Raw genomic sequence first — 121,896 nt, 5'->3', positions numbered from 1 at the left:
GGCTCCCTCCAGGGCTCCTGGGCAGCTCAAATTCCAGGTAACTCCTTTCTCTTTACAGAGCTGACCCGTGCCAGCATGCTCCCGGGTCCCCTGAATTCTGTCCTCCTCTGAGGACTGAGCATCAAGGGAAGTCCATAGATCGTGTGAGGGAGGGTGGGCTGTCTCCAGCCAGGAGTAAGGGGGAAAGGGAAGTTGTATTCCAGCCAGCAACTCAGTCGGTAAGGTAGGAAGGAGGAGGGAACAGGAGGAACCCCCCACCCTTGGCTGCCCCCTGCTCCGCTGCTTATCAGATGAAACTTAGAGCCAAGTAGTTGCTCCTCGGCCTTCTTAACCAGGAAGGACGTCGTCCTCCTCCTCGGGGTCTCACCTCACACCCAGAGGGTCTCCCAGACCTGCCTTCCCCCTGTACCCCCAGTCCACATTCTCCCCGGGGAATCCCCCTACCCACCTTCTTCCAGGTGACAGTCTCCTAGCCCACCTTCTCCCCTGGAGGGGTGTCCCAGTCCACCTTCTCTCCCTGCAGGTCCCCCGACCCACCTTCTCCTGGCAGGTCCCCGGGTCCCTCTTCTCCCTCAGCAGTGTTCCCCCGGCCCACCGTCTCCCCCGGCGGTGTACCCCGGCCCGCCTTCCCCGCGGTCCCCGGCCCGCCTTCCCGCGGCGGGAGCGGCGGCCCAGGCTGGCGGGCGGAGGCGGCGCCACCCGGGGCGCTGACGTAGAGGCCGCTCGGCGGCCGGGGGTCCCTTCGGTGGGGCCGCGGCTCTCCGCCCGCCGCCCCCGCGCGTCCATTCCCTTTTGTGTCCCGCGCGCGGCCCGTCCCCCGCGCACACTCGCGCCCTGCGCCCCGCGGGCCGGCGGGCGGCTCCCGGCGCGGCCCTGCACCGCGCGCCCCGCTTTGTGTGGACGCGCCAGCCGGGTGCGCGCGGGCTGTAGTGCGCCCCCGGCCTCGTCCCCGGCCCCGGCCCCGGCCCCGGCCCCCGCCCGGCCCGGCCCGCCCGCCCGGCCGGCCCGACCCGGGAGCGCAGCGCGGGCCGAGGGGCGGGCGGGCGGCGCGGCGAACATGGCGACGGTGCCCGTGTACTGCGTCTGCCGGCTCCCCTACGATGTTACCCGCTTCATGATCGAGTGCGACGCCTGCAAGGACTGGTTCCACGGCAGGTGAGCGCGCAGCCGCCCGTCCCCGGCCCCGGCCCCCGGCCCCCGGCCCCGGCCCGGCCCGGTGAGCGCCCCGCAGGCCCCCGCCCGCCGCCTCCCGCCGGCCGCGCGCCCTTTTGTGCCCGGGGCGGGGGCCGGGGCTGGGCGGGCGCCCCTCGCCGCCGCCGCTCACAAAGCGGGCCCGCGGGGGGCCGCGGGTGGGGGCCGGGCCGGGAAGTTGGGGCGCCCAGCCGGCCGGGCCGCCTGACAGCGGGGCCGCGGAGGCCGGGCTCCCGAGGCCCAGGCCCCGCGCCCGCCGCCTCCCCCGCGAAGTTGCAGGAACTTTCCCCGCGCGGGCCCCGGAGAGGCGCGAGTGGCGGGTTCGGACGCCGGCGGGGCTGGGACGGACGTGGGGCCCGGCCAGGTGGCGGCCGACGCGCCCACCCTCCGCCGCGGCCCGGAGCTCCGGCACCTCGTCCGGGCGGGCGGGACCCCTGCCCGGCCCCAGCAGGGCTCCTGGACCCGGCCGGCCTGCATGTCTCCGGGCGGGAGTGCGGGTGACAGAATGGTGTCTCTGTGTGGGTGGGGGTGTTGTGACTTTGCCGCCTCCTCCCTGGCCATCACATTTCCCCATTCCCCTCCTCTCTGTTTTCAGACACAGGCCCACCCTGGTTTTCACTTGACCTTATGCTCTCAGGAAGATGGGGTGGGGGGAGGTAAAGCTTGGCCTTTGCCTGTGACCATGACCTGGCCCTGTGCCGAGTTTTCAGAAGCCCGAGGCCCCTTCCCACCCGAGGCCCCTTCCCACCCAGAAGTAAGTGGAGGAGGAGGAAGAGGAGGTGATACTGGTGCCCAAACTGCTCCAACAGGTTCTCATGTGTTTGGGCCTCAGCGGGACCGCCAGAGGCTGGCCGGGGTAGTGTACTCTCTATGCTCCAGTCTTAAACCCAGCAGGAGCAGGGCTGGGGGCAGGAGATGGGTGTGTGGTGGTAGGTGGTCCCTCAACCCCCAGAGAGGAGAGCCTCCCCCTGGCTTTAACTGTGGATGGGCCAGTGGCCCTTAAACATGGACTGTGGTGTCTAGTCCTGCCAGTTTACATGTGGGGAGCCAGGCAGCCAGATGTGACAGGGCTCGCTCAGGCTGATCAGCACCAGGCCTGATTCCCAGCTCAGCGCCTGTGACGGTGACCCCAGTGAGGATGGGTGGGACTCCATGGGACAGGGACTCCCACTGAGAAGCCCTGGGCTTCCTGGGCTGCCTTCCTGTGGATGTCCAGGGTTGCAGAGACCCCACAGAGCAGAGGAGCCCAGAACACTGCTACTATGCACACCCACCAGTTGGCATCCTCTCAGAGTTCGTGGCTGGATCAAGGGTGAGAGCTGCCATGTGATCCTTCATGGCTCCTCAATTCCAGAGATACTGAGAAGCGGGCCCTGAGTGCCCTGAAAGTGGTAGGGCCTCTCCCTCCTCCCCCACCCCCACCGGGGGCCTGCAGAACTCCCTAGGTGCCCAGGCTGGGGGAGTGTGAGCACCTGGGAGGACCCTTGTCTGGCTGCCCAGGGGCCCTCTCCTCTGGGTGGGGAAGGCAAGACCAGTTCTGAGCTAGACTTTGAGAAGGGAGGTAGTGGGTGGGAGGAGTGGAGGAGGTAGGGAGAGACCCAAGAATGCGGGGCAGGCAGGGGAAAGGGGCTGAGGGCTGGCCTGAGGGGCTGGTGGCATTTGCTCGATTGGCTTAGGCAGAGGCAGGGAGAAAGATGCGTCCTGACACCTTAAAGGGGATGTTTTCGGGAGGTCTTATTTCTTATTTTTCATGTGAGGTCTTTGATTTGATCTGATATACGCACAGATCATTTTGATCAACACAGATTCATTTCCACTTATGTGGGGTCACCCTAGGGTCTGAAGGGGGCTGTGCTTGTGCTTTCCCCCTGCCGTGGGGCACGCCTTCTCTGCATCTAATCAAGGGTCCCTTACGGAAGTGAGTGAGCCCTGAGGCCAGAACACGTCCTGTAGTCCTTAGTCCCCTGGGTGGCTCAGGGGAGGTGCTGTGATGGGGGAACACAGGGTCAGGGGTTGGGACCTTTGTGGGCAAGGCTGCATGCGGCCCTCACAGCCCTGGGCAAACCCCCCACCTCTCTTGGTGTGGCCCTTCTCCACTGTGACAGGAAGGTGTGTGACAGGATCCACATGTTTCCAAATCTGATATTCTGGATGGATGGCCCTCCACTCTTTCCAGATCCATGTGTCATTTGTACTGTTGTTTACTTCATATTCAACAGCTCAACTCACTTTTTAAAAGTTTGAATACTTTGTAACTTCTTATTTTGAGAGAATTTTAGACCTAAAGAAGAGTTAACAAAAAAGGTACAGTTTCCTTCTGTCCCACACCCTGCCTCCCCTGAAGTTAACATCTTATCAAATTATGCTGGAAGCATGGAAACTATGCTGAGGCAGAAACACTAGGACAGTACTGCTAACCAAACTCCAGGCCCCGGGCAGATTTATTTAGTTCTAGGACCCCATTTCAGTCTTGTGTCTCCTTACTCTCCTGAATCTTTCTTTTCCAAGGAAACTTCATATCATTCCCTGAAATAGAACATTAGTATACTTGCCATAGACAGTACTTGTAAAAATAAACATAACTGTGAAAGTAACAGGCTCCCTCTTGTTCCACCTGTGACCCCTCACATCCCTACAATGCACCCCATTTCGGATGGATTGGAAGGGGATCTCTGAGGTTTCTTTCACTCACAGTGGCCAACTCTTTGCTGGTAGGACTCTAGCAGCATCTTTGGCTGAGATCATGGTCGGGGCAGTCCCCTTCTGGGGGAAGAGCCTGCTCCCAGGATGTGTCCACCTCGGCAGGAATCTTTGAGCAGCCTGACCACCCCTCCTGGTATTCTTTGGGGAGGTCTCTCCGCTGGACTGTGCTGGTACTCATTCAGCCAGGAAGTCAGGAGCTCGTGTTCCACCCCATCTTGACCATGGCTAGTCACTCCTGGGGCTGGGATACCCTGTCAGCCTAGTCTGCCTTCACTGGCACCTACTGTAGTGTCGCCTGGGAATCAGCTTTGACTAGGAAGGGATGGATTTTGCGGCTGGTTGTCTTCAGAGCTGTCTTATCTGTGTGTTCGATAGGGAAGCATGGCACTACTCAGGCATTGGGAAACTTCTTCCCCAATTAGGGTGCCACAAAGCCACTTAGGGACAAGAACTGGGGGGCTTCTCATGACTGTGTCTTCTGTCAGACCCCGTGTGTCCTTCCACCCCTGCCTTCGGCAAGGCATCTGACCATGGACCAGTTACTCTAGGGAGTGACCTGGGCCTCTCACCTTGTCACCATCTTGATGTGAAGAGTCTCTGTCTGTGGGAAATAGGAATGATTCTGTTAAAGTATCAGATATCCTGAAGCTTCCTGGCCCTCTTTAAGTTCCTGTTGTATTAAACTTGAAGGGTTTTTGGAAGCATAATCAGTAAAGTTGATTTTAAAGAGTTTGAAAGCTGAAGGTGCTGTACAAGTCCTTCAGTGGCAGAAGTTTCATTTATCCCTCAGTAAGTACTATGGGGTGCATGTTCTGTGTGGGGTGCAGTGCTGGCCCTGTGGGTTCCTGGGGTAACAAGGCAGCTCCCTTGCCTCTCACAGGGTGTTTTCTATGGGAGTCAGACTTGTGGATCAGGAGTTCCATGCCAGCCTGGGGAGCTGTTTCAGAGCCCTGAGGAAGCACTGTTTGGGGCAAGGAAGCTGCATCAGGGACGGCCTGCAGGTGTGGCTAGGAGGCAGGAGCCACAGTGGGGGCTCTGAGCAGAGCAGCAGTGGGAGGGGACTGAGGATTTGACAGGGTCCTTCTGGCTGCTGTGGGCACAGTTGGGGAAGAGGGTGGGAAGGGACAGGAGCCTTTGTACAGGTGAGAGGTGACAGGCAGGACCTGGGGGTGGGGACTGGGGTGTGCAGAAGGGGTCGAATTCTGCAAGTACTCAGAAAGGTGGGCTGACAAGCCTTGCCTCGTGCAGATCCCCTCTGATTCCTGTGTGTTTGTCCTTCCATCTGGGGTCTGCCTGCCCTCCTCTCCAGGGCCCTATCTCTGTGCCCATCATCCCCAGGACTGGTTGGCCTTTGTGGGCTCTCGCTGTGTCTTTCACTCTACCCAGCCTTAAGCTTCCTGGGGCAAAGCCTCTTCCTGAGTCCTCGGCCCTCATGGCTGCTCAGTACCACAGAGTGAGACTGTTGGCTGGCTCTGTTGGCCAGCAAAGTGTGCGCACTTGGAGGGAAAGGAGGACCTGCCAGGGGGTAAGGCCTCAATGTCACAATCTAGGTGATCAGAGCTGACAATTAAGCCTTCCAACCTGAGATCCCTTAATACTGGGGGAAGTGCCATTCGCATGGCGATGGAGTTGTGATGTGTTTGACGTGATTAGGAATAACGGTTCATCATTTTTAAATGAGGGATTCTCACTGTGTGAGTTTAAGAAGTTCCAGAGGAGGTTGGGGGAATGTTCTGCCAACTTACAGAGGGCAGAGCAGATGTCCCCTGTCCATTGATCCTTTCCAAATGAGATGAATCTCAAAGGAGGCAACTTGGAGCTCATGGTAATCACCAGAATGTTTGCTTTTATTGAAAATATTGGCCCAGAAACATGCTTGGTGTGAGCCTCTGCACTGCAGCCCACATTTGTTTGGGGCTACTTTGGCTCAGGTGCGGCTGCAGTTGGCCTGAGATCGGGCAAAGATTTGAGGTACTTCATGTGGACCCTGCCACTGCGGGGTACCCAATCCTCTGGGGCCATCCCCTCGCCTCTGTGCTCGTGGCACCTGGCCATGTGGCAGGGCCTTTTTCAAAAAGAATGAGCAGATTTGCTGTTGGGAGGGAGTATTGGCCAGAAAATAATGTTCCATGACAAAGTGTGCTAGAAGAATCTAACTCCTAAGATTCTGGTGTGGGTAAGGCAAAGCCGTCAATTGACTTCTAAATGACTGATGTGACTAATAGCGCTGCAGGGCTCACACTCAGGCTGGCCTTTATGACATCAGGATTAGTTCACAGTTATCCTCTTTATTGGTTCTCACAGCTACCTGGGTGGTGGGCCAGGTGGGCCACCTTGTCCTCCCACTTCAAGCAGATGAGGGGGGCGTCTCGTCTCCTCACCTGCAGCAGGTGTACGTACCTCTGCCAGGTGCAGGGACAGAAGTGGCGTTTGGCATATTCTTGGCGGAGGGTGCTGAAAACCCCATTACTGTCCACGGTTTTGAAATGCTATGTGGATGGAAACATCTTCTCAGCAGGAAGGCCACATCCGGTGCCAAGTAGGGAAGCTGGACCCTCTGCAGCACCCTCTGTGTCTCAGGTGTGCCCAGTGTCCCGCTGGCTTCCCATTTAGAGTTGTGCCTCCATCCCTGCACCTCTCCTTCTCTGTCTCACTCCATTTCCGTTCCCCTACTTCTGCCTGTCTTGGTTCTCAACTTTTTGGTTTGGTGGGAAGTGAGCCTAACTGTGCTCTTTGGAATGGGGCTTGGCCCTCTGCTTCAGGGCGCAGGGTCTCTTCACTTCCACCCAAAGTGCTGGGTCATCCGTGGAAAAACACAGTTAGAATTCCAGCCAGTGACTGGCTTTGACCTCAGAGCATAAGAACTGAAGGTCCTGTGGTTTGTCCAGGCAAATGGTGAAACCCGCCTTTCATCCTTTTTTTAAAATTTAGGGTGAAATTCATATACCATGAAATTAACCATTTTAAAGTGCACAGTTAATAGCATTTAGTGCATTCAGAATGACTTGCAGCCATTATCTCTATCTAGTTCCTAAACATTTTGGTCACCTCAAAAGAAAACCCATTAAACAACTTCCCTGTCCCTCCTCCTCTCAGCCCTGGACAACCACCCATCTGTTTTCTGTCCCTGTGGATTTATCTATTCTGGACATTTCATATAAATGGAATCAAACTATATGTAACATTTTGTGTCTGTCTTCTTTCACTTAGCATAATGTTTTTTTAGGATCAACCATGTTGTGGCATGTATCAGAACTTCACTGATTCTTTTATGGCTGAATAATATTCCATTGTAAGGATATACCACAGTTTGTATATACATTCCTTTGTTTATGGATACTTGGGCTTTTCCCACCTATAGTTATTGTCAGTAGTGATGCTGTGAACATTTGTGTACAAATATTTGAAGACCTGTTTTCAATTGTTTAGGGAATTGCTGGGTCATATAATTATTCTATGTTTAACTTTTTGAGTAACCAACAAACTTTTCCACAGCAGCTGCACCGTTTTACATTCTTACTACCAATGCAGGAGCAATCCGATTTCTCCTCATCCTTATCAACACTTGTTGTTTTCTATTTTAAAAATTATGGGTGTCCTAGTGGGTGAGAGGTGGTATCTCATTATGATTTTGTTTTGCATCTCTGTAATGGCTGATGATGTTGAGTATGTTTCCATGTGCTTGTTGTCCATTTGCATATCTTCTTTGGAGAAACGTCTGTTGCAACAGTTTGCCCATTTTAAAATTGGGTTCTTTTTTTTATTTTTGAATTTTAAGAGTTCTTTATATATTCTGGACACTAGACCCTTATCAGATACAAAATTTGCACATATTTTTCCATTTTGTGAGTTGTCTTTTCACTTCTGTGGTCATGCCCATTGATGCACAAACATTTTAATTTTGATGAAGTCCAATTTATCTTTTTCTACTGTTGCTTATGCTTTTGGTGTTATATCTAAGAATCCATTGCCAAATCTGAGGTCATGAAGATTTACCCCTTCGGTTTCTTCTAAGAGTTTTATAGTTTTAGCTCTTGTATTTAGTTTTTGACTCATTTTCAGTTAATTTTTATATAAGATTTGAAGTAGGGATCCAACTTCATTTGTTTGCATGTGGGTATCCAGTTGTTCCAGAACCATTTGTTGAAAAGACTATTCTTTCCCTATCGAAAGTCTTGGTAGCCTTGTTGAAAAATATTTGACCATATACATGAGGATTTAATTCTGGACACTATTCCATTCCATTGGTCTGTATGTCTGTTCTTATGCCAGTACCACACTGTTTTGATTACTGTAGCTTTGTAGTACGTTTTTTTTTTTTTTTTTAATTGCGGTATGTGGGCCTTTCACTGTTGTGGCCTCTCCTGTTGCGGAGCACAGGCTCCGGACGCGCAGACTCGGCAGCCATGGCTCACGGGCCCAGCCGCTCCACGGCACGTGGGATCTTCCTGGGCCGGGGCACGAACCCGTGTCCCCAGCATCGGCAGGCAGACTCAACCACTGCGCCACCAGCGAAGCCCTGTAGTAAGTTTTGAAATCAGGAAGTGTGAGACTTCCAACCTTGTTCTTTTAAAAAAATTATGTTGACTTTTTGGGGCTCCTTGCAATTCCATATGAATTTGAGGATCGGCTTCTCCATTTCTGCAAAAAGGGCTGTTGGAATTTCGACAGGGATTGCATTGAATCTGTAGATCGCTTTGGGTAGTATTGACATCTTAGTATTACGTCTTCTGATTCATGAGCATGAGATGTCTTTCCATTTATTTAGATTTAGGTATCCCCTGATTTCTTTCAGCAACGTTTTGTAGTTTTCAGTGTACAAGTTTTAAATTCTTGATTTAGTTTATTCCTAGGTACTTAATTCCCTTGGATGCAATTGTAAGTGGGATTGTTTTTGTAATTTCCTTTTTGTATTGTTCACTGCCGGTGCTTTTACCCTTTTTATTAAAAAAAATCACCCTTTAACATGTGGCAGCTGAATTTCCAGAACCAGACATGTGTGGGGTGTGGGTGTTCATGCATGTGCTGGGGTGTGCACACTCAGCTGGGTGCCTGTGGATGTCCTGTGTCCAGAGTGTGTCTGCATGCCCTGGGAGGGGTGCTGCTTTCCTTTTTAATCTTAAGTGTTTGTTGAGCCTTGCCTATGTCACATCCTGGGCTAGGCATTTTTCATACACATGTGTTGGGGGGCTCCTTCTTGTATTGTGTGGGGGTCGTCATGCAGGTCTTTATCTCCTTTACCCTGACTGTTGAGGAAGCTGCCACTGAGTAGATCAGGGCCCACTGCTGGGCATGTACTGCACATGGCCTTGCTGAACTTCCCACTGCCCCTGAGGGGCTTGGTGGTGGTGGGCTGCTCTGATTGGGAGGCAAGCAAACTGAGGCTGGAGAGATCAGCTCCCTGAGGTTAACACTACAACATGATAGGCTGGGACAGCAGCAGTGTGTCTGTCCTGGAGCTCCCCCTGCCAGCGCCCCTTCATTGATGTTAATGACAGGGGACAGTGCCCAGGACCCCAGAAGGCAGGAGGTCCCAGTGAATGCAAACCTGTAGCATGGGTCGGCACTGCTCCTTGGGTTGAGCAGGACATGAGGGCAGTGAACAAGCCCCTGGGATGGTAGCCCAAGCTGCTGACTAAACCGTGAGCCTTATGCTGGGGTGGGCCAAGTGCCTAGGAAGCTTTGGGCACAGTCTCTGGCCTGGGTCCTTCAAGTGTGGTGCCGTTTTCTGCTTCACACAGAAGTGCAGAGTGGAACTCATTTCTTCTTGTGCCCTACACACCGTGGGCTGGGCACAGGTCCCATGGTGCCGGTTAAGTGTGAATGGCTGGATGGGCTTTGGTTAGTGCCCTGGGGCCAGGTCTGAGCTCACAGATACCTACCCTTGGGACAGCCAGACTTGGGCTGGCAATCCCAGACTGATGTACAACCAGCCCAGCTACACGAACTCTGATACTTGAAAATCTTCTTGTAACTTTGTGAATTTGCCTCTCGTTTTATCCATCCCCTTAGAACTACACCCCGAGTCAGAGTCTGAATGTGAATTTCAGGGAAGTTGGGCTAAGTGGGAAGGGCAGTGAGAAAGTGCTTCTTGGGGACATGAGCGTGTCCCAGTGAGGCACAGGACCCTTCCCTGCCCAGACCCCATCTCACCACCCTCCTGGGCTGACTTGCCGTCAGCTGGAGAGATGACAAAGATTTAGGGGTTCAGCTCCCATTTCCTGCAGAAGAGACTGAGGCCTGGTGCAGCATGACTTTTGGCACCCTGGAATAATCAAGAAACTGCAGCCTGATCCAGTGTGCCTCCCAGATGAAAAACGCCCAGGGAGGTGTGCAGCGAGCTCCCCAGGAGAGCTCCCCAAACCCTGTGGGGAGGGGGATCCCTCAGCACTGCATGAGGCAACACAGCGGGTGTGCATCAGAGCTTGGGGTGGGTTCTCACTAAACAGCCTTCTGCTGACATTTGCAGAACTCCAGGATTATTTGCCATTGGTGCTTGTAGAGTTTCTTTCCTGGAAAGTCTGACATAACTATGGCTAATCTCCCAGCTGTTTTGGAGCTATAGCTCGTAAGAAAAGGGGCACCTGGGATAGTGAGGGGTGTTTCCTGCCTCTTGTTTGCTCCCAGCAACAGATACTTTCTGTCAACACCTTGTCCTTTCAGCAGCTCCCCAAGGGCACTAGACTTGGGTCTGCTTAGGAGACTCTGGCTCGGAGAGGGCCAGCAGCCAGCCTGGGTCACTGGCTGATAAGTGGCACATGCGGCTTTGCCACTCTGACTTCCCCTTGGCAAGTTCGAAGTCTGCCAGGCACTGCTCTTTCCCCATACTTCACCCATGCTGTTGGAAGGTGGAAGTCTTAGCTGCTGTTCGGCCTCCTGGTTCTCATGATACTGTGTTGTCATGGTGACCTTTCGATCCCAGTCTGGGTGCTTGTGTAGCCGGCCCCCATCTGATCCTGGTACTGCCCCTGGGCCTCTCCAGCATCCCCCTCAGCAACCTGGACCCCTGGCTGCCAGGGCGCCTGCAACGTGCCCGCTGTACAAGCATCAGGCATTTGCATTTCAGTCCTTGGCTCCAGATGTGGAGGTGGACAGGTAAACCTGGGGGTGGCTCACTAAGTGAGGGTGGGGCATCTTTGTGAGTCTAGGGGCCGGTCATATCAGCCCCCCGTTCACTGAGCCACAGGTAGGTGTGGGACTAGGGCTCTGAGGACCTTTTACCTGGGTTCTGCCCCAAAAGACAGGTACAAATGCTTTTCCCGTGTTCTCAGCCCAGTTCTGCCCAATGTGTGCTGTGTGGCCCTCTCCTGGCCTTGAGATGTCCTCTCCCAAGTCCCATAGCCACTCCCCCCACCCCGACTCTCTAAAATCCCTATGGGGCCTGAAGGTAATGCTGGGCAGAAGTGAGGGAGAGACCCTGGAGCAGGGAGCCATGAAGCCACTTTCCCAGGCCCCCCACGCCGTGTCCCAGTCCTGCCCATCCCATGCCCTTCTCCAGCTCCACAGGGCACGTGGTTCCTTTCCTTTCGTCCACAGATGATGTGACCCTCTGGAGTAGAAGGTGGGTGTTGGTGGGACCAGAGAGCACCACATGGCTCTGCTCATCCTTGCGCTCAGCAGCTGAGCTCCGGAGGTGCAGACCTGCGTGATCCTTCCTTCTGCAGAGCAGCCGTCCCAGCCTCGGGACTGTGAAAAAACCAAGTGCAGGATTGAAGCTTGGAGAATGAGGCAGGCAGATTTGCATTCAGTTTGAGAAACAACTTTTTAATAATGGAAACTGACCCCAGACTGGACACGTCTGGGGAAATAGTGTGTACGTTAGAGTAGGGTTTCTCAGCCTGGTCTCTGTGGACATTGGGCCCAGAAAATTCTTTGCTGTACAGGATGTGGAGCAGCATCCCTGGCCTCTGCCTACTAATCCAGTAGCACCCGCCCCCCCAGCTGTGACAGCAGAAGTGCCTCCAGGCATGGCCGATGTCCCTTGAGGGACACAGTTGCCGCCAGTTGAGGGCAAGAGGCGACTGAACTTCTGCAGAAACATATTCACCTTTATTGGGTAGAAAATGGAGCTTCTGACCCCTTTTCTTTTCTTACGTTTATTGTGATAAGGAATAACTGCATTTATTCACTTCAAAATAGTTAATTGAAAAATTTGCAAACGGAACACTAGGACATGGGTTTTTAAAAAGGAGTATGAAAGAATATGTAGTGAAAAGCTGTCTTCTCACCAGAACCAACTCGATGGCAGCCCCTTAGGAAAAACTGCAGAGAGATTTCTGTCTATACAACGTTTGTGTCAGGCAACCACCCCCCTCTCTCTTTTCTCAGGCACATAGGCACACAGACACACGTTGCGGGCATGGCTCTGCCTGGGACACGGTTCTCAGACAGGGCTCTGTTGTGTGGGCTGCGCTCAGGGATGCGTTTTCCCCGTCTCCTCTGGCCTGGTTGGTGTTAAGCTTGTTTCTCATCTGGAGCAACTGCAGTTTTGCCCAGAGAGCATCCTGGTACATACGGTTACGTGTGCATATGTGCAAATTTATCTGTTGGATAAATTCCAAGACATAAAGGTGCTGAGTTGAAGGGAAGCATTTCAGGTTTTAAAATCGCCAGATAGGTTGGAGAGATTTCTCTACACACTGGCAGCACATTTTCTGAACTTTTTGATCTTTTGTCAGTTCAGTCTGGAAGGTGAAAAATTGTATCTCACTATGGTTTTGTAGTGCAGTTTTTATATTATATATTATTATATTATCATTTCAGTTTGTAGTTGTCTAATTATTAAGCTCACTCACTTTTAAATCCTTTTCTCCCTACAATTGTAGGATTTTGTAAGTGGCCCAGATGCTTTCTAATAGAGACAAAAAGAGCAGGTTGAATCTGAGAAGTGAAATGAGAGGCAGCCTTCCTCTGGTGGGTCTGGGCAGTGGGGGGCACTCCCGTCCTCTCCCTCCTCCTGCTGCAGCAGTGCTCTGAGCCCCTGCGAACCTCCGGGGCTGGCAGAGGGTGAAAGCTCACTTGTTTGCTAAATATCCCCTCTCCCTTCCTTTTGAGTCTTACTGTGAAGTCAGCCTCATTTGCTTTTATTTTCTTCATAAACTTTTATTTTAGACTTGTTTTAGGTTTATAGAAAAGTTGCAGCCATGGTAGAGTTTGTGCATGCCCCGGCTCAGTTTACCTGATTGTTAGCATTTCACATCACTTGCGTACCCTGGTCACAGCACAGGAGTCCATGTCGCTCCATTGCCATGCACTTCCTACCCCTAGTCCTCCCCACAGAGCCAGGTTTACTGGAGGCCTTGCACACCCACCTGCTCCAGTTGTGGTGGCTTCTTGGACCCCTTTATCCTCTGATCCTGACCCTGAAGATATTTCAGTGTTTGTGTACCTTTGAGGAGCCATGTCTCCAGCTCGTGAGGCCTCCCCCCAGGCGCCTTCACACATCCCTGAACCTAGGACCCCAGCCCCAGTGAGGGCACCCTGACAGCTCGCGGGGCTACCTGTGACCCCGTGAGGGAGCTGAGTGTCACCCAGCAGCCCTGCGGTGGTCCCTGCAACACGGACATGGGACGCTCTCCACGTGGTCCTGATCACAAGGGCTACCATTTAGGATCATGGTGCAGGTCCCCTTTCACAGTTTCTTCTAGATCTCAGACTTGTATTGTTTTATTAGATTTCAAACTACTCTTTGGAAAAGAAAGATGTAATTAGAGTGCTTTTTGCACTGCCTCTCTGAAAAGCTGAGAGAGCAGTTCCCCGCCCCCCGCCCCCACTCTTACGCTCTGCCTTAGGGGCCAACATTACCACCATCCACTTGAATGGCTCCCGCCCTCCGGACACACTACTGGAATAGGATGTGTGAGTTGGGCCTCCCATGGAGGATTTGGTCCAAGCCCCTCTTTCACAAACGAGAAACAGAGGCTGCCCAGCAGTCTGTGTCCTTTCTCAGCCTGGTGCTCTTTCCAGACCCTGGGGTGTTCCCCACAGATGGGCTGGAACCCTCTTGGTTGGTTCTGCCCTTGGGGAAGCCCCCCTGCCCCCAGTCCTGAGCAGCACACGTTTGAGTGCGGGAAGCCCTGTGCCTCCTGTGATTCGGTGAGTGACGACTGTCGGCCCCCATTCGAGAACACCTCGCTGTGTGGACGGGCTGCCTGTCTGTAGTGGGAGGCTGTGACCAGCTGGCCTTGAGGTCTGGGGTCAGGAGGAGGTGGCCTGATGCCTGTCCTGGTAGAGGCCTGCCCCGCTCTGGGGTCATCCTGCTGGGGCCTCCCTTCCCTGCCTGCCCATTTGCCTTTTCCGCAGGACCTCTGTGTCGCCCGGGTGGCCCGGCCAGCTCTCCAAGGTCCCTTGTTGGAACCAAGGATCAGGATCCAGCCCATCTTCAGCCACCCTCAGAGCTGGCCACTGGAGACCTGAGGGGTGGCAGAGCTGGGCCTGGTTGTCTCCTTGCCACTTGCCTCCCAACACTCCGGGGTTCCAGGATTCAGATTCATTTTAAACTCTTGGGGGAATCCCTGTGCAGACGGTCCCTGTGATGAGGCCGCTGGTCTGGATGATGGCACATGGTCACAGAGCCTTGTTGTACCAGCGTGTCCCCTCTGGGAGTGCGCAGTCACCTCCCGGCACCGGCCTGTTCACCGTGATCTGCACACACTGTCAGTTAGTGAAGGAAAAGGCTCTTGGCGAGGTCACCCAGCAACACTTGGCAGCCTGCCATTCTTACCCGTCGCTTGGCAGGAGAATCCTTCAAGGCCTTCCCGGAAGTGTCCTGTCTGTCGGGGGGAACTATGGACAAGGCCTAATGCTGTGCTTGTGGGTATCTGTCAGTGTGAGTGTCCCTGGGATGGACGGAGGGCTCTGGTGCCCTCTGCACAGTGAGGTCCGAGGTATGTGTGTGCCTCATCTTGTCCTCAGGATCCGCTCCATGAGCCAGGCGAGGTCCCTGATTTAGGGATGGCAACATTGATGCTCAGTGTTCCCAACACACCACTAGGTTGGAGGTGATCAAGCACAGCCAGTGTCCTTTCACCACGCTCCCTGCCCACTGGTCATGCTGGCTGCTGTTGAAGTGTGCCTTGAGGCCCAGCTTGTACCAACCTAACCTCATGGCCCCCGTCTCCTCCGGGATAGGGTCCATCAAAAGGCACTCACCTCAGGGGGCCACAGCACATGTCTGCTCCAGGCCCTACACCTTGCATTTGTGCCTCCTGGGAGTCTGGGGCAAGGGCCTGCTGGAGCCCATCCAGGTTTCAATATCCTGATCTTTGCTTTTCTTGTCCTTTATGGTTAAAAAAGGAAAAAAAGATAAAGAACAGATATTAGAATGTTCCAGCAGGATAGGACCTTGGAGCACACCAGTCGCTGCTCCCTCCAGATATAGCAGCAATCGGGACCACAGCCTTCCCTTCATTCTGGGCTGCCCCCTGTAGGGTCACAGCACAGAGTTTGTTCCCAGGCCCCACCCCTAAACACCCTCCAAGTTGTTGCCCTCAGGGGTGTGGTAGGGGCTGAGGACAGGGGCCTCACCTCTCTTAGTCTAGAGTGGTACTTCTGTTAACATGACCTTGGATTGCGTTTGCTCTCAGGTGAAATTTGTCTTCCCAGCCACCTTGTGAGTCTCTGAGGGTTTTATCCAGAGGGAAGGCTGTAATTCCCAGAGCTTCCTGACAGAGGTATTTGCTCTATAGCTGCATACAGTTGGTTTCCCTAGAAACTGCTGGAATAAATACTCCAAAACCTGCTTCTGACTTTTAAAGAGACCATGCCATTTATCTGGAATATCTATTAAAAATCCACTGCAACAGGTTCAAAAACATATGAAGAGATATTTTGAATATTCATTTAATATATCAAGGATTCTAGACTCTTAGATGATAGAATTGAGGGGAGGATTAAGTAAATTATAATGTACTCACAATAGGAAACTATTCAGTCATCAACAGTGATGTTTACGACAAGATCTCAATGATACGGGAAAATGTTTATGCTATAATGTTAAATGGGAAAAACCCCCCAAGATTCTACGTTGTCTATATAGGATGTTAGTTGGTTTGACTCAGTTAAAACAGAAGACATGCTGGAAGCAAATGTTAGAGGGTTGAGAGTGAGAGTGGTTTTTTTCCTGTTGCTTTCATACTTACCTCCACTTTCCAACTTGTTTTCCAGGAGCATAATATCACTTTTATAATCAGAAATAAAATGAGCATGAAAATGAGATTTCAGAGTACAGAGGTCATCCTGCCCTGCCTCTCATTTCACAGGTTTTGTGGACTACAGGTTTTATAGACATTTGGGCTCGAGTGTCTCCCGCTGCACAGCCGCCTGGAGGCAAGGGTGAGGGATGCTTTCTTTAGGACCCTTGACTCTAAAGGCCCTTCTGGCAGCCCCTCTTCAGATGTCACCCCCCCACCCCAATAATGCACGCTAGCCTAGCCTGCGGCCTGTCTGCTGAGGAGGGGCTCCGTCAGCCACCCAACAGCCCCATCTGCCCCAAGCATCTTTCTGCAAGTGCAACGTTATGTCCCATAGGACCCTGTCCAGTCAGAGGCCCCCTTTGGGATCATCCCAGGGATGAGGCCTCAGGCTAATGGGTTGAGGTTGGGCCCCACCACCACTACCACCTAACTAGGAGCAGTGACTGAGGCCCCATGACCACTTCCCAGAGCAGCAGTACCATCCTGTTACCAGCTACACTCACGCCAGAGTGTCCCACCCTAGGTGGGGACCAAAGCATATGGCCAGCTTTGGAGGACAGAGCCTGTAAGCCAAGCTCCTTCAGGTCTGTCCTCACATTTCTCTCCTGCAGACTGGCAGCTAAGCCCCTAGTTACTGCATTCCACATGAGAGCAGAAAAGTGAGGCCTCAGTGCCACAAAATGTGTGGTTTGCAAGACTGATGGGGGTGTGACACAAGAGGGGGCCCTTGGGGGGATCCCAGCAGACACCAGCCTTACAAGACATGCTGAAGGCACAGGCCAGCATAGATTAGTTCCAGTCTGAGAAGCTAAACACTGCTCTATAAACGGGGAGTCCTCCTTCACAGAGCTTTAAACCATTACTTACAGATACTAAATGATTACTCAAATACACTTGGATACTTACAGATACTAAATTATTATTTACAGATGCTCCACCTAAAGATAAAGAGTAGAGTAACCTAAGGCCAAAAATACGGGGAGCCACTTCCAATCGGATCTTCTTTAGGAATGACAGCAAAGAATTCCGAAAATACAATGTAAGCCTTGAGAGATTTAGGATTTGATGTTACAGAAAATATTTCCTGACCACATTCATTGTGTGACCATTCATTTTCAAAATGCTAATTCTGGTGGTGCTGGGTCGGAGGATGGAGAGAACTATTAAGAAAACTGTAATTTCTTCTTGAGTCAGACCTGCCATGTGGCTGACAGGGTCTTGATGCTCCGGGCGGGTGTCAGGCCTGAGCCTCTGAGGTGGGAGAGCCAAGTTCAGGACATTGGTCCACCAGAGACCTCCCGGCCCCACGTAATATCAAACAGCGAAAGCTCTCCCAGGGATCTCCATCTCAATGCTAAGACAGAGCTCCACTCAATGACCAGCAAGCTACAGTGCTGAACACCCCATGCCAAACAACTAGCAAGACAGCAACACAACCACACCCATTAGCAGAGAGGCTGACTGAAATCATAATAAGTTCACAAATACCCCAAAACACACCACCAGACGTGGTCCTGCCCACCAGAGAGACAAGATCCAGCGTCATCCACCAGAACACAGGCACCAGTCCCCTCCACCAGGAGGACTACACAACCCGCTGAATGAACCTTACCCACTGGGGGCAGACACCAAAAACAGTGGGAACTACAAACCGGCAGCCTGCGAAAAGGAGACCCCAAGCACAGAAAGTTAAGCAAAATGAGAAGACAGAGAAATACACAGCAGATGAAGGAGCAAGGTAAAAACCCACAAGACCAAACAAATGAAGAGGAAATAGGCAGTCTACCTGAAAAAGAATTCAGAGTACTGATAGTAAAGATGATCCAAAATCTTGGAAATAGAATGGAGAATATACAGGAAACGTTTAACAAGGATCTAGAAGAACTAAAGAGCAAACCAACAGTAATGACCAACACAAGAAATGAAATTAAAAATTCTCTAGAAGGAATCAATAGCAGAATAACTGAGGCAGAAGAATGGATAAGTGACCTGGAAGATAAAATAATGGAAATAACTATCGCAGAGCAGAATAAAGAAAAAGGAATGAAAAGAATTGAGGACAGTTTCAGAGACCTCTGGGACAACATTAAACACAACAACATTTGAATTATAGGGGTCCCAGAAGAAGAAGAGAAAAAGAAAGGGTCTGAGAAAATATTTGAAGAGATTATAGTTGAAAACTTCCCTAACATGGGAAAGGAAATAGTCAATCAAGTCCAGGAAGCACAGAGAGTCCCATACAAGGAGAAACACGCCAAGATCCATATTAATCAAACTATCAAAAATTAAATACAAAGAAAAAGTACTAAAAGCAACAAGAGAAAAGCAACAAATAACATACAAGTGAATCCCTGTAAAGTTAACAGCTGATCTTTCAACAGAAACCCTGCAAGCCAGAAGGGAGTGGCAGGACATATTTAAAGTGGTGAAAGGGAAGAACCTACAACCAAGATTACTCTGCCCAGCAAGGATCTCATTCAGATTTGACGGAGAAATTAAGACCTTTACAGACAAGCAAAAGCTAAGAGAATTCAGGGGCTTCCCTGGTGGCGCAGTGGTTGAGAATCCGCCTGCCGATGCAGGGGACTTGGGTTCGCGCCCCGGTCCGGGAAGATCCCACATGCCGCGGAGCGGCTGGGTCCGTGGGCCATGGCCTCTGGGCCTGCGCGTCCGGAGCCTGTGCTCCGCAACGGGAGAGGCCACAGCAGAGAGAGGCCCGCGTACCAAAAAAAAAAAAAAACCTAAGAGAATTCAGCACCACCAAACCAGCTTTACAACAAATGCTAAAGGAACTTCTCTAGGCAGGAAACACAAGAGAAGGAAAAGACCTACAATAAAAAACCCCAAACAATTGAGAAAATGGTAATAGGAACATACATATCAATAATTACCTTAAATGTAAATGGATTAAATGCTCCAACCAAAAGACATAGACTGACAGAATGGGTACAAAAACAAGACCCATATATATGCTGTCTACAAGAGACCCACTTCAGACCTAGGGACACATACAAACTGAAAGTGAGGGGATGGAAAAAGATATTCCATGCAAATGGAAATCAAAAGAAAGCTGGAGTAGGAATTCTCATATCAGAAAAAATAGACTTTAAAATAAAGACTATTACAAGAGACAAAGAAGGACACTACATAATGATCAAGGGATCAATCCAAGAAGAAGATATAACAATTGTAAATATTTATGCACCCAAGATAGGAGCGCCTCAATACATAAGGCAAACGCTAACAGCCATAAAAGGGGAAATCGACAGTAACACAATCATAGTAGGGGACTTTAACACCCCACTTTCACCAATGGACAGATGATCCAAAATGAAAATAAATAAGCAAACATAAGCTTTAAATGATACATTAAACAAGATGGACTTAATTGATATTTATAGGACATTCCATCCAAAACCAAAAGAATACACTTCCTTCTCAAGTGCTCATGGAACAGTCTCCAGGATAAATCATATCTTGGGTCACAAATCAAGCCTTGGTAAATTTAAGGAAATTGAAATGGTATCAAGTATCTATATGGTATCAAGTGCTATGAGATTAGATATCAGTTACAGGGAAAAAAATGTAAAAAATCCAAACGCATGGAGTCTAAACAATATGCTGCTAAATAACCAAGACATCACTGAAGAAATCAAAGAGGAAATCAAAAACTACCTAGAAACAAATGACAATGAATACACAACGACCCAAAACATATGGGATGCAGCAAAAGCAGTTCTAAGAGGGAAGTTTATAGCAATACAGTCCTACCTCAAGAAACAAGAAACATCTCAAATAAACAACCTAACCTTACACCTAAAGCAATTAGAGAAAGAAGAACAAAAAAACCCGAAAGTTAGCAGAAGGAAAGAAATCAAAAAGATCAAGATAAGAAATAAATGAAAAAAATTGAAGGAAACAATAGCCAAGATCAATAAAACTTTAAGCTTGTTTTTTGAGAAGGTAAACAAAATTGATAAACAATTAGCCAGACTCTTCAAGAAAAAAAGGGAGAAGACTGAAATCAACAGAGTTAGAAATGAAAAAGGAGAAATAACAACTGACACTGCAGAAATACAAAGGATCATGAGAGATTACTACAAGCAACTCTATGCCAATAAAATGGACAACTTGGAAGAAATGGACACATTCTTAGAAAAGCATAACCTTCCAAGACTGAAGCAGGAAGAAATAGAAAATATAAACAGACCAAGCACAAGCACTGAAATTGAGACTGTGATTAAAACTCTTCCAACAAGCAAAAGCCCAGGACCAGATGGCTTCACAGGTGAATTCTATCAAACACTTAGAGAAGAGCTAACACCTATTCTTCTCAAACTCTTTCAAAATATAGCAGAGGGAGGAACACTCCCAAACTCATTCTACAAGGCCACCATCACCCTGATACCAAAACCAGACAAAGATGTCACACACAAAGAAAACTACAGGGGCTTCCCTGGTGGCGCAGTGGTTGAGAGTCCGCCTGCCGATGCAGGGGACATGGGTTCGTGCCCCTGTCTGGGAAGATCCCACATGCCGCGGAACGGCTAGACCCGTGAGCCATGGCCGCTGGGCCTGTGTGTCCGGAGCCTGTGCTATGCGACGGGAGAGGCCACAATAGTGAGGGGCCCATGTACCACAAAAAAAAAAAAAAAAAAAAGAAAACTACAGGCCAACATCACTGATGAACATAGAAGCAAAAATCCTCAACAAAATACTAGCAAACAATCCACCAGCACATTAAAAGGATCATATACCACGATCAAGTGGGCTTTATCCCAGCAACGCAAGGATTCTTCAATAGGCGCAAATCAATCAGTGTCATACACCATATTAACAAATTGAAGGATAAAAACCATATGATAATCTCAATAGATGCAGAAAAAGCTTTTAACAAAATTCAACACCCATTTATGATAAAAACTCTCTAGAAAGTAGGTATGGTAGGCATAGTAGACATAGGAACCTACCTCCACATAATAGAGGCCATATATGACAAACCCACAGCCAACATCATTCTCAATGGTGAAAAACTGAAAGCATTTCCTCTAAGATGAGGAACAAGACAAGGATGTCCACTCTCGCCACTTTTATTCAATACAGTTTTGGAAGTTTTAGCCACAGCAGTCAGAGACGAAAAGGAAATAAAAGGAATCCAAATTGGAAAAGACAGAGTAAAACTGTCACTGTTTGCAGATGACATGATACTATACATAGAGAATCCCAAAGATGCTATGAGAAAACTACTAGAGCTAATCAATGAATTTGGCAAAGTAGCAGGATACAAAATTAATGCACAGAAATCTCTTGCATTCCTATACACTAATGATGAAAAATCTGAAAGAGAAATTAAGGAAACGCTCCCATTTACCACTGCAACAGAAAGAATAAAATACCTAGGAATAAACCTATCTAAGGAGACAAAAGACCTGTATGCAGAAAACTATAAGGCACTGATGAAAGAAATTAAAGATGATAAAACAAATGGAGAGATATACCACGGTCTTGGATTGGAAGAATCAATATTGTGAAAATGACTCTACTACCCAAAGCAATCTACAGATTCAATGCAATCCCTATCAAACTACCAGTGGCATTTTTCAAAGAAGTAGAACAAAAAATTTCACAAGTTGTATGGAAACACAAAAGACCCTGAATAGCCAAAGCAATCTTGAGAAAGAAAAACGGAGCTGGAGGAATCAGGCTCCCGGACTTTAGACTATGTTACAAATCTACAGTAATCTAGACAGTATGGGACTGGCACAAAAACAGAAATATAGATCAGTGGAACAGAATAGATAGCCCAGAGATAAACCTGCGCACATATGGTCACCTTATCTTTGATAAAGGAGGCAAGAATATACAATGGAGAAAAGGCAGCCTCTTCAATAAGTGGTGCTGGGAAAACTGGACAGCTACATGTAAAAGAATGAAATTAGAACGCTCCCTCACACCGTACACAAAAATACACTCAAAATAGATTAAAGACCTAAATGTGAGGCCAGACATTATAAAACTCTTAGAGGAAAACGTAGGCAGAACACTCTATGACATAAATCACAGCAAGCTCTTTTTGACCCACCTCTTAGAGAAATGGAAGTAAAAACAAAAATAAACAAATGGGACCTAATGAAACTTAAAAGCTTTTGCACAGCAAAGGAAACCATAAACAAGATGAAAAGACAACCCTCAGAATGGGAGAAAATATTTGCAAACGAAGCAAGTGACAAAGGATTAATCTCCAAAATATATAAGCAGCTTATGCAGCTCAATATCAAAGAAACAACCCAATCCAAAAATGGGCAGAAGACCTAAACAGACATTTCTCCAAGGAAGATATACAGATTGCCAACAAACACATGAACGGATGCTCAACGTCACTAATCTTTAGAGAAATGCAAATCAAAACTACAATGAGGTATCTTACAATGGTCAGAATGGCCATCATCAACAAATCTACAAACAATAAATGCTGGAGAGGGTGTGGAGGAAAGTCAACCCTCTTGTACTGTTGGTGGGAATGTAAATTGATACAGCCACTGTAGAGAACAGTATGGAGGTTCCTTAAAAAACTAAAAGTAGAACTACCATATGACCCAGCAATCCCAGTACTGGGCATATACCCTGAGAAAACCATAATTCAAAAAGTGTCATGTGGGCTTCCCTGGTGGCGCAGTGGTTGGGAGTCTGCCTGCCGATGCGGGGGACGTGGGTTCATGCCCCGATCCGGGAGGATCCCGCGTGCCGTGGAGTGGCTGTGGCCGCTGGACCTGTGCGTCCAGAGCCTGTGCTCCGCAACGGGAGAGGCCGCAACAGTGAGAGGCCAGCGTACTGCAAAAAAAAAAAACAAAAATGCAAAAAACAAAAACAAAAGAGTCATGTACCACAATGTTCACTGCTGCTGTATTTACAATAGCCAGGACATGGAAGCATCCTAAGTGTCCATCGACAGATGAACGGATAAAGAAGATGTGGCACATATATACAATGGAATATTACTCAGCCATAGAAGAAAACGAAATTGAGTTATTTGTAGTGAGGTGTATGGACCCAGAGACTGTCATACAGAATGAAGTAAGTCAGAAAGAGAAAAACAAATACCATATGCTAACACATATATATAGAAACTAAAAAAAAAAAGAAAACCGTTCTCAAGAACCTAATAGCAGGACACTAATAAAGACGCAGACATAGAGAATGGACTTGAGGACACGGGGAGGGGAAAGGTAAGCTGGGACAAAGTGAGAGAGTGGCATGGACATATATACACTACTAAATGTAAAATAGATAGCTAGTGGGAAGCAGCCGCATAGCACAGGGAGACCAGCTCGGTGCTTTGTGTCCACCTAGAGGGGTGGGATAAGAGGGTGGGAGGGAGATGCAAGAGGGAGGGGATATCGGGATATATGTATACATATAGCTGATTCACTTCGTTATACAGCAGCAACTAACACAACATTGTAAAGCAATTATACTCTAGTAAAGATGTTAAAAAGAAAATAAATAAATATAAAACTTTTATAAAAGTAAAAAAAAAAAAAGCCTATTCTGAAATGCCCTGAGAGCACGTGTATCTGTATGCCGGTGCACACATCCTTTCTGAGTGTGCTAGGTGCACTTTGCAATGCACAAGGATGAGCATTCCTACAGATGCACCCACTGGACACACGTCCTTTACAAATAAGTGTGTCCACATGGCTGGTGTGCACCAAATGTGTGCATATTCAAAGATGCCCTATTCTTTTTGTCTTATACATTTTACAAAATTCAGTTTTATTCTTTCCAGCTTTATTGAGTTGTAATTGACAAAATTGTCATATATTTAAGGTGCACAATGTGATGATTTAATATATGTATACATTGTGGAAAGATTCCTGCAATTGAGTCAATTAACATACCCATCATCTCACATAGTTTTTTTTTTCTTTTGGTTAGAACACTAAAGTTTTACTCTGTTGGCAAATTTCAATTATATAATACAGTGTTATGAACTCTAGTCACTGTCTTATACATTAGATCCTCAGACCTTATTAATCTTACTGCTGAGAGTTTGTGTCCTTTTACCAGTCTCTCCCCACCCCCGGCTCCCCCAAAGATGCCTTGTTCTTGGAGGGATGGTAGACCTGGAATTCCTAAGACGATTCCATCAAACAGAAAGTCAATATCCCTAAGTTGACCACTTCCTTTACTTCACCAAGCTTCGTATTATTGTTAGTTTTACTCCTGTACTGTGTCAGATTTGGTAACTGGTTTCTGTTTGAATTGTTGTGTCCACGGCAGCCAGCAGGAGTGGACATTTTCCCAGCTCCTCGTTTACCGACCATCCATCCTCTTGGGTGAGCTGCCCCCAGCCGTTCCTGACTTTTCTTTTGAGCCGGGCTCCCTCCTCTCCTGTTTTCTGGTTGTGGGGTCTGTGCTGAGACATCTACAGGGTGCTTGAAGCAGAAGAGGCAGAACCAGGTTGAATGGGTGGCTGTCCTGGGGGGTAGCTTTGAACAGCCGTGGGCGAGGAGAAGCCAAGGAGGTTTGCTTGTTTCTGTCAGGACCCTGTTCCAAGAGCGGGAGGGAGGGAAGCTGCAGGTAGTGCTGGAACAGCAACCCAGAGGGGTCTGGAGGTGCCCCCTGAGAACCAGGGCAGAGACTATTCTATAGAGACTGGTAGCCTTGTTGGGCCATTCCTTCTTCACTTAGCTCAGCCCAGTTCTGCACCTGGCAGGTTCTGGGCCTCTGGGAATGATGAGCAGTGTGGGCTCACGGGCTGCCAGGTGTGTCCGAGACCTCTGTAGGAGGAGACAGGTGATGTCAAGTACTTTCCCAGCCCTAAAATCCCACGCTTCTTGAATCTGATTGTTTTCTGTGGTGGGTTGGGTCTATCCTGGTGAGAGTGAGGGCTCCTGGCGGTCCCAGCCGGCCCCCACAGCTTTGAGGAGATGGCAGGCAGGGCAGATGGGTGGGGTTGTTCTCCCTTCCTGGGGCTTCCCTCCCAGGACGATGCTGATACAGACAACTGAAAGTGTGTCCCTGGGCAGAGTTAGGGAAATCATGCCTGAGAGTCTCAGAATTTCTGCCACGTCTTAAAAAAATAAAAAGTGCCTGGCTATGAGGTTCTGGAAGACGTGCAACAGGAGTGACAGGCGTTCTGGGACTTTCGTCCTGGTTCCTCTTGGTTCCCGGACCCCCGCCTGCCGGCTGTGGGGAAAGCAGAGACAGAGCCCTGGAGGGAGGAGCTGCGAAGGGGCGGGGGGAGGAGAGCAGAGGCTGCCAAACCTCAGTTTCCCTACCTGCAGAGCTGGAAGCAGCTGTTTGCTGGGTACACGGGGCTGGTGGACATGCAGTGCCCATGGAGGGGTGTGGCTTTAACAGCCCTGCCTATGCTGGGATGCAGGAGATGGTTGAGTGTTCTGAGATCTGCTGGGGAAGGGCCCCTGTTGTCTCTAGGAGGAGCCTGGCACATGCTCTCAGGGGGGCTGGGACCTATCCTGTAGGTGACATTTCAGTCCCCTTGCTGCTGAAACCCTTTCATTCATCCCCTCCTGCATCTGTGGGTTCTTTCAGCCTCCCTTTCTATACAGTGTGGGAAATATCCATACAGCCACGAGTAGGGGGTTTTAAAGAACTCCTCTCTTCTTGGCTCTCTGCTTCTCTGATTTTCCACCCCCTTCCCTCCCCAGGACAGCACCTCGGCCTGGCATCCTCCTCCTCTAGGCACCCAGAAGGGGGGTGTGCTAATGTGTGCAGTGGTCCTCAGGAGCACCCTCTCCCAATTTCAGCACTTCCTGTAGCTCAACTCTTAGGCCTCTGCACTTCATCTTTCCAGAGGGCTGGCTGGTCTGCCCCTGCAGCCTTCGGCTGCTCAGCCTTGGTGGGAGGCCTGCTGCATGTCTGATGACCACCAACCCGGGGTGGGGTGGGGGGCGCAAAAGTCCAGATGCCCCTAAGAGAAGACAGGAAAGCCTGGCCCATTCAGGCATGCAGCCCACCGTGAACCCTGATTATTCTGACAGGTGAGAACCAGGCTGACTGACTGATAATGGTGGCACCAACTCCCCATGAATGTGGCTGCGCTTTGTGGGAGCCTTGCCGACTTCCTCATTGCCAGAACTTTGAGACTTGGCTCCTATCCCACCAGAAAGGCCATGGAGAGGGACACTGGGATGGGCAAGGGATGGGCAGCCATGAGGGTCCCTGTGGGCTGGATCAAACTTCCACAAGTGATGATGATGAGCAGGGAAAGCCACCAGTCTCAATCAGAAGTGCCGTGCCCATGCTGGTCCTGGCCCTTGCAGCTGTCGCCTCTGGAGGAGGGCATGGCCCCGCATCCTGGTACCTCCTGGGAGGCCCCACTCACCTTTCATGCTGTGAAAAGGCCCAACAGGCTGGCCCTGAGGCTTGGGGCCGGGTCCCCTTTGCTTGGAAGATGGACAGAAGAGGAGCTTCCATAGGCCTTCCGTGGCTCCACAGCTGGAAGTTTCGGCTGCCATGTGCTCAGGTCTCATCATTGTTTCATGTCCCCAAGAATGGCATCCTTAATGCTGGCCCATGTGGGCCTGGGTCTCTCTGTCCCAGGACTGGCTGTGGTTGGTCCAGGGAAGAGCCTAGTAGGGTGTCCTATTGGCCCTGAGCCCCAGAAAGTACAGTTGTCCTCCAGAGGATTCTGCCACAGGCATGTGCGGTGAGTGTGTTTTGGTGGACCAGCTACCTCTGACCCCACGAGAGGGTCCAGCACAGAGGTCCCCACGCAGGGGACTTATGATCACGTCCAGGAGGGCATTTCCCTGAGAAGCTCCATCCCGTGCCATCCTATTGGCCTCGCTCTGTCCCCACACTGCAGGGGGTCCAACATGAGCCCCCGCCTTCCCACATGTTTGCTTCTTGCCTGCACCCTCAGAAACTGTTCCTGTTGTGCATGTTCTTCATAAGTGATGTCATTTGTACCAGTTGTTCTCCAGTCCCTTCTTCCCTTCAATGCAGACCTCGGTGAGCCAACCCAGTTGGACACCCTCAGTTGTTCCAGAGCCCCCAGGGTCTGCTGACCATGCCCCTCACGGAGGTTGAGCAGCTCAGACACCTGTCCCTATGGACCCTGCAGAGGCTCCCGACGGCAGTTTCGGAGTGGCTTGTGGGGCTGGGGCTATTCTCAGGGTTAGTTTTTATGTCCAGCACATTCACTTCCCTATGGCAGTGACAGGCGGAGATCAGGCGCCACTGGCATGGCCTGAAAGCATACATGTACCCCCTGGAGCAGCCTCACGGCACACAGTGACGCTGCTGCCCTTCCGTGACCTCCGGGTCAGCCTTTCTGTTCTGTAAGTCCAAGAAGTGAATTTTTAGAGGGATCAAGGAGGGGGTTTCAGACAAATTCCAAGTGAGTTATGGTCAAGGTCGTGCAAGGAGATGGGGTTGGAAAACCAAGTAAAGGAGTGTGCTGCATGCATCATTTGAATGCCAGTGTTTCAAAGTGAGATCCCGTGCCAGTAAACAGCTCATGGGGGAGCTAGTCTACCACCTGGAGTGTTTGATGATCACCCCTGCATTTCACCTTTCCTGGTCTGCACTAAAGCATGAAATGTCTCAGCTGGGACAGACAGGGTCCAACTCTCAATTCGCACATTGTGGGATTCAGAGTCAGAAGGAACTTAGAAATGCAGGTAGGGGTGCCAGATAAAAACTCGTTTGAATTTCTTTTTATTGGAAATTCATATTTGACTGGGTGTCCTGTATTTTTATTTGCTAACTCTGGCTACCCTAGGTGTAGCCCAGCCCTGTATCTTTGTCAGTGAAGATGTTGCAGCCAGTAAAGGTAGGACTTCCTCCATCCCAGCACTTCTCAGGGAGGGAATCTGGCTATTGGGATGCCTTGTGCCCCCCCAGCTTGGTCCAGCCTGCTTTACCAGTGAGAGGAGAACCCTGCAGTGGGGTGTGTGTGTGTGTGTGTGTGTGTATGTATATGTGGTGTGTGTGGGTGTGTCGTGTGCGTGTGTAGAGTGTGTGTATGTGTGTAGTGTGTGGCATGTGGGGTATGTGCGTATGTGTTGTGCATGTGTGTGGTGTCTGTGAGCATGTGTTTGCATGTATATGTGTATGGTGTGTGTGTGTGTTATGTGTGGTGTGTGTGTGGGTTACATGTGTGTGTATGTTTGTGTGGCAGCCACAGGGCGGTGGAGTAGGATATGGCTGCCTGTGTTCAGCACCCTGAGAATTTGGGGGGAGGCCCTCATAAACCCTCAAGGCCATGGATTCCGCACATGCTTTCTCTTGAAGGGAAAGCAGATGCACTAGGAGGAGAGTCTAGGAATTTTCCAGAGCATCGCCTGTGTGAATCTCTTAGTCTGAAATCTGTCCTCACTGTGGGAGCCTGGGCCACTGCTTCACTGATGTGAGGCTGCCTGGCCTTCCTACAGTGTGGGATGGCTTTGCAACCTCAGATCTGTGCGGCCACCTTCAGCACATGGCCTGAGTGAGCACCTCACCTGGTACAGTTTCTCACCTGTAAAGTGAAAGTGACAGGGCCACTTTGCATGTTGTCATGCAGATTGAGTCCCAGGCCAACAGCCACTCTTTGATCACATCCTGGCGCCTGTCCAACTCAGCAGGCCAGTGTGGATGGCGTCTCAGCCCCACAGCCTGGAGGCACTTGGCTGGAGCCCCATTGGCTCAGCACGGGAAATTCTAAGTAGCATCACGTCATAAAAGAGTTAAGTTTTGCTCGAGCCTGAGAGAGGGAAAGACTATCATGAAACCACAGTCAGGCTCTGACTGGTGGAAAACACACAAAGGGTGTCTAATCTTTTTTTCAATGTGTTTATTTGGTAAAGAATAGAGGATAAATTGGGCAACTATGGACTTCAAAAATCGGTGTTTTGGATTACTTGGCATTTCAGGAGGGGTAATTGTGTGCTAGCAGGAGGATTGGCACCCCGACCCCGTGCACTGTTGCCAGGAGGGTCTCTGTGGACCTAGGAGGACCTAGGAGGTAGATCAGTGCCCAGTGAGAGCCCCAGTGCCTAATGGGCACACCAGAAAGTCTCTCAGGAGGGTGGGAGCAAAGCCCAAATGTTGTTTCTGGGGGATGAGGGGACTGTTTTTTCCAGGACACTCCAGGTGGCGAAGCAGCTGCTGCCCCCACTCCCCCACGCCTCCCCGCCCCAAACCTGATGGCAGTGATGGGAAGAGATTCTTGGAGAAGGGGAAGCAGGGCCCTGACTAATGCAAGTGGCAGCAAGGTGGACGTTATGCTTCTCCAACTACTTACAGTCCATCCTGCCTTGGCTTTGCTTCCTAGAGCTGAGCTAAGCCTTTCTTCAATTCCATACAGCCCTCAGCCTCCATCTCTTGGCCTCTCTTCCATTCTCTCCTCACCTCCTGAAGCTGTTTTTTCTTGTGTTGGGCCTTCTCATTCTCTTTCATGGCCCTTTACTTTGCTTTCACATTTTCCCATATCTTTTTCTTTCTGTGTTTCATTCTTGGTGACTCCAGTTCACCAATTCTCTGAATTCCATGGGCACATTAAACAAATGTGTCTAATTTGTTGTTTACACTGTTCATGGAGTTTTAAATTTTAATATCATTTTTCATTTCTAGAAGTTCTAGTTTTTCAGATTTGTCTGATCATTTTATTTTTCCAGCATGTGTGAGTGTGCGTTTAATGCTTTTGAATCTTTTTTTTCCTACGATCATTTAAAATTGTTTTATATCTTCTATTAGGTGACTCTGTTATTGTATAATGTACTTGGGGGTTCAGTCCTACTTTCCCTCAGGGTAGGTCATCTCCTTGTGTTTGGAAATCTGTCCTCCTGAGGCCCCAGGGAGCTGCCGTCCTCACCCAGGTCTGTGGGGCACAGCCGGCACCTGCCCCACGGTGTAGTTTCTAGGGGGTGTTGGAGCATCTGAGATGGCCCCCTAAAGTGTGCTCCCTCTTCTCTGCTCCATGGGCTCTGGAAACCCCACCCCTGTGCAGAGGCTTTCAGCCAGCTTCTGTCTGATATCCTGTGGGCCTGGGCTGGTCTTGCGTTGATTTGCCTCTCTGACAAGGCCTTTCAGGGACTGGTGCCATGACTGAGCAGGGCAGAACTGTGAGAAGAGTTATTGGTCAGTAAAAACACCTCCAGTGTCATGAGGAGAAATGAGGCCCAGCAGGAGGCCCACCCATAGTCTACCATCGACTGCAGCCCTGCTTCTGTTCCCCTATTTCCACACGGCTGGAGACACATCCTGATGTTGTAAACGTTTTCCTGTGTTTTTCCACGGCCTCAGACTTCTCAGGGTGTGGCTCACTGTGAGTCCCTTGGTTAGTGGCATCCCTGCGTCAGGCCTTCCTCTGTGGAGCACCCGGAACATCAAAAACATCCTCTTATGTTGTTTGGAATCACATCTTTGGGGCAGAGTCCCAGCAGTGAATTTATTTGGTCAAAGGACCTGAGGCTGGTTGTATAGCTCATTTGTTGCGATATTGCCCCTTAGGGCACTCAGGGGTGGCTCTAGTGCTGTGACAGACTGGTGAGGCCATGGGGAGATGGAACCTTCTAATTCTTCCAGAGCCTGGGGCTGGGGGCCCTGCCTAGGAGTCTTTCCAGCAGGGAAGGGTGATGGACCCCTCCCTAAGAGGGAGGACCCCTGACTCTCCTGGACCAGTGGAGGCACAGATGTGGGAAGGAAGCTGAGAAATGAAGATGGACTCCCAGGTCTGTGGCTTCCCTTCCCAGGGACCCAAGGCTGCAGAGGCAGCTAGCCCAGATGATGGCACTGGTGCTGGGAACCTCATATTGGTGCCCTGGGCCACAGTGCACGGGCAGGACAAGGCCCAATCTTGATACTGGGTCCCCTCCTCTAGGGCCCTGTCACCACTTGGTGGGAGCGGCCAGATCGGGAAAGGGATGGTTGGCTCCTGGCTGGGCCTGGTGTTTCCAGCACAGAGCACAGGGCGTTCACAGGCCTTGGATACAGTTTGTCCTTTGGTTGACTTTGAGGTGCCATGGACCCCCCCAAAGTACTACTGGTGCTGGACTCCCCCTGCCCACACAGCTGGGGTCACAGCCCCTCCCCCTTCCCCAGGCTAGCCCTCACCTCAGGGCCTTTACAGATGGTTTCTGTCTGCAGCCTCTTCGTTCAGGCCCGGCTATACCTGCTGCCTGAACATTCTCTCCACTAGGGTTGACCACATGGAAACCTGGACGGCCCCATTGTCTGCAGATTCAAATGGCAATCCGCAGCCTGGGTCGGGACACGCTGGGTGCACCCTGAGCCAGGGCCACACAGGCTCCTCAGTGTACACTGCACCTTCGCCCAGCGGCACCCCTTACTGCAAACCTGCTCGTGGAAGGAAGCCTTATTCTCCCTTCAGAATGGCTTGTTCCAGATGCTGCCGGAACTCCTACCTGATGGCATCCCCATGGGGCTGTGTGGCCTGGCACAGTGCACTTACCTTCAGTGCTCACCTTGTTATTGCCCCATTAGTCAACACCTGGAGGCTACCCAGTGGCTGCCTCTGGATCCCCAGCCCGCAGCCAGTTCAGGGTCTGGGGTGGGCCGGTCTGCACCCACTGGACACTGCTAGTGTGTCTGTGGTCGTCTCGGAAGACTGCTGGCCAAGGGGGCATTTCTGCTGTTTAGGGGAACACCCTGACCTTGACCTGTGAGCATATGAGGAAGCACCGAGAGTGTGGAGGAGAAGACCCTGAGATAAGGAGGACCCTGCAAGATGGGAGAAGACAGATGGTGCTCCAGACATCAGACTAAGAGGCAGATGGTGGGTGGTGGGTGGAGGCCTGCACTCACCAGGTGGGGGCTGAGGGTCAGGCACAGTGGAGGCCTCAGCCTGGAGCCCTGAGCTCTGCTCCTGGTATCAGGGAATCAGGGAGAAGAGTGGGCTTAGAGGGGGTGAACAGGAGGCCTAGGCCTTGCTTTTAAATTTAGAGAGATGATTTACATTAGCATAGGATTCCAAAATTAAATAGCAGCATGTTTCACCATCTCATTACCCAGTAAGTCAGTATTTCTAATATCCTAGTCCTTGTCCGTTTGCTTGCTCATTTTTAAGTTACTTTAAGTAATATCTGAGGTAGATATTATTTCTACAGGTTTTTATTAGTATTTCCTTCATAAGGTTTTCACGTAAGGTTTTGGCAGCTTTTCTCCAGCATTCTCACCAGATGGCTTCCCATGTCTCTCTAGGATCTTTCAGTTAGTGAGCATGTGGACACACGTGGAACTTTTCCTTTCTGATTGAAAAAAGACTTTTTTAAAGAGTAGTTTTAGATTTACAGAAAGATTGAGTGGAAAGTGCAGGGTCCCCATGTACCCCTTCATACCTGCCCCCAGCCTCCCCTATTATTAACATCTTGCATTAGTGTGACATATTTGTTATAATTCATGAGCCAATATTGATACATTATTACTAACTAAAGTCCAGAGTTTACATTAGGGTTCACTCTTGGTGTTGTACACTCTATGTTTTTGGACACACGTATAATGACATGTACCTGCCATTATATCAATGTATAATACAGAGTATTTTCACTGCCTTAAAAATCCTCTGTGATCCCTCCCCCTATCCCCCCTGGCAACCACTGATCTTTTTACTGTCTCTGTAGTTATGGGTTTTCCAGAATGTCATATAGTTGGAATCATACGTATGTAGTCTTTTCAGACTGGCTTCTTTCTCTTAGTGATATGCATTTAAGTTTCCTCCATGTCGTTCATGGCTTGATAGCTCATTTCTTTTTAGTACTGAATAACATTCATCATCTGGATATGCAACTGCTTATTTATCTATTCAGCTACTACAGGCATCTTTGATGCTTCTGAGTTTTGGAAATTATGAATAAAGCTGCTATAAACATCCATGTGCAGGTATTTGTGTGGACATAACTTTTCAGTTCATTTGAGTAAAAACCAAGGAATGCCATTTCTGGATCGAATGGTAAGAGTACACGTAGCTTTGTAAGAAACTGACAAACTGTCTTCCAAAGTGGCTACGCCATTTGCATTCCCACCAACAATGAATGAGAGTTCCTGTTGTTCCACATTTTCCCCAGCATTTGATGTTGTCAGTGTCTCAGATTTTGGTCATTCTAATAGGTGTGTAGTTGTATCTCATTGTTTTGTTTTAATTTTGTTTATTTTTGGCTGCATTGGGTCTTCGCTGCTGCGTGGGCTTTCTTTAGTTGCGGCGAGTGGGGGCCACTCTTCATTGCGGTGCATGGGGGCTTCTCATTGCGGTGGCTTCTCTTGTTGCAGAGCACAGGCTCTAGGCGCGTGGGCTTCAGTAGTTGCAGCACGTGGGCTCAGTAGTTGCGGCTCGCGGGCTCTAGAGTGCAGGCTCAGTAGTTGTGGTGCACGGGCTTAGTTACTCTGTGGCATGTGGGACCTTCCCGGACCGGGGATTAAACCCCCGTCCCCCACACTGGCAGGCGGACTCATAACCACTGCGCCACCAGGGAAGTCCCGATACCATGCTATCTTGATTACTGTAGCTTTATAGTAAGTCTTGAAGTTGGATAGTGTCAGTCCTCCAACTTCTTTCTTCTCCTTCAACGTTGGCTATTCTGTCTCTTTACTTTCCATTTAAACTTTAGAATCAGTTTGTCAATATCCACAAAATAACTTGCTTTCCTTTTCATTGGGATTGCATTAGATCTATAGATCAAGTTGTGAAGAACTGACATCTTGACAGTATTGATTCTTCCTATCCATGAATATGGAGTATTTCTCCACTTATTTAGTTCTTTGATTGCATTCATCAAAGTTTTATAGTTTTCCTTATATGGATCTTGTACATATTTTGTTAGATTGATACCTCAGTATTTCATTTTTGGGGGTGCTAATGTAAATTGTATTGCATTTTTAATTTCAATTTATAATTGTTCATTGTGGTATGTAAGAAAGCAATTTACCTTTGTATATTAACATTGGTATCCCACAACCTTGCCCTAATTACTTACAGTTCCAGAAGGTTTTTGTTGATTGCTTAGGACTTTTTATGTAGACAATCATGTCATCTTCAAACAAAGACAGTTTTATTTCTTCCTTCCCAATCTGTATATTTTTTATTTCCTTTTCTTGTCTTATTTTATTAGCTAGGACTTCCAGTACCATGTTGAATAAGAGTGGTGGTATTGAATATCCTTGCCTGGTTCCTGATCGTAGGGGAAAAACATCTAGTTTTTCATATTACGTATGATGTTAGCTGTAGTTTTGTGGGTGTGTGTTTGTTTATTGTTTTTTTAGGACTTTGTAACCAAGTAGAGGAAATTCCCCTCTATTCCCAGTTTGTTGTGAATTTTTACACAAAGGAGTGTTGGACTTTGTCAAATACTTTCCCCCCATCTATTGGTATGATTATATAATTTTTCTTCTTTAGCCTGTTTATGTGGTGGACTATGTTAATTGATTTTCTTTTAAAAAATTTTTTATTTATTTATTTTTGGCTGTGTTGGGTCTTGTTGCTGCACACGGGCTTTCTCTAGTTGTGGCGAGCACAGTCTTCTCATTGCGGTGGCTTTTCTTGTTGTGGAGCACGGGCTCTAGCTGCGGGGGCTTCAGTAGTTGCAGCACGTGGGCTCAGTAGTTCTGGCGCGTGGGCCCAGTAGTTGTGGCTTGCAGGCTCTAGAGCACAGGCTCAGTAGTTGTGGTGCACGGACTTAGTTGCTCCGTGGCATGTGGGATCTTCCTGGACCAGGGATCGAACCCATGTCCCCTGCATTGGCAGGCGGATTCTTAACCATTGCACCACCAGGGAAGTCCCAATTGATTTTCAAATACTGAAGCAACCTTGCTTAGGTGAAATAAATCCCTCTTGGTCTTTTTAACATATTGTTGAATTTGACTTGCTAATGTTTTGTAGAAGATTTTTGAATCTGTGTTCATGAAAGATATTGGTCTATAGTTTTCCTTTCTTGTCTTTGTATGGTTTTCCTTTCTTTGTCCTTGTCTGGTTTTGGTATTAAGATAATGCTGGCCTCATAGAAAGAGATAGGAAGTATTTCCTCTGCTTCTAATTTCTGGAAGAGATTGTAGAGAATTGGTATAATATTCTCCTTAAATGTTTGCTAGAATTAATCAGAGAACCCATCTGGGCCTGGTGCTTTCTATTTTGGAAGGTTTTTAAATACTGATTCAATTTCCTTAATAGATACAGTCATAAGCAGATTATTTCTCCTTGCGTGAGTTTTGGTAGACTGAACCTTTCAAAGAACTGGTTTATTTAATCTAGGTTATCAAATTTGTGGGCTTAGAGTTGTTCATAATATTCCTTCATTAACCGTTCAATGTCCATGGGATCTGTAGTGATGGCCCCTCTTTCATTTCTGACATTAGTAATTTGTGTCTTCTCTCTCTCTTTTTCTTTGTTAACTTGGCTAGAGGCTGATTAATTGATTGATCTTTCCAAAGAACCATATTTTGCTTTCTTTGATTTTTTTCTATTTGCTGTTTTCATTTTCATTAATTTCTGCTCTAATTTTTTTAAATTTATTTCCTTCTGCTTACTTTGGAGTTAGTTTTCTTTTCTTTTTCTAGTTTCCTCAGGTAGAAGCAGAGATAACTGATTTTAGATCTTTTGTAATGTTTGCATTCAATGCTGTAAATTTCCCTTTAAGCACTACTTTCACTGCATCCCATAAATTTTCTTAAGTTGTGTTTCATTTTCATTTAGTTAGAAATATTTTAAAATTTCTCCTTAGACGTTGTCTAGGTGTTATTTAGAAGTGAGTTATTTAATCTCCTAGTATTTGGGGGGTTTTCTAGATATCTTTTTGTTATTGGTTTCTGGTGTAATTCCATTGTGGTATGTGAGCATCCTTTGTATGACTTCTAGTCTTTTAAATTTGTTAGCATGTGTTTTATTGCCCAGAATGTGATCTCTCTTGGTGAATGTCCTGTGTGAGCTTGAGAGGAATGTTTATTCTGCTTTTGTTGGATGATGTATTCTATAACTGTCAATTAGATCAAGTTGGTTGGTGGTGTTGTTCAGTTCAACTATATCTTTACTGAGTTTTTGGTCTGTTGGATATGTCAATTATTGATAGAGGGTGTGGAAATCTCTAATATAATAATGGATTTGTCTATTTCTCCTTGAAGCCTATCAGTTTTTGCCTCCGGTATTTTGATGTGCTGTTATTACGCACAGACACGTTCAGGATTGTTATATCTTCTTGGAAAATGAACCCATTTATCATTATGTAATGCCCCTCTTTATCCTGATGATTTTTCTTACTCTGAAGTTTACATTGTCTGAAATTACTTTAGCTATTCTGACTTTCTTTTGACTAGCATAAGCAATGATATATCTTTCTTCATCCCTTTACTTTTTCCCCTCCACCTAAATTTTTATTATTTTCTAACAGACTTTTATTTTTTGGAGCAGTTTTAGATTCAAACTGAGCAGAAAGCACAGAGTTCCCATACCCTCCCTGCCCCTACATTGTCCCTTTACTTTTAAAAATTAATTAATTAATTAATTTTTGTCTGCGTTGGGTCTTCGTTGCTGCGCATAGGCTTTCTCTAGTTGCAATGAGCGGGGGCTACTCTTCGTTGCAGTGCACAGGCTTCTCATTGTGGTGGCTTCTCTTGTTGCAGAGCACGGGCTCTAGGCGTGCAGGCTTCAGTAGTTGTGGCACGCGGGCTCAGTAGTTGTGGCTCGCGGGCTCTGGAGCGCAGGGTCAGTAGTTGTGGTGCATGGGTTTAGTTGCTCCGCGGCGTGTGAGATTTTCCCAGAACAGGGATCAAACCCGTGTCCCCTGAATTGGCAGGCGGATTCTTAACCACTGCACCACCAGGGAAGTCCTGTCCCTTTACTTTTAATCTATCTCTTTATTATTTAAAATGAGTTTCTGATAGAAAACATGTGGTTTTATTTTTTCCCCCCGACTCTTACAGTCTCTGTCTTTTAATTTGTGTATTTAGACCATTGATTTTTAAAGTGATTATTGAAAATGTTGGATTAATATCTATTATATTTGTTTTCATTTTCTATTTGTTGCCCTTGTTGTTTGTTTAGGTTTTTGTCTTCCACTCTTTTTCTGCCTTCTCAGGTTTTAATTGAGCATTTTACATGATTTTATTTTTTCTCCTCTCTTAGTATATATACTTCTTTTTAAACCTTTTCTTTTAGTGGTGGCTCTTGAGTTTGCAATATATATATTTATGGCTTGCAATATATGTATTTATGGCTAAGCCAAGTCCACTTTCAAACAATATACCACTTATGGATAGTGCAAGTTCCTTATAACAGAGTATCCCTTATTCCTCCCTCCCATCTCCTATGAGGTGGCCATCATTCATTTCACTTATCCATAAGCTATAATCAAGTCCATTGTTGCTATTATTATTTTGAACAAATTATCATCTGCTAGATCAATTGAGAATAAGAGATTTCATGTTCCCTTAATTTATGCCTTTTCTAATGCTCTTCTTTTCTTTATGTAGATCCAAATTTCTGACTTATGTTCTTTTCCTTCTCTCTGAAGATATTCTTGCAAGGTGGGTCTACTGGTGACAGATTCCCTCAAATTTTGCTTGTCTGATAAAGTCTTCATTTCTCTTTCACTTTTGAAGGATAATTTTGCAGGATACAAAATTCTAGGTTGGTGTTTTTTCTTTCAGCAGTTTAAATGTTTTACTCTGCTTTCTTCATATTTGAATGATTTCTAAAGAGAAGCCCATATAATTCTTATCCTTGCTCTTCTATGAATAAAATGGTTTACCCCTCTGGCTTTTGTTTCAGGGTTTTCTCTTTTTCTGTTACAGTGTTTTTAATTTCTAGCACTTCCTTCTGTTCCTTTCTTAGGATTTCCATCTCTGTGCTTACATTGCCCATCTGTTGTCACATGTTGTCCACTTTTTCCATTAAAACCCTTAACATAGTAATCATAGTTATTTTATTTCCTTATCTGATAATTCCAACATCTCTGCCATATCTGAGAAGGCATATCTCATGCTTCCTCTGTTTCTTCAGACTGTGTTTTTTTTTTTTTTTTGGTCTTTTAGTATGCTTATTTTTTGTGCAAAAAAGCTATTTTAAAGACAAGAAAACTGTCCCTCATCCAGAGGTGCTCACTTGTAACTGCTGTACACCACAGCCTCCCTCCCGTCTCTTTTCTGTGTGGATGTTGGGATGACTCAGTGTGCTGTTTCCTGTACTGCAGCATAAGCGTGTCCCTGTCAGTACAAACCTTTGGGTGCATGACGATCTGTTAGGTGGAAACTGACTTAACAGCTCTCCTGTTGTTGGATACTTTAGTTTGTGAGTTTTTTAGTCTCTCCTGACCTGGGGAGGCTGAAAAGCAGGTTTTCTTGCTGTAGTATATGGACAAGGAGGCTGAGAGGTGCCCAGAGGGGCAGCACCCAGGCCAGCCTCCTCCCTCCTGCTCACCCTGATGCTGCTGCAGGCCTGGGCTGGACCAGGACTCCTGGCATTTCAGCATGCTGGCCTCCCAGCATCCTATGACCACATACCAGCTATGCTGTTAGTTCTGCAGGTCAGTGTCCCAGAGCAGCTCCAGGCCTAGCATCTCCTAGGACAGATGCAGTCCCCTTGCTGCTGGACTGCCTTTCGGTCAGGATGTGTGCAGACCCTGTGTTGGTGGGGGAGGAGGGGTTGCTACCCCAGACATCATCACTGAGGTCTGGCCAAGGAGGGAGCACTGGAAGGCCTCGGAGGCCAGTGGGACCTCTCACTACCCTGGCACCGGGCAGTGGAGGAGGGCCTCAGGTGGGCTCAGCCGCCTAGAGCAAGGGAGTATATTCTGACCTGGTGATGGGGGCAGAGGCAGAGGTTGCAAACTGCCTGCTGGGCCACAGGTGTGTGCTGGGCCCATGATGTTGGTCAACACAGGGCTTTCAAAAACCGTTCCATTAGCTGCAACATATTAAAATCAAGAAATTTCACATAAAGATGTGCATTCCCACATTTTCTTGAAAAATCGGGAGATTTGACAGAGCTCAGTGCACATCCACAAGGTGCCCCCATGGTCCTGCTTGGCATTGGGCTGTGGTGTTCCCGTCTCTGCTGCTCACTGAGCTGAGTGGGGGCTGCACCTCTGCCCCCTCACACCTGCCCACTCCTACCTGTGGGCATGCAGCATCCCCTGTGCACAGTCAGGGCCCATTTGATGGGTTGTTCTAGTTGACCGTCAGGTCCCTGCCATGTAGAAATGTGATGGGTCTCTGAGGGCTAGTTGTGTGGAGACCTGTGAGTGCTAGGGCTTCTGTCCTTTCCTTAGAGCTGTGTCAGGGAAGGCTGTCCCTGTGCATTGGGCTGCCTGCTTCCTGCCATGTCCCAGAACAACATTAAACTGATTTGTTGAAGGAATTAGAGCAGGGTGGGTAGGCCCACTGCCTACACTTGGCCTTAGTGTCCTCGTCTCACAAATGAGAGTGCTGGGAAGGATGGATTTTTGCTGAGAGTCCCTTCATTTTTTTTTTTTTTTTTTTGGTACGTGGGCCTCTCACTGTTGTGGCCTCTCCGGTTGCGGAGCACAGGCTCCGGATGTGCAGGCTCAGCGGCCATGGCTCACGGGCCCAGCCGCTCCACGGCATGTGGGATCTTCCCGGACCGGGGCACGAACCCGCGTCCCCTGCATCGGCAGGCGGACTCTCAACCACTGCGCCGCCAGGGAAGCCCTCCCTTCACTTTTGATGCTGCAAGAGCCTTCGATTCTTACGTGCTTGAACCTGCTCTCAGAAAGTTCTGAGTACGTACCATAAGCACACGCCAGCACTTCCTTATGACCTACATTCTATGCAGATATATTTTCGAGAGTCAGAGGAGTATATCTTTAAAAGTCTATTTTCATCCTTTAAAAAATTCAAATAGCTCTAACATGAATCTAATCAGTTTATTGGGATTACAGTTGTTCTTTATAATGTTTAAAGGGAGATAGCAATATGCACACACAGGAAAAAATTCAACAGTCAAGAATTTGTCTTCGGTGGCAGCTCAGTCTCCTCCCTGCTGACCACCAGTCTTCTCCAAAGGTGGCCACTTGGGTTAGGTTTCTGAGTCTTTGCAGAACATTCTGATTACAGAGGAGCATGTGTATGCATTTCTTTCAATGCCCCACAAAAAATGGGTGTGTGCCCTGGCCCCTTCTGTAACTTGTGCTCTTTGCTGCACAATAAATCCTGGAGATGGTTCCAGATAGAAAGTGTAGAGTTTGTACTTCTTGGCATTCCAGACATTTACCTAAGTCTCCCCTGGATGGGCACCTGGTTGCTGCTGCAGTAAATGCCCTGTACACCCCTGCGCCAGTGTACCTGTGCATTCCTGGAAGAGGGCCACAGACAATGTACACGTGTTCTCAGTATCAGCAGCTCCCATCCTAGAGGCTGTGCCAATGTGTGTTTCTGCTGAGGACGTAGAATGCTTGTCTGTCTGCAGCATCGACACACCGGCACTCTCCAGTCTCCTAGGGCTGTGCCAGCCGATAGGTGGGAAACCTTGCAGTTTTAGTTTGCGTGTCTTACTGAAAGTGCTGTTGTATCTCTTTCCATACGTTGAAAAACCACTATGTCCTTTTCTGTAAATTGTTTACTAAAAGCCATGATTTCAATCACTGGTCAGGCAGTTTCACTAAATTTTTTTTCCTACAAAAAGTCTTTCTGCTGTTTGTTCCATTCTTGACATGTGGTCCAGACCTAAACTGAGGTCTCGCAGAGGCACATAAGACTCCATGGAAAGCAGTCATTGATTTGGGTACTTGGTATTTTTCACTCCTGGTGCTGCTGTTCATTGTTTGGAATTGTTTGGGTTTAGTGTCCCTGAGGCCAGCAGCAGGGCACCCTGGCAGGGCTATGGGGAGGGGTCCCCCTCAGCTGTGTCTCTGTGAGGTGTGGGAAAGGCCAGGTTTCCCTCCCTGACATGGCCTTGGTTAATTAGTGCCATGAGCCTCTGTGTCCTGCTTACTTTTCTCCAGCAAACACTTACCTACACTAAACCTGCAGATGTGGTTTGTACTTTTAAATGCTTCAGGAGTAAGATTTTAAGAAGGCAACCCTTAGGAGGGTTGTTTCAGCTAAGTCCACAGGAGTGTCGTGGACCCTTGAGTGCTGACCTCCCTCTGGTTCCATCCTGTTCTTGTTTGCTTATGCGTGGCGGTGGGGAGGTGGGGGTGGCGGCATCTGCTCAGTTGTGGTCTCTACTGGAGTCTCCATGCCGACAGGAAATCAAGGACTTCCCTGCTTCCTCTGGGACGGAGCTGCCTATGGATTTCTAGGTCGTGGAGCTTTAGTGTTCTTGGGACTTTGGAGATGCGCCGGCAAAGAAGTTTGCTTAGGGCCGAGTAACAGGACTCGTGGAGGATAAGTGACTTATGTCCCAGGGGGCTGTGCTGCATCTGTGGTTTCCACCAGTCACTCCTGGGGTTTTCCATCAGCAAATATAGTCCAGAAATGAGGTTGAGCAGTGAATTCCTAGGCAAAGCTGGCACCTGGGCACAGACTGTGGCTGAGGGCCAAGGTTGCTAATCAGGAGCGAGCCTGGGACTCATGCTATGCATGTGGGCTGCTTTTCTGGAAGGGGTTGTGTGTCCCCCTAAGAAGGAAGTTATAGCCCCTATGGCTCATGGAAACTCCAGGTGAGAGCTGAGAGGAGCATAGGTCCGGCCCCACCTGGCTTCCTAAAATAGGCACTGCTGTAGCAGCTCCCAGACCCCAGCTTGTCTTTAGAAATGGGCCTAATCCAGTAAGTTAGGTGGGACTTGGGGTCCAGATCTTCAGAACCTTCTCAAAGGCTCTACCATCTTGTCTGGACATAGTGCCAAGACAATATAATTGCTAGGACATATTGGTAAGTGGAAACCCCAGGGCAATAACTGGATCAGCCCTGGACGCTGAGGCCACAGGTCCGACGTTGTGGGCACAACAGAGTGACCCCTCACAAAGTCGCTTCTTCATCACCTGATAGTGGACTTGCCCTGGCCAAGAGACTCCAGGGTGCATGCCCATGGGGGCACAGCCTGACCCGAGTCTGTGACCTGCACCAGCACCACCCATGGGGCACTCGTGTCAGGTGTGCTTGGGCAGGAACACCAGATAGTCCAGAACTCAGTGTCTGTAGGAGATCACTGGCTTGGAGCTTGCAAAAGGCAATAGCGCCAAAGACAAATAGCATCCCTCACCCCCATTTAAGGAGCCCAGAGGCTGGGCAGCTAGTGCCATGTGTGATTCTGGGTCAAATATACAAACAGCTGTGAGGAATGTTGTCAAGACAACCGGGAAAATGTGACTATGTAGACATGTGCATTAGGATACATCTTACGGTGTTAACTTTGATGTTGTGGTTATGGTGGCGACAGCTTGGTTCTTAGGAGACTGCAGGCTGATGAATTAGGGGGCCGGTCCTCATGTCTATAACATATTTTCAAGTGTTTCAGAAAAAAACTACAGAGATATAAAGCAAATAAGGGGGAATTGTTAACCATTGGAGAACCTGAGTGAAGGGAACATGGGCATCCATTGTAATTTTTCTATAGGGTTTAAAATTTCAAAATGGGAAGTGGGTCGGGAGAGCCCTCTCAGGTGATGGTGACATTGAGCAGGCAGAGACCTGTCACCTACCTCCTCTGCCTGAGTCCCTCACCTGTGCCAGGGGAGGGCCTGGGTCCTGTCCATCTCATAGTGGCACCTGTTTGTAGACTCCCCAGGGCTGTACTCCGCCCCACTTGGGACCCTTCCCGGGGCTCGTGCTTGCTACCCGCTGCCCTGCTCCTCTCTATCCTGTCAATCCTCTCACCGCCCCTCATACTGCCTTTGGTGCCTTTACCAGATGAAGGAGACTAGGGACGTGAGTCACCTGCTCCAAGGTGGCTGGCAAGAGAGGTGTGTGGACATTGGAGACCTTGACCTCCACCTGCACCCACTGGAGTGGGTTTTGTAAACATCAGTTTATAGGGTCATGACTCACCTTGTTTAAACCTTTGAACTAAGAGAGAGGAGAAACCCCACGTGTCCTACAAGGTACATCTATGAATGTTTGCTTCCACTGTAAGTATGGATGCAAGTGTTTCTTTTAGAGATTGTGATAAATTGGGAAGTTAAAGAAGTGAAGGCTCTTTGGGCTCTGCTTTCCTCCCCTGCAGTGGTGCTTCCTCCAGATTCCTGTGAGTGGTGCGCTCTGGGTTGGCCTGGAGGACGACGGAGACTCCTCTCCAGTGTGTCTGCCTGTGGCTTCCATCCCCCCATGGCTTTCCTCCCCTCCATGGCTTTGTCCCCCCGATGGCTGCTGTTCCCCCATGGCTTCCAATCCCCCATATCTTCCATCCCCCGGAGGCTTCTGTTTCCCCTGGGTGCCCCATCCTGCTGAGGAAGGTGTGGAGAAGCACAAACAAAGGTATTACGGCCAGGAAGGAAAAACTTTGGGCAAGATGGGGTAGGGCTCCACTGGTCAGAGGCCACTGGCCCCTTATTCTCTCCTTGGAGATAGGGAGGGGCTGGGCTGGAGTCCATTCCCCTCAGAGTCCTGGAGGAGTGGATGTGACACATCTGGGAAGAAGAATAGATGTTGACATTCTTTCCATATGGATTGTGTGTTTCCCTCTGGAGTTCTGCTCTTAGCCACTTGCTGACGGATATGAGAGCATGTGTCATGATCCATCAGACCAGCCGGAGAAGATGCTGCTGCTGTTGTTAATGATGGTGATGATGGTGATGGTGGTGATGGTTGATCATGATGGTGACGACTGTACTGATGATGATGGTGATGGTGACGATAACTACAACGAGCAGTAAACTGTCTGCAGGCTCCTGCTTGTGCCAGACATGGCGCTGGGCACTGTACCTACAATCCTTTTTGAGCTTACCTGCCCCACTGACAGGGGCTGGGAGGACAATTGTCCTTCACATTCTGGAACCTGTTTTCATTTCTTCTGAGTATGCAGTCCCTCCCCATAGTCCTGGTTATCTGTGGCTGTGTAATAGTCACCCCAAAACATAGTGGTTTCTGACAACAACTGTGTGGATTTTCCCCACAAGTCTGCATCTGAGCTCAGCAGACAGACCTACCCCCACCAAATCTCTGTCATTGCTCTGTGGCTGGGTCCCCACGAGGTCCAGGAGGAAGCCACATGGTCTGTGTGACTCTTGGGAGTCCTGATATACTGATTCCCCGGGCTGACTGCCCTCCAGGGTTGGTAGTGAGACCCTCCTCTGTGGCGCAGTGTCACCTACCGCCCCCCAGGCCATGGCAGACACCCTGTCATCCCATGCACACAGGCGCCCCCCTCCCTGGGGGCCAGGCTTTTCCAGCTGGGTCAGGTCTGGCTGTTTTCTCTTTCCCCTTTCCTGCTCCTCTTTATGAACTTGTCCTATGAGGGCTCAGGTGCCTCGGGGGTCCAGTCCTTACTGCACCCTCCACCTCCTCCTGTGGCAAAGTGTTTGCTACCTACTCCTGCACAGCAGGCCCTTGGCTGACTGGAAACTGTGAAGGCTCCTGAGCCTGGTGTACGAGCTGTGGGGTGCAAACAGACTTGGCTGCCCCCACCTGCTCTTGCCACCTTTTCGCGTGGTCCTGGCAAATGCGGACCTCTCTGGGCCTCAGCTTCCCCCTTGCACAACATGCCTGAGGCTCTTAGGGTGAAACCACAAAACCCATGGACAGCTGTTGCCTGGGGGCATCCCGAGGTGGAACCCAGACGCACTGCCTTGAGCCCATGTGTGGCTCTGAGGGTGTCAGTTCCCTTCTCCCACTGTGATTTCTCCCCTGTTGTGTGGAGAAGGTTGTGTGGCTCCTGGACTAGTGGCTGGGCATTCAGTGATTTAGTAGTTGTTACACGATTAGGGCCTAAAGGACCACCTTAAGTTTGACATGTGGCTGATGACCATCTTGAAGCCGAGTGGTGACCGAATTGTGGTCCCCATGGCTGCATCGTGTGGAATTGTGTCAGTGACCAGTTTCTGGGTATCCTTTGGAGACTGTAGGCTGGAATGGGGGAGGATGAGGGAGGAAGGGGATGGCCGAGAAGTGGGGCTGGCTTGACATAGGATGAAGTCATCATGAGGGGAATCACTGAGCACCCCCATGCCTTCTAGGGCTCCTTGGCCAGCCCAGGCTTCCATGCAGGTGTCCGCCTGCCCTGCCTCTCCCTGTTGTCTCCAACGTGGCCTCTCCCCTCCATCGGGCTCCCTGGGGGAGACCCAGGGGCCCTGAGATAGGTGTCCCAGCCTTGCTGCAGGTTGGACAGCTCAGGAGCCCTTCTCAATGGGGCACCAGGACCCCAGAAATGTGGGAGGAGGTGAGCTGGGAAGGGGCACCGTTCTGACTTTCCAAATAAAGCAGGAATTTTGCTGCTTGTTATAAAAAGAATACACACTCATTTTCAGTGATTTAGGAAAGTACAGAAAAGTGTAAAGAGAAAACAAGCATGCCACTGCCCGGCACCAGTGTGGAGCCCTTCTGTATCACTGTGTGCCAGGGCTGTAGTTTTAGTGTCTGCAGATCTTAAACATGTAAACTCAAAAATAAAGCCTGAGTTTTGATGACTGCATAATATTCTGCTGTGTGAGCATAGCGTGACCTGGGTATCTGACCTCCTGGCTGGAAAAGTTTACTGCTCCTAATTTTTCGCTGTTTTAAATGATCTTGAGGTGGACCATCTTGCATGTGAATCTTGTATGCATTTCTACTTTCTGCCTTATAATAGGTTTGTAGTTGTGGAATTACTGGCCTGAAGGATAAAATCCTTCTTAAAGCTCTTGGCACACATGACCATATTTGGGGAGACTGCTTCCCATGTTAATTCCTCCATGGGCAGGATGAGTGCCTGGTCCCAGTGGCCCCACCTGCAGCATGACCATTATTGACACATCAACTGTGCCACCTCTGAGCTCCTTGGTGCTTTACATTGCAGGGGCTGGCATGTGAGGTGAGGTTTGCCCGTCCCCCTCCCCTCGGGAATTGACAGGAGCCACTTCCTTTTTTGAGGCTCCTCCCCTGACTTAAAAAACAGTCAAAACAGTGTTACAGAAGTTTTGGTTTATGTTAAATCAACATTCTTGACAACACAATAGAAAAAAACCACAATGCACTCTAATTGTGGATTCATGAGAAAATTCCAGCCTTGATTCTCAAAGGCTGAGCTGAGGAGTGTGGTGGGGTGCCCAGGCCGGGCCAGGAGCCTGTGCCCTGGGGAGCTCCTCTGGCAGGGCTATCACCATGAGGTCATACCCTGCATGCTTGGGGCTGGGATTCTAGAAAGTCCTGCTGGAAGTCGCCCTATTGGAGGGCAGAGCAGGGATTACTGTGGGACGACCTCAGAAGGGCCGCTTCCTCTCTCGGTCTCCCTGGCCCTTGGTGTCACAAGGGTCTCACAACCAGAGCATCTCCAAGAGGCAGATTCAGATTTTGCACAAAGAGCAGGGAACCCAGGCTTCCTTGGGAGCAGGACTTCCCAAGGGTGGCTGGCCACTTTGCCAATTCTGACGATTTTGCCACCTTTGCAAGTGTCTGAAATCTGCAGCTTCCCACCCCTCAGTTCCCTTTTTCTTGGTCATTTTCTTTGGTGTCTTATCCCCCGCTCACCTCTGCCTTTGAAAATTCTGTTTTCTACTCACTGGGCTCTGGGTACCAAATTACCTGTAATATTTGTTTGGGGTTGACTTTCTGGCATGCCGGGGTTGCTGGTGGCTCAGATCAAACCAGTTCCTGGCCCCACTGGGTCGTGAGCCCCTGAAAATGCAGCTGCGTCTCTCCTTGTTTCTCAGCACCTGCCCCCTCAGTGTCAAGGTGAGTGCGGTGGACTGAATGAGCACATAGACAGGAACACATGGGCCCCCACACACACTTGCACACATATGTATGCACACATGTGCAACTTACATATGTACGCACACATACATGCAGTGCACATACACTCATGCACACACACACACACACACACACACACATTCACACACCCCATATTTTTGTTCTGGGTTTTCCACCAAAAGAAATTATACCATACACGTTCTCCTATTACCTACGATTTTTCAATTTACAATTACTGTGGATATCTTTCCATGTCAGGATGTAAAAATCTACCTCATTCTTTTTATTTTTAAATTAGTGTAGCAGTATCCTGCCCGCACAGAGCATTCTGCATTACCGTCTGCGTGTGCCGGGCAGGTGGTTTCCAGTTTTCCTTTATGCTGTGTGGCCTGGGTCCAACCTCGGTCTGTGTTCCAGCCTCTCCCTCAGCTGTCACATGGGCAGAGCCATCCCTGGGCCCCTGGGAGGTCTACAGGTTGGTGGAAACATCACTCATTCATTTGAGTCTTCTCCTAGGGACCTGGAGTCCTGGGTGCCAGCGACCTGGGTTCTCTCCAAGGGAGGGAAAGCGGGGTCAGCAGGGTCCGTGTTGATGTCTTAGGTGGCCCTGGCAGCCTGTGCTTCTGCCTGCAGCCCACCCCCTGGGTGGGCCACGGCTTTCCATCCTGGGCACTGGGGCTGGGCAGGCTGGATTTGGCCCCTGAAGCTTCTGTCCTTTAGGAAGCCATGTGGCCTATGGGGTGCTTGGGGGACTGCTGCTCTCACCAGAGTTAAAAAGGACAAATGGCACAATTATCTGGTAGAATGCGTCTTTTCTCCAAGGTGTCAGGGCTGTCGCAGTTGGAGCTCTGTTTCAGAACTGATGTCCTGGGTGATTCTGTCCCCATGTAGCCTCGAGGTTTGTGTAGGGCTCCCCTGCCTTGGCCCCACAACACCTCTCCCAGCTGCTGGTCTTTTCCCCTGTGCCCTGAGTTACCCCCCCCCCCCACTCTCTCTCCCTGCCTCTGCCCCTCTCCCTCTTACCCTCATGCCCTCCCCCAGTCACCACTGTGGGCTCACCTGGCCAGCCCAGCCCAAGGCCTGGCTGACCCTCCCAGGCTGCAGCTGGGGCTACCTTGTGCAGTTGTGATGATCTTGGGGACACGGATGCAGCTGGGCCCGGACATGTCCAGGGCCCAGCTTGCAGGTGATGCCCCTCATCCTTTTTCCCTTGGACCATTTGCAGGTAACTTCGAGCCCCTGCTTGGGCCTGGAGTGTATGGCAGGCTCTAGTGCCTGCTTCCCAGGGGAGTGATGCCCACGTTCCACCAAGAAGCTCACTGTATCCTCATAGAGCTTTCGTCTGTTGCAGCCCTACAAGGGGCAGGGGGCAGGGGATAGGCGAGGCTCTTGGGTGCCTTGCTGTAGACACAGGAGGACTAGCAGGCTGGGTGTGCTGAGCCCCCCACGTCCATCAGGGCAGTCCTTGGGTGCCCAGCTCTTGTTGTGAGCCAGCAGTGGTCTCCATGGGGTGGGTGGCCTGTCTGCCTCTCCTAGGTGAGGGGTAGCTCTGAGGTGTTCCCAGCAGAACAGAACCCACCTTCCCTGCTTCTCACTTTCTCTTTCAGTCCCGGGGCCTTCCTGCACAACATAGCAAACAGCCAGACCCATCCTGGCCCAGGTGAGACCTGAGCCCACCAGGTGGTGGTGTTCTAAAGACCCCCAGGGGTGGAGTTGGGGTGTCAGCATGCACAGTGCACATGATCGTGACCCCCGGGTCTCAGCTTCCACACCTGTCACAGGGGCCCCTGCCGTGGGCTTTCCAGAGTATGATGAGGCTTCAGGGATGTGTGGGACCAGCAGGTAGTGTTTGGGGGAGCCAGTCCCAGTAACTAGGCCTGAGGAACGCCAAGTGGGGGGTTTGTATTTTAAGGCACATTGTTTTCCTTCCTTCTGATTGACCTGGAGCCTCCATCAGAGAAGCCCCTTGGACCTTCCAAGGTGCACCTGACTCCTGACCTCCAGAAAGGGCCCTAAGTCTGTGTCATCTGACCTCAGACATCCTGCCCACCTGCAGGGTCAGTACCAGCACATAGAGACCTTGCAGCAGAACCTGCTGCAGCCTCCTTGTTTGTCTCTGGGGCCCCTAGGACCTGGGCAGGCAGGGGTTCACACCGGGCCATGGGACAGAGGCAGACCCATCAGGGGAGGTCGGCCATCCTCAGTGTTTGTGAGCTCCAGGGGCTGCCAGTGAGAAGGTAGCCTGGAGCCACTGTCCCGTGTGGACATGCAGTATGCACTGTTGACCTAAAATAATAACACAGCCTGCTATTTTACCAGCAAAATGGGTTTATTCAGGCACAGCAAAGAATTGCAATTTGGGACATGCAATCTCTGGCAAGCCACAGGAAAGTCCAGGGAACAAAGGAGAGTAACATTCTTTTATAGAGGAGAAGGGAGAGTTGGGAGGAGCTGTTGTAAAACAAGAGTCCATTGGAGGAAACTGGGGGTTCGAAATATAGTGGCTTTCATTGGCTAAGTGTGACAGCCTTTGGTTGGCTGGGCTGTTGCCAGGCAAGGAGAAATTCTTCCTCCTTCTGGGTAGTAAAGTAGTAACATTCTTCCTGTTGGAGATACAAAGGTGCAGTCTCTTCCTCTGGGTCTATAATTGACATTGAGTGATAGGGTGTAAGAGCTGTCCCTTATGGCCTCCTGACTCCATTTTAAATGAGGGTCTGTTTATTAATTTTCACAGGACTCCAGGTGTGGACGTGGGGTGTAACTTCTGGGTCCAGTCTCTGGACCTGGCCAATCCTGAGCAGTTGCAGGGCTCTGCCTTTGTCTTAGTCCATGGCTCCTGGTGGGTATGGGCGATGGGGGCTCACTGTGTGCCCAGTTCTACAGTTGCTGGGTTTCAGCCGTCTTCACCCTGGTGTGATCGCTGGTATCATGAGCCCACTTTATGGATGAGCAAACTGAGGACAGCCAGCCCAGGGCCTGCCATGCAGAGGAGATGCAAGGCACAGGACCCTCTGTAGCCTGACTCTGGAAGGCAGGAGCTTGGGGAAGACTGGTAGGGAAAGAGCAGAGGGTCCGGCCTGGTGGGCTAGCCCTGGGTAGGGGGTGGGGGTTCAGGTGAGCCAGCTCTTCCTCCTCCTGGGTGGAGAGAAGCTGTCCTCTGCTGCCCCAGCCACCAGGGAGTGCCCCATGCCTGGGGGCTGGGGAGATCTGGCTGTGTTTACTGTCATCACTGTGCCTTTGCCAGTGTGGCATGTTACCAGTTTAATGTGTTCGGTTTTGGTTAATTTGTCAGTTGAAAATGATATGTACTGTGATTTTAGTTTGCCTTTCATGGGTGGTTAGTGAGGTTGGTTATCCTTCTCACACAGCTGTAGCATGTGCCTGTTCTGTTCCTGGCTCTGCCCTGTTCTGTTGGGAGATCCCCACAGTATATAGTTCATGGAGGAAGAATAGAAAAACTTTGCTATATTTGCTGTACATACTTTTCATAGCACTTTGAAGTTTGTTTTCATGATTTGGAGCACTGTTTCAATCCATCAGTGTCCTCTCCGGTTTCCTTTCCACTTCCTTTTTTGTTTGTTTGCTTGTTTAGAAAGTCACTTTGCATCATGAGAGCAAATGTGCCCTCATGTTCTGATTTTGATGGCTTTGTCTTTTACATCTGACTCTTTAGACTTCTTTCACTTTATTACCGTTTACGTTCTGAAGTGAGGACCGAACTTTATGTTTTCAAAAAACACTTGCCAAGGTCTTTCTGGGCTTCAGGCTCTGTTCCCAGGGCTGTCGGACTGCGGCAGCTGTGGCAGGCAGGGTCCTGCCCAGGGACCCTGGGGCGTTGGTGGCCTGCAGAGGGTCTTGTCTGCTGAGTGCTCCTCCTGGGCCAGTGGCTGAGGGTGGGGGGAGAACTATCCCTCTGAACGATGAGGAGACCTTTGGGTGTGGGCAGACAGCTAACCTCTCGTGCCTCAGTTTCCTCATTGTACAATAGGGCTAATGATAATTATCCCAATTACCGCAAGGTTGTTGCAAAAAAATGAATGTAGAGTTCTTGATGCTGCCGGATACAGAGTCAGCACTCAGCCAGCCTTAGAGATGATGGGTGGTGTCACTCTCACAGGGCCACCAGGTTCTTTTCTCTTTCTTTTTTGAGATAAAATTCACATAACATAAAATTAACCATTTTAAAGCGAACAATCTGGTGGCCTTTAATACATTCACAGTGTTGTGCAACCATCACCTCTATCTAGTTCCAGAACATTTTCATACCAAAAGGAAACTCTGTGTGCACTAAACAGTCACTCCCCATTCCCCTCTGCCCCCACCCTCTGGTGCTGCCAGTCGGCCTCTGTCTCTCTGCATTTACCTATTCTGGGCATGATCATGTAAATGGAATCTGCTTTCCTTCGCTCAGCACAGTGCTTTTGAGGCTCATCCTTGTAGCGTGCATCAGCACTTCGTTCCTTTTTAAGGCTGAATACTACTCCATTGTGTGGCGGCACTGCAATTTGTTTAGCCATTCATCAGTTGACAGACATTTGGGTTGCTTCCATCTTTTGGCTATTGTGACTAATGCTGCTGTTAACATTTGTATACCAGGATTTGTTTGAGAAACTGTTCTTAGTTCTTTGTGGGTCTATACCTTGGAGTGGAATTGCCGGGTCATATTATAATTTTCTGTTTAACTTTTTGAGGAACCACCATACTGTTTTGCATAGAAAATGTACCATTTTATGTTCCTACCAGTAATGTGAGAGGGTTCTAATTTCTCCACATCTTCACCAGCACTTGCTTGTTTCCTGTTTGTTTTTTTCTTTTTAAAATTATAGCCATCCTAGTGAGTGTATAGTGGTATCTCATGGTTTTGAGTTGCATTTCAGTGGCATCCAGATGACAAGGATGTTGAGCTTCTCTTCATGAGCTTGTTAGCCATTTGTATTTCTTCTTTGGAGAAATGTCTATTCAGATCTTTGACCATTTTTAAATTGATTTGTCTTTTTGTTGTTAAGTTGTAAAGTTCTTTATGCATTCTGCATGATAGACCCTTATCAGGTAATATGATTTGCAAATATTTTCTCCCATTCTGCATAGTGCCTTTTCACTTTCTTGATAGTGTCCTTTAATGCAGAAAAGTTTTAAAGTTTGATGATGTCTAATTTATGTCTTTTTCCTTTTGTTTCTTGTGCTTTTGGTGTCATTTCTAGGAATCCATGCCCAAATCCAAGGTCATGAAGATTCACTCCTGTGTTTTCTTCTAAGGGTGTTATAGTTTTAGCTCTTATATTTAGATTGTTAATCCATCTTCAGTTAATTTTTTGTATATGGTGTGAGGTAGGGGTTCAACTTCACCGTTTTGATAACCAGTTGTTCCAGCACCATGGTACAGCTCCCTGGGGAAGGTGACTTAAAGCCGTCCCCTTCACGGGGTCTGGAGGGGCCCTGCCTATGGCTGCAAACTGCCTATGGTGAAATGGTGGGGGTGCCCTGGCTCTGAGACACGCCCCCCCCCCACCCCGGCCTCAACCTCCCTGGGCTCTGTGGGGACAGGGCTGTAATGGCCCTCATGGAGGCAGGCCCACAGGATGGCTGGTTCCCTCTGCCTTTCCCAGTCACATATGGTGAGGTCTTCCTTGACCCTCCCTCTCCACTTCGAGTCTCCCATCCCATCCATGTGGGCCACTGTCCCCCCACACACTCTGCCCCAGCTGCCCTCATGCTACCCTGCCCTTCCTCTTGAAAAGTGAGTGGGAGGTGCTGCAGATCTTTGCAGGGGAAGCTCTTGAGGAGTCAGCTGACTGCTGGTTAATGATGTCTGTTTCTCCTTTGTTTCAGCTGTGTTGGAGTGGAAGAGGAGGAGGCCCCAGACATCGACATATACCACTGCCCAAACTGTGAGAAAACCCATGGGAAGTCCACCCGTAAGTATAGCACCATGCTGCTGCTCCTTGGATCTGACTATGGGGGCAGGGTCTCTGCTTGGACTTGACCCCAACCCCAACTGGACCCCACCTTGCTGGCGTGAACCGCCCTGTGTAGTTGCAGCCAGGGGACTCTGGTATCTAGGAACCACCTCCTGCCTCATTTATTGCCCCTCATGGCCTTGCTGGGCCCACTGTGGCCCCTCCTGATCATCTCCTGCCAGCACATGCAGCTGGGGCCCCTCACGGCCTTTGCAAAGAGCCCACCAGCCTTCAAAGGCCTGGGCAGGGGTTGCAAAGTCCAGCATTTGCAGTGACCAGGCAACCTGAGATGGGTACATAGGCTGGGAGATGTCCAAGGGGCCATCCATCCCAGCCCTGCCCAGCTCTGCCCAGCTGGCCATCTCTCTGCAGGGGTCCAGGAATGTGCATTGTTGCGGATTTGCTCTCCTTCCCTTCTCTAGCACCCCCTGCATGGAATCTTAGGTGTTCACCTTTCTCTCTCTCTCTTTTTTTTTTCCAGCAATGAAAAATATTTTATTTCCTGTCAGTTCTACATTATTAATAAGTAAGAGTACAGGGAGGAAAAATAATAGTTGTTTTTTTTTTAATTGAAGTATACAGCCAAGGAATTTTGTATTTTTGAAATGCAAAAGAATTCCCTTTCTCAAACTATTTGTGCATTACAAGGACTTTATCCTCCTCCCCTTCCATCTGGCCCTTTGGGGGTGTGGGAGGCCCAGTGGGGGCTCCCCAAGGCACAGGCTCATCCAGGGTGGCCCACATCATGGCTGGGAGGCAAGTTCTAAGGCCGGGTCTATGTGGAGGAAGTGCCATGATCTTCTGGGGCTGGACCCCTGTAGCCCTTGTGGAGTGAGTCCTGTGGATCCAGTGGGCATAGAGGGAGGACGCCAGCACAGGGTGAAAGCCCACCTCCAGCACCCCTGTTCTGTGAGTCGTGGCCAGCCAAGGGAGCCCAGCCCAGCCCCTTGGGAAGCTGGGTGAAGTGGGGTCTCACCTCTCCTTGACTTTTCTTGGGCCTCTCTTTGTGCCTGGCCTGTGCCCCATCATCACTAAGTGACCATGGGAGCTGTATTCATTTCGGCTCTTGTGCTCTGCCCTCCAGCACATGTGGCCATGAGGTAAATGCATGAGAAGATGAAGAAGAAAAGGCCTGGTGGCTTCTGAACTTCCTAGGCATGAAGATTCTCAAGTTCCTGACTTACCCTCATACCCCTAGAAGTTGGCAGCACTGATGCTCACAATACAACTCCCCTAAATGACCCGATCCTCCTGGTAACTGCTTTGCAGCAGATACAGGAGGATGACTGTCACCCCGTGGCTCAACCTGAACTTCTGGCACCTCATGAACCTCCAGGAAAGCTCAGGGCCTAGGAGAGACAAACAGGGTGTGGACCCAGGTCCTGCATCTCGTGGCCCTGGGTGTGGGGTGGGGGGCTGATCAGGGCTGGGGCCGGGAGACACCCCCCTGCCATATAGAGCTGAGTGCCTGGGTAGGCGCTACCCTGGGAGGTGCTCAGGGAGGGTGGGGGGCAGGGCCACCTCTGTGAGCGCTGTTCTAGGTCAGCAGACAGTGTGGGACTTCAGCCTGGCAGGACCTGGCAGCCCCTCCTTGGCTGTGTGTGTGTATGTGTGTCTTGCATGTGTGCACGCGTGTGTGCGTGCATATATGATTTATAAATTCTGTGAACCAGACTTCTTGTTGTTATTGAGGCCCGTGTGCCCACCAGGGACGAAGGCACTGGTTTTAGCATCTTCCGCCTAGATTGCCCATCACCCTTTATTTTACATGTGTGTGCCCTGACCAGAGCCTGTCTGTGACACACTGGTTGGTTTTTTCTGCTTGGATTCCAGTCACACCTTCCACAGTAAGGCCCCTCGATGACCCTGTGCCCCCTGGGGGCCAGCTAAGCCCATGAGCCTGCCTCCTTTCCTTGCCCTGGCCTGGGTGAGATTTGTGACGGGCACAGTGAGGTGGGGATGGCAGGGGCAGGACCAGAACAGGATAGAGTTGGGGAAGGGAGCACCATGATGGGATGGAGGCGGGGTTCCCAGGGTGAGCTGGGCCTGAGGCCACAACCCTCTAGCTTTGCGTGTCTTACCAGATCTCAGGGTTCTCTCTCCACGCTGTTGCCACCTGTCCCTTGGACTGATTTTGGTCTGTGACCCTCAGGCCCACAGGTTTACGCAATTCACAGATTTAGAGTGAGACCCAGGAGTCCCTGTGGGAACTCGGCAAGGTATCCTTACTGACACGAAGGCTCACGGGAAGCGGGTGACATGGCCCTTAAAGTAGTTCTGAATCCCGGTGTTGCCTCTTGTTAGCTCTATGACTGCTTAAGAGGTTACTTACCAATTTCTTACTTTCCTCCTGCCTCGGGCGGGTGTAGCTGTCACATCTTCCTGGTGGGATGAACCACGCTTAGGATGGTGGGCCAGGCTCTGGTGCTGAATGCCTTAGGGACACCTCTTGCCCCCATAACCCGGGGGGCCCACTGAGACCCACCAGCTTCCTGCTGTCTCCTGGGCACCTTGTCAGAGGGTGCCTTGGGCCACCATAGGCAGGAGAAGGCTCAGCCTCTGGGCTTAGGAGGGTCATGGGACCTGGGGAGGGAGGGAGCCCACCAGCCAGGGCTGCAGAGGGGTTCAAGGGTAGCCCCATGGAGCTCAGACCCTGCCTCACAGCTTCATCTTTGGCTGTTGTCCCAGCATACCTGCTCCAGCCACAGTATCAGGTGTATTCCAGCCTCTCCACGAGGTTCTTGGAGCTGCCCAGTCCCGAGTGAGGGCCTGGGAAGCCCAGGTGGCCCAGGACTGCCACTGGCCCCTGGTCAGCATGCACTTCTCAGGCCCAGCTCCTGGCAGGCAATGGAGATGCTGCTTCTCTCTCCTGCTGCCCACTGCTCCCCGGCATGTCTGCTATCGCTGGGCTGCATGCTCCTTCCAAGACTTGGTTTCCCCACATGGCCTTCTGACACAGGGCACTCCACGCTCATGAGGAGCCTGGGAAGCCAGGACTAGCATTAATGATGAAGCACAGAGATACCTAGTAACTTGCCTAGGATCACATGACTACAAGATAGTTGGATCCCTTTGGATCTCCTGTCTGTGCCTGGTGCTGCCACCAGAAGTTCCAGCTCCAGACCTCCCTTCTTAGGATCTTGACAGATTTCCATAGTATCCACTCACACCTTGGTCTTGGAGACCAAGCATGATGTAAATATCACCTGTTGTAGGAGACAGTCTCAAGGAGCTATGACTTGATGAGACGGGGAAGGGGTGGCAGTTTGGAACAGAGGTCAGCTCAGCCACCATCCACCTAGCGCTTTCCCCTTCTTGCTTTAGGCAGGTCCTCCTCAGGGGCAGTTGTCAGCTCCCTTCATCCCCACAACCACCGGGATGCAGGAGGACTGCAGCCCCCACCCTGTCCCCATCTGTGAAGGACAGGCACCCTGAGGGCCCCACCAGCTCCCCCTCACCTCCAGTCTCATCTCAGGCTGTTTCAAACCCTTCCAGGCAGCCCCCAGGGATGGTCTCCATGCCTGGCCCATCTTCACTCACCGAGTTATCTGTGGCTGCCCTGAATGGGGGCAAGGGTATCAAGGAAATAGCTTCCTTTCCTCTGGGGGCTCAAAGTCCAGTAGGGGCAAACGTTAGTGTGTATGCGTGTGCGCGTTTGTGCTTGCGTGTGTGTGTGTGTGTGTATGTGTGTGCTAGTGTGCACGTGCCTGTCTCAGTCCAGTAGGGGCATGTGTGCTTGTGTGTGGGTGCGCATGCGTGTGTATGTGTGTGCACACGTGTCACAGCCCAGTAGGGACAGGTGTGCATGCTCACTTGTAAAAAGTCCAAGGTGGGTGTGTCCAGTGCCCTTGGAGCATGTGTGACAATAGGACAGCCTGAGGGAGTGGGCAGGGGGTGGGGAGGGCAGAGGGCACAGCAGATGGCGCTGGCCTGCCCTGCCTGTGAGTTGTGGTCTGTCATGGCAGCAAAGGTCCCAGCAGGGAAGGACAGGGTTGGTGCTGTTTGAGGGCAAGTCTGAGGGGAGGCCAGGTGGGAGGGGTCCTGAATAGCGAGCCTTAGTGGGACCTTCTCAGGAGGTGCCTCTGACGAGTTCTCAGCAGACTGAGTGCTGAGTGACATGGGGTCCCAGGAAGGCCCCAGCTTTCGGGTGCCATCGTCTGAGCTGGCAGGTCGGGAGGTGAGGTGGGGGCTGTGACTCAAGGATGTGGAGGGTGGGGGCTCCTGACCATGTGACAACTTGAGGTCCTGAGAGGCAGGGGAGGCTGGGTGGGCCAGAGCCAGGGAACCCCAAGTTCTTTGCCTCTGAGGGGTCTGAGTCTTGCAGCATTCACGGTGGCTGCCCTCCCGGCCGGGTCCCTGGAGGCAAGGGGAGGGGGCTGTGAGTGATGACCTGCCTCTTGTTCCCCCACAGTGAAAAAGAAGCGAACCTGGCACAAACATGGCCCGGGGCAGACTCCCGAAGTGAAGCCCGTGCAGAATGGCAGCCAGCTCTTCATCAAGGAGTTGCGGAGTCGGACCTTTCCCAGGTGAGCAGGTGGCAGCCTTTTCCTCTCCAGCCTGCCTGCTCCCTCTGAGGTCTGGATACGCACCCCACCTCTAGGACTCCAGGGCCATGGGCTTCCCTCTGGGGGAGTAGCACAGTCCCCGAAACTCCAGGTGCTCCCGGCATGGGGGCTGATCTCTCCCTTCTCAGCACCTCTGAGGACAGTTTATGGGGACCCTCTTCACAGCCCGGGAGGGAAGGGACCTACCTCCCCCACTTGGTATGGGCCTTCCCATGGAACCTTCCTGAGAGAGAGGCTACTGTCCCCATTTTATGGACCAGGAGTTGGGGCTGGCGTCCAGCCTGAGACCATCCTCTGGAGGTGGCAGGTCCTGGTGTCAAATGGCTGTGGGCTTTCCTCTGTGTCCGTGGCCTGGTGGGGTGTCCCTAGGTCTTCTTAGAGCACACCCTCACCCTGCGCAGCCTTGTCCTATATGAGGGCCAAGGGCAGAGAGCAGGATCAGGGCCACAGGAAATGGTTTCTGGTGAGGGGGGCACCGTGACTGCATGGACGTGAGGTTGTACAGACAGCTGCTCTGAAACACCCTTGTCCCTTCACAGCTGGAAGACAGTTTCTGTTTGTCTGACAAAGTCTTTACAAAGTCTTTACTTCTTCTTCACTTTTGAAGGATAATTTGATGGACACAGAATTCTAAGTTGGTGGGTTTTTTCTTTTAACACTTTAAATGTCTCATCCCATGCTCGACTTGAGTGCATGGTTTCTGGTGAGAAATTCAGTGTAACTCTTAGCCTTGCTGCTCAGTGGGTAAGGTATTTTTCCTCTCTGGCTTCTTTTTTATTTTCTTTTTTTCCACCTTTATTGAGATATAATTCATACACCATACAATCCATCCATTTAAAGGGTACAGTTCAGTGTATTCACAGCTCTGCACCACCACCAGTCAGTTTTAGAATGTTTCCATTGCCTCAAAAAGAAACCTGTAGCTTTATCATCCTCATTCCTCCCCACTTCTCCCCAAAGTCCTATCACTAATCTGCTTTCTGTCACTGTAGCTTTGCCTGTTCTGAACATTTCATCAAAATGAAATCATATAATATGTGGCCTTTGTGACTGGCTTATTTCACTTAGCATAATGTCTTCAAGGTTCATCCAGGGTGTAGCAAGTGTCAGTGCTTCATTCCTTTCTTATGGCCGAATAATATTCCGTTGTATGGATAGACCACATTTTGTTTATCCATTCATCAGCTGATGGACATTTGGGTTATTTCTGATTTTGGGCTACTGTGAAGAATTCTACTATAGATGTTCTTGTAAAATATTTTGTTTGGACATATATTTTCATTTTTTTTAGGAGTAACTCAATATTTAATTGTTTGAGGAACTGCCAGTCTGTTTTCTAGAATGGTTGTATCACTTTCCATTCCCACCAGCAGCATCTGAGGGTTTCAGTTCACCAGAACTTGTTATTATCTGACTTTCTTTTTTTTGGCTGCGTTGGGTCTTAGTTGCGGCACGTGGGATCTTTGTTGAGGCATGCGGGATCTTTGTTGAGGCATTCAGGATCTTTGTTGAGGCATATAGGATCTTCCGTTGAGAAGCACGGGCTTCTCTCTAGTTGTGGCGTGTGGCCTTCTCTCTAGCGGGCTTTTCTCTAGTTGTGGCACGTGGGTTTTCTCTCTCTCGTTGAGGCGTGCGAGCTCAGTAGTTGTGGTGAGCCAGCTTAGTTGCCCCGCAGCATGTGGGATCTTAGCTCTCTGACCAGGGATCAAACCCCGCGTCCCCTGAGTTGGAAGGCGGATTCATTACCGGTGGACCACCAGGGAAGTCCCTTATCTGACTTCTTGATTCTACCTATCCTGTAGTTGTGAAGTGGTCTCTCACTGTGGTTTTAATTTGCATTTCCCTGATGACTAGTGATGTTGAGCATCTTTTCATGTTCTTGTTGGCCATTTGTCATTTGCCCATTAAACGTTTTTTTTTTTTGGTCTTTTTATTATTGAATTGTAAGAGTTCTTTATGTATTTTAGATACAAGTCCCTTACCAAATATATGATGTGCAAATACTTTCTCCACTTTTGTGGGTTGTCTTTTCACTTTCTTGGTGTCTTTTGAAGCACAAAAGTTTAAATTTTTGATTAAGTCTAATTTATTTATTTTTTCTGTTGTAGCTTGTGCTTTTGTTTTAGACAAAAACAAACCATTGCCAAATTCAAGGTCATGAAGATTTATGCCTATGTTTTCTTCTAAAAGTTTTATAGTTTTAGCTCTTATATTTATGTCTTTAACTCATTTTGAGTTAATTTTTGTATATGTTGTGAGGTAAAGGTCCAACTTCATTCCTTTGCATGTGGATATCCAGTTCTCCCATGCACCATTTATTGAAATGCCTATTCTTTCGCCATTGAATTATCTTGGTACCCTTGGTGAAAAACAATTGACCATAGATGTTTGGGTTTATTTCTGGACCCTCAATTCTGTTCCATTGATCCATATGTCTCATATTATGCCAGTACCACACAATCTTGATTGTGTAGTGAAGTTTGAAATTGGGAAGTGCCCTCCAACTTTCTTCTTTTTAAAGACTGTTTTGGTTCTCTGGGTGCGTTGTATTTCATTCAGCATTCCCAGTCCAGCATGTCAGTTTCTGCAAAGTAGTCAGCTGGTATTTTGACAGGGATTGTGTGGAATCTGTAGATCAGTTTTCCATTATTTCTTGAATCCCACTCCTTCCTTCTAGATTTGGTTTCCTCCTTGCTGAATTTTATCTGTTAGTAGTTCTTTCAGAAAAGGCCTATAAAAATATTCTCTGTGTCTGAAAATATTTTTATTTTGTCTTTGTTCTTGCATGATTCTAATTTTCTAAAATGGATCTAAAATTCTAGAGTAAAAGTTATTTTCCTTGAACTTTTTGGAGATACTATTTTGTTGTCTTTTGACATTTATTGTTACTGATATCAGTCTAGCCGCTGGAGTTTTTGTTTTGTTTCATTTTCAGTTTTGGTAAATAATCTGGTTTTTTCTCTGAAAACGTTTGAGATTGTTTTCTCATTTTTAATATACTGTAGGTATACTGCAGTGCCTCTAATGTGCATTTGTTTTTATTTATCCTGTTCAGGACTCAGTAAGTGCCTTTAATTTGAGGTGTCATATTTTATCTCAATTCTGAAAAATGTCCTGTTTTCTCTTTTAATAGCACTTCTTCCCCATTCTGTCTTATTTTTCAAATCTTTTCATCAAATTCACTATCTTTTTTTCCAGCCAGCTACCATTTAATGTATCTACTGAGTTTTAAAAAATTTCAATCGTCATATTTTTTTTTCTACAATTTCTATTCCTTTTTAGTGTTGCCTGTTATTTTCCTCCTTCTCTGTTCTTTGCCTTATCCTCTCATTATCCCTTTGGATGTGTTTAATGTACTTGTCTTAAAATGGCCTCTTCAATTATCCTATTATCCTCAGTTCTTGGGATCTACTCTTCTGGGCAGATGAGGCTGCTGGCTCTCCCTCCTGGGGGTTCACCTCCTTCTGTGAGGTGTGATCTTCAGAGGGCATCATTCCCATGGCAGCCAGTCTGCCCTGGGCTCTGAGGTGTCCCTACAGGATGGTTTCCTCTGGTCTTTTTTTTTTTTGCTGTATGCGGGCCTCTTACCGCTGTGGCCTCTAACGTTGCAGAGCACAGGCTCCAGATGTGCAGGCTCAGCGGCCATGGCTCACGGGCCCAGCCGCTCCACGGCATGTGGGATCTTCCCGGACTGGGGCGCGAACCCGTGTCCCCTGCATCGGCAGGCGGACTCTCAACCATTGCGCCACCAGGGAAGCCCTCGTGTTTGCCTCTTGCTGGGTCCTCATGGGTTTCACAGTTCCAGACCCAACCCATGGGTGTGAATTTGGAACTCTCACTAGTGAGACAAGAGCTTGGGATTCCAGTTTATCAAGGGTGACCTTCTACCTCTGGCTGCCTTGTAGCTTCCACAGCTGACTGTGCTGTCCCAGTACTCCCAGAGCTTCTCACAGCAGTTGCCCACCACACTACTTCTTCTTCCTCACCCTCCACTCACTCCTTCTGATTTATCCCTAACACTCTGTCACCATGGTGTCAAACCCCAGGATCACTCTTCAGTCCTCACCTTAACTGACCCTTGTCAACACGTAGCAGTGGTGCAGTCCCCTCTCCTTGAGTCCTGTCCTCTGTAGAGACCATGCCACCATGCTCTGCTGGCTGTCCTTCCCTGCCCTGCCTCCCTCCCTGCTGACGACTCTCCCTGAGGGAATCTGGGAACTCTGCTCGATCCCCACCATCTGTTTCCCTGGCCTCATAGATTGTCCCTGGGCCAGCAGCTCCTCAACTTCTTTCTCCAGCCACTAGTCCTTCTGAGCTCCTGACCTTTCTGTCCAACTGGTGCATCCACTGGCCAATCCCAACAAGTGTGTTCCTACTCAGCTCTGGATCTGCCCCCACCCCCATTCCTGCCCCACCTCCAGGCCTCAGTCAGTGGCCCCAGTCCCTTGGTCACTCAGGCCAGTCCCTTGGCCATTCACCTTTGCCTCCCCCTGTTCTCCCACCCCCATCTGATCTCCTGAGTCCACCACCTCCCTCTCACTGTCACCTTCTGGTCCAGGTACCACATGCTGAGCCTCCTCCTCCGTGGTTGCCCTGCCCCACCCTGGTCCTGCTGCTGTCCACTGTACATCCGCACAGCAGCCAGATGAATCTCTGACCGTCACTGCCCTTCTCAAGTTGTCCAGTGGCTCCCCAGTGCTCTTGGCATGAGGTGGCCTGGCCCACCACCTCACCGACTTGGGTGCTTGCCCGCCCCCCCGCCCCCAGCCACCCAGGTCCTTCTTATTCCTCACACTTGCCACATCCTCCTCCCTCCAAGGCCTTTGCTGGTACATTTCTTCTACTCGGAGCCCTGCCTCTCTCACTCCTGCTCCCCCAGGCTTCGACAGGCCCAGTCTGGCACTGCTTCCTGCTGTCTCCACCACAGCACTGCTCTCAGCTGTGGGTTAATGGCCTTGCATGCTCATCTGATGAAAGCCCCTCTCCAGCGTCACCACACAGGGGTCTTTCCAGCTGGGTCCCACAGGTCTCTGGCGCCCAGGGCAGCATCCGACACACAGGGAGGCAGGAGAGCTGCTGACCACAGCATCCCAGCCCAGCTCTGGGTCCTGTGTTTGGCTTGTCCAGGGGGTAGGTTCTCTCTGTAAAGGGGTTTATCTCCATCTGCTGTGTCCTTAGACCTACCCCCATGCAGGGGTCTGATCTCTGAGCACTTGAGAGGAATATTATCGAGTGGAGGCTGAGTGGAGAGCAAGGGAGGTGGGGGAGGGATCTCGCTCACATGTCTGGAGGCTCCCTCTGCCATAGTAAGAGGGATGGGTGTAGTGTGTCCCCATTCTCTACTCACCATGGCCCTGGACAGGTGCCCAGACCTCCTGGACCTCAAGGTTCCTGTCTGTGACGAGTGTGTGGGACCCTGTCATGTCTACCTTGTGGCTGCCCTGTGACCACTGAGTGTGGCACCGTGTCAGGTCCTCCTTCTGGGGCATGGGTGGTGTGTGCCTGGAGCTCAGGCTCCATGTCTGCAGCCCTGAGGCCCTGTCCAGGCCTATCATGGAGGCTGGGACCTGGGCTTGATGTGACCCCTGACTTGTATTTCCCTGCAGCGCGGAAGACGTGGTGGCCCGCGTGACGGGCAACCAGCTCACGCTGGGCTACATGGAAGAGCATGGCTTCACTGAGCCCATCCTTGTCCCCAAGAAAGATGGGCTGGGCCTGGCGGTCCCAGCCCCCACCTTCTATGTCAGCGACGTCGAGAACTACGTGGGTAAGTGCCCTTTCCTGCAAGTGAGTTGTGGGCTTCCTGAGCCAGGAGTCCCTGTATATGCTGCCTAGGCCCTGACTGTGTCTCAGAGCCATGTGAGCCAGTGTGACTCAGGGTCTCCTTGTTCCGTTCTGGGTGCTCTTAGAATGAGACCCCATGCCCCAGCAAATGATGCGGGACCCAGGCCCCTTCCCTTCTTAGTTACTCTGCCCACAAAATGGGGGCTTCATGGGGACCCCTGGATTCTGCCAGCTATAGTACTGTTGGGCGCTAATGATAGTCATGCCTGGGAGGACGCCAGCTGTGTTGTCCACAGTTCCTGATGTTCGTGCCATGTCCTCCTCAGCCTCTGCTGGGGCCAACCTGGGGGCTGACCTCCCTTGTCTGCCGTGGACACGCCGTCCCATGGCCCCAGGACTACCTCCTCTTCTGGATCCCTTTGGGTTCTAGCTGGTGCTATTGGCGCCCTGTCTTGTGTTCCCTGGCAGCTCCCAGTGCTGTGGACACCCTCGGTCAGGACACCTCTGGGTGGATGAAGTGCTTGTATGTGCTGGGACATCATCTGGCACGGAGAGGCTAGCACGTGCTTGCAGTGACCTTGGCAGGGCTGGTGGCCTCACAGCCGTGGCTCTGCGGCCCTCATGGTTGCTGGGGATTGGGGTGTTCACAGGGATGCCTGGGTGGCCAGAGGAGAGGGGAGAGGAAAGACCCTGAAAAGGCAAATGCCCAGGCCAGCTCTGGCCGCACACTGGGCAGGAGAAGGCACAGGTGCTGAAACCCTCAGACAAGTTGTTCCATCACTGAGCTCTTGACCCTCTGCATCTGTAAGGCTCATGAATGGGGGGCAGGGGGCAGATGGGTGTGAGGATTAAATGAGATCATCTGTACAAGCCACACAGGAAGCCAGTGGCATTCCAGAGAACAGGGGGCGGGGTGGGAAACACCCCTTCTCTGGAGCCGAAGCCCACCAGGGGAGGCCCCAGGGCTGGCTGGCTTGTGGCAGGGAGGAAGAAGGGACTCATGTTTTCAGTCTGGGAATGACCACAGTCCAGGACTGTCTCTGCCATGTCGTAGCACCTGTAATAACAGTTAATAACTAGTGAGTGTCTACCAGGTGCCAGGCATTTTTCTAAGCTGTTTCTGCATAGGAGCTAGTGTTGTCCTGCTCACAACTCTGTCATCCAGGCCCCAGGCTCAGCCAGCTGCAAAGGGCAGGGCCAGGTCTGCTGCAGTCCCTGCCTCCCCCCAACCCCCCAACCAGTTGTGCTTACAGGAGTGGGAAGCGGCTTACTGAATAGGGGAGGAGACGGTCCAGAGGTTTCTGTTGTAAATGTCTTTCTTTCAGCTCTTAATTTTATTACGCAACTTTTCACACACACACAAAATGAGAGCAATAAGCAGTGAACCCTCATGTACCCAGTACTGCTCACAAAACCCATCAGCTTTTGGCTGTTTTCCTGTCTCCCCAACTCCCTCCTCCCCCAAGTATTTGAAGGCAAGTCTCTGGTACATACATCATTTCGCCCATGAAAACTCCAGTACACAGCGCTAACAGACAGTTTAAATAAGTATATAATCACAGTTCCACCTTGCACTTTACGACACTAACAATAATTCCTTAAAATCACCTAAGACCACCTAAATTCTCCCCAGTTGCCTCAAAAACACCTTTTTATATTTGGATGTTTGACTCTGAATCTAAACAAGACCACACACTACATTTGGGTTTGATGTCCCTTCAGTCTCTTCTGTAACAGCCCCCATCCCCTTTCCATTCCCTTGGTTTGTTGGAGAAATGGAGTTGTTAGTCCTGGAGAATCTTGCTTTTTTTTCTTTTTTGAATTTTATTTTATTTATTTTTTTATACAGCAGGTTCTTACTAGTTATCCATTTAATACATATTAGTGCATATATGTCAATCCCAATCTCCCAATTCATACCACCACACACCCCAATGCCCTGCAGTTTTCCCCCTTGGTGTCCGTATGTTTGTTCTCTACATCTGCGTCTCCATTTCTGCCCTGCAAACCGGTTCATCTATACCATTTTTCTAGGTTCCACATATATGCGCTAATATACAATATTTGTTTTTCTCTTTCTGACTTACTTCACTCTGTATGACAGTCTCTAGATCCATCCACGTCTCTACAAATGACCCAATTTCATTCCTTTTTATGGCTGAGTAATATTCCATTGTTTATATGTACAACATCTTCCTTATCCATTCATATGTCAGTGGGCATTTAGGTTGCTTCCATGACCTGGCTATTGTAAATAGTGCTGCAGTGAACATTGGGGTGCATGTGTCTTTTTGAATTATGGTTTTCTCTGGGCGTATGCCAAGTAGGGGGATTGCTGGTTCATATGGTAATTCTATTTTTAGTTTCTTAAGGAACCTCCATACTGTTCTCCATAGTGGCTGTATCAATTTACATTCCCACCAACAGTGCAAGAGGGTTCCCTTTCCTCCACACCCTCTCCAGCATTTTTTGTTTGTAGATTTTCTGATGATGCCCATTCTAACTGGTGTGAGGTGATACCTCATTGCAGGTTTGATTTGCATTTCTCTAATAATTAGTGATGTTGAGCATCTTTTCATGTGCTTCTTGGCCATCTGTATGTCTTCTTTGGAGAAATGTCTACTTAGGTCATCTGCCCATTTTTGGTTTGGGTTGTTTGTTTTTTTAATATTGAGCTGCATGAGCTGTTTATATATTTTGGAGATTAATCCTTTGTCCATTGATTCGTTTGCAAATATTTTCTCCCATTCTGAGGTTTGTCTTTTCGTCTTGTTTGTAGTTTCCTTTGCTTTGCAAAAGCTTTTACGTTTAATTAGGTCCCATTTGTTTATTTTTGTTTTTATTTCCATCACTCTAGGAGGTGGGTCAAAAATGATCTTGCTGTAATTTTTGTCAAAGAGTGTTCTTCCTATGTTTTCCTCTAAGGGTTTTATAGTGTCCAGTCTTACATTTAGGTCTCTAATGCATTTTGAGTTTATTTTTGCGTATGGTGTTAGGGAGTGTTCTAATCTCATTCTTTTACATGTAGCTGTCCAGTTTTCCCAGCACCACTTATTGAAGAGACTGTCTTTTCTCCATTTTATATCCTTGCCTCCTTTGTCATAGATTAGTTGACCATAGGTGCATAGGTTTATCTCTGGGCTTTCTATCCTGTTCCATTGATCTATATTTCTGTTTTTGTGCCAGTACCATATTGTCTTGATTACTGTAGCTTTGTAAGATAATCTGAAGTCAGGGAGTCTGAATCCTCCAGCTCCGTTTTTTTCCCTCAAGACTGCTTTGGCTATTCAGGGTCTTTTGTGTCTCTGTACAAATTTTAAGATTTTTTGTTCAAGTTCTGCAAAAAATGCCATTGGTAATTTGATAGGGATTGCACTGAAGCTGTAGATTGCTTTGGGCAGTATAGTCATTTTCACAATATTGATTCTTCCAATCCAAGAACATGGTATATCTCTCCATCTGTTAGTATCATCTTTAATTTCTTTCATCAGTGTCTTATAGTTTTCTGCATACAGGTCTTTTGTCTCCTTAGGTAGGTTTATTCCTAGGTATTTTATTCTTTTAGTTGCAGTGGTAAATGGGAGTGTTTCCTTAATTTCTCTTTCAGATTTTTCATCATTAGTGTATAGGAATGCGAGTGATTTCTGTGCATTAATTTTGTATCCTGCAGCTTTACCAAATTCATTGATTAGCTCTAGTAGTTTTCTGGTGGCATCTTTAGGATTCTCTATGTACAGTATCATGTCATCTACAAATAGTGACAGTTTTACTTCTGTTTTTCCAATTTGTATTCCTTTTATTTCTTTTTCTTTGATTGCCGTGGCTAGGACTTCCAAAACTATGTTGAATAATAGTGGTGAGAGTGGACATCCTTGTCTTGTTCTGATCTTAGAGGAAATGCTTTCAGTTTTTCACCATTGAGAATGATGTTTGCTGTGGGTTTGTTGTATATGACCTTTATTGAGTTGAGGTAGGTTCCCTCTGTGCCCACTTTCTGGAGAATTTTTATCATAAATGGGTATTGCATTTTGTCAAAAGCTTTTTCTGCATCTATTGAGATGATCATATGGTTTTTGTTCTTCAGTTTGTTAATATGGTGTATCACATTGATTGATTTGCGTATATTGAAGAATCCTCGCATCCCTGGGATAAACTCCACTTGATATGATCCTTTTAATGTGCTGTTGGATGCTGTTTGCTAGTATTTTGTTGAGGATTTTTGCATCTATGTTGATCAGTGATATTGGTCTGTAATTTTCTTTTTTTTGTAGTATCTTAGTCTGGTTTTGGTATCAGGGTGATGGTGGCCTCATACAGTGAGTTTGGGAGTGTTCCTTCCTCTGCAATTTTTTGGAAGAGTTGGAGAAGGATGGGTGTTAGCTCTTCTTTAAATGTTTGATAGAATTCACCTGTGAAGCCATCTGGTCCTGGACTTTTGTTTGTTGGAAGATTTTTAATCACAGTTTCAATTTCATTAGTTGTGATTGGTCTATTCATATTTTTTATTTCTCCCTGGTTCAGTCTTGGAAGGTTTTACCTTTCTAAGAATTTGTCCATTTCTTCCAGGTTGTCCATTTTATTGGCATAGAGTAGCTTGTAGTAGTCTCTTAGGATGCTTTATTTCTGCAGTGTCTGTTGTAACTTCTCCTTTTTCATTTCTAATTTTGTTGATTTGAGTCCTCTCCCTCTTTTTCTTGATGAGTCTGGCTAATGGTTTATCAATTATGTTTACCTTTTCAAAGAACGAGCTTTTAGTTTTATTTATCTTTTCTATTGTTTTCTTTGTTTCTATTTCATTTATTTCTGCTTTGATCTTTATGATTTCTTTCCTTCTACTAACTTTGGGTTTTGTTTGTTCTTTCTCTGGTTCCTTTGGGTGTAAGGTTAGATTGTTTATTTGAGATTTTCCTTGTTTCTTGAGGTAGGCTTGTATAGCTATAAACTTCCCTCTTAGAACTGCTTTTGCTGCATCCCATACGTTTTGGATCATCGTGTTTTCATTGTCATTTGTTTCTAGGTATTTTTTGATTTCCTCTTTGATTTCTTCAGTGATCTCTTGGTTATTTAGTAACATATTGTTTAGCCTCCACGTGTTTGTGTTTTTTACTTTTTTTTCCCTGTAATTGATTTCTAATCTCATAGTGTTGTGGTCAGAAAAGATGCTGGATATGATTTCAATTTTCTTAAATTTACTGAGGCTTGATTTGTGACCCAAGATGTGATCTATCCTGGAGAATGTTCCATGTGCACTTGAGAAGAAAGTGTAATCTGCTGTTTTCAGATGGAATGTCCTATAAATATCAATTAAATCTATCTGGTCTATTGTGTCATTTAAAGCTTGTGTTTCCTTATTAGTTTTCTGTTTGGGTTATCTGTCCATTGGTGTAAGTGAGGTGTTAAAGTCCCCCACTATTATTGTGTTACTGTCGATTTCCTCTTTTATAGCTGTTAGCAGTTGCTTTATGTATTGAGGTGCTTCTATGTTGTGTGCATATATATTTATAATTGTTATATCTTCTTCTTGGATTGATCCCTTGATCATTATGTAGTGTCTTTCTTTGTCTCTTGTAACAGTCTTTATTTTAAAGTCCATTTTATCTGACAGGAGTATTGCTACTCCAGCTTTCTTTTGATTTCCTTTCGCATGGAATATCTTTTTCCATCCCCTCACTTTCAGTCTGTATGTATCCCTAGGTCTGAAGTGTGTCTCTTGTAGACAGCATATATATGGGTCTTGTTTTTGTATCCATTCAGCGTGCCTCTGTCTTTTGGTTGGAGCATTTAATCCATTCACATTTAAGGTAATTATCAGTATGTATGTTCCAGATACCATTTTCTTAATTGTTATGGGTTTGTTTTTGTAGGTCCTTTTCTTCTTTTGTGTTTCCCACTTAGAAAAGTTCCTTTAGCATTTGTTGTAGAGCTGGTTTGGTGGTGCTGAATTCTCTTAGCTTTTGCTTGTCTGTAAAGCTTTTGATTTCTCCGACAAATCTGAATGAGATACTTGCTGGGTAGAGTAATCTTGGTTGTAAGTTCTTCCCTTTCATCACTTTAAATATGTCCTGCCACTCTCTTCTGGCTTGTAGAGTTTCTGCTGAGAAATCAGCCGTTAAACTTATGGGAGTTCCCTTGTATGTTATTTGTCATTTTTCCCTTGTTGCTTTCAAAAATTTTTCTTTAATTTTTGTCAATATGATTACTGTGTATCTCAGCATGTTTCTCTTTGGGTTTATCCTGCCTGGGACTCTCTGTGCTTCCTGGACTTGAGTGGCTATTTCCTTTCCCATGTTAGGGAAGTTTTCGACTATAATCGCTTCAAACATTTTCTCAGGTCCTTTCTCCTTCTCTTCTCCTTCTGGGACCGCTATGAGGCGAATGTTGTTGAGTTTAATGTTGTCCCAGAGATCTGTTAGGCTGTCTTCATTTCTTTTCATTCTTTTTTCTTTATTCTGTTCCACAGCAGTGAATTCCACCATTATGTCTTCCAGGTCACTTATCCGTTCTTCTGCCTCAGTTGTTCTGCTATTGATTCCTTCTAGTATATTTTTCATTCAGTTATTATATTGTTCATCTCTGTTTGTTTGTTCTTTAATTCTTCTAGGTCTTTGTTAAACATTTCTTACATCTTCTCAATCTTTGCCTCCTTTCTTTTTCCAAGGTCCTGGATCATCTTCACTATCATTATTCTGAATTCTTTTTCTGGAAGGTTGCCTATCTCCACTTCATTTAGTTGTTTTTCTGGGGTTTTATCTTGTTTCTTCATCTGGTACATTTCCCTCTGCCTTTTCATCTTGTCTATCTTTCTGTGACTGTGGTTTTTGTTCCACAGGCTGCAGGATTGTAGTTCTGGTTGCTTCTGCTGTCTGCCCTCTGGTGGATGAGTCTATCTAAGAGGCTTGTGCAAGTTTCTTGATGGGAAGGAGTGGTGGTGGGTAGAGCTGGGTGTTGCTCTGGTGGGCAGAGCTCAGTAAAACTTTAATCCACCTGTCTGCTGATGGGTGGGTCTGGGTTCCCTCCCTGTTGGTTGTTTGGCCTGAAGGGACCCAACACTGGAGCCTACCCGGCTCTTTGGTGGGGCTATTGGTGGACTCTGGGAGGGCTCACACCAAGGAGTACTTCCCAGAACTCCTGCTGCCAGTGTCCTTGTCCTCATGGTGAGCCACATCCACCCCCCGCCTCTGCAGTAGACCCTCCAACACTAGCAGGTAGGTCTGGTTCAGCCTCCAGTGGGGTCACTGCTCCTTCCCCTGGGTCCCGATGCACAGCGTACTTTGTGTGCACCCTCCAAGAGTGGAGTCTCTGTTTCCCCCAGTCCTGTTGAAGTCCTGCAGTCAAATCCTGGTAGCCTTCAAAGTCTGATTCTCTAGGAATTCCTCCTCCTGTTGCCGGACCCCCAGGTTCGAAAGCCTGACGTGGGGCTCAGAACCTTCACTCCAGTGCGTGGACTTCTGTGGTATGTGTTCTCCAGTTTGTGAGTCACCCTCCCAGCAGTTATGGGATTTGATTTTATTGTGATAGCGCCCCTCCTACCATCTCATTGTGGCTTCTCCTTGTCTTTGGATGTGGGGTGTCTTTTTTGGTGAGTTCTAGTGTCTTCCTGTCGATGATTGTTTAGCAGTTAGTTGTGATTCCGGTGCCCTTGCAAGAGGGAGTAAGCGCATGTCCTTCTACTCCGCTATCTTGAACCAATCTCTCTGGAGAATCTTTCATATTTGCGATTTGGGAAGATCTTACATTAGGGATTTGGCTGACAGCGTCCCTGTGGTGTCATTTAATGTGTTCTTCTGACCCTAATAGTTCCTGTAACGGGTGGTTAGAGGTTGCTTAGATTTGTGTTCAAGTTGTTGGCAGGACTCCTTCTTGGGGTAGGGGTGCTGCCACCCACTTCTTTTCAGTGGTCAAGGCAGTGCAGTCTCATCTGTTCACAGAATGCTCCATCAGCCTTTCAGCTCACTGTCTGAGCAGCCGGTGAGGACTGTTGCAAAGGAAGAGTTTGCTAATTCTGTCCTTCTCTCTCCGTCTAGTGTGAGTCTTCTGTAAAGAACTTTCCCTTATTAGTTACTTGGTTATCCAGAACTCTGTTTCTGTCATCAACAGTTTTTACCCTGAACTTTTCCCATCAAGTATAGAAAATGTAGGATAAATGTTTTTCCTTTTATTTTCAATTTTCAGAATAATGAGTTGGTGTCCTAGAAATGCAAGAATTTTTTTGATTTAAAAAAATTTTTATGTATAAGTATGTCCATGCATTATTTGGGACATATTTGCACTAAAAACATCTTCATTGTTTATCTGAAGTGTAAGTTTTTACCTGGTGTCCTGTATTTTTATTTGCTTATCTGGCCACCTTAGCTGAGGCTCATTACTGTGCCACCCCACTGTACCAGGGGGTCTTCATGGCCACCCAAGGGAAGGAGCAGACAGGGCAGGTGGGGGGAGGGTCAGATGTTAGAGCCTAGAGCCTCAGCATTCAGCCCTCTCTCAGTTGTCTTCTGAGGGTGAGTGAGCATTTCCTCTGCACATCCTGGCCCCCGACCTCACGGAAGGCCACACCATCTTCCCTGGGTGTGCTCACCCTCCCCTGCTGCCTCCCCAGGCCCAGAGCGGAGTGTGGACGTGACAGACGTCACCAAGCAGAAGGACTGCAAGATGAAACTGAAGGAGTTTGTGGACTATTACTACAGCACCAACCGCAAGCGGGTCCTTAACCTTACCAACCTTGAGTTCTCTGACACCAGGTGAGTGGGGCCAGGGTGGAGGGATGGAGAGGGATACTAGTTTGGAACATGCTGGAGATTTAAGCCTGTGACTGAGGCTGTTGAGGTCAGGGTGGCCTGGCTTATGATTTGTGAATATCATGTCCGAGCAGGCATGGCCTTGAAGGCAGAGATGTGGCGAAGGCAGCAAGAACACTGAGACCCGGTTCTCGGCTTGGCTGAAGTGTCACTGCACAGGTGCTGCTGAGCTGGATGTTTTTGATGCAGTATTGTGCATTCTGTCCAGGACAGTGACATTTAATAGAATCAAAGGCTGCCTTTGCCTTTTCTCATCTTCCCTGGAGATCAGTTATCTGGTCTGACATGGCCCAGCATGGCAAGGAGTTGCAGGCGCCCCTGTTGTCTGCTCTGGAGAGAAGTGGCTTTTCCTTAGGTGTTGACAGGAAGCGCCTGGGCTGTGCATGAGCAATGATATTTACTCTCAGGGCCCCATCGTGCCCAGTGACACTAGCATGAGCCCACCTGACAAGTCTCTTTCCATTTCTCCAAGAAGGAAGTTGTTTCTGGGGTAGATGGTTCTCAGGCCTTCTCCATGCCTGTCTTTGGGTGAGAGCTCAGTGTTGGATGCCTGCCGCAGCCACACCCAGCAGCTGGGCTCATTCTGCCCTCTGTGAACCTCAGTTTGCTCATCTGTAGAATGGGAGCAATGCCATGTAGCCCGAGGTGGAGAAATAGGCATGGGACACACATCTCAGAGCACCTTTCCCATCCTGCCCAGTGGGCAAAACAAATGTGCTGACGGTTCCCATCACTGCTGACTGTTCCTGTCCGTGCCCCCAGAATGTCCAGCTTTGTGGAGCCTCCTGACATCGTAAAGAAACTGTCCTGGGTAGAAAACTACTGGCCTGACGACGCACTGTTGGCCAAGCCCAAGGTGACCAAGTACTGCCTGATCTGTGTGAAGGACAGCTACACTGACTTTCACATTGACTCCGGGGGTGCCTCTGCATGGTACCACGTGCTCAAGGTGAGCGCTGGCCTCTGCTCCCCATGTGGGCCCTACGGGGGCCTCAGGGGCAAGACCTGCTCTTGACCAGGCCACTGTCCACCTGCAGGACCGTTTGTAGTCCCCACAGGCCCTAACAGTGGCCAGCATCAGGTGGGATGAGGGACAAGATGTTTCTCCACAGAAGGGACACAGACGTTGGGCCCTTGGGAGGCATGGGGGTTGGGGGGAGCATCTCAGGACCAGAGCAGCACATGTGTGTTGCCTTTTCTAAAGATTGAGGCTCATGAAGCGTTGGAGGAGGCCCACTGCAGTGGTGACCAAGGGCTCATGTCCAGGGAAGGGAGAGCTGTGCTGGGAAGACTTCCTGGCAGAAGGGATGAGGGAACATGCCCCACTGGGAGGATGAGGGAGTGGGCTGGGGGCTGGGGAGCAAGGCTGCAGTGGCATCTGAGTGGCAGAGAGAGCTAGGGGACTTCTGGCTGGGGACAGGTAGGGAAGCTAGGGGAAAAGGGAGATGTGAAAAAAAAACAAAAAAGGAGAACCTAAGCCTTGGGCTCACCACCTTGCCTCGGGTCTCCCCAGACCTGTTAGAGCCCAGGCTAGGGTAGGCAGCTCAGCTTCTGATCCTAGCCCTTCGAGGCCCTGAGCAAGTCCTGCCCCCGCCCCCCGTTCATCCCCACCCTCAGCCTGTGTGCCTCGTGAGCGAGGACCTCTATAGTCTATATCTCCCTAGTCCAAGTGCAGGGCTGGACTGGTGCTGGTGCTGGCAGCAGGGCCGTCCTTCCATCTCCAGCTGGGACCCAATCCACTCTCAAGAGCAGAGCTTTCTTGTAACTCGTCAGACAGCAGGTCACAGCGTTGTTCCCCTTGGCAGATAGGCATCCATAGTGCTGCAGAGATATGGTGTGTGGAGTGGTAGGGGTTGCCCTGAACATGCCGGAGGCACCAGTGCCTAGAGTCTTCCTAACACGCAGACATCTGAATTGCAAAGCACATGTGGTCCCAGCGTTTCAGGGGAGGAATGATGGGCCTGGGCAGGATACTGTTGAAGCTAGGACCCACCCCCGGGACATGGTGGGCTCCGTCCCCTCTCAGCATCCCCAGGACATGATGGGCACTGCCCACCCCCAGCATCCCCAGCATATGACAGGCTCCGCCAATGGCCTCTTGTTGGCAGGGGGAGAAGATCTTCTATCTCATCAAGCCAGCTTCGGCCAACATCTCCCTGTATGAGCGCTGGCAGTCGGCCTCAAACCACAGTGAGATGTTCTTTGCTGACCAGGTGGACAAATGCTACAAGTGCACCCTCAAGCAGGGCCAGACGCTCTTCATCCCCTCGGGTGAGTGCCCTGTCCCCATGTTGTGTCTCCCACCTCTGACGTCTGCCAGGGGAGGTCATGCCCTGGCTGTCTCCTGCCTTGCCTTGGGGTCAGTCCTGCTCTGTGGTCACCTCTGGGGCCACCTTGGGGCCATGAGCCCCTGCAGCTTCCAGCCTGGCTGTGCTCACAGGGGCCAGGCACGTGGGATTGCATGGGGCCCCAAGAGCCCAGCCCAGAGAGCGCAGCCACACTGTCAGAGATGGTGTTCGCTGATCTCAGCATCTCAAACATATGCAGAAGGAGGAAACATGACATGAGCAGATAAATGCCCTTTACAGATGTCATGTTGCTTCACCCATAAATATTTCACCGTATCTGTAAGGTTTCCTTTTAAAGATAACATAATTACAATACTGTCATCACACTTTAAAAAGGAACAGTTAACAGTTCCTTAGTATCACCAAATAGCCAGTCAGTGTTCAGATTTTCTAATTGTTGTATATGGAGGCCCTCACATTTCCACTGATTTACGTGCCTCTGAGTGCCTCCTGATCTAGTCCCTACCCCTGTTTCCTATCATCACAGTTATTTCCCGAAGTCTGTAGGGACAAACCCAGCTCTCCCGGGAGGTGTGACAACTCTGCCTGTCTCTTTCCACCCCTGTATGTGGAGATCAGGGATGCCAGGCAGCCCGACCCTGGGGTGGGTCTGAGCAAGTCCCCTTGGCTCCTGGGCCTCAGTTTCCCTGTCTGTACCATACAGGGCTGGATAGAATAGACTGTGAGCTCGGACACAGTCTGTCCTTCTGGGAGGGCTCACCCACTCATTACACGGAAGCCAGGGCCAGAGCACCTTCCAGGGGGCCCGGGTGGATGGGGCCACAGAGGAAGGGCTGGCAGGAGTCAGGCCCAGTAGCTGCCAAGAGCCTGGCATGAGAACACTGTTAAGAGAGAGCCCCATCCCTGTCTCCCCAGGCTGGATTTATGCCACACTTACACCCGTGGACTGCCTGGCCTTCGCGGGACATTTTCTGCACAGCCTGAGCGTGGAGATGCAGATGAGGTAGGGCCACACCTGACTCCCAGGATCCGCTGGGCGGGGTCCCCACCATCGGTGTGATGATACCTCTCCTGAGTCCTGGCTGGGCCTCTGGGTGGTGGGGAGGAAGGAGGAGAGGGGCCATGATCTCACCAGGGCCCCTGAGGTGCCTGGTCGCTGGACAGCCTCGGGACTGTAGTGGGTTTGGGGTGAGCTGAAAGGCCGAGCTGCCTTCTCCTTGTGCACTGACCCAGAGCTCTGGAAGCCGCGGCCCACGGGGCTTGCCCTTAACGCAAAGCGCTCATCCTGATGTGGTCCTCTGGTCCACCTTGCCGCGTAGTGCCCAGAAGGGAGGCCTGAGCGGTCATGGCGTAGGTGTGGCCTCTGGTCGTAGTGTGGGTTCACCTTCCTTTATCATTGCCTGCTCAGGGCTTAATGCACTGAATAGTTCTTTGCTATGGCTTCCAGAGCATACGAAGTGGAAAGAAGGTTGAAACTGGGCAGCCTGACTCAGTTTCCCAACTTCGAAACTGCCTGCTGGTACATGGGGAAGCACCTGCTGGAGGCGTTCAAAAGTACGTCCCCTGGTCAGCGTCTCAGCCTGCGGCTCTGGACAGTTCGTTTGCGTGCGGAGCTCAGGGACGCCGGGGAGTGGTAACAGTTCTGCCGTCATGCAGCAGGGCGGCTGGGCCCTGGGGAACAGGCTGAGCGATGCCTTCATGGGCCCTGAGCAAGTCTCCTTAGCTCACGGGCCTTGCTTTTCCTGTCTGTGTGCTGTGGGGCTGGACTGGACTCCTGCCTGCAGGGTCATCTGGTGTTGCAAAAAGAGCACTGGCCGCATGTTCCCAGACCTGGTGTGTGTTCTGCTTGGTTCCTGTGGCCTTGTGTGGTTACTGACAGGGCTCAGTTGGGATATTGAGAGGCCTGCAGGGACCCCTGCAGCATCCCTGCTGTACTGTGGGTGGGTGGGTGTGCATGCCAGAGTCCCCTGTGGAAGGCCTGTGGGAAGGGGTGGGCTCCACTGGGTCAATGCCCTCTGTGGGCATGGCCCTCCATCCTAGGCCCTGCCAGTCCATGCCTTCGGGATCAGTGTTTGGCTCCTGGTGGCCAACCCCTGCTCAGGTCTCCAGACTTTCTGCAGCCGGGTGAAGGACCCAGGAGGAGCATTTACTTTCATGGAGAGCTTCCTTTTTCAGCAGCACCCACCCTTCCAGGAAGCTGCTGTTTTGTGTTCCGATAAGAGCTGAGTGGAGACCACCGCCTTTGCACTTTGGCTCTAATTTGAGATGAGAAAGCTGAAAATGGTTCTTAACCTGGGCTGGCCAAGTTTCAGTGAAATTCTTCCATCACTCTCTAAATTCAAGCCCTGTGCTCCACCCTGGCAGAGCAAGTGCCCTGCCCTAGGGGCCTCTTGCCAGGGAGATGGAATGGGGGTCGTGTGGGTGGAGTCACACTTGGGGACATTGGGACAGCCTGACCAGGGTGACCGCTGACTAGCTGGGCCTCTCTGAGCTGCCCCTGCCTCTCTGCCTCAGGCCTTCCTGTGTGAAGGGGCTGGCAGCTCAGTAGCCCCAGAGCTGAGAGGACCCAGGGATTTGCCACAGGCCAGACAAATGGTCACCTGGTGGTGTCAGAGCTCGGGGCTGCTCTGCCTCGATGCTGAGCTCTCTGCCTGAAGGGGGAATGCTCTGTCCGTTTTGTTTGGGGCTGGCTCCAGCTCCCAGGGGTGTGTTTGTGGTGGTGCTTGCCCTGAGCCACCCCAGCAGGAACTGGACCCACTGCCCAGCATCCTTCAGCTATGCAGGGGGCAGTGTGAGGATGGGAATCAGAAAGCATCTAGGGATGCTTGGTTTGGGGCATGACTGTGGTCCCTCACTGATGCAGGCTGGGGACCAGGTGGAGGGAGGAGCTGGGCCGCCTGCATAAGGGGCCTGGTGTGTAGACAATGGGAAGGCCAATCCTGCCCCTCGCAGGGCATCTTAGGTGGGCATCCCCTAGGTTCCAAGAGGAGCCGTTGGCAGTTGGGCAGGTGGCAGTGGGCAGAGGCCTCTGAAAGGTCTGGCCCTGAGCGTCCCCCACCACTGGGGCTTTAAGTCACCTGCAGGCGGCAGGTGAGAGTGGGCACCCTCCTGAGCAAACCCGTCTGTCTTCCCCCAGGTTCTCACAAGTCTGGGAAGCAGCTGCCCCCTCATTTAGTCCAAGGAGCTAAAATTCTCAATGGTGCTTTCAGATCATGGACGAAAAAGCAGGTAGGGATGTGTACTAGGCGTGATCCAGGGCAGAAGGGAGGGTGGCAGGCGAGGAGTCATTCCCAGGGCTTGTCCTTCCTTTGGTGGGAACTAGCATGTGAAAAGCAGGTGGGTGCCACCTGGCCAGGTCAGACACCTGTTGGTGGGGGCAGGTGCAGGACAGAGCCCTCCATCTAGGGACCTGGCCTGAGGGGTGGGGGCTGGGCGGCAGGGAGATTCAGTGGGAGGAAATCAGGTGGTGGAGACAGCACTGTGCGAACCCAAAAGCACAGGGAGCAGGGAGGACTCGAGTCAGTGACTGGTTGGATGTTCAGGGCTCTGAAGAGGAGAGTGGAGATGTCCTCTTTGTCCTACTGGCTGTCCCAGGCATCAACTCAGAAGCTGGCTTTGCTCTGTGACTAGGACAGTCCCTTTGCCCCATGCCCCTCCATCACCCCCCCAACCACCACCACAGTAGCACTGCCCTTTGCCCCTCATGGCTCTCTTGAAGCAGCATGTCTGGGCCCCACCTCATGCCCCCCCTGTAAAGCATTAGCACCCTCGCTTAGCATCCATGCAGCAGCTACTTCTAATGGAGGCTCCAGAGAAGCAGCTTCCAACTTCCTTTGGCATCTTGCCTGGATTGTTGGTACAGAGGGAGGGGAGAGGCCTGGTCAGCCTTGGGACTCCCTGTCCACTGCCAAGGGACTCTCTCCCAATCAGGGGTGCCAGCATAGTCTGAGCAGATCCCATCAGGCCCACAGGAGGCCTTGTGGGGGTGGGGAGTCCAGGAGGTAGGGCAGCAGGTACCCTCCTAGAGCCCTCTTTCAGCTACATCTTCTCCTACCTCAAGGCCTGGAGTAATGCAGGGTGTTCCTCCTACCTCACATCAGCTGTATGGCCAGGTGGAGTGGCCTCGTGCCCAGGAAGAAGGGATGGCCCACATTCACTTCACAACTGGTGGTGGACTCAGGCACCCCCCTCCTCTCTGGGACTTGTTTGTCCACCTGTAGAGTGGAGTCATGGCAGAGCCTCCTCATTGGGGCAGTGTCTGGCCAGAGTGGGCTAACTCCCTTAGGACCCCATGCAGCCAATCCATACCTTTGGCAGCACCTGCCCTTGTGCCTGTCGGGATGGCAGTGGGGCCGGAGGTCCTGGGTGGGTAGATGGGGGGACAGCCTGGAGGGACAGAGGGCATGAGTCAGGAACCACAGAAGCTGAGGCTGCTTGGGGCCCCTGTGGGTGGAGGGTGGGTGGGCATCAGTGCCCAGACTCAGCAGCTGACCCGCTGACCCTATGCGTGGCTGTCCTGCAGGCTTTGGCGGAGCATGAGGATGAGCTACCAGAGCACTTCAAACCATCGCAGCTCATCAAAGACCTTGCCAAAGAGATCCGGCTCAGTGAGGTAGGGCTGACCTTGGGGGCCCGCTGACCCTGGTTGAGGGAGGCCTCTGCCTGTCTTCCCTGGGCATCCCTCCAGAGATGGCCATGTGTGAGGCAGCCCCTCCTTTAGCCCTCTGGGGCAGGGTCACCTGCATGATGGCTCTGGACTCCTAGGTCCCAGTGGTAGACTTGCAGTCTTCTGGTGGGAGCCCTGGGAATTAGTGTGGGGTCTCCCTCCAGCTCCCTGTGGGGGTGGGGAAGGACTCTGCAGGGGGGACTTCAGCCCCTTGAGACCCTGCTTGTGTGAGCCTGTCTAGTCCCCACCAAGGAGGTAAAGGGGTCAAGTGGTTGGTGATGTAGATGGATGGCACCCTGCCTCACGGATGGTGTGGGACAGATGTGAATATGTCACACAGATGGTGTAGATGGATGTGAGCCTGTCACACAGATGGTGTAGGATGAATGTGAGCGTGTCACTGATGATATAGACAGATGCTCCTTTTCTGCTCAGTGTCTCCCATGGCCTGGGGCTGTGAGACCCTCCTGGCAGGGTGTGGTTGGTCACCTCTCCCTGTCCTTTTCCTAGAATGCCTCCAAGGCCTCCCGACCTGAAGTAACTGCGGCCGTCTCCTCGGACGAGGTCTGTTTTGGGGACCGAGAAAAGGAGGAGCCCCCATCCCCCATTGAGGCCAGCCCTCCTCGGTCCTTCCTGGAGAAAGTGTCCAAAAAAAAGACTCCCAAAACCGTGAAGATGCCCAAGCCGTCCAAAGTTCCCAAGCCCCCAAAGCCCCCCAAGCCTCCCAAATCCCTGAAGCTCAAGGACGGGGGCAAGAAGAAGGGGAAGAAGTGCAGGGGCTCGGCTTCACCCACCATCCCCAACCTGGACCTGCTGGAGGCCCACACCAAGGAGGCACTGACCAAGATTGAGCCTCCTAAGAAGGGCAAGGTGGGTGGCCTCACCCTCCCCACCTATAGTCAGCAGGCCTGCAGACACCTCCAAGGACCAGGCCTGCGGGATGGTGCTGGGGCTGCCATGTCCTTGTGCTAGAGACCCAGGGCGGCTGGGCTCTGCCCCAACAAGCTTGGTGTAGTGGGCAGCTGGGGAGAGACCCTCACGATGAAGGCAGCAGAGTCTCTGCTGGGTCAGGGTGGCACCACTGAGGGTCATCTGGGGGGACAAGCCGGCTGAGTCTTCCCTGGGGCCCAGACATTGGCTGAGACCTGAAGGTGGGTGAGGCACCAGTGGAGGGCAGTGGGGAGGCAGGGGTGGAGGCAGTGATGGGGGCAGGTGTCCTTGGGGGCCTGAGCCCCTGTGGCAGTGAGAGAGGCAGGCCTGGCCCTGAGGACCCACCAATGTGAGCAGAGGGTCTTAGGTGTGGGCTTTGGGGACCATGAGTCCCTGAGACCAGGCCACATTGAGTGATTTCCTGCTAGCAGGCGGTCATTGCTCACTTCCCAGGGGTTTGGTGGCCACTGGAGCTAGTGTTGCAGGGCTTAAGTGGGGCACATTGATTTTCCCTTCCTCAAGGCGAAGAGGGTAGATGAATGTATGAATAAATGAATGGATGGAAGGAAGGAAGGCGAGAGGAAGGAAGGAAGGGAGGGAGGAGTAAGAGTAGATGAATGAATGTGTGGATGAATGGTTTGATGGATGGATTGGTGGATAGATGGATGGTTGGTGAATGTATGAGTGGATGGATGAGTGGATGGTTGGGTGGATGGATGGGTAGATAGATGGGTGGTGGGTGGATGGGTGGGTAGATAGGTAGATGGTGGATAAATGGATGGGTGGGTGGATGGATGGATGGTTAGTTCGATGGGTGGGTGGATGGATGGATGGTTAGTTGGATGGGTGGGTGGGTAGATTGATTGACGGATTAGCTGATGCATGTAGGCCAGCAGGAGGCAGGGACTCTGTGCTGTGTGGTCCTCACTTTGTACTGTAGCCTGATGGAGGCCTGCTGCCCACCCATGTCCGCTACCAGATAATGGCTAGTATTTTCTAGGCCACAAAGAATGTCCTGAGTGTGCCCAACAAGGAGGTTATCAGCACGCAGAACGACGTGGAGAGGTTGGAAATCCGAGAGCAGACTAAGAGCAAGTCGGAGGCCAAGTGGAAGTACAAGGTGAGATGTGTGTGTACAGGTATGCTGGTGAGTGAATCTACCCTCAGGGAGGGCTATGTTAGTGAAAGAAGGTGGTGTGGGGGGCAGGTGTGGGCTCGGTGGTATGTGTGTGTGCCTGTAGGGTATGTCAGGTGTGTGTCTGCCTGTCTGCAGGTGGGCAGTGCCGTGAAGGTCTTTGAGGGTCTGGGTGTGCACGTGGCTTCCATGGAGCTACCTTCTGAGGGGCTGGCATGGGCACATCTTGGCCTAAGAGCATGGATGGCGTTGCCCTTTGTAGCCTGCCCTGGTTCAAGCTCACACTCCCTGGAGCTGGGCAGCATCCGAGGGCAGGTCCTGTGGGCCTGGGGCTGCAGTGGGTCCCCAGGTGACATGTCAGAGGGAGGAGGCTGCCCAGTCCAGCTGCCTCTGCCCACTGGGCGCCTGTGTGGGGCTCAGGGATGGTCCTGCGTTTGCTTTTCAGAACAGCAAACCCGACTCCTTACTGAAGATGGAGGAAGAGCAGAAGTTGGAGAAGTCTCCTCTGTCAGGGAACAAGGACAACAAGTTCTCATTTTCCTTCTCCAACAAGAAACTGCTAGGGTACGTGAGTGCTTGTGCCAGGAGGGGTTGGTTGCACATGTGCCACATGCCACACACACACCCTGAACACCGCCCCCCCACATCACACACACACATCCCCTGCTTGTGCACACACGACACACACATACACCCTCCTGGAGGGCTCCGTGGTGAGCCCCCATGCTGAGCTGGCGCTGTTGCTCGGCACACCCCTCATGAGGGCCTCCAGGCAGACTCCTTTCCTGCCTCCTAAGCCAAAAAGCTTGGGTAGGTGGGGAGGGGGCAGTGGTGTGTGCCAGCAAGGAGTAGGAGAGTGTGATTGGGCAGATGTTAGCCGAGTGGCTGTCCTGGGCTGGCACAGAGGACATGGTGGGGGTCAGGATCTTGGCCTTGGAGTCTAGAGGCCAGTGGGGAGGGGCTGGTATGAATCCAACACTCTCAAATCCATCTAAAATTATGGCCGTGATTGGGGCCATGGAAGAAGGATTTGTGGGGCCTGGGGTGCTGTGGAGGCCTTGTGTGTCCAAGGGAGTTGGTGGGAGGGCTTCCTGGAGGAGATGGCACTGAGCTGAGAGATGGGGGCACCTAGCCTGGGAGGGTATGTGTGTGTGAGCTGGTGTGTCCGGGTTCTGGACTGTATAAGGGGTCTCCATCTGCTGACCAGTGTGGTGGGCTGTCCAGATGGGATGTTGGTGGGCCAGACACCCTGTGCCCACCAAGAAGCCCCTCGGTGGCTTCGGTCCCACACCCAGTTGTATGCTGAATCCAAAGTCTTGGGTGGGTGCCCAGCAATCAGGAAGCAGACACGTCCCAGTGGGAATGGGGCCACTTTTCTGCTGTAGGCCTGAGTTTTCTCATCTGCAAGATGGGGGGGAGAAGGCCATTTTTAGGTGGTGGGGGAGCAGAGCCTGTCAGCATCTTGTGCTCTTGAAGAGCCTGGCACAAGTGGGCCTGTTATTCCCAAGAGCTCACGGCAATGTGCCAGGGCTGCTTGGTGAGCAGGTGGGTTGGGTCTGATCTGCAGGGGCCCGGCTGCCCTGACTTCACGGCCCTGAGCACGGCCTTGATGTATCTGAAGCTCAGCTGCTGGGTCCCAGGGAGCCGGCTGCCCTGACTTCACGGCCCTGAGCATGGCCTTGATGTATCTGAAGCTCAGCTGCTGGGTCCCGGGGAGCTTTTGCACAGCATTAACTCTATGACTGACCGACTGCGCTACAGAGTTTAGAAATGGACGGGAGAAAGGGAGACATGATTCTATAACTATGTCACACCTGTGTGTGTGTACATGGGTGTGTGTGTACATGTGTGTTGTGTTACGTAGCTCATGACTACACCCAGCAGGGCTCACTGCCAGCCGTCCTCTGTGTTTCCATTGTTGGGAATCAGAGCCGTACCTGTTGAGAATCACAGATGCCTGTGCCCTGCCTGCTGTCCCCACTGCTGAGTGTGTGCTAGTGCCCTCAGCCCACAGGGAGACAGCGGCTGGAGCGTTGGACTCTCCTCATTTGCAGTAGCCCTGTCTTGCCCCAGGAGAGAGATGAGTTGTGTGAAACTTTTTAGACTATTGTGTCTATACCTCGGCCCTGAAATTATTTTTCTAGAATAGCTATGTAGAAAACCCAGGCCAGTTGGCACTGGCTCCATCTGACACTGGGCTTGTATCAGGCCCCAGGGCAGCCTGAAAGAAGGCGTGCTCATCCGTTGGCTAGGGTGAGGGGGCAGTGGGGGGCACAACCTTAAGTAGCCCGAGAAAGGGCCAGGCATATACCCTGTGGGTTGTGCGCTGTCTTCACTGGGGTCACGACATTGGAGAGGAGGCTGTGGGGTTGGGAAGGCTCCAGCCTGGCTGTTGGTCCTCCAAGACCTGTGGGGGGTGGTGCTGGGGGCACCAGCCAGGCTGTGTGGATGTCCACTGACCGGCCTACTTCTGCCGCCCCAGCTCCAAGGCCCTCAAGCCACAGCCAGGCCCAGGGGTGTTTGGAGCCTTACAGAACTTCAAGGAGGACAAGCCCCAGCCAGTGCGGGATGAGTATGAGTACGTGTCGGATGACGGGGAGCTCAAGATTGACGAATTTCCTATTAGGAGGAAGAAAAATGCTCCGAAGAGGGACTTGTCCTGTGAGTTGGGGGGACATGGGGAGGGGGCAGGCCCAGCCCCGTAAAGGCCATCTCAGGCATGTGGAGTGGGCATCGGGTGCGGCTGGACCAGGGTCCCCCTCTGCTCCTCCAAAACTGCTGCTGACTCCCATATGCTCTGCTTTCAGTCCTATTGGACAAGAAGGAGCCGCTGCCCACGCCCATTACGAAGCCAAAGCTGGACTCGGCTCTCTACAAGGTAAGCGAGTGCCTTCTGGGTGACTGAGCTTTCTGGGTGGAGTGCAGAGGGGGACGTTCTCCTGGGGAGGCTGGCTGGGCTCCAGATGTGGAGCTCTGAGCCCCAGGACCCTGCACAAAGGGACAAAAGCAGATGTGGGACTTGTGGCAGGTCTGCAGGTCTCTGTGAGCGGTGGGGCCTTGGGAACCGCCCTCCGTAGTCAGATCCACCGTGAGGATAATGCAGCTCCTCGATGCCGGAGGACTGGGGTACAGGGAGTAGCAGACCAGACCGGCTGGGACTTGGGTCTTGCACTAAACATGTGGGGGTTAAGTTAGATGTCCTCCAAGGCCATGTATGTCCAACCCAGGATGCGGTGGCTGTCTCCAAGAAAGCCAGGTTCCCTGTTGGGGTCATACCCTGCCTGCAGAGCCCAAGGTGTCCCTGCAGAGCCACTTGCCAGGGGCTATTAACCGGTGTCCCTCAGGTGCAGGCACACTGCCTGTTCCCAGTCCAACCACGCCGACTCCTCTTGTATCTATGTTCAATATTGGGGTCTCATGTAAGGTCCTGTGAACCAAGGTTCACCTGGGGAAATGGTGCAGGCGGGGCTCCAAGATCCCAGTGCAAAACTCTGGCACCTGTGCCCTGCTCTGTGTGTCTGGTCAGCCAGCCCCATGGTGCTCATTACAAGGACAGGCTCTTTAAAAACCTCTTTTTCTCACTGAAGGGAAACAGTAGTCCCTACTCCTACCCCCAAGTCCTTTTCCGACCGGCTACTCTGTCCCCACAGCAGAGTGATGACTCCTCTGATGAGGGTTCGCTGCACATAGACACGGACACTAAGCCCGCCCGCAATGCCAAAGTGAAGAAGGATGGCGGGGGATCGGCTGCGGGCATCTTGGACCTGCTGCAGGCCAGCGAGGAGGTCGGCGCGCTCGAGTACAACCCCAACAGGTAGGCCCGGTGCCCACGGGGAACTTGGGGAAGTGGGTGCTTCCACAGAGGTGGGCCAAGCAGGGCTCCGTCAGCCCACGTCCCAGAGGCCAGGCGGCCAGAGCAGGACTCCTGCCTGGCAGAGGTGGTGCCAGGTGGCCAGAGAGGTGAGAGGGGGCTGGCTGTGCAGGTCCTGTGTGTTGCAGAGCTCCTGAGCGAGGGCACAGAGCTCTGAGGACGGATGATTCTAGATGCTAGATGGGGAGTCAGGTGAGAAGTAGTTCCACGTTGGGGCCATGGAGGGAGGAGTCTGTGGGGCCACCATACCTCTAGGTGCCTGTGGGGAAGCAGGGCCAGGCTGGGCACCTGGAGGGTGTCAGGGTTGTTCCAGGCCAGGACGCCAAGCTGTCTCTGTCTCATCACTTCCTGAATGCCATAAAAATAACATAAGAAAAATTCCACAGTGTGTGCCCAGTGTCGGGGTCAAGGGCATTTAATGGGCCTCTCTGGGACCCCAAGCTGGCTTCCCTGCAGAGCCCTTATCTGCGGCAAGGGAGATGATGGCTTCAGAGCTCGGGGATGTGAGAGCCCACTCCCTGAGGAGGGGCTGGATTGGCCAGGGGTCCCAGCTTCCCACACCAGCTGGGGGGGTGTATGGGAACCAAGCCACGCTGTCCTTGAGACCTGTGTGCATCCAGATGTGCGGCCTCAGGAGCCCACTGGCTGCTGGTGTATATGCGGTTCTTTCCCTGAGGACCTGAGATTCTGGGCGGTCAGGCAGGCCAGGACATGTGTCTGCTCAGCTCAGGCGGTCTTCTCTACCTAGGCCTGCCCAGTTGCAATCCTTTGATTTGAGAGAAATGGATTAATCCTCTTTGGGTTTTGCATTGGTGGAAGGCCACCGGGCTTGTTTTTCTCATGGTGGTCCCAGTTAAATTCTCTTTTGATCCCAATGAACTTTTGTTTTTATGCATCATGGCCATTTTTTTTTTCACATGGAATTTCTACAAGTACCACAGACAGACAACCAAGGGATCAGGGCCCACGCCCCCTGTAGCCTCCCCATTCTGGGGACCCCAGCCACCATGGTGGGGGGTGGCTCCCCTAGTCCTCGAGCCAGCAGGAGAGTCCTGCTGCACTGATGGGGAAACTGAGGCTCAGAGAGCTTAGGTGACTTGCTCAAGGCCGCACTGCCAGGAAGTGGCAGAGGCAGGGCCAGAATCTCCATCTGCTGATAATGGAACCCAAGCGTGGGGGTCCTGGAATGTTAACCATGCTGGGCGGTGACATCCAGCCAGGAATGACTTGGCTTGAGGAAGTCAGGGCTCATGTGACCTGCTCGGGGTTCGCTTGGTCCTCCAGATCTGCGCTCCACCCATCCCCCTCTGCCTCTTAGTCTGTGCTTCCAGAATCGAGGTCCAGGGGCTACATGAGCCTGTGGAGGCAGCATGTCAGCCCCCGTCTTAGACAGTGGGACTCCGGGAGGCGGATTAGGGCTTGATTGAAAAGCGTTCTTGCTAAATCAAATGGTTGTATTTTCTTTCATAAATTACCATTATTTGTGCAGTGTTATGCTCACAGACAGCCATAGGCGCCTTCTCTCATGGGACTGGAGTGTATGGCTGGAGGCTTCTACAGAGCTGTGGGGTGCAGATTTCCTGTTCAGCATTAAGTGGTTTCTGTAGATGAGCAAACCTAAGCCCCTCACTGCAGAGATGCCCTGTGGCCTTTGCAGTGGTGGGAGGGACCCTGACCTGAGGCCCTTTGCCAGGAGGAGAAGCCTGGCTGTGAACCCCCTTTTCCTGGAAGGTGCTGGTGCCCGGGCTGGCCCCTCACCTCTTTGGAGGTGCCTTTCTTCTGGGAAGGCTATGGTTAGCTGGCACCTCAGTGACCGGTTGATGCTCAGACCCTGGAGAAGTGCCCTACACACCCTGGGTCCCCCATGAGTTCCAGGGAGAGGCACCCCTGGGATGAGGGCAGATGGGGCTGATGCCAGAACTCTGCATGGAGCTGGGACACGGGTGCTGCAGCTTGGGCTCCTGACTGAACCTGGACACAGCCTGCCGGGAGGAGGGCAGCCAGTTTGAGGACGCGCTGTGAACTGCTCCGTAGGCACACGCGTATGTGCTCACGCACGCCTGCACACGTGCATGTGTGCCTGCTGGGGCTGGGTCTCCTCGGCCGCCGCAGGCAGTTCCTTTCCCAGGTCTCCCATTTGGAGTGTAGGTCAGTGTTTGATGGTCCATTTGCTCTGTTTTAAGTATTTGCTGTTTGGGAAAAGCCAGCTGAAGAAAGTGGAGGAAAATATGTTAATTTCTTGTGGATGGTTTGCTTAGTGTTTACTGCCTGGGGGTGAGGGAAAGAGAGGATTTGGGTATGATAATTGGAGGATTAAGGTATTATTTTCCATGCGCACTAGTTAGACTTTGCTCCTTGATTCGCCGGCCCATGTGGACAGCCTGCAGCCCTGGGCTCCAAGGCCCCTCCCTCTCAGGTTGCAGCCGAGCTGGGCTGGGACCATGAGGTCCAGATGGCACAGGCAAGCGGCTGGCTTCCATGTTGGCTCCCGGAGGACCCTCATGGTGAGTGTCCCGGCCCCCACCCTCCCATCCCTGCAGGAAGCCAGGTGTTTGTCTGGGCCATGAGGCTGGGTGAGGGTGCCTGAGACCTTCAGGGTGAGCCTGGAAGGGCCTCATTCGTAGAGCACTGGAGAGCCTGGCAGAGGATGGGGGGCCAGCTATCAGCTCTTGCTGGCTCTAGTGCTGGGTCGGGGGCCTGTCCCTGCTCAGAAAGCATCAGCGATGATGGTACAACAATGATATTACCGCTACTAAATGCCGTGTGCTCTTGGCTGGGTCTGGGTAGCCCTTTGCCGTCATGGCGTGGGACAGTGGGGGTCGGGGGTATGCTGGGGCAGGTGGAGAGTCTGGTGGAAGGCTCCCGACTCTCCATGGCGGTCTGACCATACTTGATTTTTCCCATTGTTTGTGCCTTTGGAGCCGTAATCCATTTGCTTCCAGCAAAACCCCAAAACACTGTGGTCCAGTGTGTCTCGGGCAGGGCTTGGGGAAGTGGTATTCGTGCAGCGCTGCCCAGAGAGGCGCCTGCCCGTCGCCTCCTCCTGGCTTGGGGCAGAGTCCTTGGCCTGGAGCCCAGCGGTACCCCTCACAGGATGGCTTTTGTCCAAGCTTGCCTCGGTGGGCCCCCAGGACCACAGGGGACCACCCTCTGTGTCTGTGCTTCCTGGGGCCAGCTCCATCTCCCTGCACCCTCCAGACTCAATCTTGGGAACCTTATTTCTGAGCAGGGACTCCTTGTTCTAATGTCTTACTAAACATGCTTCAAATACTTCTCGGAAGTGGAGGAGGGAGCAGGGACCATGCAGAACCACCAGGGGCCCATGTGGACTGGCACTTTTGGGGGCTGCTTCTGGGTCTGGCAGCCCTGCAGGTGGGTCCATCCCCTGGGGGCACATGGGGCAGGCAGGAGGGGCCCTGGATGTCAGACACACAGGGCGGGCCCGCTTCTGGGGCTCCTGGGCCTCCTGGGTCTGTAACCAGGGAGGAGGGCTAAGCAGTGCCCCACTCCAGGTCCTGCTTCCTGGGGTCCCAGGGAGCAATGAGAGGTATGGCCAGGCTCCCCAGAGGCCGGGGTGGGCCATCCTGACCCAGGTGGACAAAAGCCTGGGGTGATGGGCAAGGGTGAGGGTCTGGGTGCTGGTGCAGGTGCAGTCATGAAAAGATGGTGTGAGTCACCTGGGGAGATCGAGTGCCATGGGAGGGAGAGGGCTGTGCTGCCCCATCTCAGGTACCAGATGGGAGGATGCCCTTGAAGACATGGGGGAGGGAGCGCTTGGGGCTGGGGCTGAGCACAGGAGTCCACGGTGGGTGGAGGTGTGCACAAAACCAGCTGGAGTGGAAGAGGGAGGGAGGAGCGTGGCCTGGGTCCCTGGGGGAATCTGCTTGTTGACTTTTTGGTAGGAGAGATCAGGAGTAATGGCACCTTTGTCTACCACCTTCTATCCCTCTGCCCCTCTTCATCCCCTCCCTCTCTTCTCTTTTTATGCCCCTCTCTGTCCCAAGGCCTCCAGCCCTCCTTTGGTGTTGGGGGGTGGGAACAGAGGGTAGGGGAAGGGGATAGCTGGCTCTTTCCATGGGGGAGTTATCAGCTACCACTGTCCTCCTCCCCACACCCTCTGCTGGCTGCTGAGTGGGAGGATGTGTGGGCCATGGGCTGAGTGCCTGTCTCTCTGTGCCTCCAGCCAGCCCCCCGCCTCCCCCAGCACACAGGAAGCCATTCAGGGAATGCTGTCCATGGCCAACCTGCAGGCCTCCGACTCCTGCCTGCAGACCACATGGGGTGCTGGCCAGGCCAAGGGCAGCTCGCTGGCGGCCCATGGCACCCGGAAGAACGGGGCTGGCAGTAAGAGCGCAGGCAAGCGGCTGCTGAAGAGGGCGGCCAAGAACAGTGTGGACCTGGATGATTACGAGGAGGAGCAGGACCACCTGGACGCCTGCTTCAAGGACTCGGACTACGGTGAGTGCCGCTGTGTGGGGAGCGGTGCTAGACCTGGGGGTTGGGAACCGGGCCCTCTTATGGATATGATTCACAGACCTTAAAAGTCACCCTTTAAAAGCGTGTAACTCAGTGGTGCTTAGTGTATTTGGAGGGATGTGCATGCCACCATCATCACACCCAATTTGAGAATGTTTCATCATCCAGAAAGGAAGCCCTGCGCTGTACCTGTTAAGAGTCAGTACGTCTCCTCTGGCCCCTGGCAACCACTGCTTTATGCTGCCTCGCAGGTATTCCTGATCAGGGTGTGTCACGTGAACAGAAGTGCACAGTGTTGGTCTTTGGTGCCTGTCTTCTTTCATTAGCGTACTCTTCAGGCTTCATCCATGATGTAGCACATGTCAGCTCTTTGTTCCTTTTGATGGCCGAATAATATTCCACCAGGTGGACACACCACGTTTGTTTATCCCTTTATCCATCCACAGGCACTTGGATGGCTTCCACCTTTTGGCAGTTGTGAACAGTGCTGCTGTGAATGTTGGTGTGCAGGGGGTTTTGTATGGCCTGTGTCTATGGTGCTCCTGTGGTGTATACCTGGGTCGCTGCCTGTTTCACCTTCTGAGAACCTGCCCGACTCTTCTCCACGTGGCTATACCATTTCAGACACGTTGAGACCGTGTCCATCCTATGTCTGTGTAGACAGAGAAACCGAGGCCCAGAGTGGCTTTGTGGCCCTGAGTCTGAGGTGGGCAGCGAGTTGGTGGCTGGGCCATAGCTGTGGCCTCTGCCCAGGGGCATGGCCCCTCGCCTCCCACTACAGCCCTTCCTTCCAGGCCTGGCGCTTTGGGTTCCAACGGGCTCTGAAGGAGCTGCTGTTGGCCGCCTGGGAGGGGACTTGGAGTGAAGACCTGCCTCCATGCCTCAGCCCGTTGCCCATAGATGTCCCAGCCCCCGCAGGGTGCGCTGTGCTCCTCAGGGTCAGGGCTGTGCTGGCCCCCGTGGTGCAGGGCCTGTTTTCAGTTCAGTCCTGATGGTCTGAGGGCAGTGTATTTGTCCTGGAGACCCTGTCCCTGGAGAGCCCTCCCGTGGTGAGGCTGGACCTGCCCTATCTGGTGGACACTTTCAGGCCTCACTGAGGGGCCTGCCGTGGTCTGACAGATCAACAGCGGAGTGAACTCCATTTTCTGGGCACCATTTTCTGGGTTCGGGTGTCACAAGCCTTGGAGGTTGAACCTGTAATGGGAGGAGGTACCCAGTGAGTCACCCAGGGCTGCCGTGTGGGTCTCCCTCCTCCAGAGACTTGCTGAGGTTAGCCTGGGGTCCTTCAGAGCCACTCAGTTCCGTGGACATCAGATGTTTTCTTCTCTGATAGCAGCAGAGGAGACGTTTTGAGAATTGGGCATTCAAGTGGGTGCGGTGGCCAGGCTGGGGTAGGAACAGCTGGTCATGGGGGCTGGATGGAGCCCCTTGTCTGGCCCTCTCTGGACCTCAAGGGGGCCTGGGCTTGACAATTTCAGAGGCCACCTGTGCCTATGCGTGTGGCAGCCACACCAGGAGGGCTGGTGCTCTGCAGCCTGGGGACAGCCTGGGGGATGCCGCTCATAAGCTCTGCCAGTAGCCTGCAGCAGCCACCCTCCTGTGGCCACACCAGCAGCCCAGCCCTTCTCCCCTTTGCCGCTCTAGTTTACCCCTCCCTGGAGTCGGATGAGGACAGTCCTGTTTTCAAGTCCCGTTCCAAGAAGAGGAAAGGCTCAGATGATGCTCCCTACAGCCCGACAGGTAGTGCTGGGGGCTGGAAGGGGAGCTCCATCCACACACGAAGGACAGCAGCCGTGTTCCACACCCACTAGCTCTGTGCGGGGGCTCAGATGGGGTGTCACTTGCCTGCGGGAGCCTGACTGGGGTTCCTCTTCTTTCTCCCGGGACCTCAGCCCAGGTGCTTTTGCAAGCTCACCCAAAGGCATCCCAGCTCCTGCCAGTAGGGCAGTGCGGTGTCCCTGTCTTGAGGTGGCCCTCTGCCTAGTTTCTCCTCAATGAACAGCCCTGGGAGGGTCACGATTGCACCTGACCCCCCATCATGGCAGCCAGCGGGGTGGGGTCTGGCTCACCTAGCACGTGACTTCCCTCCTGACCTCTCCTGTCTTGCTGGTGTAGGGGAACCAGCCCCACACCAGGTTGGGGCCCAAGCTGACACTCCCCGAGTTGTGACTTGTCCCTGGGATCTGGGGACAAACTGGGGCAGGGCCGGGGGATCCCAGGAGGGCGCACAGGCAGTGGGTGGCTGCTCGAGGCAGGCTGACCTTCTCTCCCGCAGCGAGGGTCGGCCCGTCGGTGCCAAGGCAGGACAGGCCTGTGCGCGAGGGGACCAGAGTGGCCTCCATTGAGACCGGGCTGGCAGCTGCCGCAGCCAAACTGTCCCAGCAGGTGAGGAGGGGGCCCCCTCCTGGGCTCTGGCTCCCCAGATGCTTCTGCTCCCCCCACCCTCATGTACGGAGACCACCCAGTCTGGGGCTGTCACAGCCTTGGGGACATTTGAGTATTGCCGACCCCGGTTCCTCTAGGCTCCCAAGTCCCTGCTAGTGGGAAGCAGAGAAGCTGGGAACTGGTGGCAGGAGTCTCAGGGCAGCTCAGAGTGGGGTGGTGGGGAATGGAGGGGGTTAGGGTGACGGGGGCGGGGGCCCATACTACGTGTCCACCAATACGTAAACTCAGATTGAGTCTGTCCACTACAGCTGAGTGCTGGTGCCACATCCCGCACGTCCCTGTGTCCAGGACGGCCCACCTCACGGAGGGGGGCCTGGTGGTCTCTCCACAGGCCCCAGTACTGCTCTGCAGAGCTCGTGGTGGCTGGAGGTGGGGCTCGGGCGTGATCCAGCCCTTTCTGCTCCTGCAGTGCTGGCTCGCTCAGCTCCACGGGAGAAGCCTTGTGCACAGCAGACCAGGCTGCTCCCAGGCTGCAGGCTGCTTCCCAGTGTCCGAAGCCTGGCCAGCCCTGTGGGGTGACACACCTGCATGTTTTGTTCAAAGGAGGAACAGAAAAGCAAAAAGAAAAAGAACACCAAAAGGAAGCTGGCTCCCAACACCACCTCCCCTTCCGCCTCTGCCGGCACCACCTCGGCCTCCACCACCTCGGCCTCCACCACCTCGGCCTCCACCACCTCGGCCTCCACCACCTCGGCCTCTACCACCTCGGCCTCTACCACCCCGGCCTCCACCACCCCGGCCTCCACCAGCACGGCCAGCAGCCAGGCCTCACAGGAGGGCAGCTCACCTGAGCCCCCACCAGAGTCCCACAGCAGCAGCCTGGTTGACCACGAGTACACGGCAGCCGGCGCCTTTGCTGGGGCCCAAGCCGGCCGTGCCTCTCAGCCCATGGCCCCTGGGGTCTTCCTCACCACGAGGAGGCCCTCCTCGTCATCCCCCAACAACACCGCTGCCAAAGGTACCTTGCCCGCCGACCCTGAGTCACCTAGACTTGCAGACTGTCCCTGTGGATGACCACAGGTCTCCTTTGTCCCTGCAGCCATGTGTGTGTATGGCCAGGCACTCAGTCAGTATGTGAAACAAATGGTCCCTTTCAAGACCAAGAGCTCTGGTTACTCACCAGGGGGGTCCTGGTTACCTTGGAGTTAGGCCTGGCCCTTCAGACTCCCAGGGCCTCGGCTTTGGGGCCTGGCTTGTAGTCAGAGTGTGGTTGGTGGTTTGCCGAGGATTCACTGGGAGGAGCCTAAGGTGACCCAGGCTCCTCTGTGTGAATTAGGGGTGGGACGGCTGGCCGGGTCTCGTGGCATTCCCCACTGTCACCCCCCAGACCCCTTGCACCATGGGCGTGAGGCCCAGCCGGCCATGGACATGGGGAGTGTGGCTCTAGGTGGCCCTAATGCCATCCCTGGCCTGTCCCTACCCTACTCACCACGGCCCAACCCCTTGTCGACATAGCCTCTGAGTGGGGCGCTTTGTTGACAATTGGTGGTTTTGGAGGGATGCAGAACTCCCTGGACCTGGGAATTGCAGGCGCATTTTACAGACAGGGTGGGGGCTCAGGAGGGTTACAGACCCCCATCCCACATGCTGCTCCTGTCACTCATCTGTCCTTTTTGTGTCTCTGCCTCCCCCAGGAAAGCGTACAAAAAAGGGCATGGCCACTGCCAAACAGAGGCTTGGGAAAATTTTGAAAATTCATCGGAATGGAAAACTGCTCCTTTAAAGATTGGAAAGCCAGGATCCTTCTGCTCCGCTCAGGACCCTTGGAGCCCTGCTAAAACATCAGCCCCCAGGAGGGTGGCCTTGCTGCCTCACCCCAGGGAGGGCCTGGCCTCTTCCCGGCAACCATCCCCCTCACATGAGCATCTGTTGCTTCAGCGGGCGGAGCTCGCCAATACGGACAGACGTCCTTTCTCAAGTTGCTTAGAGTGACCAGTTCCCGAAACGTGGCCCTGCCAGTTTGAGGACCATTCCAGTTTCAGGACAGCCTCCAGGCATCCCCGAGCCTGGGTGTGATTGCAGGGCCTTTGCAGCTCTGCTGGGAGCATGAGTCCTTCAAGGAAGGAGGAGTGAGCCAATGCTCACCAGGCCCAGAGTCTGAGCTGGCCACAGGCTGGTAGCCTCCAGAGGCTTTAAAAAAGGCAAAGAACACTAGAGAGGAAGAGGAGGAGAGATCGGGGTGTGTATGTGCCCCCCTTCTCTTCCCAAGTGATTCTCAGACAAGTCCAGAGACTGTTGGGCCCAGCCAGGAGAGGAGCCTCTGTGCTCCCCGGCTGGTGGGTGGTGGGCCGGATGGTGGGTCTTGCACCCTGAATGCCTGGGGCATTTCTCAGGGCTGGCTGGGGCCATCAGCAGGGTCAGTGTGTCAGTGTTGGGGAGGGGGAGCCATCATGGGGTCCCCAGGGAAGGGTTCAGGCCCAGACACAGTGTGGGGCCCAGGGGGCCCAGGCTAAGCCACATGGGTGGTCCCCGTCCAGCCTGACCATCTATACTCCGAGAAGCACTTCCCAGCCAAGGCACCCCGCCATATGCCTGGTGGGGCAGATGGTGGCCGGGTGGCCCGAGGACTTGGGGGCCAGGCACTTCTGTCTTGTCACCTGTTAACGTTTGGTGTCGAGTGCATGGGTGGCTCCTGGACCACGTGTCTGCCCATCGACACGGAGGGGCTGGATTTGTTTCTCAGGCAATCCTGTATTTTAATTTTAGATGTATTTCCTGAAGCATATTTTTCATAGAATGTAGCGTGTAAATAGCTTTTTAAATAACTTCTTTTTTATAAGAGTAAAAGTATCTTTAGGAATTTCTTTCTATAGAGTCCTTCATTAACATTTATACGAGTTTTTTGCCGAGTATGATGAACAGTTGGGTTTCCGATGCTTTTCCTTTTCCTTCTTTCTTTGTATTATTATGGTTATTATTATTATTTTTTCTTTTAGGAACTAAGGTATTGCCTGAAAAACAAGTGATGTCTTTGCAGCCTTATATCTGTCTTTACAGAAGCAAACAGTACACAAAAGATCTATTTCAGACACATTTGAAGAGGAATCTTCAACTTGAATACCAGCTCTTTCTTTCCTTCTTGTTGATGAAGGGGGTGGGGGTACAGTTATTTTACTAGCACCTTGTGAAGTGTTTCTGTGTTTTGTGATGCTGTAATTTATTAATGTTTGTAGCTTTTTATATTTGTACATTTCTTATGAGCTTTGTTTATATGCCCATCCCTGGGTGTTCTGTCCATGAGGAGAGGCAGCTTTGCGTGGGCCTTGCCACCCTTGCTCATCCTGTTTGGGGGATGCAGCCCCGGGACCCAGAGGCTGGGAGGGGTGAGCCTCATGGGGCCCTGACTATTCCGACCCGGCGTTTTGAAGGTTTCCTTTCCTGTCCTTGTTGAACATTTATATAATCTAACCTGGCCATCAAGCTGTTCTCTCTCTTCCTCTCTCTCTCTCTTTTATTTTTTTAATTTTATTATTATTATTTTGGCAACATGTACATTTCTAACAAAGTTTATTGTGGCTATTAAAGTGTTTTATTTCCCAATTCATATTACTCTTGTATCGAGTCCATGAGGTCTAAGGTAACTTAGATCAAAGTTTTAAAAGAGTAAAAATATTTCAGGTTTTGTACAGAACCATGTCTGTGTCATTTCTGCCTTGTTCACTGTCATCCACTCTGGTGGTGAGGACGGTGGGGATCCTCGACGTTGGGGAGAGGAGTGGGCCAGTGAGTGGGCTGGGTGTGAGGGTGGGCAGTCAGGCCAGGCCCCCTACCCAGGCCCAGCCCTGGCTGCCAACTTTCCCCTTGGAAAGCCTTTGGATTGCCCACAGGGCATATGTACTGCCCTGCACCCCAAAGCTGCAGCACCCTGAGCCAGCCTGCAAGAGTAGGCAGAAGAGACCCTTGGTCAGAGTGGGCAGCCTTTGAGACCCTGACAGTACCAGCCCCAGCCCCTAGCATCCTCAGGAGCCTCTAGTACCTTCTTGGTGTTCACAGGTGTGCAGTTTAGTTGAGTCCGGTGAGAGGCATCCGAGAACATGTGCAGAATTCCAGTCTAAAGCTGATGTTAGGGACTTTCGTGATGGTGCAGTGGTTAAGAATCCACCTGCCAATGCAGGGGACATGGTTTCGATCCCTGGTCCGGGAAGATCCCACATGGTGTGGAGCAACTAAGCCCGTGCGCCACAACTACTGAGTCTGTGCTCTAGAGCCCACGAGCCACAACTACTGAGCCTGTGTGCCACAGCTACTGAAGCCTGTGTGCCCTAGAGCCCATGTGCTGCAACTACTGAAGCCCGAACGCCTAGAGCCCGTGCTCCGCAACAAGAGAAACCACCCAATGAGAAACCCACGAACCGCAACGAAGAGTAGACCCTGCTCGCCACAACTAGAGAAAGCCCACACACAGCAACGAAGACCCAATGCAGCCCCCCCAAAAAAGCCGATGTTACAACAAATGAACAAAAGCAGACCCCTCCCCCCCCCCCCCCCACATACACAGATGAACAGTGTAGGGCACAGTGAGGATCGAGGATTAGGGAGAAAAAATGACCAACTGGCCAAAGGGGACTGCCACAGAGGAGACCCTAGGCACACGCTGGGGCTGCCCCAGCTGCCAGGCATTTCAGACATTGCTGGGCCCTGGTATGCAGTGTTCAGCCAAGGCAGCTCCACAGCCTGAATTTGCTCCGCTGGACCCCGCAAGAGGGGCCTTTGCAAACCCCATGGCTGGGCATTCACCCTTCCTGGCAGCTGTCCTGTCCCTGCCCGGATCCAGCCAGATCCTGCCCTGTGGCTTCCCCAGGGGTCCCCGCCCCCTCACCCCACAGCCGCTGGGGGACCGTGCCAAGCCCTGGGCTGTTCTGTACAGCCCACCCTCCCGAGGCCTGGCTCTGGCTGCCCAGCCTCTGAGCTGGAGTCCTTGAGGCTGAGCTATCTGGGTGCTCCTTGGGTCTTCCCACCCCAGCATGGCTGTAGGGACTGGGTCTTCAGAGGGCCATCTGGGACCTGGGGCCCTAGGCTTGGGAAAGACCTCCCAGAAGGTACCCAGAGCCTCTTCCCTGGCCCTAGGCCCTATCCTGGGCTGCACCCACACCATCCTGGTGCAGCATGGCCTGGTCGTGCCCTGGGCCGTCACTGTGGCCCCAGCTGCCCTTGTGTTCTGGAATGTCTGTAGGTGGACTAGAGGCATGCATTTCTGGGTGTGCCTGCAGCATGGGCAGCAAGGGGCCTGTGTTGCTCTGTGCTTGGTGCTGACTGTGGCCCTTCCAGGGTCTTCTCCCCGTCTCCATGCAGGGCCGACAGCCCTGCGACAGTGAACTTGGAGGGGAGGGGCTGAGCAAGCTCCCTGCGTGGCCCCATGGACCCAGCCCCTCATTTGACAGGTAGATAAACTGAGGCCCACACTGAAGCCCTCCATGGATGAGACTTGAGTGCTCCAGGATTGTCCCCTGCTCACCATAATTTCTCAGCCTCCTGGCAACAGGTGTAAGTGGAACACCACCATCGCGTTGAGGCAGCTCCTGGGGGCCGCAGCATGCCAGCAGCAGGGTCCTGGAGAGCCACCTGACCAGCAACAAACTTCGCAAGAGGAAACATGAAGGGTTGCACGTTAGGCCTCTGAGATGTTGGGAGCTGTTCTTTTACTGCAGGCTGCCTAGCTCTGTCTGACTGAGACTCACATGCGGCTGTGTCCTGTGTACTGAACATGGCATAAATAAACAAATTGCCCCTTAAGTCGGCTTCCAAATTTCAGCTGAATTTTAGTCATTTCCCGAGCACCTACTGTGTTCCAGGATCGGTGCTGAGAACCTTCCAGAGGCTTCATCGGGGCCGATTTTGCCAAGGAAGACTCCAAGCTCAGAGAGGGCACCTGTTCCCCTGCTCCTCTTGGGAAGCCTGGGCTTTGCCTGGGACCCACACTGCCACCTGCTCACTTGTACAGTAGGACAGGCTGTGATGAGACACACCCATGGTGTTGTGTTACACTCCAGGTGAATGAAGGGGGTCTGGAAGCTTCCCTGGAGCAGCACATGAGATGAAAATGTCTTCAGCAACACAAGCAAAGGCCCCAGGGCAAGTGACCAGACCTCAGGGTGGTCAGATGGTTGGAGATAGGGCTGGAGCTGGCTCAGAGCAGGTGGAAGGTGTCCACACAGCGGGGAATGTGGCAGGCCCTGGGGAGCCCCTGCAGGTTAGCAAGCAGGTGCAGTGGACTCTCCGGGAGAGCAGCCTCTGCAGGGTAGGCTGAGGGCAAGGGGTTTACTCTCCCCCTGGCTCACATTCCCCTAGGATCCCCCTCCTCCTAAGGCTCCCTCTCCCCTCAAAGGCTCCCCCTGCCCCAGGTCTCGCCCTCTACCCCTTGTGCCCATCAGGCACGTGTTCCCATCGTCTCTGTGAAGGTGGGGAGCTTAGCCCCGCCGGCAGCCCAGTCTGCTTTGCATGGTCCTGCCTGGGTGCTCAGAGTCTTGGACGGACCCAGAGCCAGTCCCCAAACCTGCAGGAAAGAGTCCCACTTGGTGCCTTGGGGCAATACTGAGAGTGACCACCAGGGGGCAGGGGAGGGCCATGAACGAACAGTCCTTCAATCGAATAGCAGTTCATTTAGCACGTGTTGTCCTGTGGGCAAGACCCTGGGGCTAACTGCCTAAGGGACAGCAATGGGCAAAGAGAAGTAAAGTTAACAGCATACTGTGAGCATTGGGAAGGAGATGATAATAATCAGATCAGCTTGGTCCTGAGCTGTTTAAGGGCTGAGTGTGCCGGGACCTGTTTAAGTATCTGGCCTGTATTAGCGCATTCACGCCTCACAACTGCCCTCTGAGGAAGGTCCTACAACTGTCTCTATCCTATCAAGGAGGAAACTGAGGCACAGAGTCTCACAGTTAGTGGAGCTGGCAGGACAGTTACAGAGCCCTTGAGCTTATGAGAGACACCATCCTGCAGACAGCAGCCAGGAGGGCAGCTCCCCAAGGCCCAGGAGGAAGAGCTGTGCCAGAGTAGAGAGAAATTGCACAATTGCTACCGTTCAAAGGCCCTGAGATGGGGACAAAGTGAGGTGCCGTCTTTGAGGATGGCTGGAGCGAGGGGCTGAGCACAGGGGACGGGGTGGAATGTTGGGCAGGGCAGCAGGCTGGGCCATCCCCTTGCCCAACTCTCCCTTCCATCATGGGGCTCTCCCTCTTTCTCAGGCTGCACAGAGACCTTCAACCCCCACTTTCCCCCAACCACACTTTCCCCTCTGGACCCAGCCCACCCTGCCTCTGTGCACAGCCCTGAACCAGGAACCCTCTTTGCAGATGAGGACACGGAGGCAGGTCTTGTGTTGGACACATGGCTGCCGGGGTCTCTGCCCTCCTTGTCCACGGTACTGAGCGCTGGATGGTGTGTGGGAGGAAGAGTGAAGAGGGCTCACTGTCCAAGGGTTAAAGAAAAAGATGCTGGGCTTCCCTGGTGGCGCATTGGTTAAGAGCCTGCCTACCAACGCAGGGCACACGGGTTCAAGCCCTGGTCTGGGAAGATCCCACATGCTGAGGAGCAGCTAAGCGCATGCGCCGCAGCTACTGAGCCTGCATTCTAGAGCCCGTGAGCCACAACTACTGATCCCATGTGCCACAACTACTGAAACCCACGCGCCTAGACCCCATGCTCCGCAACAAGAGAAGCCACCACAATGAGAGGCCCGCGCACCACAACGAAGAGTGACCCCTGCTTGCTGCAGCTAGAGAGCGCCTGCGCACAGCAACAGAGCCCCAATGCAACCAAATATAAATAATAAATAAATAAATTTTGAAAAAAAAGAAAAAAAAAGATGCTGCTGATGTAAAACTTCAGGCTGTGTTCCCAGCCCTGTGAAAGCAATTCTCCATAACAATAATGATAAAGGTGCATAAGATTCAAATCAAAGACATTAGAGTCTGGTGCTGAATTCCATAGGTTTCATGTAGTGATTGTGCTGCCAGTGTGGTCCCATTTCCTGAGTGCCTACAGTGTGCTGGGCAGGGTGCCATGAGCTTTCCCGAGGCTAATCACTTACCACTGCCCCTACACCTCAGGCTCGGGTCCTGGGACTGGGAGGCCTCTCTGAGGAGGTGACCTTTGAACAGAGCCCAGAGACCATGGAGGAAGAGTGTTGCGACCGAGGGAACAGTAGAACAAAGGCCCTGGGACAGGATCCAGCTTCGTGAGGAACAGTAGGGGCAGTGTGGGTGGAGAAGTTGGCAGGGCCAGGGTTCCAGCAAGGCTTTGTCTGCCTCAAGCCTTGGTCCAGGCTGCGCCCCCTGACATGAGTGGCTATACTCTTTTTTTTTTTTTTTTTTTGTGGTACGCGGGCCCCTCACTGTTGTGGCCTCTCCCTTTGCGGAGCACAGGCTCCGGACGCGCAGGCTCAGCGGCCATGGCTTACGGGCCCAGCCACTCCGCGGCATGTGGGATCTTCCCGGACCGGGGCACGACCCTGTGTCCCCTGCATCAGCAGGCAGACTCTCAACCACTGCGCCACCAGGGGAGCCCTGAGTGGCTATACTCTTGGCCCAAGGAGCCCATGGCAGGCCCAGCCCAGCCTGGCTGTGGAACCTTGGGGCTGGCCTCACCTTCCTCATCTGCAGAGTGGTTGATAGCGTGACCCCACACAGAGGTGCTTCAGGGCTGACTTCTCCCCACAGGCCCTCCATTCCCACCTGGCCCTCTGCTGGGGCACGCCCCACTCTACCTGCCTGCCCTGACAGCCTGTTTGCTATGTGATCTCAGGCAGGACTTCCCCTCTCTGGGCCTCTTCTTCCATCAGCTTCCCTGATGATGAGGAGGGAGAGGGAGTAGGGATCTGGAGCTGAGGGGACAACATGTCCCCACCTGGTCTGCCCTACATCTTCTCTGCTATGGCCTGCAGAGGACTGCCCACACAGGAGGCAAGTCGCAGCAGGACACAGGACACAGCCCGGCCTTAGGTGGCCAGGCCTGGCCTGAGAGATCTGTCAACAGACATGCCATGTGCACCCCGACTTGCAGAGGTGTGAGGTGTGGAGCAGAGGCTGCACCCTGGGCTGGGTGTGTACCCAGGTGGTTGTGTCGAGGATCAAGTAAATGTTTATTCACATCCAGTTTTCAGTCTCCTTCCCGTATTTTGGAGTGGATCCTTACTTTTCACGACTCATGGTTTTGCGTCCCCAGAGCCTGGTGGATGGAGGGACACCAGGTGGGGCTGCAGGGTTGAGGAGGGGTGCTGGTGTGAGGGGAGCACTGCGGGCTGTCGGGCAGCCTGACAAATGACCTCCCTCCTCAGCCGCCAGCCCGCCTTTCCCAGGCCGAGTCCCATCGGCCGCCTCATCCAAACATCCCAGGGGATGCCACCTCGGCAGAAAAATGATGCTGTTCCATTAACATCTGACACGGATTTGCAGGCCCCAAACAGACGAGCGTGCATGTAAACACCCGGCCTAGCTGGGCCCTCGCCCGGCTCAAAGCGGGATCCTCGTAATTAATTGTCCGCCTGCCGGCCTGAACCCACACTCCAGCCCGTGTTATTTCAAGATCGCAATCCCTCCTGTCCCCCCACCCCACCCAACTGCATTTACCAAACAGCGGATGTGCTGGAGCTTGTAGGAAGGAGCAGAGAGATGGTCCTGGCTCTGCAGTCCTCAACTTCCTCCCTGTAAAATGGAGCCATCGCCCTGGGCTCCCTGATGGTCAGGAGAACAGGACCCGTGTGCCTGGCTTGAGTTGGGCCAGAGCATCTGCGCACTCACAAGCGTGCTGTCTCGGGCTGCCCAGCCCGAATGGGTCGGTTGTTGAGAGAGCACAGCCCCGACGGGCCACCAGGGTCTCCACACCCTGGATGTGGGCTCAGCTCGGCTGATGCTGCTGTTTATCTTTTCTACTCATTTTGGCTGATTTAGTAAGTGTGTGAAGCCACGTGTGTTACAATATGTGCCTTTTTACCTTGAAGAGGGAGGATTTTTTTGTAGAATGCTGTTCTAGAATGTTGTCTAGAGTCAGTGATACCTTGTGCATAGGTGTACACCAATAATACCACTTCTGCTTATCAAAGAGAAATCTCATATAAATGGGCCACAATTCTGAGTAAGCTTTGGACTGCCACATTTATATTTCCTTCCTTCCCTCCTTTTTGGGTTAATTTATTTTAGAGTTTAGGAAAACTGCATGACTTTGCCTGCGATGGGCCATCATGGGTCTCCCTGCTCTGCACCTGCAGCTGGTGGAGATGCCACCTCTGTTGAGCTGTGACATGGGGACAATGATCTTACCTTCTATGGGGTCATAGGGACAAACCAAAGCCAGGCTCACAGATGGGTCCCTACAATGTGTTCTGGGATCAGTATCTTTGTTCAAATGCTTAAATCTGGGGGAAAAACCCAGTCCTCCTTTCTTATTCTTTTCTTTTTAAACGATCTAACTATGACCCCCTGGGATGAACTGTAGTTAATGGCCAAGAGCAGGGATCCCGAGTTTATCCTCCATCAACATCCAGATATTTGTGGCCCATATCACACAGACATTTGTTGGTGGGTTTCTCTTGGTGGCTGTGGATTAAGCTCTGGCAAAGTTTATTGGTGTCTGTACTCTGCTCTTCCCAGGGAGTTACCAGGAGCAGTGCCAGGGTTAGGGGTTAGGGGGTGGTTCCATGAGAAGGAGGCATCTGGGGGCTTGTGGTAGATGTAAATAAGGATACTTTCTGGGGAATTCTTTCATTTTTTGTTTCTGTTTTTTCTGTTCTAGACTCAGACCATATAGTTTTTGTGACTGTGGCTTTAGGATATATTTCCAATCTGTCAAACGCTCCATGTGCTTCTTGAATTGCTGTGCTGCAATCTGTGAAGCAGCTCTGAAGGTGGGGGAAAGGGGGCTCCTGCTCCAGCTATGGTCTCCACTCAGGAAGGAGGGATGCCTTCTCCATCTGTTCAAAACCTCCCTCCTCCTCTCCCCTGATGTGGGTATTCTCTGGGTTCAGCTCTCCTGCCCTCACCCTGCAGTCCTCTGGAGGGGACCCCTCAGCTGTGCCCACTCAGCTGCTCCAAACCCTCACTCCTCAGTGACTTTGGCCTCAGGGGCCCTTCTTATCTGTCATTCCACCAACACGTTTAGATGGGTTGATTCTGGCTTCTTCAGGTCTCATGTACCTGCCTGCCCCAACTTAGCCTTCCCCAGGATGCCTTATACCAGCCCTGTCCTGACTCTGTTTCCCTGATTCTCTCCTTCATGGTCCCCAAATTCAGTCCCAGACACCACCTCCTGTGGTCATTCTTCAGCTCAGCCTTCTGTGGCTCCCCACTAACTGCCTACAGGATCCCCACAATCCAGGCCTTCCATTCTTTCATGCCTCAGTGCCCACAGCCCCAGCAGGGCATCCTCTGTGTGGTCAAATGGGCACCCTCCTGGCCCATTTCATCCCAGAGGATAGTCTATGTCCTCAACGTGGGCCTTGGAGCCATGGGGAGCCCCTGGTTCAGGGCAGACAAGGGCACCAGTGGCTGGTGGATAGTGGGAAAGCAAGGTGGATTGAAGGACCAGGGACCCCAGAGGAAGGAGGGAACAGGAAGGTGGGATGGGGACAAAGGGGGACTTTGAGAAGAGGGATGTTTTAGTGGAGAGAGGGAGTTTGTAAGGAAGAAGGCTCCAGGCAGAGGGACTAATGGCATGTGTGGAGCAGGGGCTGTTAATTCCTGCCCTGCAGGGGTGGATTAGGACAGACAAGCATCCAGGGTGGCCCTTCTGAAGTCTGGGGTTATCACTGCTTCCTCTGGTGAGGCTGCTGGTGATTCACAGTCTGAGGACTGATGAGCAGGAAGTCAGGGGCATGGCTAAGCCAGCAGGGAGGGGTTGTGGCCACTCACATTGTGGTGGGCTGGGCTGACCTGTGCAGGCAGGCACAGGCTCCTTGGAGCCCAGTAGGCAGAGTGCAAGATCCCCAGCCACAGCCTAGCAGCCCATTCAGACAAGTGCTCTCTGGCCTTCAACCCCACACCCCTAATACCTCTGATGGGGTGCTCACATCCTCCTGGATGCTCTGTCTCACTCTAAACTTGGCTGGACTCAAAGATCTGGAACCTGCCTTCCTAGGCTGGCTCTGGAGGGCCTGGAGAGGAGGTTCCCTGGGACTTGGCTCTGGGGCTTAGGCCATAAACCAAATCCAAGAGAAGGGGCCATGCAGCTCTGGGGCTGGTGACATTTTTTCCTGGTAGTCCAGTGGGTGGCTGAGGCCAAGTGATGTAAGTGACATGGTTGTTCTTGGTGGCTCATTTAAAAGTGGGGGCTGCTCCTAGCAACCATGGCTCAGGCCTATGGAGGAAACAGATCATACTCTGCTGGGAAGTCCTGTGGGAGCCCAGGTAATGGGAGCACTGCAATTTGTGAAGGGTGGTGCGGGGGCAGATCACCGTGTTGGAAGCTCCCTCTGGAAGCAAAAGTGGAGAACAGACCGTTGGGACTGAGAGGAGGCAAAGGGACCAGGAAGAAAGGAGGTGGCCACAAGGCCTGAGCTGGGACCAAGGCCAGGGTCAAGAGGACAGGATGGTTTCAAGACCCACCTGGCTCTCCCATGACCCCTAAGAAGCTTAGAGAAAATATCTAGCTAGGGGAGATGGGACCAATTGAGAAACAGACCTCCCTCCCTCCAGAACAGGCCTTACCAATAAACTATTTGGAATGATGAAAATGTTCATATAGTGTAGTTGAGCACTTGAAATGTGGCTAGTGTGACTGAGTTTTGAATTCTTAATTTTATTTACTTTTAATTGCTTTTAGTTTAAATTTAAATGGCTGTGTGAAACAATCAATGAAATAGAAAATAGAAGAATAATAGAGAAAAATCAGTGAACTCCCAATTTGGTTCTTTGAATAACACTGATAAATCTCTAGCTGGACAGATAAGAAAAAATGGAGAAGATACACATTTCCAATATAAGAGTGAAAGAGTGGTCATTACTGCTGCTCTTACAGACATTAAAAAAACAACAAAGAATATTATGATCAACTTTATGTGAATGTTTGACAACTGACAAAATACGGACAAATTCCTTGAAAGACACAAATAACCAAAATTGATGCAAGAAGAAAGAGAATATCTTGTTAGCCTTCTGTGTATAAAAAGTTTTGAATTAATAATTTAAAAGCCTCCCTGCCCTCCCTCACAAAATTCTAGGGCCAGATTGCCTTACTGGTGAATTCTAGCTAACTTTTCGTAATGATATAATATATAAACTCTTTCAAAAAATACTGGATGAAGCAACAATTCTTATCTCATTTTATGAGGCCAGAATTACACTGATGTCAAAACTAGAGATATAACCAAAAAATACAAAGAAACCTATAAACTTATATCCCTTATGAATACAAACATAAGATTCTCCATAAAATATTAGCAATCAAATCCAGCAATATAAAAAAAGGATCATATATTTGAGTGGAGTTTATCTCAGGAAGGTGAGGTTGGTTTAACATTCTCAAATAAGTCAATGTAATTCACCAAGTTAAGAGAATAAAGAATAAAACCATATGATATTTCAAAAAACAAAAACAAACAAACATAAAACAAACCACTTGATAAAATTAGGCACCCATCCAAGACAAATCTTTCATGAAAATATATAATAAATAGAAGGGAATATCTTCAACTTGATAAAAGTCTAGATACTTCCTCCCAAAAACAGAATTGAGGTAAGGAAATCCATTCTAACACTTCTATTCAATAGTATGCTTAGCCAAAGCAATAAGTCAAGAAAGAAGTAAAAGGCCTATATATTAGATGACATTCACAGATGCTATTATTGTGTACATAGGAATTCCTAAGGAATATGCAAAAGAGCTACTGGAGCAAAGACCTGGAGCATAAATCAGTTTTATGTATAATGAACAAAGAAAGAGCGAAAGAGGAAAAAGTATTAAGACTGGAGAGACTGGCAAAGGCCAGTTCATCAAGGCCACAGAATACAGGATCAGAATTTAAAAATCAATTGTATTTCTATATGCTAGCAATGAACAACTGGAAAAAATGAAACTATAAAATGATACTTTTCACAATAGCATAAAAACATAAAATGCTTAGGGATAAATTTAACAAAAATATTTCCAAGACCCATACACTAAAAATTACAAAAACTGCCAGAAGAAATTAAAGACTTAAAAAATGAAGAGATAAATTGTATTCATTGTTCAGAAGAATCAATATTTTTGAGATGTTAGTTTCCCCCAAATCATTCTATACATCTATTGCAATTCCAATCTTAGCAAGCTTTTTTGTAGAAATTGACATACAAATGCAAAGGACCTAATACATCTAAACCAAACAATTTTAAAAGAACAACATTGGACTTACACTGGTTGGTTCCAAGACTTGATATAAAGTTATAAAGACTTGTTATTAAGCTAAGCAAATGAAACAATGTAGTAGATATAGAAAAATAAAACTGGATGGCATGTTCAGAAATTATCCAAGAATGTCCATATGTATATAATCTATCGATTTCCAGCAAAGGTACCAAGGCAGTTCACTACAAAAATAAAATTCTTTTCAACAAATGGTACTTGAAAAACCAGATATCTACCAGGAAAAAAATAGAGCTTTGGCCCTTACCTCATTCATACACAAAAATTAATGTCAAAAGGATCAGAGACCTTAAAAAGCTAAAACTATACATCTTTAAGAAAACATAGGAGAAAATCTTCAAGAACTTATATAGGCAAAGATTTCTTAGAATGGGCAAAAAAGAACAAAAAGTAAATTTAAAATTGGCAAATTAAACTTCAGCAAAATAAAAATATTTTGCTTTTTGTAAGTTTCCATTAAAAAATAAAAACCAAGCCACATGAAAGACATAAACCTCCAGATTCAAGAAGCTGAGTGTTTCCAAACAAGATAAATCGAAAGAAATCCACACCAACCATGACACATCAGAGTTAAATTTGTGAAAAGTAAAGACAAAGAAAAAATATTTTTAAAATTCAGAAAGAAATGGCACATCACCTACAAAGAAGCACCAATTCAAGTGACAGTAGATTCCTCATTTGAAACTGCGAAGTTCAGAAGGAAGTAACACAATGATTTTCAAATGAGAAAGAAAAGAACTGTCAACCTAACATCCTATCTTCAGTGAAACTATCCTTCATTAGCGAAGGGGAAGTAAAAAGACACTCTCAGATAATCAAACAATAAGAGAATTTGTTGCTAGCACACCTACTCTTAAAAAATAGCTAAAGAAATCTCTCCAACATAAAGGAAATGATAACAGAAGAAGACTGGGAACTTCAGAGAGGAAAGACAACAGAATAGGTAAAAATAGAAGAAGGAATAGATAAAAATATAAGCAAACACAATAGGTAGAAAGAGAAGTAAAATAGAAGTAATCTCTTTACCTCAAGAATTTCTTTAATCATATTTTGTTGTTGAAACAAAAGTAGTATCACCCTTGTGTTGTGGTGCTCAAAATATGTAAAAGAAATAATTAGGAAAATTATATTTTAAAAGTTGGCAGGGTAAAGACAGTCTAGATGGAAGAAAGGTTTTTACACATCACTCAAAGTGGTAAAACACTTACACCACTAGGCTGTGATAAAGTAGTGCCTATATGTGGTAATACCTAGAGCAACCACTAACGAAACTATACTTATCAATAGATTTAAAATTATTCAAAATTATTATAAATAAATCTAAAATGGAATCTCAGAACTGTTCAAATAACCCACAGGAAGGCAAGAAAAAATAAACAGAGGAATAGATACAAAAGGAACAAACAGAAAATAACAATAAAATGGCAGATTTAAGCCCTAACATGTCAATAATTGCTTTAAATGTAAATGATATAAATACGTCAGTTAAAAGACAAAGATTGGTAAAATGATAAAAAAGTTCCAATTATAGGCTGTCATCAAGAAATTCACTTCAAACATAATGGCATAGATAGGTTGAAAGTGGAAGAATGGAAAAAGATAAATGCATTCAAAGCATTAATTTTAAAAAGGATAAGTGGCTATGTTAATATCATGTAAAGTAGAATTTAGAGCAAAGAAAATTCCTAGGGACAAAGAGGAACATCACATAATGATAGAAGCAACAATCCACCAAGAAGGTATAGCAATCCTAAATATCATGCACTAACAGCTCTTTCAAGTACATGAAGCAAAAATTGATAGAGCTGAAAAGAGAAATAGACAAAGCCATAATTATGCTTGGGAATTCAACACCTCACTCTCAGCAACTGAGAAAACACAGAACACATCACCAAGCAACAGCAGAGTACATATTCTTTTCAAACAGCCATGGGATGTTTACCAAGATAAGCCATAAAGCAAACTTCAACATATTTAAAAGAATTGAAATCATACTGAGAAATCAATAAGGTAAAGACAAAAGGTACATCTCCAAACACTTGGGAAGTAATCATCAACATATTTCTTTTTTTTTTTTTTTTTTTTCTTTTTAAAAAAACAGACTTTATTTTTTTAGGTCAGGTTTAGATGTACAGAAAAATTGAGAAGATATAGTACATTGATCATCAACATATTTCTAAATAATCCATTGGACAAAAAGAGAGTTTCAAAGAAAATACAATAATAAATAGAACTGGGTAAAAATAAAAACATAGCATATCAAAAATTGTGGAATACAGCAAAAGCCATGCTGAGAGGAAAATTTATAGCACTAAATGCTTATATTAGGATTTAGAGAAGTTCTCAAAACAATAATATATGGTCATACCTCAAGAAATTAGAAAAAGAAGAGCAAAATATATCCAAAGCAATCTGAAGGAAGGAACTAATAAAGAGCAGAAATTTATGACACTGAAGAGAGGAAAACAATACAGGAAATTAATGAAAAATATCATCAAAATTGATAATCTTTTAGCAAGGCTAAGATAAATAGAGAGAAGACCCAAATCACCAATATCAAGAATGAAACAGAGGGTATTACAAGAGGTTCTGCAGCCATTTAAAATGTAGTAAGGGAACACTGCAATAAACTCTATGAGAATAAATTTGACAATTTAGAAGAAATCAGTTGACCAATTCCTCAAACACTAAAAACAAACAAAACTCAATCAAGATGAATGAGACAAATTGAATAGTAATATAACCATAAAACAAATTGGATTGGTAATTTAAAAACTGCTGGAAAAGAAATCTGCCAGCCAAAATGATTTTTCACCAGGAACTTCTAGAAAACATTTAAAGAAGAATTAGCACCATTTCTGCAAAATCTATCTCAGAAAGTACAGAAAGAGGGAACACTTGCCAGACTTATTTTATGAGACCAATGTTACCCTGATACCAAAACCAGAGAAAGGGGAGAGGCAGAGAGAGAAAGACAGAATGAAAGACTAATATCTTTCATGAACCTAGAAGCAAAAATTTTCAACAAAATATGAGCAAATCAAATCCAGGAATATAAAGCAAAAAACTGTACACTCATAGTGGGATTTATTTCAGGAATCAAGTTTGGTTTAATATTTTAAAATCAATCAATACCATCAGCATCAACTGGTCAAAGACAAAAAATATGACTATATCCATGGATGCAGAAAAAGAATTTGACAAATCCAATAGCCATTTATTATTATTATTTTAATTTATTTATTTTGGCTGTGTTGGGTCTTTGTTGCTGCGCGCGGGCTTCCTCTAGTTGTGGAGAGCGGGGGCTACTCTTTGTTCTGGTGTGTGAGCTTCTCATCGCGGTGGCTTCTCTTGCTGTGGAGCATAGGCTCTAGGCGCGCGGGATCCAGTAGTTGCGGCACACGGGCTCAGTAGTTGTGGCTCATGGGCTCTAGAGCACAGGCTCAGTAGTTGTGGCGCACGGGCTTAGATGCTCCGGGGCACGTGGGATCTTCCCATACCAGGGCTCGAACCCATGTCCCCTACATTGGCAGGCGGATTCTCAACCACTGTGCCACCAGGGAAGCCCCTATTTATTATTCTAAAAAGCCTCAACAAACTAGGAATAGAGAGGTAAACTCCCTCAACTTGCTAAAGAACATCTACCAAAAAACCTATAGCTAACATCATACTTAATGAAGGACTAAATGCTTTCTTTCTGAGTTTGGGAACAAGAGAGAGATGTTTGCTCCCACCACTGTTATTTCACATAGTACTAGAAGTTCTAGCCACTGTGACAAGGAAAAGAAAAAAGCACACAGATTGTAAAGGAAGAAATTAAACTGTCCCTATTTGCAGATGAAATGATAGTATATGTAGAAAATCCAAAAGAATCTGCAAAATATATGAACAGACTCTTAGAGGTAATAAGTTAAGTCAGCAAGGTTGAAAGATAAAGGATCAAAATACAAAAGTCTATTTTATTTCTATATACTAACAATGAACATTTGAAAATTGACATTAAAAGCATAATACCATTTATACTCACTCCACAGAAAATAAAACACTTAGGTGCAAGTGTAACAAAACATGTACAGGATCAGAAAAGCTGACAATTACAAAATGTTGATGAAAGAAGTCAAAGAATACCTAAATAAATGGAAATCCATACCATCTTCATGAATTGGAAGACTTAACATGATAAACAAGTCAGTTCTCCCCTAGTCAATCTATAGGTTTAGTGTAATTCTTGTCAAAACTCCAAAAAGCTTTTGAGTAGACATAGACAAATTCTTTCTAAAATTTATATTAAAAAGCAAGGCTTTAAAGTAGTGTTATGTGTTGAATTGTGTTCCCCAAGATTCATATATTGACAACCTAATCCCCATACTTCAGAATGTGACCTTATTTGGAGATAGAGCCTTTTTTAAATTTAAAAGATATAATTGGCTTTATTGAACAACTCATGAATCAGGCAGTTTCCCATCTAGCAAGTCAAGAGGAGCTGTACTTATGATATCACTTATATGTGGAATCTAAAGTATGACACAAATGAACATATCTATGAAAAAGAAACAGACTCACAGACATAGAGAACAGACTGGTGGTTGCCAAGGGTGAGGTGGGGTGGGGAAGGGAAAGATTGGGAGTTTGGGATTAGCAGGTGCAAATTAGTATACATAGGATGGATAAGCAACAAGGACCTACAATATAGCACAGGGAAATATATTCTATATCCTGTGATAAACCATAATGAAAAAGAACATGAAAAAGTATACATATGTATAACTGAGTCACTTTGCTGTGCAGCAGAAATTAACACATAAATCAACTATATTTCAATAAAATTTTACAAAAAGAACTATGAAAAAAAAAAGAGGAGCTGTACTGGGGAATACTTCATAGCTATGGTCTGCAAGACACAAACCAATCAAAATCAAATAAGTCTAAGAAAGACCCCATTGAAAGAGTCACCTTTTATGCCAAGTGGCTTGTTTAATGATCTCAAGTAACTGAGTCTCAGTGGAGATAGTCTTTACAGAAGTAATCAAGTCAAAATGAGGTGATTAGAGTGGGCCGTAATTCGAAGCAATGAACCTCAGTCTAAATGTCACACCTTATACAAATATGAACTCAAAATGGATCATAGATTTAAATGTAAAACTAAATGAATTTTAGAAAAAAATTAGGACAAAATCTTTGGGACCTAGACTAGGCAAAGAGTTCTTAGACTTGATATCAAAAGAATGATCCATAAAAGGAAAATGAATCAAAAGTAAAAACTTTCGCTCCTCTGTGAAAGACCCTTATTGAGAGGATGAAAAGATAAACTACAGACTGGGAGAAAAATGTTTGCAAGCCACATATATGACAAAATACTAGTGCCTACAATATATAAAGACCTCTCAAAGTCTAACTGTAAGAGACAATTCCATTAGGAAATGGGCAAAAAGCATAAACAGGCATTTTGCCAAAGATAATCCACAGATGGCAAATAAGCTTGTGAAAAGATGCTCAAAAGCAGTAATCATTAGGGGAATATGATATTATTACATGCCTATCAGAACAACTAAAATAAAAAAGTGTGACAACGCCAAATGTTGTGGGGATGCAGAGAAACTGGATCCCTCATACATTCCTGGTTTGAATGTACGATGGTGTAGCCACTTTGTAAAATACTTGGGTAGTTCCTTTTAAACTTATTAATGAAATTACTTAGAATACCCAGCAATTGTACTCTTGGGCATTTATCCCAGAAAATGAAAATGTATTTTCACACAGAAATTTGGACAGGAATGTTTATTTGTAATAGCTAAAACCTAGAAAGGATCTAGCGACCTTCAACGAGTGAATGTGGAAACACTGTGGTATATCCATACCATGGAACACACTGCTTGGCAAGAAAAAGGAAGGAATAATTGACACACACAGAAATATGGAAGAATCTCCAGGGAACTAGGCTGAGTGAAGAAAAGCCAATTTAAAAGGACACATATTGTGGATTCCTTTTATATAACATTTATTAAATAACATAATTATAGAGATAGAGAACAGATTACTGGTTGTCATGGGGTAGGGATAGGATGGGAGTGGCTATAAGGGGGCAGCATGAGGGAGACTTGTGGAGTGTCTTGATCCTGGGGACAGTTATATTAAGCTACATGTGATAAAATTGCATAGAGCTGCACACATACATGCACACACACACATGCATGAGTGTACCTATAACTGGAGCAATCTAAATAAACTCCATGGACTGTATCAATGTGAATCTCCTAGCTGTAATTATGCACGACTCTTATGCAATATGTTAGGCTTGAGGGAGGCAGAGTGAAGGGTGTATAGGACTCCTCGAAAATCTTTTGCAACTTGCTTTAAATCTATAATTATTTCAAAATAAAAAGGTAAAAAAGAAAGGCAAACGAAAATGCAGAAGGGAAAAAAATCTAAATAGATTTTGTGTGTCCGAAACACATAATGCTTACAACTCAGTAATAAGACACAGCAAAAAAGGACAGAAGAGTTGAAAGACCTTTTTCAGAAGAAGATATTCAGATGGCCAGTAAGCACATGGAATGGTCTCAATATTACTCATCAGGGAAAGGCAAATTACAACTGTAATGAGATATCACTCGCTAAGTATCCACTAAAATGCTGACATTACTACGACTGACAATATGAAGTGCTGAAGAAAACGTGGAGCATGTTGGAACTTGTATATACTGCGGGTAGCAGTATCAAGTGGGCCCCAATGTGTGAAATATCTTGGTAGTTTCTTGTTAAGTTTAGACACATAGTTACCCTAAGACCCAATATCTCAGTAGGGTTGACTTAATAATGCCTTCTATGTTTCCCCTCATTTAAGGCTGAGATCCTGCTCCTTTAACAACCCCCAACAGCCCAGCTTGGCTGAATGGCTCACCATTTACTTCTGGAATGGAATCTTCTATGTGAAAGCATTTTTCTTCTTGTCTCCTTTAGGTAACTACGTACAAATCACTGACTCTCCTCGGACCAGGTTGGCCTCCTCTCAGGGTGCTCTCCTCTCACAGAGACTTCCTTCACTCCTGGTCTGTCCTCTCCTACTTTATCTTTCCAGTGTCTGGTTCAGGCAGTTCCTCCGTCTGGAAGATTTCCCTGATTCCCCAGGCTGAGTCAGGCCTCCTGTGGATCCCCCAGTGTCCCCATGGTGTCACAGCACTGACTTGCTGCTTTGTCCCCCCTGCCCGGGGATTTCCTCTGGGTTGGGCCCTCCGTCCCTGGCTGGCACAGAGTCCTCGCATCCTTGCTGCTGGGCACGTGGGGCCTGCCTCCTGTCCCAGGCTTGTCCTAAAGGACACTGGGGACGTCTACCCTGTGCGGGGGACTGAAACCTGCGTCCAGTCTCCCAAGCGACCATACCTGTGTTTGGAAATGCAACTTTGACAGGTGGGTTGGGGCTGGCGCTCGAGTTCAGGGCTGATTCGTTAAAAGGTTTTATGAAAGCATGCTAAATAGACCATGCAATTGCGAGAGTAAGTCCTTCTCTGGTGGAAATTACTCAGCCATTTGGTTTTTATTTTTGTAAAGGCGGTTCGGCCCTTTTGAACACTCACTTGATACGCCTTCGCTGCCAAAGCAACAGGAAGATATGCTTTGAATTCTCTGTAAAACCCCCATGTAAACACCAGGCTTACGGGTAATTGCAACAGAGCACCGGCTCCACTCCGGGAGCCTTCACATGGCCTGCCTTCCCCGACTACTGAGGGTAAACACACATTACCCTTGGGAGTCCCTGCCCACCCCCAAAGCACCCACTCCCCAAAGCTTCAAGGGTTGAAAATGAGCCATTTGGGCCCCCACCCCAGACTGAGAGGCAGGGCTTCTGGAAGGGTTCTCTCTGTGGGGAAAGGGGGCTTCCAGCTTCTGGAGGCCTCTGGGTCCCCCATCTCTCGTGGTTAGCTCTGTTCACCCCTCAGCTCCGATCCACAAAGTCTAGTCCTGGGGAGCCTTCCCTGACTTGGCTCAGGTCTGAGCAACTCCTGCCCGGCTTCCCGATGGTGTCCAGCCTCCAGGCTCATTTCTCCAGGCCCATCCTGCAGGCCCACCCACCTGGGCCTGCCCCTTTCAGCCTCAGCTTGGAAGACACTCCAGCCTTGTGCTTCCATGATGTGTGCCACCTTGGCTCACCTTGCCTGGCTCCTGCGGAGGCTTTTACCTGGGACCAGCCATTTGCAATTCTATTCAATACTCATCTCCTGCTATAACTCAGAGCAGCCTTTCCAGAACTCCCAGCTGCATGACTTTCTCTTGCTTCACAGCTTTCCTGAATCTTCTCAGGGTGATGTGTGTGGCCTTCATCCGTACTGAACTGGATCATATCCGGGCTCTGGGTTGGGCCCTGTGCCTGCCTGGGAAGCCTTGGCCAGGGTGCAGGACTGTTAAATGGAAGTTTCAACCAAAGTCCCCTGATACAGTACATGGGACATTCCAAAGGCAGATTTGAAATTCCTGCAACTCTGACCAGCAAGGTCTAGGGAGAGGGGTCAGTGTCCTGTGGGACCTGCAGGGGCTTGTCTCTGCCGTTCAGAGACCCCGGGCCTGGATGAGCAGAAGGGGTCACCAGGGGCTGCTGGACAAAGCCTTATCTCAAGGCCTGTGATAGCAACTGGTACAGGGACCCCACTTTGTCTCCTGAAACCCAGGCTACTCTCTGGGTAGCCCTGATGGCTGCCCCTGCCTTCCACCCTACGGTCAGTGCTGGATGCAGCATCAGGTTCCAGAGTAGAAACGACAGCGACAGTAGGGTGACTCCCCCCTCTCGGGACCTGGAGAAGTGTGGATGAGCTGGTGTCCATCCTGGGCTGGTATGGGGGTCCACTGGGCATACGTAAAGGGATGGAGGGGGCAAGCATGCCTGTATGAGATAGCCTCTGGGGAGCCATGTGTTTATATCTCCATATACTCTGTGAAGATTTGGACACTGGGACCCAGAGAAGGGGTGTGTGCAGCCCACATCACGTGCTCCTTCACTTCACTCACTCATTCACTCATCACCCCCCAGCAGCTGCTGGCCACTGGGCCCTCTGCTGGGCATTGCTCTGACCCAGTGTGAGTCTTTGAGGGGCCCAGGCTGGTGGGGAGGCTGACGCAGAAATGCATGTGACCCCGCAGGCTGCCAGGAGAGGAGGCAGGAGTGGGGCTTCGGAGCCCAGAGGAGGCCCTGGAGAGGGGCTGGCCACGTGGGGGATGGTGTGATGGGTGATAATGTGCTCCAGGTGGGGGACAACACAAAGGCCTGGGTATGACAGCAGTGTGGGTGGAGGCTGCACGTGGTCAGGGGAGGAGCCTCTGAACTTGTTCATCCCCCTGTGGCACATAGGCAGGCCCATGGAACTTGGGGGCCCCCTGGTCCAGCCTCCACTCAAGACTGGCAGATTCTGTCCTGACCCAGCGCTGCCTGCCCCTGCTCATGTGCCAGCGAAGGGGCCCTCCCTCCTCCTGGGCATTTCCCTCCATCCTGGCTGAGCTCTCACTGGGAGGATGTGCTTCCCACAGCGCCATTGGGGTCTGAACTGGGCAGATCTTGAGGCGGGGGACAGTGCAGAAATGGGTCTTTGTGGGGCAGAAAAGGAGTTGCCAGTACTTGCGGGTCAGTCTGCTCTGTGGTTTGATGGATCACAATGGACTCAGTCACTCAACCTCATTGTGTCTCAGTTTCCTCATCTGTAAAAAGATGAGGCTGTTCATCTCTAACCTGTAGGGCTGCGGTGAGCATTAAGTATGGTAATGTGTATGAAATTCTTACCTCCTCTGGGCATGTGATGGATGTGAGTGAGTTATTGGTACAATTATTTGTTCCGGAAACGCCCTCCTCATTCTTGAGCCAGTGCCCCACCTCTCAGGTAACTGGGGCTGGAGGCCTTCTTGCAAAACCATGGGCACAGCTGGCCGTAGGCATTGGTCCAGGTGACTCCTAGCCTGAGAGGCAGGGGCTTACTCCCACTGTCAGGGACTCAGAGACTGACCTACCTGGTGTCCCTGAGCGAGCTCCACCCCAAGAGCCCCCAAATTCTAGTGTTCTGGGATCTCTGCAGCCAAGGACAGACAGGGATTTGGGGAGCAGACTTGACTCCATTATGGGGAACCCCAGTCATCCCATTCTGGTTTGAGTTTAGACTAGCTAGATGGCTGTGTTGAGGAAGAATGGCTGATCCCCTGGCCTTGTGGCTGTGGCAGTGTGTGTCCTTCACCTTGGTTGACAGAGATCCCATCATCTGTCACCATCAACAATTGTCCCTTATCCCAGTGAGGAGACAGAAGCCCAGAGGGGCTGTCTCCTCCTCAAGCAGACTCAAGACAAGGGTCTGGGTGCAGCAGTGAGTGGGTGGAGCCCCAGGAAATGCCAGGAGAGGAGGAAGGAAGTGAGACAGGGAAAAAGGAGTGTAGCAAATCATGTGTCACCTGGCCAGCCACGTTTGTGGGTGTCCATGTACAACTCCAACCTCAGTTTCCCCACCTGAGTGAGTTGGGGCACATCTACCTGCCACTCCTGTCAGCAAAGGGGCACTTTATCCTGGCACATTCCACCTGCCTGGCAGAGGCAGAGGCTCTGCAAAGGGTCCCAGCTCAAACCAGAGGGGCTGACACAGTGAAGGCTGACAAGTGTGGGTGGACAGGGCAGTGTCCGTGCAAGGACACAGGGTGGGTCCGTCTCTCAAGGACATAGAGAATCCGGCTCCCTGTGACACCACCATGCCTAGCACTTGGCTTGGGCTAGAGAGGGAGTCCATACATTCCAAGTGGGGCCTAACTTGGAAGACTTGAATGGCTGGGGACCTCTGGAACCATCTAGAAGCTTCTTTGTCACAGGCCCAGAACATCTGAGGGGAGACCTCACTCCTTGATGGAATGTCAGCGGATATGTAGTCATGTTGAACACCACCATTTAGTGTGCTGGATGCCGGCCTGGGAGCTTTGTGGGCTCAGGACACTGCTGCCTCCAGCCAGACCCGTGAGGAGGAGGGTGGTGAAGGCAGAATCTAACCCGGGTTTACTCCTGGGCTCCAGACCTCACCCCACCCCACTTCTGTAAACCACCGAACTTCATTCCTGTGTGAAAACGTCTCCATTCTGTCAGCAAATGTTTACTGAGTTCTAGTCATGGCGACCAAGCTGGATGTGGCCCCAGTTTCCTGGAGCTTGAGCACAGGACTCAAAAAACAAGAAACCAGCAATGACATGCCTGGCTTGGGTAGGGTGAGGTGAGGGTGCAGCGAGGAGGGGTCCTGTGACAAGGAGAGCAAGGGAAGGCCACTCTGAGAAAGCGACTTTCCATCTGAGATGACAGCAGAAAAGGCCTGAGGCGAGTGAAAACCTGGGCAAGGAAGGGCCCTCCAGACTGTGGGAACAGCTTGTGCAAAGGTCCTGGGGTACAGCTGAGCTGGCAGTATCTGAGGGCTGAAAGGAATGACTCAGGAGGGGGTATGAGTGCTGAGGTATGGAGCTGTCTTGAGCTGTCTTGAGGGCCTTGCAAGTCTTGAGTCTTGGGGAGAAAATGGGATGGAGGAATAAATGAACAGTCCATGGGGCCACCTCAAGCCCAAACCCTCTTTACCCCCAGGCCACATTTGAGGTCTGCAGGGCTGGTCCCCCTGGGGACCTGGGCCAACCCCATGGCCAGCCGCTCTCCTCCCCCTCCAGCTCCCACCCTATGTTCTGGGATCCCTGTCAGGGAGCAGGGCGCAGGCGGTGTGGATCAAAAGGCCCCCGGGGGCTTGGCTTTGCCCATCAGGGAAACGTCACATTGCTCTGGAATGAGGTGATTTCGAGCAGCCGATGCGAGGAAATGGGTATTTATGTAACGGTGGGCATGGTTTTTATTTTCCCTAATTTTCAGATTACTTTCGATTAGGCCTCTTCGGAGTAGAAAAGGCTTGAAGTGAAATAGATCCTGCCTAAATCATTATGGCCAGCCCGGCCCCAGGCTGCCTCTGCAGACAATTACCCCAGACCCTGGGGTTAGGGGGCAAACTCCAGGCCGGGGTACTTCCTCGGTGCTCGCAAGGCAGGGAGAGTCCAGGGCTCGGCCGCACGGCCTTTTGTGCTATGTGGACACACAGCGGCCATTGATTCGGCCGTTCCTCTGGCCAGAGAGGCTGGGGGGAGGGAAAGAAGAGAAGTTAATTCCCACCAACATCTGGACTCTATCTCTTCTCCCCACCCCCAACTCAGGACAAGGCGGGGAGGGGGAGAAGGAAAAAGGAAAAAAATGCCCAGGCCAAATTCAAATGCTTTCATAAATTTTGCACCAGAAATGTTTTGACGTGAATATTTTTGTCAGTCTCCAGCGTTTGCCAAAAGAAACTCAACTCCACACGACAGCTCGAATATACTCTCTAGATGACTCTGGAGCCGCTGGGAGGCTGGGCAGGCTGGGCCTCCAGCACCTGCGAGGCACGCGGGGCCTGGCGCCTGGCCTGGAGTGGGCAGCCGGGGAGGTGCTGGGGACCTGAGGCTCTGTGGGTGTGCGACCTTGAGGATGGCTGGTCTCTGTTGAGGGAAGGCCTGGTGTGGCATCCCTGGGCCGGGGCGCTATTCCCAATGTCCACCCATGAGGAAGGCCCACGACCCAGTCCAGCTGAGCCCAGGGCAAGTAGCTGTGAAGGACACTGACAGGAGGTGAATTGAGGGATTGATTGAAAGCATGTTGACACCTCTGGAGGGAATCATACGTATATCTTAATAGTGGGTTTCTTCTGCGAAATTGAAAAGAATAGTCACTTTTGATTTTCTTTTTTTCTCAACTATATTTTTTCCACTTTTCTACAATCAATATAAATTACTAAAAGTGTCATTTAAAAAATATATCTCTCTTTCTCAAACAATGTATATAGAGTTGTCATATGATCTAATGCCACTTCTGGGTGTATTCCCCAAAGAATTGAAAGCAGGGTCTTGAAGAGATATTAGCACACCCATGTTCATAGAAGAATTATTCACAAGCCAAAAGGGGAAGCAACCCACTGATGTATGAATGGATAAACAAAATGTGGTATAACCATACAATGGAATACTATTCAGACTTAAAAAGGAAATTCTGACACGAGTTAAAACATGGATGAAACTTGAGAACATTATGCTAAGTGAACTAAGGCAGTTACAAAAGAACACATACTGTATGATTCCACTTATATGAGGTCCCTACAGTAGTTGGACTCATAGAGACAGAAAGTAAAAAGGTGGGCACCAGGGGCTGGAGGAGGAGGGAATGGGTAATTAGTGTTTAATGAGGATAGAGTTTCAGTTTTGCAAGATGAAAATGTTTTGGAGATGGATGGTGGTGATGTTTGCACAGCACAATGAATGTACCTAATGCTGCTCAATTGTCACTTAAAAATGGTTAAAATGCTAAACTTTATGTTATGTATATTTTACCACAATTAAAAATAATTTAACAGATATGTGTCCACCTCCTTGCCAAATCAGTTCCGCCTGATGCAGTGGCTCTATCCAAAGGCATCCCCCGGGGGTGGGGGGAGGTCTGGCTGGAATGTGCGTCCACACTTGCCGGCCCTGTGGACTTGGTTTTTCTCATCTGTAAAATGGGATGCTGCCTCTCCCCAGCACAAGGCTTTGAGAAGGATACCACAGTAGGTGTCCAGGGTAAACATGGGGGCACTAGGGGCTGAGGTGGTTGGACACTGTCTCTGGGCTGGCCTGGCTGTCAGGAGCTGGGTAGCCCCCTGCTGACACCCAGAGCACCAAGAGCATTCTAGAGGGGGCAAAGGAGATGGAACCCTGGGCTAGATTCTGAGCCTACAGGTGAGAGGGTCATGGCCGCCAGTGGTGAACACAGCCCACAGCAGGCAGGCCAGCCAAGCCCCCTCCTCACTCCAGGGCCCTCAGGTGGCTGTGGGGAGATGGTGGAAGTGGTGGCTAAAGGTAAGCTCCTAGCTTCTCCATACCTCAGTCTCCCCATCTGTAGACTGAGATGATGATGTCAACCTCAGGGGCATCTGTGAGAAGTGAATGAGAGCACATTCTGCTACACAGGAAGCGCCCAGTACCCTGTGCTGGATTATTAGGTTAGTACTTGCTTCAGTACCCAACATGTGCAAGTGGGCAACAATATTGGCTGAAATAGTTTTTAATCTGAAAAATGGGGATCCCATGTGCTCATTTGCTGTTTCTTCCAAACTACTCTACTGAGCACCTGTACTGCGGGCCTGGAACTGGGACAAGGCTGGCCTTTCCTGGGGGCTGCTGGCCAGGTAGGGGGGCAGGTGCAATGGAATGATCCCAGACAAAGAGGTCAAAGGGCAGGAGTGAGGCCACTGAGAACATGTATTTGCAGGCCTGAGGGGCAGAGGCTTCTGGAGAGGTACCACCTCAGGGGAGATGAAGGAATGGAGAAAGCAGTGTGGTAATAGCATTTGCCAGTCCCCCCATGCCTGAGTGGGCTGGCTCTGTGTTTGGCTGTCTGTCACATCTGGTCTCCAGCACTTCTCCTTACTATCTCACGGTCCCAGGACACAACCCTGGGCACATTGGTCACATCCTACCTGAGATGGATTCTGTGTGGCCTGTAGGTTGACGCCAATATTGACTAATCAGGAGATGGGGTGGCTAGCTGTGTGGTTGCCTGGGACTTCCTCTAAAGGTTGTGGCTAGCTTGTACCTTGTGCCACGTGGGGCCACATGGGGCCCCATGTGTGGCTCTGATCAATGAGGTAAGCAGAGGTGATGTGTCTCTTCTGAGTCTGAGCATTTGACTGCAAGGGGGAGGTCCTCCAGCTCTCTCTCCTTGGCATAGAGACATCTGGGATGGGGGATGCTCCTCTAGCCAGCACTGAATTGGGCCAGTCCCCTAAATCCTCTCAATGAGTCACACAGGACAAAAATCATGGTAAATGATGGTGATCAGGGGCTCCTGCAGATTTTATGGGACACAGACGATGAACGAGCAAGGTAAAAATCTGTTGTTTCCAGCCACTGGGATTTGAGGTTTGTTACTGTAGCAGAACCAAGACAATCTCGACTGCTACAGATATTTTACATAATTATCAGGATCTCTGGATTTTCTAGAAAAAGTTGGGAGCTCTGGCCACATGAGGCCCAAGTTCCCACATGGCCATGAGTGTATGGGCTGAGTGGCAGCTTTGTATGGGGGCAAGACTGTTCCACTTTGCCTCAGGTTCCCCTTCACCCACTCATGTTACCATTGTGGCATGGGAGTTTGCAGAGTCTCCCTATTACTGTGAACTCCTGCTCCAAGGACAGGCTCTGAGACTTGGTCACCTTGATGTGTGAGGGAATGCTGTGCTGTAGGGACCTTTGCATCCAGTGCTTAGCAGCTTGGGATGGTAGGTGTTCATAATGCGTTTGCTACTAACAAACCCCTACACTCAAGGAATGACACAATCAGTGGGAGGGAGTTGCCCTCACAAGGAAATCTGACCACACTCATGGCCATCTACTTCACTTCTGTTTGTCAGAGCAGGAAGATTCTACTCTAAGGGCTCAGAAGAAGATGGTAGGCACCTGGAATAAGAAGCTCCCAGGTGAACTGATCAAAGTCACACAGCTAGTGCGGGGAGGATGCGGCTGGCCCGAAGCCAATGCTTACATTTGCTCACAGCATTTCCTTATATAGCTCCCCAGGGGAACTGAAAGCTCTCCTCCTTCTCCACTTACTTTCCTCAAAGGTCATCAGGCTTCACAAGGTCTTCAAATGATACTTAGTCTTACTCCTTTCCAGAAGAGAAATCATCTCTGTACATGCCACCAAGATCCAAGGGCACATATTATATGATTCTACTTATATGAGATACCTAGAGTAGGC

The 121,896-nt window shown here is 50.2% G+C and overlaps 1 protein-coding gene across 4 annotated transcripts; it reads left to right on the top strand.

Moving 5' to 3' along the window:
- The first annotated feature begins 1,006 nt into the window (after positions 1-1,006).
- PHF2 (PHD finger protein 2) lies at positions 1,007-95,388 on the top strand. Of its 4 annotated transcripts, none has more exons than XM_032635344.1 (22): positions 1,007-1,155; positions 52,654-52,739; positions 57,193-57,307; positions 62,953-63,113; positions 71,727-71,868; positions 72,688-72,874; positions 74,034-74,196; positions 75,150-75,237; positions 75,682-75,788; positions 77,371-77,462; positions 78,757-78,846; positions 79,411-79,770; positions 80,831-80,950; positions 81,411-81,529; positions 83,448-83,626; positions 83,773-83,843; positions 84,619-84,779; positions 89,020-89,294; positions 90,957-91,052; positions 91,588-91,697; positions 92,301-92,715; positions 93,392-95,388. In XM_032635344.1, the coding sequence occupies exons 1-22, from the start codon at positions 1,058-1,060 to the stop codon at positions 93,478-93,480; spliced, it is 3,324 nt and encodes a 1,107-aa protein (XP_032491235.1). In that variant the 5' UTR covers positions 1,007-1,057; the 3' UTR covers positions 93,481-95,388. The 4 variants fall into 4 exon arrangements, with proteins under 4 accessions (XP_032491235.1, XP_032491236.1, XP_032491234.1 ...); XM_032635345.1 differs by having other exon boundaries at positions 84,616-84,779; positions 89,041-89,294; XM_032635343.1 differs by having other exon boundaries at positions 84,616-84,779.
- Positions 95,389-121,896: the final 26,508 nt, after the last annotated feature.

Source organism: Phocoena sinus, chromosome 6 (genome assembly GCF_008692025.1).
Source record: "Phocoena sinus isolate mPhoSin1 chromosome 6, mPhoSin1.pri, whole genome shotgun sequence".
Classification (NCBI taxonomy): domain Eukaryota; kingdom Metazoa; phylum Chordata; class Mammalia; order Artiodactyla; family Phocoenidae; genus Phocoena; species Phocoena sinus.
This window is presented reverse-complemented; position numbering and strand designations above follow the sequence as displayed.

Coding starts and splice junctions, on each gene's coding strand:
- PHF2 (XM_032635343.1), top strand. CDS start 1,058: ATGGCGACGGTGCCCGTGTACTGCGTCTGCCGGCTCCCCTACGATGTT. Junction 81,530..83,447: donor TCCAACAAGAAACTGCTAGG/GTACGTGAGTGC, acceptor CTGCCGCCCCAG/CTCCAAGGCCCTCAAGCCAC. Junction 83,844..84,615: donor TGGACTCGGCTCTCTACAAG/GTAAGCGAGTGC, acceptor CTGTCCCCACAG/CAGAGTGATGACTCCTCTGA.